The 144,179-nt window shown below is 38.7% G+C and overlaps 1 non-coding gene across 1 annotated transcript; it reads right to left on the reverse strand.

Moving 5' to 3' along the window:
• Positions 1 to 132,188: 132,188 nt before the first annotated feature.
• LOC122791896 lies at positions 132,189 to 132,349 on the reverse strand. Its single transcript, XR_006363244.1, has one exon. It is a non-coding gene; the product is annotated as a U1 spliceosomal RNA (small nuclear RNA).
• Between the last annotated feature and the right edge of the window lie 11,830 nt (positions 132,350 to 144,179).

A 144,179-nucleotide genomic window follows, 5' to 3' on the forward strand; every position in this document is an offset into this window, starting at 1 on the left:
GATGAGCCATTTGAGATTGTAGCTATGGGTATTGTGGGGGCTCTGAGTGCCCCAAGTTCCACAGGGATGACGCATATCCTGGTGGTAGTAGATTATGCTGCTAGATACACTGCAGTGGTGGCTGTGTCCTCCATTAAGGAAAAGAAGCTGGCAACTGCTTTGTTAGAGATTTTCAGCAGGGTAGGTTTCCCAAGAGAAATACTGACTGACAGAAGTGCCAATTTCATGTCAGTCCTGCTGGCTTGCCTGTGGGAGCACTGTGGGATGAAGCACCTAAAGACCACCTCCTACCACCCCCAGACTTTTGTTCTTGTGGAGAGGTTAAACGCTGCACTAAATAACATGCTACCGGCATTTGCAGACCAGTTTAAGAGAGAGTGGGACAAATATTTGCCCCATCTGCTGTTTGCATAAGAGAGGTACCCCACAAATCCATAGGTTTTTCACCCTTTGTGTTGCTATATGGCTGTAGGGTGAGGGAGCATTTAGATCTGATTCATGATAAGTGGGAGGGTGAGTTTGAATACCACAATGAGTTTGTGGCATATGTCTTAAACCTTAAGACAAGGCTTAGGGAGCTTATGGGTTTGGCCCAGGAGAACATGGCAGGAGACTTACACCATAAAAAGGTCTAGTATGACAGGAATTTATTAAGGAAGGAGTTATTAAGGTGAGCCTAAGGTTGCAGGCATATGCTATGACAGTGCAGCAATGTACTGCGGTCAGCAATGCCAATGCAGATGGGCTCTCAAGAAAGGATATGGGTTAATGAGTTCCCAGAGAGGCTCATGTCCCTCTAGCAATGTTTCTCCAGGGTCACTGGAAAAACTAGCTTAAGTCTTCAAAGGGGGAGAGATGTGATTTTGTGAGATATTGCCGGCTATGCCAGGAGAAATAGAGCAGTGGAGGTATAACATAAACGAGCATAGCTAGCTGGAGTTTTATAAAGAATTATATGTCATTTGTATATCCAACTGGTTAGTACAGCTGCTTATGTTGAGAATGCATTTGTAAAGTTGCATGTGTTAAATAATTTGCCAACAGTGGGTCTTAATGGATGGAAAAAGAAGTATACCTGTATGTGAGACTGTATGGCAACTACTGAAATTAATGCATTGTAACAAAGAACACTGGAAGACAAAAGGTTAATCTCAGTCCAGCTAACTTTGAAAAATAGTTTGAAATGAAATTACTTGGTATAAGCCATAAAGACTGTATCTCCAGGGTCTCAATGCAGCCACAGACAAAATGTATGTACTAGAAAGCCTTCTGTATTGTCCTTGGGGTGAACTAATTGCTACTCTTGAAGGGTAGAAGTTTGAAATTGTTTTATGACTTCCAGAAGCTGCAACATATCTTAGCAAAGCTGTATGTGTGTGGATTATTGACACGTGTGCTAAATTCTGGTTTAGTTGCTAGTAAAGGGGGTAATATGTGAGCCAGAAGTCAGATGACCAAATGTGTGTGATGTCATTCTGTAATCTAGGGCTGAAATGATGCTTTAATACTAGATGAGATAGAAGTCTTGGTGCAGTCTGTGTTTGAAACCTGACAAGAAGACTATTCATCTACTTTATCTTGCCTTGCTTTAGTAAGTCACCAGGGACGAGTAATTCTTTAGATAAGTCAGGAAAATATAGTGAGATTAGTTAAGTACTGTTTTTCTGTAACTGTGTGAATCTATCTGTGTAATTTTTAATATTTCCTGTTATGGAAATTCTGGTGTTTATTGTAAATAAATATTTAGTATTTCCAGGTTCTTTTATTATTTATTATTAAATATATTTAAACTTTTCATTGTGGCTTGCCCTTTAAAGAATATTTTAACATTTGAGAGTACTTATACTTATTTGGTGACACTGTGGCTGCTCCTGAAGGCCTTGCTGCATTGGTCAAATGCTACCATTTATATTAATATTAATTTTACTCAGTATAATTGGGTACCCTTGTAAGAGCCTTGGAGTAGTTAGTTTAGGATGGTAATTTTCTACTTTATAGTCTAGGCAGAGGGGCATAGCTGGTAAATCTGTACCAGGCTTTCCCAGGTGTGTGTGTGTGTGTGTGTGTGTGTGTGTGTGTGTGTGTGTGTGTGTGTGTGTGTGTGTGTGTGTGTGTGTGTGAAAATCAAATCTTTAAGAGTGCATATCAGTTACTTAGAGCATGGACAGAGCACTGTTTCACAGAGATGGTGGTGGAGGATTTGGCTTGGAACACTCGTTGAGGATACAAATCTACAGCTGTGGCCAGTGGGAGCCTTACTAAGGACCTGGAGAGAGAGAGAGAGAGAGAGAGAACTCCAGCCTCAGGACTGAGTGTGTTCCCTGTGTGCTCTTAAGGGAAATTGTGCTTGGTGCAGAAATCTGCATCTGGAAATACTGTGTGTATCTATTTTTGTTCCAAGTGAAAATACCACACTGGTGTCAGTATTGAGGATTCAGGCTTCTTGATTACTGGCTCAGAGCAGGGGCATCACACCCATTATCAAGAAGTGACACAAAATATTAGGTTACCATACCTTTTTATCCCATTCCCACAACTCATAATCAGTTGCCACCATCTCCTTTCCTCATTCTCAAAGTTTGCCAGTCCAAACTTAGCTTATCTAGGCTCAAGTCAACCCATGTCTGAGGCTGGTGTGGGGATCAAAGGTGCTAATGCTACATCATACTGCTGCTGGGAAGTGTGTCCTTCTTCCCACTAGCCAAAGGTAGCCTTCAGAGCTCTGCAACCACTGCCTCTGGAGGTGTAGGCATGCTTTGCTGTATGAGCAGACTTCTGAGCAAGAGGTATATACTCCTTGTGTCTTGGAGCTTGTCAGGCTTTTGACACTGCTATTGCAGAAAGCCTACACAGCCTGCCTACATTCAGGAAGGGAGAGCCAGCATCAGCCATTTACTACCTTCCTCCTCTGCCCAGTACCGCTTGCTTCTGTGCTATAAGATGAACATGGGAACTCTGGGGCCAGTAAGGGCTTTATCCCTCTGTGCCATTAGGTTGGTCAGGTTACCTTACCTTGAAGACCAAACAACCATTTTATAGCATGCTTATTTCCATCAAGCATGAACCCAATTTAGCAGAAAATAACCACTATAAGCAACACCCCATTTACTTATAAGATTAAAATCCTTTTCCATTGTAATAACAGTTTCACAATTTCTGGACATGATATTCTTAATACTATACACAACAACCCATCTTCTTGTTTTAGAAAAAAAAATAAATTGTCTTCACCACAGCTGGCTTAACCATCTTCAGCCAGCATTGCAGCCATTACTGAAATCTTTCTCATCATCAGATCACATCGCTGGTGATGAAATTCTTCTTCCTAACTACATCTACTGGTCATCTGAATCTCACAAGGAGCAGAACATGTAGTCATCTTAACTAGGCAGAGCTTTGCCAGTTTTATACAGATCTCTATCTATCTATCTATCTATCTATCTATCTATCTATCTATCTATCTATCTATCTATCTAATCTATCTCTGTATATAAATATGTACAGATCACTTACAATAAGTTAAACAACCAATTCAGTTTCCAAAATATTGATCACAAAAGCTGGCACACAGAATAATGAAAAAGCAACAAAAAAAAGCCAACCAGCTTTTATGTATGGGGGAAACCCCAATGCTTCCCTACATTCCCTGCTACTTATATATGCAAATTTCAAAATCACAATACAGTAGCAAAATGGCAAAGTCCCATTCCCTGCTGCAGTACAAACTCCCACAGGAAGACACCACCTTTTTTTTTTAAATCCTTTGATTTCAATATTATCTACTGAAACCAAACATGCATGTTCGACAATTTGAACATTTAATCTTCTGTAGGTGAGCCATGTAAATACATCTCTCTCTTTCTCTCTCTGTCTCTACACACACACACACACACACACGCACACACACACATACAAGCATGCACAGATATATTTATATATGTGTGTGTGCATGTGTGTGCGTATGTGTGTGTGTGTGTGTGTGTGTGTGTGTGTGTGTGTGTGTGTGTGTGTGTGTGTGTGTGTGTGTGTGTGTGTGTGTGTGTGTGTGTATGGTTCCCCATAAGAAAGTCGATTCATCATGTCGTCGACTTGCAAATAATTGAGACCTGAACATCAGACACTCACATAATTGAATGCACATGACAGTGAGATGTACAAAAGCTGCAAATAAGGTAACACAGTAATGCTGCTATGCAAAACCTGACTAGACACTTGTGCATTTAAGATCAACATTCCCCACGGGGCAGGAATATGCCATTTCCCTTAGGATTGCATAATGTTGGAGGTAGTATATATAACTAGCAGGGAGTGTGAGAGTACAGGGAGGCTTACCCCCCTGCAAAAACAATGTTTTCTGGATGGGCTTTATTTAGTCTTGTGCAGCAGGAATTGTGTGTTTTCTGCTGTAAAATATTATCAAAATTGTGCCTCTCACTGCTGTGTGGTGACTGTAAATGTCAACTTCAACATTTACAAACAGTCACCATACTGCTGGGGGCACCATTACTGTGCGTCGCACAGCAAATAAACCCCCTGCATCACCCCCATGTGGACCCCCTGCTACTTAAATATACAAACACCAGGATGTCGTTATAGTGAGGGAAAGGGTACATTTCCCGATCCCCACTATAGTGAGATTGGAGACTGTAAAGTGGTGAGAGGTGAAAGTGTAGTTAGGCAGCATACAATGGTGGTCTGTAGGATGATGTTGGTGATCAAGAAGAGGAGGACAAGTGTGAGAGCAGTGCCAAGGATCAAATGGTGGAAGATGAAAAAGGGTGAATGTGAGGTGGAGTTCAGGGAAGAGCTAAAACAGGCACTGGGGGGCAGTGAAGAGTTACCAAATAGCTGGGTATCTACAGCAGAGATGGTAAGGGATACAGCTAGAAAGGTGCTTGGTGTGACATCTGGACAGAGGAAGGAGGACAAGGAGACCTGGTGGTGGAATGAGGAAGTACAGGAGAGTATACAGAGGAAGAGGCTGGTGAAGGAGAAGTGGGATTGTCAGAGAGATGAAGAAAGTAGACAAGAGTATAAGGAGATGAGGAGCATGGCAAAGAGAGAGGTGGCAAAAGCTAAGGATAAGGCATATGGAGAGTTGTATGAAAGGTTAGATACTAAAGAGGGAGAAAAGGGCCTGTACTGATTGGCTACACAGAGGGACCGAGCTGGAAAAGGTGAGCAGCAGGTAAGGATGAAAAAGGACAGTGAGGGAAACATACTCACAAGTGAGGAGAGTGTGTTGAGCAGATGGAAAGAGTACTTTAAGGGGCTGATGAATGAAGAGAATGAGAGAGAGAGAGAGAGAAGGCTGGATGATGTGGGGATAGTGAATCAGGAAGTGAAGCAGATTAGCAAGGAAGAAGTATGGACAGCTATGAAGAGGATGAAGAATGGAAAGGCTGTTGGTCCAGATGCCATACCAGTGGAAGCATGGAGGTGCTTAGGAGAAATGGCAGTGGAGTTCTTAACCAGATTCTTTAAGGAAATCTTGGAAAGTCAGAGGATGCCTAAGGAGTAGAGAAAAAGTGTTTTGGTACCTATTTTTAAGAATAAGGGTGATGTGCAGGGCTGTAGTAACTACAGAGGGATAAAACTGATCAGTCACAGCTTGAAGTTATGGGAAAGAGTAGTGGAAGCTAGATTAAGAAGGGAGGTGATGATTAGTGATCAGCAGTATGGTTTCATGCCAGGAAAGAGCACTACAGATGCGATGTTTGCTCTGAGAGTGTTGATGGAGAAATATATAGAAGGTCAGAAGGAGTTGCATTGTGTCTTTGTTGACTTGGAGAAAGCATATGATAGGGTGCCTAGAGAGGAGTTGTGGTATTGTATGAGGAAGTCAGGAGTGGCAGAGAAGTATGTGAGAGTGGTACAGGATATGCACGAGGGTAGTGTGACAGTGGTGAAGTCTGCAATGGGAGTGACAGATCCGTTTAAGGTGGAGGCGGGATTACATCAAGGATCAGCTCTGAGCCCTTTCTTATTTGCAATGTTGATGGACAGGTTGACAGACGAGATCAGACCGGAGGCCCCATGGACTGTGATGTTTGCAGATGACATTGTGATCTGTAGTTAGAGTAGGAACCAGGTTGAGGATAGCTTGGAGAGGTGGAGTTATGCTCTAGAGAGGAGAGGAATGAAGGTCAGCAGGGCTAAGACAGAATATGTGTGTGTGAATGAGAGGGAGGATAGAGGAATGGTGAGGATGCAGGGAGTAGAGTTGGTGAAGGTGGATGAGTTTAAGTACTTGGGGTCAGCAGTTCAGAGTAATGGTGAGTGTGGAAGAGAGGTGAAGAAGAGAGTACAGGCAGAGTGGAATGGGTGGAGAAGAGTGTCAGGAGTGATTTGTGACAGACAGGTACCAGTAAGAGTGAAAGGGAAGGTCTACAAGAGGGTAATGAGACCAGCTATGTTGTATGGGTTGGAGATGGTGGCATTGACAAAAAGGCAGGATTCAGAGCCAGAAGCGGCAGAGTTAAAGATGTTAAGATTTGCACTGGGTGTGACAAGGATGGACAGGATTAGGAATCAGTATATTAGAGGGTCAGCTCAGGTTGGACGGTTTGAAGACAAAGTCAAAGATTGCGTTGGTTTGAGCATGTGCTGAGGAGAGATGCTGGCTATATTGGGAAAAGGATGCTAAGGATGGAGCTACCAGGTAACAGGAAAAGAGGAAGGCCTAAGATAACGTTTATGGACGCGGTGAGAGAGGACATGCAGGTGGTTGATTTGACACAGCAATATGCAGAGGACAGGAAGAAATGGAAACAGATGATCCACTGTGGCGACCCCTAATGAGAACAGCCGAAAGAGAAGAAGACTATAGTGCAATCTGCATTGAAATGTTGGAACTGACAACAGCAAATGTTGCATTGCATTCGCTGTTGTCAGTTCTGCCTTTTTGTTTTTCGAGTTTTTGATTCATTGACAGCCAGATTCAACATTTTGTCAATCGTACGAACTGCGATCGACAAAATGATAGTAAACCTATATATAGAGAGAGAGAGAGAGAAAGCGAGAGAGTCTGTCAGTTTAGTTTTATCCTCATCTCCCATATTATACCTCTTTTAAATTCATATCCTCATTGCAATGATGGCCAATAATCATACAAACAGCCAAATAGCTAAACATTGACTGTGCCTGAGTATCCCCTATGGTGCATTTTCTCATGAATTATCACCTGTATAAAAGGAGAAATAACAGCATTAAGTGACTTCTGGGTTAATTGTTAATTCACAAACTTTGTATCTCTATGGCCTGTGTACTTCATCTACAAAAAGGATAGAGTATCTTGTAAATATAGCATACATGACTGAATCTGGCACCGATCCTGACATTTCATAAACAAGAATAATGTCAGATTCCTGGGAGGCCATGATTCAGTATTTATAATTTGGTAACATATCAGTGTTAGTATAGTACAACATTTTCAATGGGCTAGAAACACAAAAAACTTCTCCATAACATTTTAAGGAATATAACCGCACACCACCATTACAACTCCCCCTAGAAGAGGTATTACCGTATTTTACCAGGGTAAATTGTTAAATACCCTAGCCACAATCCTGCCAAAAAAGGTAATAAAATTCAAGCCAGTTCCCTGAAAGTGTGGATTTGTTACTATGCTGTCAAAAACAACTTTAGTCATTGTAACCAAACTATGAACTCAGAATTAACATCTGCTCTGACAAGTACCAAAAGAACCTGCTCCAACAAACTGTAATCAAAATTCTCAATCACTTCCAAGCCCATTGAGAGAAACCTAAGCCATCTCATTAACCCTGTAAAAATAGTTTTCTCTCCATGAATACTCCATCAGTCACCCCATTCACTCAAGCCTTGCCTGCTCACCCCACCTTTTCCTATCTATACCACTGTTCACATCAGTGATTAGAAAATTATTCATCTAGTTAATAGCAACCATTCCTGCTCCAGTTAATTTGCAGAGTACTTCAATTTCTCCTAAGGATGCGTGGATGTGGAGTTAATTAAGTAATGATGCTCTGTGGGGCAGTGAGGTCCCACACATGGGTGTGGAGTTGAAGATTGTGTTTTATAATTAGTTGTTTCACAATGGTGATTCTTAAATCATGTCAGATTGACAAGTTTGTGTTTGTTAGTTTGGGAGTCGACTTATCAAAGTGGACCCCAAAATGCATTGTATCTTTCAAGGTCATACACTCATCTCCCTATACTGATTTCATCCATTTCATAGTTAAGTGGGAACCAGAGCCTGTCCTAGAAACTCAGTCAATGGTAAGTAGAGAAAATAATTCTGGATAGGTTGCCAGTCTGTCACACTATACATATCTATCTATCTATCTATCTATCTATCTATCTATCTATCTATCTATCTATCTATCTACTTATAGGTTTGCTATAAAAATGTGGAAAATCAAAAAAATGTTCCACTTTTTGATTGAATTTGTTATCCCAGTTTGGTAATACAGAATTACCAAAGTGTTGGAAGTGGTAACCATGGAATCAACATTTGAACACCGAAAACTTTAATGTTGAAAATCTGTGTTACTGGTAACGTGCACCCCTCCATACCATATTATATATTCCAACTTCAAGATTGCACTACAGTGAGGAAAAGGGTAAATTTCTTGATCTCCACTGTATTGCTCTCTGTTATCAGAATGTCTATCCCATATTAGCGAATGCACACAGCTATTTGCTAATGAGAATTCAAACATTTCTGGATCAGTAGTGCAGAAACTGGAAAATACCCATTCTGCCATCCCAGTTTTGTGTAAATGTCATTCCACATTTTGATAGTAAACTATATACATATATATATATATATATATATATATATATATATATATATATATATATATATATATATATATGCACACACACAAACACAGACGCACACATGCACACACACATATGACATACCTACTGACAGTTTGCAACAACACAAATTCATTAAACAGAAACAAAACTACACTGACTGTACCATCCTGATACCATAATTTATTAACTTTTGTTCACCCCTTTTAGTCTCATAAGCTCTTTCTTAATCTCTTTCTGAACTCCTTTCTCTTCTAGCTAGTATTTAGAAGTTTAATTTCTGCCACAAAATATATGAAATATAAGAACTTGCTGATATTAATCATACAAAGTAAAAGTTTGGTATTTGCATTTTTGTATCACAGCTGATGAAGTAAAGAAACATTCCCTTATATTTGACTCAAATGTTTCTTTAAACATTTTCAAATGTTAATTATTTCTCCATATTTCTTACAGCAGTATCAGTAATAATTCTCAAGCACAACATGCACACAATGTGTTCAGAGTGTAACATTGACATTTCCACTAACCTGATATACTGAGTTGAGATCACAGCAGATTTATTCATTAATATGATGACATTAATGATTCTTAGTTTGCTTTTTAAGTGTTACATCAGTCTAGCCAGAAGCCTTTTGTTATCAACGTTCTGGGAACCTCTTCCAGATACAATGGAAGATAACTAGACTGAATTCATCTAATGAATATATCCTTACAGCTGAATTTTAATGAACTTTTTAAATAATGATAGAAGTTTAATTATGGCTTTTGAGACATTAATAATACTACATAATAGATGTGTTAAGTATGACTAAAGTATGCTTTTGTTAGACCATACAAAGTAAGAAATAAGAGAAAGTGCTCAAAATCTGTAGCCACCATAAATATTTACTGGCAGACTTCTTTAAATATTCAAAGTGATTAGGTCACTCACACACACACACACACACACACACACACACACACACACACACACAGATAGATATACTTTTATCAGAGGTGCACAGATTTTATAAGCTCATTCACTTTTACTTAACATTTTTTAGAGAAACAGACATACTAGGCAAGTACAAGTCTTTTTGATATATTGCCTCAATCAGCTGAGAATTTTTTTTTTGAGCTTTATAAGGAAATCTGAGAAGCTTGAAGTATATCATTCTGTGAACATAACTGCAGTGTGTGATAATGTTGTGTCTACTGTTGGTAAGTGAAGATGATATTCAGTGATTAGAAAACGATCACACTCCTTCAGTTTTACTGATGGATATCACCAGAGAACGTCTTAAGGCACGGAAAAAAAAAACACATCATTCAGTTGTCTATCATTTAACAACTTCTTGGGATTTCAGCAGTCCAATTTTATTTATTTATTTATTTAATGTCATCAAATTTCATTTATGATTTCTCAGTGGACCCCAAAAATGTATTGTATCTTTCAAGGGCATACACTCATCTCCCTATACTGATTTCATCCATTTCATAGCTATGTGGGATCTGGAGCCTGTCCGACAACTCAGTCAATGGTAAGGAGACAAAATAATTCTAAGAGTGGCCTATTAACAATATGGAGAACAGGATCTTCTAGACAGACAGATTTGTCTGTCAGAGGTTGCCACTCCTCTGGAATAGGCTACCAATTCACATCAAACAGAGCCACTCTATTACCCCGTTTAAGCCTAGCCTGGATGACTTGATGGGAAACCATAAATTCCTGTCAGGGATTTCACCTATGGCCCTTCTAGATATGGGCAATCATAGCTAACCAAGATCTCAAGTTTTGGCAAGATCCTTTATACTGGGTACACATGGCTAGGCTTGCAATGACCTTTGGGTCAATAGTCCAGTAACCACCTATAACCTATAGACCTAAGGACTGTAAAGCATTTACATAAAGCTCATTTTCTGAAATGATTGGCTTCTACTGAAAAATAGAATCTGGTCAAAGGAAGAGAGCTCAACATTAAGTGCAACACATTAACTTATTTCAGGATTTAGCTTCCCAGTGTCAGAGTTGAAACATTCAGAGTTGAATGTTCTGTTTCTTGAAAAAAAATACTCATGTCAGCCAACAGAACATTTTTGTTAGTCTTTTTACCCTTTGTTAACATTTAAAACTCATTTGAAGCAAATGCTTGTTTTCAAGATAACAATAAACAAGATTATGAGTGATTATTCGATTGTAACTCACTTATTATGTGTCTGAGACATTGATGCCATGAAGTTCATCTCAAGAAAGACAAATGACTTCCATGTCAAAAATACATAACATGTTGTTATAATCCACTGACCCCGATCATAATTCTTTGTAGCACATGGAGATTTATCTTCTCTGTGTCCTCCAAATTAGTCATATGTAAGGTTTAAAAAAATGTGATGTGTTGTGCCATCTTTGAAAGCTGGTAAAACATTGGGGGAGTGGTTGACATCCTTGCGTGTTCCCTATGTAGGGAACCAGTTGTAGGCAATGTAATTAGTGCACTTTAGCAGAGAGCAGGTAGAAATGGGAGTTAAAATGAAGCCATTTCTTGTCCTGCTGCTGCTGTTTACTGGTCAGCTCTGCCAGATTTTTTTGTGCAGATCCTACCATAACAGTGCCTACAGGGTACCTAAACCATAAGCATTGTTAAAGTTGCTTCTCATCCTATACCAGCATTGAACGTGGATGCAGTTTGACCTTTTTTGAAAATAATCATGGTGCTCCATGCACTGTAATACTACTACTACTACTACTAATGATAATATCCATTAGTTAAGGAAGCAGACTCACTGGACACATAATCCATTTTCAAGGATGACCAAGGAGAAATGCCTGCTTAAGTGACTTGTTCAAGGTCACACAGCAAACAAATGAGAATTGAGGGAATCAAACCATTTATCACAGCTGACAGCCTTCATCCTGTGTGCCAACTGCCAGAAATTACCCAAGGAAATTGTAAAATTCTGTGATGAATGCCTTCACTCAGTATCCAAATGGATGGTATGGATATAAGTCATATCAAAAGATAATACTGTTTTAGCTCACTTTCGTAACTCATAAAACACTACTTCTATCCTACTTTTATTTAACAGTGCAATTGCTTATTTGTGTGATAATTTTTATACTTTACTTGGTAGCTATTTTGCTTCTATCTCACAATAACTATATTAAAATCAAAAACTTATTGAGCAATTATGTCAAAGGCAGGAAATATAAAAATTGAAGAGTATGCAAATGAGCCTGAATGTTTAAACACCTCAAACTTCAGACTAGAAGACTAGACAAAATACAAAAGGGGATACAGAGAAAATCCTGAAGAACAGTGGTGAGATGGAAAGGAATACATATGCAGAGAAATTTAAAAAAGGCAAAGTGGAGTAGGAGAAAAGAAGGCAGAAGAAAATTAAAAAAACAAAATATGTGGATTGATTCAAAGTAAAGAAGACAAATAAATGGACTGGCATGAAGTGTGGGACAATTTAATAGCTCCTTAAAAGTACATGAGATAAGAACATTGAAAAACTTAATTTTCCTAAAGGTGCTTTTGCTGTGCTGTGCTGTACTCACTGGACTGGGCTGGAACCAAAGTCTTTTTAAGACACAAAGTCTTGCTGGCTGTTTACTGATGAATCAGAGACACAGAGTTTTGCATGACTGCATCTGTAGTCTGTTTAAAGCACCAAACTGCACACTGATAAAGAAATATATTTTGCAGCACAATACTATTTCACTGTAAGCACAGTTACTAATAAATAACTTATTTTTATAACAAACAAGATGTATGACTGTAGTTTATACATTTATTGTACAATTTTTTTCCTTCACAACTGATATGAATGATGGCTTTATAGCTTTTCATTCTCCAGTTACCTCGGAACCTAAGTTCCTACCAAATACTTCTAACAAAGTTTAGTATACAACCTAATATACTGTTTCAGTTACACACCAGATCCTATTTTTCCTTTTGGTATCTTTTTTGGGCTTAATATGGAAACATCTGTTCTGCTGATACTTTACTTTCCAGACTTGTTTAAGGAAATGTTTTGTTATAAAGCACGTATTGTCCTTCTGTGAAACCATTTCTGCTGATGTGAGAATGCACACAGTTTTATAAAAACATGTCCATTAACAGAAGTCTGAAAGGAAACATCTGTGAGAACCAAACTGCTTAGGAAATATCTTGTGTCCATTAATATATGTTCCTTGTTTTCCACTTATTACAACCAGAGGTATGTCACACAGTATGTATGGATGCCAATGTTACATTGCTAAGCTATATTCCTACATTTAAGCAAACTTTTTATTCTATGCTTTATCTTTCAGCATATTTTCAGCATAATTAATTTCAATATTTTATTCACAGTTCACACTCTAACAAGCATTTATTTTTATTAACAAAGAGACATTTTGTGACATTATATCTGAGACTTTTTTGACAAATTAAACTTTTCTTGGAGAAGATGAAAAAAAGAAAGACTGTAAACCATGGAATCTTTATGTGATAAAAGCATTTAACAGGAAAACATCAAAGAAAATTCATGTATAATTTCAAACAGAGGTAGAAAGAATGATTTTGAAAGGACATTGGAAAATTTTATGTAAAGAAGTACTGGATATTGCAAAAGTTTATGGCAAAAGGAGTTTATGGACAGGGTGGATAGGCTTTTAATATTGTGCTAAAAATAGAAAAAAATATATACATATACCAAGCATGAAAATGTTGAGGGGAATAGGGGTGTTGTAAAATACTGTCAACAATCCAAAACATGTTTTTTTTTGGGGGGGAGGACATTTGATAAACAAATGTTAAAGAAGAAAATCCTATATTTGAGAGGAAATGGGACATGATGCAAAAGGTGAATTAAAATCTTATAAATGTAACAAAATTGGGCATTTATGGGTAGATTACAAAACTGAAAATAAGAGTAAGGAAAAAAAAGAAAGAGAAGAAAATGAACAAAGAGAAGAAATTTCAGAAGTAGTAGAAATAAAAGAAAAATTAGATGAGAAAAATGATAAAGAGGACACAGAAGAAGGTTCTGCAATAAGTGCTGAAGAAGACATAAATTGGGAAGTAGTAGAAAAAGAATTCTATTAGTAAAAGGGTAAAATACAGAAAAAGGAAATTTAAAGGGATACATACAAAAGAAAAAGAAAAAGGAAATGCATGAAAAAGAATGTATACTGCTAATGTTTGAAGGCTGATATAATGGTTAAGGTGTTTTACTCGCAGACATAAGATTCAATGTTTGATTCACACCTTTGAGAGGGAAATTGGCTAGGCTTAGAATCACCTATTAAGAATGCCAGCTTAGTTATTAATTATGAAACCATGAATCTTAGGAAAAGGGAAAATGAAATATTTAGAGTGCTTTTGGTAAAAGTGAATAGTATTAAGAATATAGTAAAAAGAATATGGATTTGGGAGTGATGTAATACATATGATAGATGTAATTATATTAGAAGATACGGGATTTTTAACAAATGAAGAAAGATTGCAAACAGAGAAACTATGGGGAAAAAAGATAATATGGCACTTTGGAAATGAGAGATCTTGAAATAGCCATATTCTGTAGAAATACATTAAAGATATTAGACGTAACTTTAGCAAAAATGGGAAAGTTAGCCATTCTATGATTTACTGTTACAGTTATCCATTTTAGATTTAAAATGGAAAGAACAAGTATATAGAATTATAACGTTATATGCTTATACTAATTGTAAAAAAAGAAAGCTTATTTCAATCAAGTGTAAAAAGAAAGGAAATGATGGAAGAAAGAAATTTTAGGTTATAAGATGCGGTAAGTTAAAACTCTGGAACAAAAGTTGATGGACTTACAAAAGAGGTATGTATAAAACTGAAATGGATAGTTTTAAAGTATCAGAAAGTTTATTTATAGGAGAAGGGGGTAGTTGAAAAAAGATTTTCTGATCATCATGCAATATGGCTAGAGATAAAGGAAAACAACAAATATACAAAAATAGGCAAATGAATAAAAACGATAAATGAGAAAGCAAGAAATGAAGAAGAAAATAGATTAGTAATACAGTAATGGAAAGATGCTACTATTATGAGAACACTCTATAAACGTGGTTTGAATGGTGGATGATATTTAAGGAAAAATATAAAAAAATGCTTTTTTTTTACTGTGGCAATATGATGTGAGAAAACAAGGGGAAGAAAAATGTAAAATGTATAGTGATGTATTAGAAGATTTAGAGCATAATGATAGAAAGAAGAGTATTTTGACAAAGGAAAAATAAGTATATGAAAGAAATCAAGAACAATATAAGAATTGTTATATAAGCAAAGGTATTGCAAGGAAAAAGAAAAGTATTGAGTTATTTATGCAGGTTAGTAAGGGAAGATGGCAGTGTAATGGCACAACTAAAACAATGTAAAATGAGAAATATAATGAACTCAGGAAAAGATTATGAATACTGTAGTAAAATATGTACAAGCAATGTTTAAAGAAAAAAGAAGGTAGTGAATAAAACATGGAAAGCAAAAAGGCTAACAGAAAAAGAAAATAAAGAGTTAAAAAAGGAGAATTCTTTAAATGAGCTAGATAAAGTATTAGGACAAGTAAATATAGATCCGGCTGCAGGACCCAATGGAATAGAGTATGAAATATATCAAAATTTAAGGGATTAGCAAACAAAAAAAATACTTTTTTAAAGATTTTGAGTGAATGGTTATATGAATGTTTTATGTATAAATAATTAAGTAGTGAAATATTTAAATTCATATGGAAAGGAGAATAGAAGACAATTAAAACTTGAGGCCAATAGTATTGAATAATAATGATTATAAATCTTTAAGAAAATAATACAAAAGAGATTTTAACCTAAAATGGAAAATATGGAAGATAGTGTATATAGCATAAAGGGGAAGTGTTGTCAGGAATTATTAATGATAGAAAAGTTGTGGATAATGTTATGAATAGAAAAGAAGAAGCAAAAAATCATGATAGGAAACCTTAATAAAGCATTTCACACAATTGTACATGAAATCTTATGAGTAACAATGAAATATAATAAAAGTGAGAAAGTTAAGAAATTACGTATGTAAGTGTATAGAAATAATAAATTAAAAATACTTGAAAATGGCTGGTTAAGCCAAGAGGTACACATGATGAGTGGTGTAAGACAAGGATTTCCAATGAGTTGCATACTCTTTTCATAAGTTATGAATGTGATAACATGAAATAAATTTCAAAATAAAGGGAGTTGGGTATATAACAACTGAAGAGCTAAGAAATCCAGTTCTGTTAACATAAGCAAATGACATAATAGTTGCAAAAAACAAAATTTGGATAAAAGAAGTGATAATTTGTACAAATAATTATCTAGATGTGATAGGGATAGCTTTAAACAGAGAGAAATGTAAAGGTTTAGGTGATGTAGTAAAGCTATGGGGTATATAAAGTGGATATAAAAAGTATACACACCCCTGTTAAAATGCCAGGTTTTTGTGATATAAAAAATGAGAACACAATAAATCATTTCAAAAATGTTCCCTCCTTTAATATGACCTATAACCTCTATAATTCAATTGAAAAACAAACAAATCTGTTAGGGGAAAAATATAAAAAATAAAAAAAAATGTAAAATAAGCTGGTTGCATAATTACAGCATTTAGTCTTCTTGGGTAGGAGTCTATTAGCATAGCACATGTTGACTTGGCAATATTTGCCCATGCTTCCTTGCAGAAGCACTCCAAATATGTTAGATTGTGAGGGCATCTCTTGTGCATAGTCCTCTTCAGGTCACCCCACAAATTTTCTGTTGAATTTAGGTCTGGGCTCTGGCTGGGTCATTCCAAAACTTTAATTTTCTTTTGGTGAAGCCATTCTTTTGTTGATTTGGATGTATGCTTGGGGTCATTGTCATGTTGAAAGGTGAAATTCCTCTTCATCTTCAGCTTTTTACAGACATCTGAAGGTTTTGGGCCAAAAGTGACTGGTATTTGAAACTGTTCATAATTCCCTCCACCTTGACTAAAGCCCTCATTCCAGATGAAGAAAAACAACCCCAAAGCATGATACTGCCACCAACATGCTTCACCGTGGGGATGGTGTTCTTTTCGTGATGTGAAGTGTTGTTTTTGTGACAAATGTGCCTTTTGAAATTGTGGCCAAAAAAGTTCAACCTTGGTCTCATCAGACCATAACACATTTTCCCACATGCTTTTGGGAGACGATGTATTGTTTTACAAATTTTAGCTTGGATGTTTTTCTGTGTAAGAAAAGGCTTCTGTCTTGCAACCCTACACCATAGTCCACACATATGGAGAATACAGGAGACTGTTGTCACATGTAGTAGACAACCAGTAGTTGCTAGAAATTCCTGCAGCTCTTATAGTGTTGCTGTAGTTCTCTTGGCAGCCTCCCTAACCAGTTTTTATCTTGTCTTTTTATCAATTTTGGAGGGACATCCAGTTCTTTGCAACGTTACTGTTGTCCCATATTTTCTCCACTTTTTGATGACTGTCTTCACTGTGTTCCATGGTATATCTAATGCTGTGGAAATTTTTTGTACCCTTCTCCTGACTGATACCTTTCAACAATGAGATCCCTTTGATGCTTTGTAAGCTCTCTGCAAACAGTGGCTTTTGCTGTAGCAGGCAACTGAGTAAATGTCAGAAAAATCCTACTAGGACAGCTGAACTTTATTGGGGTTAATCAGAGTCACTTTAATTTATAGCAGGTGTTTACCCAGGAAGACTGAATGCTGTAATTAAATCAAAAGGTGCTTTAGCAAAGTATTAGTTTAAGGGTGTGCACACTTATGCACCCAGGTTATTGTATGCTTTTTATTCTTTATATTTTTTCCCCTCACAGATCTGTTTGTTTTTTAATAAAATTGTACAGGTTATAGGTCACATTAAAGGTGGGAAAATTTTTAAAATTATTTATTCTGGTCTAATTTTTTTATATCACAAAAACTTGGCATTTTAACAGGGGTGTGTACACTTTTTATATCGACTGTATTTTACAGTGAATTTTTTTTTTATGTTAGGTATAAAATTCCGGAATAAAGATGTAACTAGAATTCAATGAAAAAAAATAGAAGAAATAAAACAAATCTGTCTTTTCTGGAGAACATTTAAATTATCATTCCGAAAAAAAGGCTTATTTGATAAATTCAGTACTGATGGGAGAAATAGCATACTTAGTAAGTGTACTTATACTGTCAACAGTATTTGAAAAGGAATTAGTGCATATATATTTTTTGACATTTATGTGGAGTTCTAGATTTAACCCAGTAAAAAGAGGAATTCTGTATGTAAATAAAGAAGGACAAGGTTTAGGGTTAATTAACCCAGTGGTATATGCTGCTTCATTAAATTTGCACAATGTGATAAGGTAGACAAATGAAAAAGATGAGATTAGCAGTATAACTATATAAATACAAGTATGATAAATTGTGGGGTATGGTAAAAAAAGTAAAAGAGAAATCAGTGTATAAAAGAAGAAATAAAATGTTACCAGAAAAAAATATTTTTGTGGAAAATAAAAACTGATAATATAGAAAAAGATAGAAAAGTATGGTATAAGAATGTAATCATAAAACATTACTATGTTAAACCATGGGAAAATATAACTGATGAAAAGATTAAAGCTGTAAAATAAGAAGCAAAAGGTATAAACAGAAAGTAGTATGTCAAGACTTTTTGTGAAGATGGGCTATAGATAAATTATCAGTAAAAGGAAATATGCCATATAAAAAGAAAAGTGAAAGAGTATGTTTACATTGTCAAAAAAAAAATACAGAACATGTTTTTGAAATGTAAAAGAGTAAAAAGTTATTGGGAAAACTATGTAAAGAATATTTTTTAAGGACATAAAATAAGTGGATAAAATAAACATGGATATGATTAAATATGGATATTATAAGAATAGAAGTAAAGAATATATTAAAAGAATACATAAAATGTTCTTTTATGCTATATGGGTCATATGGAATGGAAGAATAAATAAAATTATGTTGAATGATAAATGGATTTTAGCAATAACATTAAGTAAAATCAGAAGGCAGTTATGGATAAAGGAGTGGGAGGGTCTAATAGGGATGAACATTTCATATGATTGTAAATGAAATTATGAATATGTGTAAGCAGATTTGCATATCTATATATTTGTATATGTGTAAATATTTGCAAATATGTAAATATTTTCTAAATAAGAGTTATTTTTCTATATAAATAAAGGACCCCTACTCTTTTTGATAGGTGCCATGGAGTCTTTTATGTCCACTTGAACTACCACCAGGGACCTTGGATTAACATCCTACCAGAAGGATGACACACTCAGGAGGTTTATAGTTAATTAACCCAGTGGTATATACTGTTTCATTAAATTTGCACAATGTGATAAGGTGAATAAATGAAAAAGATCAGAGATTAGCAGTAAAACTATATAAATAAAAGTAATGCTGCACTGCAGTGCCAGCAGTACAATCAACTGGACTGGGAAGAGAACCTACAGCCTTCTGGTCTTCCAGCACCAAACGTAGGCATGCTAACTATTGCACCAGTGACTAGTTTTGTAGGCATCTTTCCTTTGGTGAAATTTTTGAAGAATCAGACAATAATGGGAAAGTGGGGCATATATTTTCCATAATATCCTTCCAACATAAGAAAAGCACCAATTTGTTTTTTTCATCTCTGAGAATGCCCATTTCTTTATTGATGGAGAATTCCACTTTTTTTGGAATTGTCTTCCTGTCCTCAAAATATGAAGTACTTCTCATACTCTATTCAAAAATAATCTGGAAAAGTAAATGGGAAATCATAAATTCATCACTGCAGTAGCACCCTTGTCCTTTATGGAAAGGTGTGGCATGTAATTGTTCTTTCTGCTATTGGTTATTCATATTTAAATTACAAGGATGAAGCAATCTTCATGACAGTATATAGTTAAGCTTCAAAATATCTGTCAGGGTCACTAGCCCAGTAAAAAGCTATGAAACTCTGATGCCACTTTTTCCTTCTGGGACATAATTATGCATACCAAATACATAATCTCCATCATGCCCACTTTACTTTAGGATGTATTTACTGTGATCCCCACTTGCCATACAAAATTCATTACAGTCTGCACTTTGGGAAGGTAGAAATGTCAATCTTCTTATTCAGATTATATTATTACATCATATAATATATGGCAGCATGGTGGTCGTGAGGTATCAGGACCTTGTCTACCACCTTGTCTACCACCCTATGGAAGGTAACAGGAACACTTGACAGTACCAAACAGAAGCAGCTATATTGTAATAACCCAGAATAAGGCTATTTTTCCCCTTAGCTTCTTCTATCATTGGAATTCGGTTGTGTTAAGTCTTGCATGTTAGGAACCGTACCTTCTGTAGCCTCTTTATTAACTCATCTACCCATGGCATAAGATAGCTGTTGAATTTAGAAAAAAAAACTGTTTCATTTCCTGAAGTCATTGCAGAGCCTAATGGTTCCATCTGGGTTTGGGATTATAACTGTGGAACTATCCTGCAATCATTCTTAGGTATAGTATTTTTCTTATGACTTCCTGACCAGCCTTCCTTTGTGATTCTGAGATCTTATATGGGTTTAGATAAAGTCTTTCTTTAGTGTTAGTTTCAGTATGATGGTAGATTAGATTTTGTTTGGTCATGCATTTTTTTTCCTCAGCAGGAAATCCTGTGCATTCTATTTTGAGAGTTTTGATAGAATATCATCCACCTGCACATTAGGCGTACAAAGTAGCCTTCTCTCTATGTCAGGCTCTATAAACTTGATTACTAACTTTACTCTTGCTCTCTCGGCTTCTGTCCAAGGCTTTAGAACATTGCCATTATATATTTGTTCTAGTTTACTTATGCAAACTTGTGTAATTCTGTAATTTGCATAATTTGATTTTTTTATTACTACAAAGGACCGCAGGCATTTTGTCAAACATTAAATTTCTGCAGAGGGAACTAAAAGTAGCACCTGGTCCCCTATTAAACTCTTTAGTTCTTGCATTTATATAAACCTTGCTAGGCAACCTGCACCCTTTCCACATTTTTTAGGACTTTTAACATCACTACCCTTACCAATCGTATATGATAGTGTAGTGTTGGAATTACATTTTTGAATGGGAGCTTTTCTTCATTCTGTGTTTCCTTTATGTCTAATAGCCCTCACGGGTGTCTGCCATATTGAAACTTAAAGGCAGTGAATTCTGTTGATACCAGTGGAGCATCCCTAAATATCACATGGCACATAAGATAATAACTGGCCTCATTTGTCTCATCCTTCTCAATGACTTTTCTTAGCACAGTCTTCTATGTGCTGATTGAGCACTGTACAAGCCTATCCATTTAACAGTGAAATATAGAAGTTTTTAATTGCTTATATTTAAAACATTAATAAAACTGATGCATTACCTTGGTCACAAATGGGGTTCCCTGTTACATAAGTATCTCTTTATGTATTCCAACCCTAGAAAACAGTAAAATGTCTTTCAGCTTTTCCTGGTTAGGGGTCACCACAGTGGAACTCAGGTCCGCTAATGACTGGCAGTGGATTTTTACGGTGACGAGTTGCCAGCCCGATGCCCAACCTTTAAAAGAAGGCACACCCATTCACGCACGCACCTACCTGCATGTCTTTAAATGTCACAGGAATGCGAGAAGAACATGCAGACTCCACACAGGAGGTGCTCCAGCCAAAAAATGAATGGGAGAACCTCTTGCTGTGAGATGACAATGCTAACCGCTGCACCACCATGGCCACACCTACCCTAGGAAACAGTAAAAGTAATTATTTCTCTCCAGAGTTTGTGCTGGTTTTACATTGTGATATGACTACAGGATATTTAGTAGCACAGTCCTAAAGGACTAGAAAACACAGTAACCTGTTATTGCACTTAAAGAATCATAAAAGTTCAATGCTACTGAGTCTTATGACCATTACACCTTGCCAGGTTACACTCTAGACTATACTCCCCACCCACATTGGAGGACTAGACCAGTCAAACGTGGGCTGAATTTATATTATCCATCCAATTACCAAGGTCCTGTTTGAAGGAAGATAGTGCATCATACTGCTTTATCTGCAGGGGGTGTTTATTTCAGACATGAAGGAGATGCTGAATAACAAATCTGTCTTTGTCATTTTAAAGTGGGGTATTGTCAATGTTATATGCTGAGGGGGTGAATTATCTAGCAGTTGAGACAAAATTGCATTTTTTGTATTTAATTTAAGCTATTTTCAAGTCACCAGGCATTTAAAAGTGTAAGTTCCTTCTGGAGGGCTTCTTAAGACAGAAGTGGTGAACTTCATGACACCTATGCAAATGGACAATACAGTTACAACTACTGAATCTTACACAAATGCACTCTATAAGCACTTACATGAGTGCATGGATCGTGCTAGCCCAAACAGAACCAAAATGCTATCCTCCAAAAAAAGGAAGCCAATCTGGTGTTCCCCTGCCATAAACAAACTCTACAACAGAAGGAAGAAGCTGTTGCAAAAGAGAGTAAAATCCCATGAGTGGACGAGCTCCCAGGTCAGCCTCAGTAAGAAGCTGAGAACCCTTATAAGATCCTCCAAAGCTAGCTATGAAAACAAAATCTCTACTGATTCTAAGGACAACCACAAAGCATTCTATAGCTATGTCAAGAATCTCAATGGCAACACCCAGATCTGCTCTGAGTTACAGCACAACAACATGAAAATTACAGAACCAACTGATATTGCCAATATCCTGGCAGATAGGGTCAGTGTTAACTTTACCCCCCTCTCACCCCATAAAGGGCCCATATCTATACAGGAAGAATGGAGAGTCCCTGTAATCACATCTATGCAGGTAAAAGCTGCACTCTCTAAAACCAAAAACACAGCATCCATGGGACCGGACAACATCCCATGCTATGCTTTACACAAACTTCAGAACAAACTGGCTCCCCACCTAAGCATCATGTTCAATCATAGTCATACGTCAGGCTTTGTGCACACTGAATGGTGCACTTCAACAGTTATCCCACTCCACAAAGGGGGAGCCACCTCTGATCCTGGGACCTATTGCCCTATTAGTCTGACGAGCCTTATCTGCAAGGCCATGGAATGTATCATCATGGAACTCATAAACAAAGACATTGGTAACCTCCAAACTCTGGACCCCACTGAGTTCAGGTTTGTGAAAGGCAGATCATGCCTTCTGAGCCTTATCAACTTCTTTGAGGCTGTCACCAAAGCCATAGACAAGGGTAAGGTGGTTCACTCAGCCTATCTTGACCTCGCCAAGGCTTTCAACATCATTCCCCATTCTGGAATTATAGCTAAACTCACTAAACTAGGTATAAATCCCTACATCACAAGATGGGTTGCCAACTGGCTCACTGACAGAATCCACACTGTAAAGGTTGTAGACTCCAAATCTGACTTCAAACCAGTGACAAGTGGAGTACCACAGGGTTCAGTCCTGGGACCTCTCCTGTTTGGTATCTACTTCTCTGAAGTACAGGCTAACACAGAAGGCCTCTGGCTAATGAAGTTCACAGATGACTGTAAACTAGGAGCCATAGTCAAGTCTCTAAATGATGTGGACATCCTACAGAAGGGCCTCAAGCTCAATGCCAAAAAGTGCATTGTCATCCCCTTTGGTAAAAACTCTGTACCCATGAACTACCGCATAAACGTCAGTCTACTTAATGCTGAATGTGTGATAAGAGACCTTGGGACCCAGGTGGACAGTAGTCTCTCCTTTGATAATCACATCACCACAGTAGTCAGGAAATCCTTCTATGTGGCGCGCCTCATCACAAAAGGGTTCTCATTCAGGAAAAAAGAGGTCATTTTTCCCTTCTATTCGGCACTCATTAGACCCATTATAGAGTACAATGCCCCTTTTGGAATGTGAAAAACAGAACCGGAACAACCCACCAGACTTGGTTCAAAAGCAACACAGAGTTGAATGAAGGTTAAAAAAGCAGCAACTCTGCAAGTCAGTTCTATGCAGTGCAGGTATCTGACCTGTTCCCAAAGTAGTACAAGTTTGAATAAAAATCTTGAATGACAAGGCAGTCAATCTGCAAATCAGTTGTAAATGGTGTAGGCACAAATACCATAAAAAGGTGTAGTCCCAACTTAGAAATGCAAGCTCCTTCCTCAAATAAGCGAAGATAGATGCAAAGAATTCACCACAAAAAGCTTTAATCCACAGCTGTAAAACGCCAACAAATACAAGACACCATAAACTGACTTCTTATAATTCCCCTTTTAGTATGAATGGGGTGAGAGCTCTCAAAATGTAAAAATGTATTGGAATATAAAGGTTTCCTATAAACAGTGGACTCAAAGTGTTCTCCTTTACTGTCTTTTGTAAGCAAAATATCTAAATAGTGGAGTGAAACTGTACTCAGTTCATATGTAAATGAAAGAAAGTCAGTGGTAGTGTTAATGTATGTGAAGAATTCCTTGAATTGTTCTTCAGTTCCATCCCATAATAAGCAAATGTCGTCAAGGTAACGTTTATAAAAAAGAATATGTTGTTTCCATTTAGAAGAGTGGATGTAAGTTACCTCCCACTTGTGTAAGACAACATTGGCATATCCATATATATCCTTTTGGAATGTACCTCACAAGACATCTGCAGCAGCTGGAAAGGCCACAGAAGTACCTCACAAAGAGGATTACTGGCCTCAAACAGATGTCATACAATGACCATCTCAAAAAACTCCAGCTTTACTCTGTAGCATATCGCCTACTCCGAGGAGATCTCTGCCTAACATATAAAGCTATGTTAAACCCAGAGCTGTTGAACATGCTACACCTAAAGAAATCACAATCCCTCTGAGCTACACTCTTCAGGGATCTAAACCTTGTCACCACAATAAACAGGACATGCTGGAGGGATAGATTCCTGTCCCAGAGACTTCCTATACTCTGGAACAAGCTACCCATCTATGTCAAGCAAAGTTCCTCATTAGCACAAATCTTGACGAGTGGATGGGAAATAGGAAATACACCCACGGGATCACTTCTGTGGCTCTGTTCAACAAGGGCACAGAAAATTAACTTTCTTGGGTGGTGTAAGCCATGGAACCTTGTTGGCTAGGCTTACTTAGGCCCTTGGGCTGATAGACTAGTACCTACCTAAGAACCTATGAACAATGACTGCCAGTTTGCAGTCATTTGTATTCTTGGTTAGCCACATTTCTTGGTTTTAGACTGTAAGACCGAGAAGCAAATACTGAACAAAAGTGGTCCAAGCACTGAACCCTGCACCTGGTCACCTTCATGTTCTTTGATGTTACCTCTGCCACCCCTACCATCGGAGTCCTGTCTTTTAGCCATCTTACCAAATAAGAGTCTATTTGTAATGGATTTACTTCCAAATGAACTGACATCTCTGTCCTCTTTAACACTATTTAAACAAAAATTAAAACTTTACCTTAAAACACACTGGTTATGCCCCTGTACAAACCTATACTAATCTAAAATGGCATTGCTATCATCATCACTGCTGATCTAGCTTTTTTCAGCCAATACCTCTACTTTCATGGACTAATCCAAATCTGTTCCTTACTCTATCCACAAAAAAAAAAAAAAAAAAAAAAAAATTTCTTCTTTTTTCTTCCTTCCTTGAGAATAGAGTTACTAGCAAATTTATATAATGTTCTGTAACATTTTTTATATTCAACAATAGAAATATAATGTAATAATTTGCTATTACTTTTTGTACATGCATTTATATGTTAAACATTTTATGTTTATGTTTTATCTTTTTGTTAATCTTTTCAAGTGGAACTTATCTCCCCGGGCCTCTGCTGAAAATGGACATGTATCCAGTTAGACTAGCCCGGTTAACAAATGTAAAATAAATAAATAAATAAATTTAGTTTATTAATTATGCAAGCATAGGAGATGGTGTCAAATGCATTGGCCAAATCAACATAGCCTGTATATGTAATGTGGCTGCTATCAACAGCTGGTGCTGGCTTTTGAATAATAATTACATCTAGCCTGATGAGATTTTTAATTTCTATGCTAAGCAAATATATTATAATGCATTCCATAGCCTTACAAATGACATTCATCAGGCTAATGGACCTATTATTTCTGGAGTCAGTAGTAGGACCATCTTTATGGAGTGGTATTATCAAGTGCTGTGTAGCATACTTCTGGGACTGAGCCTGTAGCTAGGGTCAAGATAAATAGCTTACTGGAATGCTTCCTCCAGGACATGTCTAGTATTATTATAATATTATTAATATTATTATATTATTATTATTATTATTATTATTATTATTATTATTATTATTATATTATGAATATTATTATAATAACAGCCTGTTATGTTATCTGGTCCCATAAAAGAAATGTTCTTAGCCTAGATGACACTTTCAGTACATATATCCCTCATTGACAGGGGCGACAGGTGCTGATTGAGGTTTCTTTTTTTGGGATAAACTCTTGGCTACGCTTGTAAGGGCCATTAGCCTAGAAGCATCCTATGACCTTATATTATTCAGCAATGGGGAGTTGAGAGATATGGTTGTTGTAGGACTTTGGATAGTTTTCATAGAAGGAAAACATAAACTAAATGTATTTGCTGTTATACTGGCAATGACTACTGAGTCTAAGTAGGTTTTATCATTTAGTATGAATGCCGTACATTGCTGAGTATTATTTTTTTAATTTTCTAACATAAGAAAAAATGATTTGTGATTGTTCTTGGCCTCAAATGCCAACCTGAGTTCAGTCTTTTTAAAAAATGTTTAGTCATATTCCTAATATTTACCTTGCTTTGGGGTCTTTAGATCTGTTGCATAGCCTAAAGACGTTTTTACCTCCTATTGTAAATTTTATTTATGTTAATGGACTACCAGGGCTGTTTGCTACTAAAGTTCCCATTGGGCTTAGATCCAGATTGGACTGTTAATTTTATACACTTATTTATGTGGGTATAAAACAATTTTATGAATATATCTGCTGAGATGATTCTGGAATGAGACTGTTATGAGTGGATTTTCAGATTACATTTTATAATCTGAAGAAATATGTGTGCTTGAAGTCTGAATTCTGATATTTTAGTTTCAAGAGGTTTAGATATTTTGAGGTAATAAAGATACTAGCTTATGGTTTGATATAATCAGAGAGGGAGTTACTAGGGAATTTGTGTATTATAACACTATATTTGTAAACACCAGGTCATGAATATTTTGTCTTCTCATTTGGCTAATAGCAAATGAGGTTCATTTAAAGTTTTATTTATTAGAATTAAAACCTTCTATACATGCCCTACCTTGGAGGTGTCAATACAATAGTCAATAAATGGGTAGATGAAGTTTCCTGGAACAAATGAGTTCCTATTTATGTGGGATTCATCCATGACAGTTATAAACCTGACATGAACTTTCTGGGTCAAGGAAGGTGTCCTGCAACAGGTGATGAACTGATAGCTGATTTTGTTTAGTGTGATGCGGAGTTCAATAAGTTCAATTTGTGGGTGGTCTCTGGGAATCGGAGTAGATGTGATATGGACTCCGACAAATATGGATGCACCAGCTCAATTACCAATGGATCTGAAGGCATGGTATGTACTAATCCCAGGTATGGAGGGAGTGCTTTCTGGGCATTTAAAGCATATTTAAATTACATATACATGCATGCCTTCCAAATTCAGGCATGCCTCAAGGCTGGCAGTTTGCTGTTTAGACTTCTGTCATTCGGCAAAGCAACCCTAAGTTGATCCTGTCTTGATAATGATATGTTTGATATACTGCAAAGTTCAATAACTGAACTTTGTCTAGAAAAAGGCACTATGGGACAGCAGGAGCTTTAGCCAGTATGTGAAAGCATTTAAATGAGAGCTGTAGGCCATTCCTTGCAAAGTAAGTAAGATTGTCAAGCATCCCATTCCATGCTGACACATAATGATCCACCTAGAATTACATCAATTATTTAGCCAATTGTTGAAGCCAATCTTCTTTTTTGTGTGCATAATCCTCAGAGAGGATTCTGGTCAGTATCAAGGTCTGCCTCCATATGTGACATCCACAGAACACCCAGAAATGACTTTCTGCATCTTGCTCAGGGTTTAACTAACAGGTTATTCATCCCCACATGCACAAGACTTCTCCTGTGTCATGAGTAAAAATCTTTTCCTGTGACATGAACAGCTAATACATAGTTCTCTAGACTGTGGATTTAGATAAGGCAGGTGATCAAATGCAGCTTTGACTAACTAGTATGACTAAGACTGCTTGACATCTGTTATTTCGTAGTTTTATATTTTCTGGTGCAAGGAGCCTAAGAGCCCTTGAGATGTCCAAGATCCTGGCATGTGTAAGAAAACTCACTTTTTCCCCTGACTTTGTCCAGCCTAGTGAGTAGGGAGTCTGTGTTTTTCATTACAGAGACTGTTAAAACAATTTTCATTGTGGTGTGTTCTGATGAACTGGAATTGAGGCCCTTTTTCTCATGGTGATGCGTCATTAAAGGTGAAATATTATGTGACGTAATGTTTGACATGGAGGTTTGCTGAAAAGTAATCCTTATGGGTCTAGGAGGCCTAGGCAAGGATTTCTCTATAGCATCAAGATTATTATATTATATTATATTATATTATATTATATTATATTATATTATATTATATTATATTATATTATATTGTATTGCATTGGATTATATTGTATCATATCATATTATATCATATCATATCATATTGTATTGTATCATATTATATTGTATCATATTATGTGTCAAGGCTGGGTGCATTGCATGTGTAATGTTGGTGTGATGTTCACAATCCATGTTTTTTTGTGAGGGTGAGACTTCCATACCTCTTAACTGTTTGCACCTCTCTCACTTATTTGTGTTCAGTAAAAGTTAATTATCTGTGTGTGTAAGGCATTTGCAGCACTGCTTTAGGTTAACTGCTACTATGAAGATGGCAACTGAGTTGAAACAAGTAGGCTGAGATTCCATTTTGTCCAGTGTGAATGAAAGATTGAGGTTCTTGATAAGTAGAGAGCTGCAGAGCTTAAACAGAGATTTACTGTCTCTTGAGATAGTAGAGAGTTGCAGAGCTTAAATAGAGATTTACTGTCTCTTTAGATAGTTATTTGTTAAGGTGTGTGTAGTGTGGTTATATATGAATGCTTGCTTAGGTAAATACATAATTTGGTTTTAAATGTGACTGCAACAACATCAAATAACAATATTGCTTAACTTATATGTAGCAACTGTGGTCTAAGATGTGCACTGCTAGAAATTAAAACACACTACCTTTAGGGTGCTACATGCTTAGCTCTACATGTTATGCAGCTATTCACAGTTTGCTGCACCTCTATTTACCATGAGCCCATTTGCGTACGAGTTTTGGGTGTGTTGGTTATATAAAGACAAGTTAAAACTGAAAATGTGTGTACCTATTGAGTGCATGTTTCCACACTGTTGTACTAAGCTCAGTTCTATGCAATATAAAATAAATAGGAAAAATAAAGCAACCAATGAAAATTAACTAACATTCTAACCACTTATGTTTATCTTCCCCAGAACTGCAGCAGTTACACTCCTACCACAAGAGTAACCACTATGAGCTAACCAAAATTGCTGTAACCTTGAAAAGTGACTTGCCATGTGGTCTAATAATTCCACATTCAGTTATTGCTGATAAACTTTCCCAGCTAAATGTAAATCTGTATGTAATTTCATGGATAGAAAACTGTTTCACAAATAGTACCCTGAAAATTAGGGTGGGCAGCTCCATCTCCTTCAAAAGACCTGTAAGTAGTGCACCACAATTCTCTGTCCTTGGGCCAATCCCATTTGACATTTACTCCTTGGATGCCAAACTCAATGTTAAGGATTATGGCTAACCAAGTTTGCTGATTACTTTAATCTATGTATCATTATTAATATTCATCTAAGACCGTCTTTTCCACACAAATATCTAGTGCAAAAACTATAGACAAAAACAGAATACCAAAAAATGTATAATAATATCATTTGTCAGTTATGATGTCACCTGGAAATATCACATTGACAACACACCCCTGAAAATTGATCAAGTAGCTTTGGACCTGTGGAACATATGTAGACAGTGAGCTATCCTTTGATCACCACTATTGTAGAAAGCCTCTTTTCACTATGTTGCTTATTAGTAAGGGTATGGTGCCCAGGTCCAGAGATGTAATTATTCCACTTTATTCAGCACTTGTTATACTGATCATTGAGTATAATGTCCCTTTTGGCATGTACCTGTCCAAACACTTGTCACAACTTGAATAGCCACAGCATTTTCTCACCAAGAAAATCAAGGGTCTAAATCATAAGAACTACAATCTACAATGAGCATCTCAAAACTTTCTCCCAATTCTGGGTGTCATACGTCTTGCTAAAGGGTGACCTCTGCCTCACATACTGAGCCTCCACAGTTCCTATCTTCTCAGACCTACTGCATATCTACAAGTCCAATGGTGGCATAAATAACCACTCGAGATTTGAATCTATTCTGCAATATAAATAGAACATGCTGGATGGATAGATATGTATCAAAGAGAATTCCACTTCTTTGGAATTGTCTTCCTCTCCACATAAAACAAAGTACTTATTTTACTTTATTTCAGTGTAATCAAAATTTGTAAACAAATTGAACCCTGGAGTACCAGCATTGCCATTTATGGAAATGGATACCATGTAAATGTCCTGACTTCTCTGGGTTATTCATATTTAAATTACAAGACTAAACCTGCAACAAAATTGATGGCTAAGCTTCTAAAGATCTTTCAGGGTCAAAAGCATACTAAGAATCTATGAAACTATGAAACCAAGCAATCTATCAAACGGCAACATTTCTGGTATGACTGTGGAATTTTTTAGACTTTATGGCAACTGGAACAGACATTTTCATTCTTATGAAGCCATGGCCTTAATTTTGCCATTAATTAGGCGTCCTCTAAGCATATGACTGTGTACTAGTCTCATTATTAAGTTCCTGAAAGTATTGGGAACCAACAGTTAATGCGATACCTCCTGTCTGTCTTTAGCAATCCTATAAAACAAGTTTTGGTGTATTTCAAAGTAGGGATAGGAAATTCAAGTAGTTTTGTTAGCCTCTTCCCCTAGCAATGCTTTACTTGGTCTACTAAAAGTCTTGTTGTCTCACTGGGAATTTTTGAAGTTTAGCTAACCCATCTGGAGTTCTAGTAGATCAGAACATACCTTAATAACAGCTGGTCATTAAGGAGAGAGCTTTGCGTCTTCTTTTTCTGCCAGCAAAGGTACAAGAAATTCTGTGTCCAGCTCTTCACCTAAAAATAATATTTCACACTAGTATTCTTGGTAGTCATTGGATGTCTCTACTTCATTGACTTTTTCCAAGCTTGTTCATTATCCTTAGCCAAATCTGCATACCTTTAGGGTTTCAAATACTAATTTTTGGTCATTATTATCAACAAATGTCCTATGGATTACGGCTGCTGTTAGTAACCTCCCCATTTTTGCAGGTAGTCAGAAGCAGGGTTGTGAGCTGGTTCAATAGTGGGTTTTCCTCCTTATGCTGTTGGTATGACCTGTGAATAGACTAGCCTTCTTCTCACTATTTCAATAATTCCTTAAAATAAGGAAGTCCTTCCCAATTATTATATCATGAGTAAGGTTAGGCGTAAATTCATCAGGGAGTAGCGCATTCCCGATTCCATTTCTATCTTGATCTGAGAATGTCTATAGAAGTTGATCCATGGCACATATCTTTGATACACAAACTCATTCTCCTATAAAAGGAAAATCAGCTGCTTTCAGATTAGGAACATGGCACAGTGCTACAGCGTACAGATACTTCTTATCAACATAGGACCATGACATTATGTTACCATTTATTTGCAGTAAGTGAATGCAGGTGTGCTCTCTCTCTCTCTCTCTCTCACTCTTTCAGTATATCTCATGTACATTTTTCATTGAAAAGATAGTAGCATGAAGTTCCTTTAGCACCAATGGACCACAGATTTTCCTGTTATGGTGTATAGTTAAGATTACTTGGTACTATCAGGTTGTCTCCTTCAGCCTGGTTTTATTTATTTATTTCTTTATGTACTGCTTTTGTTTACCAGGAAAGTCTGAATGGACACAGGACCCATTTTCAGCAGAGGCCCGTGGAGAAAGACTACAATGTGCAAATAAAGCTATGATGAAGTGACACTACCATTTGAAAGGCAATAATGTACAATAGTCATTAAAATATTTAAACCAGAGTTGTGCCTGCTATGTCCACCAATGTGAAAAACAATATAGCTGAGACAAATCCCATTTTACATAAAAAAGTTTTGTTTATATAAGGCAAGATCTTTCAAGAAACTTAACTTTGATGGACTTTAACCAGATGAAAGGAGTAGTACCTTTAATCAATGTAGGTGCTGAGATTCAAAGTATATAATTCCAATGTTTTCTTAATCTGGGTTAATCAAGTGTGTATATGTATATATATATATATATATATATATATATATATATATATATATATATATATACACATATGCACACATATATATATATATATATATATATATATATATATATATATATAATCGGTACTGATCCCCAAAAGAACTTTTCACCAAAGCACAAACAGCCGCTATACTTCCGTGAAAGTGCTTTTTACCAAAAAAGCACTTTTGCAGAAGTATGTCTGCAGCTAGAGGGAGTCGTGGAGGATTGACTATTGTGGAGATCATACTACGGTGTGGATAAGGGAATATTCCCTTTTCTTCACTGTAGTGTGATCTCGGGGTGAGAATATTAAAATGGGGGGGTGGGGCACAGCCCCCCACATGGGGGGGTGCAGGGGGGCTTGCTCCCCTGCATAAAAGTAGATTTATTGTTTTTTTTTTAAACCACTTTAACGAAAGCGCTTTTTCGGTGAAAGGGTTTTTGTTAAAGTGTGTTCAGTGATTGTGGATTCGGACTACTGAACTTTCATTCAATAGTCCTAGATCCATATATATATATATATATATATATATATATATATATATATATATATATAGTTGATTAACCCAGATATATATATATGAAATGCAGCTTGTAAAAGGATTTCTCTCCTTCAGAACCACTGATCTAGTATCTGGGTTCCCTTCTGCTACAAGGTTGGCTACTCTCTGATTCTTAGGAGGTCTTAGTCCCTGTTTTACAAGGTTAGTGACTGCGTCAGCCTTAGACAGTTCTCTTAAAGGATAACTCCACCCCAAAATCAAGTTTTTCTTTCCAAAAAGTGATACTCCCTCACATACAGAAAAAAGTCTCATTTAATAATCATGTTTGCCTTTTTTCCTATACTTGTCTCATCTATTACATCACAAACGCTACTAAATGTGTCAAAGTACTTAGGTTAGGTCACTTATCCCAACTACAGAGCCATTAAGAAAACAATGCCTGTTAAGCAATGTCATTTAAATGTACCACATCAGTTACAGGTTGCCAGCATCAGATAAAGAGTGAAACCTGGAGTCTGAATAGCTTAATTTTCAGTTGCAAACATCCTTCTCTTTAATCAAACTCTCAGTGCAACAAAGAAAGAAAGAAGGAAAGAAAATATATTCATGTATATATATATATATATATATATATATATATATATATATATACTATATATATATAAATAATATATATATATATAAAAATAAAAATAATATAAAATAATATAAATATATTAACTCTTCTTGCAGTATTGGATTTTGCTTTTTTTCTACACTGTACTTTCTGTAAAAGTGCATGTTTTTTCTGGTGTTTTGTTACAGCATTTTTGCATCGCATTCATTGCTTTGTTGAGAGACGTCAGTGAGTTGTGGAAAGAAGATTAACATCAAAGACTGTAATTCTAGTGACAATATGTAAAACTGTGAATGCAACACACACCATCTCAGCCCAAGTAACACCTGTTAATAACAGGGTCAGATTTCCCATACTTGAACAGTGAAATACAGTTGTTATTTTGAAAAGATCAATTAAATCAGCTACATGTTGAAGTCTGTCTTTCAAACATTCCTTAAAATGCTATAATAGAGATGGCTACTAATGAAAATGAAAGGAAGCAAAGTAATTAAAAATGCAAATGATGCTGACAGTTGAAGGTAAGCAGTCACAGCAATGTTGTCAACTGATGAGAGAGAAAACCACAGCAAATGATGCCCTCATCATAAGGTTTTTTTTTTTTTTCTGTTCCTCTAAATGGCATCAGAAAGGTGAACGCATTGACTGTAAAACAAAATTGTACTAGTCATGGCAGCTCCCTTTCAGGTCATTTTGGAATATAACAGATTAGATAAAACCAGTAACCATTTACTTTGATACAGTGACAAAAGTTAAAGATTTGCTGAAAAACATGTTTTTTCCCAGTTTTTGGGCACGTTTCTCCTTTAATTGCATACTTTGCATTTTGCTTATATATTCATCATATATGTATTTACAAGCAGTATATCCACAATTACAATTATACATTCACCATTCAAGCAATTGTAAGCAAATTCTCAATCATGTTTGCATTTCCTTTTGGCCTATCTCACCTTTTAATTAAGAAAATGAGCATAAGGCCTACAAAGCGTTTTACACTGGGACTTCCCAGCTTAAGTAGTATCGAGAACAGATCTTTTGCTGAGTGAAAAATGACTGAATATGGTTTTGCTATACCTCTGTAATTCCCACAATAATAGTCATATTTAATTTATTACAAATATTATGACTAAAACTTTTTATTTCATTTTTGAAGTGTTTTATGAATGCTATCTCAGTTATCAAGTATTCCCTCCAGATAGCTCATAGACCTGTTTAATTCCCCCTTAGGTTAAGAGATCTTTATACCACTATGTTGTTAGATGTAAGGGTCAGGTGTACGAGGTGAAAATACATCATTCATTCTTAGGGAATTTTTTTTATTTTACTTAAGCTCTGCATTCCCCATGTAATTATGCTCATAGCATTCAAGCAGCTGGTGAGACATGGCATTTGTAAAGTACATGTATGCCTCCAGATGCAAATCTGTTATAGGACCCACTCTCTCATAAGAACTTCCATGATGTGATCCTTGGCTTCCACCAGGTTATTAAAGCATTGATCATCTACTTAGGCACATGTCCTTCACCAAACAGAAGTGAGCAGGCAAAACCACATTATACTTGCTTATCTTCCTACAATGCCCTCCAGACATCCAAAGTCACTAGTCAAACTCAGCCTATTAGTTATTTTGATATTACTTTATGTTGAACTAGATGCTAAATCTGTGAAAAAATTACTCAAGATTCATTCAGAAGCTTACTGTCATCTACAGTTCATATTAATGCAATCTTTCAATAAACAACTTATAAATTTGTTATTTACGGCTGATTTTAAGATCAATATAAATATTCATTTTAATAAACAATAGAAATAATAAATACTATTATATATAGTATATATCTGTTTTAAGTTAACAATGAACTGTGACCACCAATAATTCAGATGCATAAGCATTAACAAGAAACAGATGTTTTAAAAAGTAATCTGGATTTTTATTTTATGCAATTACTGTTATTATTATTATTATTATTATTATTATTATTATTATTATTATTATTGCAAAAATGGACTTAATATAGTGAAAGAGGAAGAAACACTTTCACTTAAGACCAGTCAAAATAAAGATTTTGTAAAAAAAAGGATTGTAGGTACATTCTCCAGACATTTATATTAGCATAGATAATTTAGGTTCATAGGTAGGTACTAGGCTATTGGCCCTAGTGCCTATACAAGCCTAGCCAAAAAGGTACCCTGGCTTTCGCCACCCAGGAAAATTATTTTCCTGTGCTCCTGTCAAGCAGAACCACAGAAGTGATCCCCGGGCTGAAATTCCTATTACCCATCCAATCATCAAGATTTTTCTTGAAAAGTGCTAAGGAGGAGCTCTGTTTGACATAGATAGGTAGTCTGTTCCAGAGTATGGGAAGTCTCTGGGACAGGAATCTATCCCTCCGGCATGTTCTGTTTATTGTGGTGACAATGTTTAGGTCCCTAGAGCGCATAGCTAGGAGGGATTGGGATTTCTTTAAGTGGAGCATGTCCAACAGCTCTGGGTTTGACATAGCTTTGTATGTTAGGCAGAGATCGCCTCTGAGTAGGCGATATGCAACAAAGTAAAGCTGGAGTGTATTGAGACGGTCTGCGTAAGGCATCTGTTTGAGACAAGTAATCCTCTTTGTGAGGTATTTTTGCAGCCTTTCCAGTTGTTGTGGATGTCTTGTGAGGTACATACCAAAAGGAGCATTGTACTCTATAATGGGTCTAATGAGTGATGAGTAGAGGGGAACAATGACCTCTTTTTTTCTGGATGAGAAACCTTTGTGATGAGGTGTGCCATGGAGAAGGATTTCCTGACCACTGTGGCAATGTGATTATCAAAGGAGAGACTACTGTCCACCTGTGTCCCAAGGTCTCTTATCACACTTTCGGTGTTAAGTAGACTACCGCCTATATGGTAGTTCATTGGTACAGAGTTTTTACCAAAGGGGATGACAATGCACTTTTTGGCATTGAGATTGAGACCATGGCTTTGACACCAGGCATCTGTCTCAATGAGGCCCTTTTGTAGGATGTCCACATCGTTAGGAGTTTTGATTATGGCTCCTAGTTTGCAGTCATCTGTGAATTTAGTTAGCCAAAGACCTTCTGTGTTAGCCTGTACTTCAGAGAAGTAGATACCAAACAGGAGAGGACCCAGGACTGATCCCTATGGTACTGGACTTGTCACTTGTCTGAAGTCAGATTTGGAGTCTGCTACTTTCACAGTGTGGGTTCTGTCAGTATGCCATTTGGCAACCCATCTTGTGACATAGGGATTTATACCTAGTTTAGTGAGTTTATCTATAATTCCAGAGTAGGGGACAGTGTTGAATGCCTTGGCGAGATCTAGATAGGCTGTGTGAACCACCTTACCCTCATCTATGGCTTTTGTGACTACTTCAAAGAAGTCTATCAGGTTTATGAGACATGATCTGCCTTTTACAAACCCGAACTGTGTGGGGTCCAGAGTTTGAAGACCTCCAATGTCTTTGTTTCTGAGTTCCATGATGATACGCTCCATGGCCTTGCAGACCAGGCTCATCAGGCTAATGGGGTGGTAGTTCCCGGGGTCTGTTGTGGCCCCCCCTTTGTGGAATGGGATAACCGTCATGGTGCAGCATTCAATGGGCACAAAGCCTGAGGTGAGGCTATGATTGAACATGGTCCTTAGGTGGGGTGCCAGTTCATTCTGTATTTCGTGTAGAAGGCAGCCTGGGATGTTGTCAGGTCCCATGGATGCTGTGTCCTTGACTTTGGAGAGTGAGGTTTTTACCTGTGCAGCTGTGATTACAGGAACTTTGCATTCTTCCGGTATAAAGATGGGCCCTTTAGGGGGTGAGAAGGTGTTAAAGTTAGCACTGAACCTGTCTGCCAGGATGTTGACAATATCAGTCAATTCTGTATATTTAGTGTCATTGTGCTGCAACTCAGAGCAGATCTGAGTGTTGCCATTGAGATTCTTGACATAGCTATAGAATGCTTTGTGGTTGTCTTTAGAATCAATGGCGATTTTGTTTTCATAACTAGCTTTGCAGGATTTTATGAGGGATTTCACCTTTTTACTGAGGCTGACCAGGGAGTTCCTCCAATCATGGGATTTTACTCTTTTTTGCAACAGTTTCTTTCTTCTGTTGTAGAGTTTGTTTATGGCAGAAGACCACCAGATTGGCTTCCTTTTTTGGAGGATAGCATTTTGGTTCTGTTAGGGATAGCATGATCCATGCACTCGTGTAAGTGCTTATAAAGTGCATTTGTGAGGATTCAGCAGTCGTACCTCTATTGTCCATCTGCATGGGTGTTGTAAAGGTTGCCACTTCTGTCTTAAGGAGCGTGAAGTTGATTTTGGAGAAATTATTTACGGTTGTTTTCCTAATAGGGGGTGGGAGCGGGATGTGGATGTCTAGGGTGATTAGCTTGTGGTCGGATCTGACCAACGAGGAGCTGACCTCTGGTGTGGAACACAGGTCACCCATGTTGGTGATGACCAGGCCTAGGATATTGTTGCTCCTGGTGGGGGTGTGGATAAGTTGATCCAAGGCGTTGGAATTGATGATTTCCAGAAAACGTTGAGCAAAAGAGTTGGTACATGAGTAGTTTTCCCAGTTAATGGTAGGGTAGTTAAAATCACCCATTATTAGAATGTTGGGTTGTACCTTAATATTTTCCAGTGTATCAAGAAAAGAAGAGAGGGAATCCTAGGGCATGGTGGGGGGGTCTGTAGCAAGCTGCAATCTGGATGGCAGTTTTGCCCAGAGTTAGATGAACTTGGATAATCTCGGATGCATTATGCTGAGCAACTAGCTAGGAGGTGTGGATATCCTTAATGAATATGGACACGCCTCCATCTTTACTGTTTCAGTCCGGGTTTGGTGGCTGAAAGGTGTGGTATGAATTATAGCCTGGTAATGCAGGGGTGCTCTCTGGAGCTTTGAACCAGGTCTCTGTCACTGCAGAGATGTCAATGTTCTCCATTTTAAGGAGTGCCTCCAGTGAGTGCATTTTGAGGTTTAGACTTCTAGCATTGAGTAGCATTACCCTCAGATTTTGCTTGCTTGTACCAGTTACGGTGGTGAATTTGTCATTTGAACCTTGCCTAAAAAAGGCACTATAGGGGTGGCAAGAGCCTTTGCCAGTATCCGGAATCCCAAGGGCGACATGTGCAGGCCATCTCTGGCAAAGCAGAGTGGTCTGTCAATCATGTCATCCCAGATACTGGATTCCCTTAGAATGATCAACAGGCTCCAGGAGAATGCTGACTTAAATATGGGCAACTTTTAAAACCACTCTTTGTGGACAAAGGAACAAGAGTTGAGGTTAATGAAAAAAACTGCTGGAAGTCTATAATGTAAGGGACAGATAATGTAAGATAAAGTCCCATCTTATCAAGAACGAAAAAGGGTCAGCTTTCAGAAACGAGTTTACAAGTTACAAAAACAAAAGCAAGCAAGTTCTGATTCAACAGATAACAGAAGCAAAGTAGAAATGGTTACATTTGCTTTGTCACAGTAGGTCAAGAAAATGTGAATAACTATGAAAATAACAATCATGCAGACATAAAATAAACACATCAGCAAAACTATCACCTTTCTCATTTGTGAGACAAAACTCAAAAATAAAGAAGAGAATGCATTTAGTTATATAATTACAGACTAGATCCTAATGCTCAGATATCATCTGGGAGTACCTATGGATCAACATCATTCCACTGTTTTATTCAAAATTATAGGGATATATTGGTTCAAGTTTTATTTGATATATTTTGAGATTTATTTCAGATAATCAACCTTCTCCAAGTTGTATAAATAAGGCAAAGATTATTCCAAAAAATATGAAGACGTTATAAACTCTTAACTATAGTGTAATCTCTCTAGTGAATAACAAATACCATATTTGTTTACAAGTGATGTATATCTTGGCGGCAGAGTGGTAGAATAGCTAACTCTACCGCACCATGGTGTTTGTTTCTGCAGCTTGATTTCTCACTGGGATGTTTCCACTGTAGAGTATACATATCTTTTCTGTGTTGATATGTTGCTTTTTTCATAGTACTCTAGGTGAAATGACAGTCTTCCAAACCACCCTTGTGTATGAAGTGTTAATTTTATTTCATTTAGTTAGTTGGTTGTACGTGTTTTTTTATGTGTGTGTGTGTGTGTGTGTGTGTGTGTGTGTGTGTGTGTGTGTGTGTGTGTGCGTGTGCGTGTTTGTGTGTGTGTGTGTGTGAATGTGTGCATCCTGTGATGAACTGGCATCCAATGCATGTCTGGTTATCTGCCATGCATTTGTTACTTTCCAGAATATCCTCCCTATGACATGACTCTGAGTAGGAAAAAGTGTGCACTGAAAAAGGATGAATAACAGAATGATTAACAACTACTTGGCAAAGTTAACACTAAATGAGTTCCCCCACAAAAGAAAAGGTTCCAGAATGGACTGCAAAAGAAACATACATCTGCACTAAAGGAAAACAAAAACAACTGAGTAAGGTCACTCGCTTAGCTTTAGCCACTGCAAATAAACTTGTAATATATGACACAGGTCTTCCATTTGAGAGATATAAAGATATTATGCATGAAGTCTCATGAATATGCTCCAGATATGGGGAAAAACAGCTTTATTAACTCTTTACATCCGAGTGATGCCTCCAAGTTCATCTGCAGTTAACTCCTACTGACCCCTCCAGATGTCAAATATTGCTTGTTCATATTTGCATCAATAATTCCAAAATCATGCCATGTACAAAGTTTTAAAAGATTTAATTTTAAAGCTTACATGATGGCAAACTCAACTGCATAAACATTTGATCTCTGTCTAGTGCAGGTAAAGAGAGAGAGTAAATGTTTTTATGATATTAATTTATATAGATATAATGTTCACAGTTTTCTAAATACCTGAACAACCAAGTAACACAGACAGAATTCCTTAGCCTCATAGGAAAGCTCTTGTCTAGATGAACAAAGTGCTTCTGACAGTATGCGTGTAACTTGAATGGTTCATAGGTTCATACTAGGCTATCTGCCCTAGGGCATTTATAAGCCTAGCCAGAGTGTGTTTGACTTTCGCCACCCATTTTAAATTAATTTTGCTATGCCTTTTTTTGAAGTTAGTATACTGTGCCCCTGTCTAACAGTGACACAGAAGTGATAGCCGGGGTAAACCTATGATCTCCCATCCACTCATCAAAATTCCTCTTGAAGAGAGTCAATGTGGGACTCTGCCTAACCTGGACTGGGATTTTATTCCAGAGTGAAGGGAGCCTCTGGGTTATGAATCTGTCCCTCCAGGATGTCCTATTTATTTCAGTGCTGAGGTTCAAGTCTCTCGAGCGCGTAGCTCGATGGGATTTGGATTTTCTGAGGTGCAGCATGTCCATTAATTCCGGGTTGGACATGGCTTTATACATCAGGCACAGATCGCCTCTGAGCAGGCGGTATGCCACTGAGTAGAGCTGGAGTTTCTTTAATTGGGCAGCATATGGCATCTGTTTGAGCCCTTTGATCCTCTTGGTGAGGTACTTTTGGGGTCTTTCCAGTTGCTGCAGGTGTCTGGTAAGGTACATCCCAAAAGGGGCATTGTACTCAATTATGGGCCTGATGAGGGATGAGTAAAGAGGCACGATGACCTCCCCTGATCTAGATGTGAATCCCTTCATGAATAGGTGGGCTATATAAAATGTTTTTCTAACCACTTTGGCCATGTGGTTGTCAAATGAGAGATTGCTATCAACTTGGGTCCCCAGGTCCCTAATGACTTCTTCTGTACTTAATGGATTACCACCTATGTGGTAATTTGTGGGCACTTTGTTTTTGCCAAAGGGGATGACTATACACTTTTTGGCGTTTAGCTTGAGGCCATGGCTCTGGCACCAGTTGTCTGTTTCTATGAGGCCCTTTTGGGGGATGCTTGTGTCGGCTGGAGAGTTGATTATGGCACCCAGTTTGCAGTCATCTGCGAACTTGGTCATCCTTCCGTGTTGGCCTGTACCGCCGAGAAATATATACCGAACAAGAGAGGTCCCAGGACTGAGCCTTGTGGGACGCCACTTGTAACTGGTTTGGAGTCTGACATGGCTCCAGCAATTCTAACCATGTGGGTTCTGTCCTTGAGCCAGTTTGCAACCCATCTAGTGACATAGGGGTTTATATTTAAGCTGGTGAGCTTATCTATAATGCCCGAGTGGGGTATTGTATCGAAGACTTTTGCGAGGTCCAGGTAGGCTGTGTGGACCACCTTCCCCTCGTCAATGGCCTTGGTGACTGTTTCAAAGAAATCGACCAGGTTTAAGAGGCAGGATCTGCCCTTAACAAAGCCAAACTGGGTAGGATCCAGTGTCTGTAGGTCCCCAATATCTTTATTTATGAGGTCCATGATGATCCTTTCCATAGCTTTGCAGACCAAGCTAGTCAGGCTTATGGGGCGATAGTTTACAGGATCCGTTGAGGCACCACCTTTGTGGAGAGGGACCACTGTTGCTGTACGCCACTCTTTGGGTACATATCCTGTAATAAGGCTAAGATTGAACAGTAGTTTTATGTTTGGGTTTAGCTCTTCTTGGAGTTCATGTAGGACGCAGCCCGGGACACCATCTGGTCCCATTGATGCTGTGTTTTTTTGCTTTGGAGAGGACGGCTCTTACCTGAGCATCTGAGATGTCAGGGGGGCAGCACTCTGTTGGGACAGATATTTGCCCTTTTGGTGGGGGGGGAGAAGTTTGCACTGAACCTGTCAGCTAGGATGTTGGCAATGTCTGTGGGCTTGGTGTATTTTTTGTCATTTTGGACTAATTCTGAGCATATCTGGGAATTCCCACCCAGGTTCCTAACATAACTAAAGAAAGCCTTGTGATTATCCTTAGTGTCCTGTGCAATTTTTCTCTCGAAGCTGGCCTTAGACGATTTTATGAGTGCCCGTAGTTTTTTGCTAATACTGATCAGAGATGCCTTCCCTTTTTGGGATTTTGCTCTATCATGTAGTAGCTTCCTCCTTCTATTGTATAGTTTTTTTTATGGCTGGGTTCCACCAGACAGGACTTCTGCCTTTGGAGGATTGGGTCTTGGTTTTATTTGGGATTGCATGATCCATGAATTCCTGAAGGTGTTCATAGAATGCGTTTATAAAGGATTCTGCGGTCTGGGCTGTATTTTCCACAGGCCCGGGGGCTTTGAAGGATTTTGCCTCGGTTTTGAGACGTGTGAAATTTGCTTTAGAGAAGTTTTTCACTGTGGTTTTCTGGGCAGGGGGTGGGGTCGGGATGTAAATATCCAGTGAGATTAGTTTATGGTCTGATCTTACCAGTGAGGGATACACTTCTGGTCTGGAGCATAGTGTCCCCATGTTGGTGATGATCAGGTCCAGTATGTTTTCCCCTCTTGTGGGAGTGGTAACAAGTTGTTCCATAGCATTTGAGTTTATAAATTCTAGGAACCTTTGGGCTAGGGTGTTGGAGCTAGAGTAATGCTCCCAGTCTATGTTTGGGTAGTTGAAGTCACCCAATATAATGGTGTTTGGAGAGACCTTCATATTTTCCAGTATTCTCAGGAAGGCCGAGTGGGGTTCCTTTGTTTGGGAGGGTGGTCTGTAGCAGGCTATAAACTGGAAGGCAGTTTTACCCACAGTTAGTTGCACATGGATAGTCTCTGATGCTTCGTGCTGTGCCACCAACTTGGAGGTGTGGGTATCTTTGACGAATATTGATACTCCCCCTCCTTTTGTGGTTCGGTCCAAGTTTTGGGGCCGAAAAGCATGGTATGAGGTATAACCTTGTAGTGCTGGGGTGCTCTCGGGAGCCTTGAATCAGGTTTCTTTTACTGCACAGATATCGATGTTCTCCATGCTAAGGAGAGTTTCTAGTGCGTGCATCTTGAGGTTTAGACTTCTGGCATTGAGTAGCATTACTCTTAGTTTCTTATCCCTTGTGATACCTATGGAGGTGGGTTTGTCTTTTGAGCCTTGCCTAAAAAGGCACTATGGGGTAGCAAGAGCCTTTGCCAATATCCGAAAGCCCAGGGGTGACAGGTGCAAGCCGTCCCTAGCGAAGCATCGTGGCTTGTCAAGCATGTCATCCCAGGCTGACAGGCATTGGATCCCCTTTGAATGACACCAACACTTAAGCCAATTGTTGAAATTGATCATCTTGTCTTCATATTGTGGCATCATTCTTGGTGAGGGTACGATGCTACTCAAGGTCAGGGTTATACCGGCCTGGGCTACATGCTCAGAGAGCTCCTCTATGTCTCTTTTCATGTAGTCCAGGGAGGTACGTCTCAGGTCATTCACACCAGCATGGACAATGACTGAGTCATATTTGTACTTGCCTTGGAGTGACCTGAGTGCTTGTGTTATGTGGCGGATCCTAGCGCACGACAGGCAGCTCACCGTGACCTTCTCCTTGTTCAGCCTGGTGAGCGGGACGTCAGTGTGCTTGACGATAGAGTCACCTATTACAAGTGTATCAGGTGTGTTGTTTAGCCTTAAGGGCTGTGACTGTTCGGCACACTGGCTTTGTGAGCTATGTGTTGCACGTGTTTTGTTTTGGAGTAGCGGTTGCTTGGGTGTCTGCTTTGGAGGTCTCTTCTGCTTAGGCAGATTTTTATTTAGAGCCTCCGAGTATGTTTTTGTGTGTTTATGTGTTTGGTTTGTTGTCGTGGTAGGTCTATGTCCGACTGGAATTGTAGTGAGTTTGGTTTCCTTCTCCTCCTGACTGGTTACGCCAGTACTGAGTTGAGAGAGCTTAGCCTCCAGTTTGGCTATATGGTTGCATCTCTCACATGTGTTGAAATTTGTTGGGAGGAGGAGAGGGTTGTCTGTGTACATGAGGCAGTTGTAACATTGCCTCAAGATTCCCAGATTCACCAGCTGCTGAGATATTAAGTTGTTTACAAAATATTACAGACATAATAGTTACTGTGTTTACTGTGACTTATGAAATTCAGTTTAAGACCTAGAACCTAAAGAATACAGCCACTATAAAAATAGTCTGTGCTGAAAGGTTTGCCTTTCATGCTTCTTTCCTAATCCCTATGGTTCTAGAGATATGAACATTTGTTTGAAATGTGAGGACATACTTTGATTCTGTCAAAAGGCTTAGGCTCTGCCTACTGGATGTTACAGTGCAAACTTCCTGAGCTCTATTGGAGCAAATGAGTTAGGCATATTTCTAACAAAAGAAAGGGGCTTATTAAAGTTCTATAGTGCATGGAGGAATACCATACTGCAGTGGTGGTGCTGCGATAGTGTTGTCGCCTCACAGTAAGATGTTGTCCTGTTCGATTTTCAGCTAGAGCGTCTTTGTGTGGAGACATGCGTGAATGGGCATACCTACATTGAAGGTTGTGCGTCAGGGCCGGCAACTCAGCACGTAAAACTCTACTGCCAATCATTAGCGGATCGGAGTTTTGCTGTGGCGACCCCTAACTGGGAAAAGCCAAAAGACACAACAAGTGCATGGAGTACCATAATTTGCTCTAAAGGTTGAAATTCTTGGCATCCATGTCTCAATAACAAAGCAACTCAGTTACAGTCTGAGACCTGATCATAATCAATGCTGTTAAGCTCTATCCTTATGTTAGAGAGTAAACAACAGCCATCATAGAACACTGAAAAGAAGGTAAAAGAATCATAAAAGCTGTGCAATGAGTTCAGGCTGCCATATTTCTTTTTTGTGTGTGGCAGCATCAAGTGCATTACAACTTTCAGCATGAGTAAACAACAACATACCCATGGTGTGATAAATTTTGAATTTATTTCAAGGTAAAAAAGGAAAAGAAGGTGAGACCATTATGCAACAATGTTTCTTTTGGGGATCACATACTATGTCCGAGGGCAGGTAAAAGGATCCCTTACTCATGACACAGGGTTATAGAGATGTCATTTAATTGATGTTGACTGTTATGCACAGGACTTGTATTTTAATGTTACTGTTCTAGAATACTTTACATTTCTGTGGTCATTTGAAGCACGGTTTGGTTGAAAGAAAGTAACATTGTGATATGGGAAATGTCTGTAATAGATTTAAGTCATTATTTAGAATTTAAACATGACATTACAGAAGCAGCTGCACAATCCCAAATGTAGCAGTGATTTTGTTTAAGTATAATGGTAATTCTGCCATGCGAATGTTAGCCATCTTCCAATTACTCTGCATAGGCTTATCTATTGTGATATTTGGGATTAATCAGAAAATAGTAACTCGCTGGTAACTCAATCGTATGAATGTTACTCAAATGAGAACTACTGTTGGGTAAGAAGCAAAGACTCAGAAGTAACAGTCAGCATTGAACTACATGTAATATGTTTTTGCAAACAATGCCTGATCAGAGTCATAGCAGGTATTCATTAACCAAACAGTTAATGCTGGACATGGTAGACAAGACAGCAGCCCTTCATATCAATTTCTGATCTGAATGGGGGTGTGCTACAACTGCTGAGGTTTATGTGCAGCCTTTTACATATGAACCTCACTATGACAAAGCTCTTATGTAGTGTTTTTAGGTCAGAACCACTCAATATTAAGATTATTATTTTACCAGTCTTATAGTGTAATATAGGTCCTCCATGCATTACAGAAATATTAAAAAAATGAAATTCAGTGGAGAAGCACAATAAATGTCAAACAAAATAACTGCAGTGAATGACATCTGTAAGCCCTGGCTTCTCACAAATGATGTTAACAGAGCTTGTATCTGCCCTTTCTTAACATTGCAGATGTTTTCAATGAACAAAAAAGATGGCATTGCTTCAGAAAGACATATTTCTGTGTGTGTGTGTGTTGTGTGTGTGTGTGTGTGTGTGTGTGTGTGTGTGTGTGTGTGTGTGTGTGTGTGTGTGTGCGTGTGTGTGTGTGTGTGTGTGTGTGTGTGTGTGTGTGTGTGTGTGTGTGTGTGTGTATACATTTATGACATTAAGCACTAATATAGCAGTCTTTATGGATCATTATAGTTAGTGTAGCATGTATTGATTGATATGTTTCTTTTATTGAATTTTTGTTCAGAAGTATGTTACATAACATTTTTTAAGGAAATGTTTTTTTTTCTGAGTATACCTCTCTCTACAGCTCTCGGTGTCACTGACTGTGGTTACACATCTTTAAGAACACAATAACTTCCTAATTGACTATGATTTTCTTTGAAATATTTAAAAAGAGAATTTTTTTTCCAAAAATCCACATTGATGACTTACTTTCAGTGTTACAGTAATTTTTTTTATTTTGTTAATTTCATCTTGATTAGTACAGAGTTCTTGTTTTATGCAATTATGTTATCCTAGTAAATGAATGTTTGATGATAGTGTGTTTTGGTATAGTAATTTAACAATGCCCGTAATGGAGAACTTTATTTTCTTGTTTTCAAAGGTATATGTGTGTGTGTGTGTGTGTGTGTGTGTGTGTGTGTGTGTGTGTGTGTGTGTGTGTGTATGTATATATATATATATATATATATATATATATATATATATATATATATATATATATATATATCTATATATATATATATATATATATATATAAAATGTGTGTGTGTGTGTGTGTGTGTGTGTGTGTGTGTGTGTGTGTGTGTGTGTGTGTGTAGTTTTTTAAAGACATATCAAAAGAATGCATGGTTATAAATATGGATGATAGAAGTGTAGTTCATTCCCTGGATATTGGTTTGCTTGCACAAAACAGTTAATGCTTGCCTGACATTATGATGCCTTCTTGATTCCAAACTCAACCTTTCTTAACTGTGGTGGCAACTGAACATAGTTGTATTTACTCCATAAAAATCTCACAGTGAAATATAATATCTCAAACCACCATCATAGTGTCTAGGACTAACACTGATAATATCCTGTATCCTTGTGGGTTACTATTAATCTACTTTTAGGCCAATACCTCTTCTCTTGTTTTGGGACAATCTAGTCCCATCCCCTGTTCACTCTGTCCTCAGAAAACCATCTAGTTTTTTTGGGTACAGGTTCACAATTGTCTCTGTGAAACAGCTTGAAGTTTTTCATGTTTCAAAACTCCCTCTTCCTCTACAGTCCTCATTACACCTGTCTCCTTATTTAGTACTTACTTTTTATCAAGTAGCTACCACTAGCTACTGGTGGCTTACTTAAAAACAGTTTCTGTGCACTGTTTTAGAACTGGTATATCCATCATACATAGTGTTAGCATACTTTTTCAGAATTTTTACAAAGCACACAGCATCTGAAATGACATTTGTTTGGTTTTGCTTACTCCAGCAATGTTTATTATATGATTAAATGACCAGGCAGTACTGCCCTCATGAAGACTGATTGGCTACCACTTCAATCCATTGACTGAGGCAGCCACTTCTGATACCATATTCTGTGAGAAAGATGTGATGATTATAGTTTACCATATGCATGCTAACTATGGCTGGTGCCTTGTTTGATCCATTTTCAATACCCTTTTACTTCCATTGCTTCCCACATTCAGGACACTATATATATGAAACTTGTCTTCACACCCATATCTTGTTTACATGAGTCACAATTTATAATAGCATGTCTGTGTTTAAAACTGTTTTGTACAGTATATAACCATTGTGTGCCACACATTATGTAAGTACACAGGGTCCATTAGATGGTATAATTTCTTAGACCATGGCATATGATATTAATAAGTAGACAGAAATGCCAGCACCAAACGCAGTGAAAAGCACAAAACCAATAAGGTTAATACATAAATATATTTATTTTTAGTTCATAAAGTAATATACATCCCAGACCGGTTTCAGCCAACAGGCTTTCTTCAGTAGGAACAAAAGTAAATACTGATGTAAAATGACACACATACATATATAGAGTGAACCATCCAATAGGATTCTTTCCAAAGGATTCTTCCCAAAATCCAAAATCCCTGCATGAAAAATAAAAAGAAGATAAAAAGTTTATAAAATAAAACTGCATTAATGATGACAATATATGTGATATTATTAGTAAATGTAGTTACTAAGAAAAAATAAAAATAAAATACATAAATTTACAAATGGTCATTCAAACCAGGTGAAAACAAAGCATCCAGTTTTATGATCCAATGCTTCCTTTCTTTATAAGGATTGAGTGCCAATCCTGTTCATTGGATCTGTCATCAAGGATCCTATCAATAATGGTGAACTGGAATCTGGCTGAGTTGTGGTGTAAACAATGTCTTTATAAGGCATTAGTCTCCCTTTTAGTTCGTATGTCACTGTGATGCTCTGACATACGCAGACAAAGTGGTCGTGATGTTTGTCTAACATAGAAAGCGCCACATGTGCATGCTGCAAGATACACAACCCAGTCGCTATTGCAATTGCAAAAAACATTTTTTTGTCATATATCCTGTCGGTGTTTTTGCTAGTGAACTGTTTAGATGTGAAAATAAATGGACAAGATGAATAATGACCACAGTTATAAGTGTTCCATAATCTATTACCGGTCATAGTTAATTGATGATGTATGGCTCCATTATTATATTAATAAGTCATACATATTTATTTTGTGTGGAAGTTTTAACACAGTACTATCATTACAGTGTTTGTATACTGACAACAATATGCAAACTTCACATTCAGCTCATGCATCATTATTACTGCTTACAGACATCAGTGATATGGCATCTGATGTACATTATGTACATTTCTGGTTATCAATCATTGCTTTCTACTGTGTAATGTAGCATCTCCTTTACAATGATTCAATGTCATTGAATTACGATATCAGATCTGCTGCACTGACAATGTTAAAGACATTTTTTGTTGATGTGAATTATCAAATTCTACTGATATTTCTCCACTATATTTCTTTGTTTTACTCTTAATTTCTTCCCTCTCCTTAATGATTGCCCACCTTCCTTTTTGCTGCTTTATTAACTATATGTTTTTATGTTTCCCATTCATTAATGTCAGTCTACCATCATTCTATATATTGTACTTATTTCTTCTATGCCTCTGGGAGGTCTCCTCAGTCCTCAACACAGCCTGTCCTGATTGCAGTCTCCCAATTCCACCAGAGTCAACCCCACACGGAACTGCAAAAGCCCAGACAGCCTTCACAGTGGCGAGGTATTGATTGTTGATTAATTGTGGACTGTTACTCTGAACTTGCCATTGTTAATACCACTTGTCCTAGGGTGCCACTATTGAATAATGCTTAGTCCATTGTTTCTACACTTGGGACACTCATCCCATGTATTCTTGGCTATCAAAACCTTTCTAGCACTTATAAGGCTATCAGCAACTATGGGTATAGATTCATACCTGTTTTTGTGGGACAGGTTGACGTATTCTGTTTAAAGACTGCCCCTTCTACTATGGGTCCCCCCCTCTCCTTCTCTATCTCTCTCTCTCTCTCTCGCTCAATCTCTCCCCCCCCCTCTTCCTTTGTCTTATTCTCATCTTTTTGAATTAATTCTCCCATGATACATATATAGCAACCCATATCCACTATTTGTGTATTCTTGGGTCCCTCATAAATTACGTTACCATGATTTTCATGTATCATATATGAAAACAATTGCTTGAATTTATTTTAGCAATGATTCATGCATGAATGCGGAGCTGGACAGGATTACACATACACAGAGTAATTGGTTACAGCTTTGCACCATTGCTTAACCCTTTCTGCTGTCTGTCAATCTCATCCTAAGCCACCTCATCTATATTCAAGTAAATAAATCCTTAGCTCCCACCATATGGTGACTAGACTACTTAAAATGTTTCACTTCCACAATATAAATCCATTAAAAATTGTGGCCTTTTTAAAACAAAACCAAATTCAAAGTCAACTAGACTTCAACGTTTCCTAGTTGTACAACTACCCAAATAAATCAAACCTTCACTTTTATTCCCAGAACTCTACACAAACATTCACAACAAACCAAACAAAATAACCTATTTCAAACACTGGCTGAGGTTATTTATATGTACCTTTTTTCTACTAACAAAAATCGAAATATAAACCAACTGTAACTGAAGTACTGAATATTGTAAGCAAGACAAAAGAACTGGAGGTGGGATCTTTATAAAAGGGAAGGAGCAAATTACATTGAAATAAAATGACATTTGTGAGAAAATATGTGCAAAATAATGTTCAAAAGCAGGCGAGGTTTAATTGATAGCAAGAATTGAGCAATTTATGTAATGTTGGCATGAACGATAATTGATAAAAATGTCATTATTACCCTCATGATCAATCATCAATCCCTTTTTCCCATTTTTTTTACATGGGATTGGGGTGTCGCATCAACTCTTGCCATCTCTTTCTTGATTCATTGTCATTCTCCTAGCTTCTTTGGCAGTCATAAGTGACTGTTCTTGGTCTTCTGTCACACAATCCATCCATCTCTTTGAAAACCAAAAAGCAGCAGGAGCAGCATTAGTGTACACCAAAGAAAAACGTAGAACAAAAACACCAAAAATCAGGAGAAAATCAGGTCTTTCTGATGAAGTTGCTTTTGACGAATAGTGAATTAAATCATTTTACACTAAAGACCTGTTTTCTCCTGATTTTTGGTGTTTCCATCCATCTCTTTGCTGAATGCTCTCATTACCTCTTGCCTTCTTCCTGTCTGTCCAAAATCATCTTTACCAGATTGTCTTCTGCTTTTCTATTCATGTGCCTGAACCACCATAATCTGTGGTCCTGTTGACTGATTGCTAAAGATATATACTACATGAAAACGATGAATATTATCACTTTGGTTTGTTTTCTACTCTTTTGTTTCTGTTAATGTTTATGTACCTATGTCTCTGTTGCAAATGTGATTTTAATAAAGATGTTGGGAAAGCAAAAATACTATCAAACTAACCGTTATATTTTATAAATACTGAATACAGAATTGTTATCTTTGCAAAACAAGCATACTATATAAAAATCTCTGGTATCTCGTCTATCAATACAATATGTTCCCACAGCTTTACTAAAATAAAATGAATAACAGAACTGCCCACAAAAATGTCCAGCCTACATAAAACTCCATCTATATTATTATTACTATTTTATAGCCAGCACCCTGATAGGACCAGTTGGAATATTGATTGAAGTCATTGCATCCCATGCACAAGGTAAAAGAGTTGGTAGTTTCATACTAATATATTACAAGGAAAACCTTATCCATCTCAGACCATATCCCTCAGTTAGCTAGCATCCCACTGCAAAAAGAAACATCAAATACATTGCTGCAGCTTACATAACTCCCTCCACCCACTTAAAGGTTATAAATATTATCTCAATAATCAGTCAATGCTTTTCACACAAAATATGGCAATAGAGGGAGATTTTAACCTAAACATTCTCAGCCAAAAAGCATGTAACGTTTGAAAATGGTTAGCTGACTATGGCCAAATGTAACCAACAACACAGCCCAATAGATTAAAAGTATGGAAATTATTTATTACCAAATTGCTATCCCATACATTTTTTGAGCTGAAACTTATGCATCACTTTAGATACCAGGCAAAATCTTTTTCACACCCATATATGACAGAAACAATCAAGATGTTTTCAATCAGCTATACAAAATACACTGGAATCTAGTTTTAAAATATTACAATATTATCACTGCTGTTATCACTGCTATTAACACTCTTACCTTGTTGATATTCACACTTCAAAATAGTATCATTGCAGTAACAACCTTTCTATGCAAATTCAGCCAGAGCAAATATCAAAATATAAGAATAAAACAATTACTAAAACTCAGACGCAAAGTGTGGTCAACATGAAAAACCTAACAACTGCCAAGAATCTAGACAAATATTCACAACCCTTTTTGTCACCCTACCATATAAGCCTTCAGAAGACATAAAGCAACCTTCCTTTAAAAACAACATACTAGTATTCAACTAACCTAGAAAATTCTGGAAACATGATATTCAGCTTTTGAGCAGCTGTAAGAGTATCATCTCAACTGAAGCACTTTGTCAGCAAACAGCCCTAACCCATTAAAATAATTTCTGAAAGAATTTTGTCAACTACATTTTTCCTGTACTTACTAGTGTTATACACTTTGATCCAAATTCCACAGACTGCAACCTTCCATTTTATTTAAAAAAAAACAGTCAAGTGGCATAGAAAAGCTACACAGTGGTGCAACTAATGGCGAACCTGCCAGGGCAGACAACCTTCATCCCTGGTTCAATAAAACTGCTCTGACCACATAAATGAACCATTTTCTTTGCCTTGAGACAGTTCATCTGATTTATGAAATAATACAACTATAAAATACACCAAAACCCAGCTTTGTCTTTGATTTCAAGCTTATGTCCAGTTTTCCCACCCTTGGAAAAATTCAAGAAAAACTAGTAAACATGCAATTTTCTGAACCCATTAAAATTAGTAAACCAGCATAGCTTGTTGCCTGACAGAAATGCATTCACAGTCATAAACACAGTAACTAATGATAACTTAAATATGGACAAAAGTCATTCAAAAGCAGCAGAATATATTTACTCCAGTAAAGCTTGACCTGTTCAATATCAGTTCATGCAGGTATACCTACTACCTAATGGCATAAGCACAAAGACAACACTGTGATTTCAGGAGTTTTTCTCTGACTACTAATTTTCAATTAAAATTTGTAACAGTAGATTTAACCCTTCTACTTTGGGCATCCTTCCTCCTCTTCTCTCTGTTTAAGAAACAAGTTTTAGTGAATGATCCCCACATTCCCATCCCTGTCTACATGGATAACATGGTCCTCCACAGACCTAGTCCTTCTCCAGAAACCAGAAAGGAACTCCAAAATGACCTAAAATGATAATTAACTTGATTAGCAATAGGAAAGTAATCCTTAAATCCACAAAAAAAGCAACAATGTTGGCTCACACTACAAATTGTCTATTTTTTGGCTACTGTCCCCTCTTACTAATATATGACTGACTGTAACAATGATGCTTTCAAAACTACTTTCTGGTATCTAGATATTTAGTTAGAACAGATCCTCAGTTTTCAAACACATTTAACAATAAAAGTCTAAAATCTAAACAGTATTATATTTGAAGATATCCCACATTTTCTTTCTTCCTTATCCTGAAAAGCAGTAGTTAAAGTAATCCCAATGGTACAGCTGGAATAATGGCTACCAACTGTAGCCCTTGTCTCAAGAAAAAAAACTTGAAATCCTTCAAGTTAATCTGTGCTAGAGCCTGCCATAGCAGCTATTAAGGAAATGCCACTTTTAATCAAATTTTATTTTCAATTTCATTATCTAATCTCGAGGAATTGAACATCACTGCTCATTAATCAAGAAGTCAAAATGTCTTCCAGTTCAACAGATATCCACCCTCCTACTAAGTTCCTTTCTATTTAATCTGCTTGAACAGGACCTATTCCCATAATATGGGGGAAGACAAACACTAAAAGAAAGAATGTATAATGTATGGCCATTGTCCAATGTGCATCTTCACTCCTTCTGTCTCTCTGTATATATATGTATGTATATATATATATATATATATATATATATATATATATATATATATATATAGATATATATTTGTGTGTGTGTGTGTGTGTGTGTGTGTGTGTGTGTGTGTGTGTGTGTGTGTGTGTGTGTGTGTGTGTGTGTGTGTGTGTGTGTGTGTCTGTCTAAATGGGTCTACCTGACTGTTGAAATCTCAGATTATTGAATCCCATTTTGTCTACAATCAAAATATCGAACCTCACTTCATCAAAGTAGTGGAACAACAAAGATCTTCTCAGGGTAAGTAACCTGCTGTGGAAGATGGTGAACTTTTCCCTTTTCTCAACTGTAGTGTGATCGCGGAGTTGATATATTTAGTTATGGGTGGTGCAGTTTGAGGTTTTTTTGGGCGGGTAACTTACCCTGTGTGAATCTTCATTGTTCCACTCGTTCGCTGATGTGGGATTTCAATATTTTCAGTGTTGACAAACTGGAATTCGATAATAATGGATTTTGACAAACTCAGGTTAATATATATATATATATATATATATATATATATATATATATATATATATATATATAAAGTCAGGGGTTTAGTTAAAATGTTAGGTAGTCGACATCTGTTTAATCAGTCATATTGCAGGTATTTGACAAGAGCTCTGGAGCAATAATCTCTGGGTAGGTGAATATTCCCTTTCCCTGTAGATTTTGCAATCTCAGACTTAATAAATATAATTAGCAGGGGTTGAGGGGTTACAGGGGGGCTTACTCCCTGCAGGAAAAATAATGTTATTTGCTTTTTTGTTTGCTTGTTTGTTTGAAAATTTCCTGTGCCAAGGTTATTGGCACATGTATGTTTTTGTGTTGACATTTGCCTTGTCATCTTTTCATGGTCAGTGTTTTTGCCATTGACCTTGTTGATTTGTTTATCAAAGTAAGTATACCCGTGTATATATATATATATATATATATATATATATATATATATATATATATATGTGTGTGTGTGTGTGCATCAACCAGTCCCTCTCAATATTAAGCCCCAAAAATCTGAAAATCTGGCAAAGAAATCTAAATTGCTATTCTAAATTCAGATCCAAACTTAATGACCATTTACATATAGCATTAACATGCTCTTGCCTTGCACTTCATTGCTCAGAATCCAACCCTACTTTGTCATTTCATGTCCCTCAGACTGCCAGTAAGCTGCACTCTATAAGGTCTGTAGACATTTCAGTTTTCTCTCTCCTTCCACTCTGAAACCATGTAGTAATTGCTGCCCTCATAGAATCACCACCTACATTCCTCATTATTCCAGTCTCAGTCTTCATCTTTACTTTAAACTATTTGGATCCCAGTTCCCTTATAATTTACTCCATCTTATCTTACGACATAAACCTAAACAGAAAATTAATGACAACACAGAAATACCTGTACGCATGAGAGTGGAGCTAATAGGCCTCATATCTATTGCTATTATAATATTATAATTGGATTCCTATTAATGTGTCAGCTTAATCATCTGTGCATATAAATGTGTCTTGTCTAATGCTGTTAAAACCTCATTGCTGGAAATTATGTTTGCATATTGTCAATTATTTTTGTATTTTTTAAAATGCTGTATTTTCCACAGGTTGAACAAATAAGTAATACATACTGACAATAACAGGATATACAACAAGGTCTCATGTATTATGTATATAGTATTTACAATGCAGTAGACAAGAAAAGCTGTTAAATTCAGGTGTTTGGAAGGATATCAACATATACAAAAAGGAACGGAAGTGAAGAAGGGGGTATAAAGTAAGATTGAAGGAACTAAAGTGGTCGATGATTTAACAACCATGAAGGGCTTTAGAAATTTTTGTGTGACCCTAACAGCTTGGATTTATTCTTGCTTGGATGCATAAATATATTTTATTATTATTTTTAATCCAAGCAGGGAGAGGGGGAGTCTGTTTCAAGTTGGTAAGATGGAATTGTAGGATCTTCTCTGGTATTTAAATAAATAAATCTAAGTTGATGACATCACTTGACAGAAAAAAACAGTTTATCCACTTTAGTTTTCCTCTAAATTGTCAGAATGTAAGCTTCATAATGCATGAAAGGCAGAGCACATTCTTGTACACTGCTGCATTGCATATTGTAACTAACTCATGAGTGATAAAGCAAATACAATTAAGTACTCAGTTCTTGAGTAGATGAGACCCATTCTGGTGTGATCACTTTAAAATGCATTTGTGTGAAACCGTGGATATGGAACAAGATGACAAATGTGATACTGTGAGATAAAAAATGCTCGATCAGTCTGTCCCATTATTCCCATTAATGCTGTCTGTCTTCATGTAATACATATTATTAGTATCATTCTAGCAAATCTCATTTCTTTGCCTATGGCAACATTCATCATTAGGTGCTAAAGGTCCTCTCTAAGCTTTTAGAGTAATAGGAAATCCAGTTAATAAGACAATGTCAGCTTTCAGTGTCATTTGTTCATGTATCATCCAGTTTTACAAGCTAAAGCATCCTTTTCATGCAGACAAGGAAAACTTACTTTACAACCATTAAAATAGTAGAATCTGCATTTTGGTAAATATTATGATTAATGGCATTGTGAACTTGTAGTAACTAATCAAACATGTTAAAGCCAGAAAGTATAATAACAGAAAAACTGTTAATGTGTCGAATGGGCAACTTCTACACAAAAATTGAAAATTATATTTGAATGGGGCCAGAGCTCCTCCCAGGGGGGGGTCTCCTGTTTGCAGCGAGAGCCCACCTATAAAGTGCTAGCAACTAAGATGAGAAATGGACCTAACAAGCCCTCATTGTTGACTTGATTGGAATGCATACTTTGTTCTTAGAGTCCTGCTCCATTTGCCAAAGAACTTGTTCAGGTCTGTACTGCTGCTAAGCTTCATGTGGCTGCATGCTTCCACATCTGTTCAGTTTCACTGTTGCTTAGCCTAACGTGGGTTTGAGCTTCCACACACCTTGTCAGTTTCACTGCTTAGCCTAATGTGGGTTTACGGCTCTGCATACCTGTTCAATTTCACTGTTGCTGAGCCTAATGTGGGTGTATACCTCCACACAACTGTTTGGTTTCTTTGCTGCAGAGCCCAACATAAGTGTATGCTTCCACATACCGGTTCAGTTTCACTGTTGCTTACCCTAATGTGGGTACATGCTTCTACACATCTGTTTGGTTTCACTGCTGCAGAGCATAATGTGGGTGCATGTTTCAACACATCTGTTTGGTTTCATTGCTGCAGAGCTTAGTGTGGTTGCATGCTTCCAGACACCAGCTCAGGTTCACTATTGCTTAGCCTAATGTGGGTGTATGCGTACATACACCTGTTTTGTTTTACTGCTGCAGAGCCCAATATGAGTGAGTACTTCCACAAATCTGTTTGGTTTCATTACTGCACAGCCTAATGTGGGTGCATGCTTCCACACAGCTGTTTGTTTTCTCTGCTGCATAGCCTAACATGGGTACATGTTTCAACAGACATGTTTGGTTTCACTGCTTCAGAGCTTAGTGTGCTTGCATGCTTCCTGACACCTGATCAGTTTCATTGCTGCAGAGCCTAATGTGGGTGGATAGTTCCAAAAACCTGTTTGGCTTCACTGCTGCTGAACCTAATGTGTGCACATTCTGCCATAGACCTGTTCTGCTTAATTGTCATGAGTGCACTTTTTGGCTGGGCTTTTTCCTGGTCCCTATTGCAAGGGGATACAATACTGGCCCTTGCCTCATGTAGCAGTCCTATGTAGATGATTAAGGCTATGAGCTTTTAGTGAGCTACTTCCAGCTGTACTGGGTTTCATACCCTCAGCCCTCATTTGCCAATGTGCATCCTTCAGCAAATTATTTAACCAGACGATACTTAGGGGCAACTCAGAATTTGGGCTTGGTACCTTAATGGTCTCCTGAAATGCATACCTAGTACATACTAGAATTTAGATGGCAACTCCCAGATCTGCTCTGAGTTACAGCACAAAGGCATGGAAATTACAGAACCAACTGATATTGCCAACATTCTGGCAGATCGGTTCAGTGGTAACTTTACCCCCCTCTCACCCTCTAAACGGCCCATATCTATACAGGAAGAATGCAGAGACCCTGTAATCACAACTATGCAGGTAAAAGCTGCACTCTCTAAAGCCAAAAACATAGCATCCATGGGACTGGACAACATCCCTGGCTGCGTTTTACACGAACTTCAGAATGAACTGGCTCCCCACTTAAGCACCATGTTCAATAATAGCCTCTCATCAGGCTTTGTGCCCACTGAACGGTGCACAGCAACAGTTATCCCACTCCACAAAGGGGGAACCACCACTGATCCCGGGACCTATCGACCTATTAGCCTGACAAGCCGGGTCTGCAAGGCCATGGAACTCATAAACCAAGACATTGGTAACCTCCAAACTCTAGATCCCACCCAGTTCGGGTTTGTAAAAGGCAGATCATGCTTCCTGAACCTGATCGATTTCTTTGAGGCAGTCACCAAAGCCTTGGATGAGGGTATGGTGGGTCACACAGCCTATCTTGACCTCGCCAAGGCTTTTGACACCATTCCCCATTCTGGAATTATAGCTAAACTCACTAAACTAGGTATAAATCCCTATGTCACAAGATGGGTTGCCAACTGGCTCACTGAAAGAACCCACATTGTAAAATTTGCAGACTCCAAATCTGACCTCAAGGCAGTGGCAAGTGGAATGCCACAGGGTTCCGTCCTGGGACCTCTCCTGTTTGGTATCTACTTCTCTGAAGTACAGGCTAACACAGAAGGCCTCTGGCTGATGAAGTTCGCAGATGACTGCAAACTAGGAGCCATAGTCAAGTCCCCAAATGATGTGGACATCCTACAGAAGGACCTCACTGTGACAGATGCCTGGTGTCAGAGCCATGGCCTCAAGCTCAATGCCAAAAAGTGCAGTGTCATCCCCTTTGGTAAAAGCTCTGTACCCATGAACTACCACATAGGCAGCAATCTACTTAACACCGAATGCATGATAAGAGACCTTGGGACCCAGGTGGGCAGTAGTCTCTCCTTTGATAGTCACATCACCACAATAGTCAGGAAGTCCTTCTAAGTGGCACACCTCATCATAAAAGGGTTCTCATCCATGAAAAAAGAGGTCATTGTTCCCCTCTACTCGTCACTCATTAGACCCATTATAGAGTACAACACCCCTTTTGGAATGTACCTCACAAGACATCTGCAGCAGCTGGAAAGGCCACAGAAGTAGCGCACAAAGAGGATTACTGGCCTCAAACAAATGCCCTACACTGACTGCCTCAAAAAACTCCAGCTTTATTCCGTAGCATATCGTCTACTCCAAGGTGATCTCTGCCTAACATATAAAGCTATGTCAAACCCAGAGCTGTTAGACATGCTACACCTAAAGAAATCCCAATCCCTCCAAGCTACACACTCTAGGGACCTAAACCTTGTCACCACAATAAACAGGACACACTGGAGGGATAGATTCCTGTCCCAGAGACTTCCTATACTCTGGAACAAGCTACCCATCTATGTCAAGCAAAGTTCTTCATTAGCACTTTTCAAGAAAAAGCTTGATGAGTGGATGGGGAATAGGAAATACACCCAGGGGATCACTTCTGTGTCTCTGCTGGACAGTGGCACAGGAAAATAACTTTCTTGGGTGGTGTAAGCTGTGGTACCTTGCTGGCTAGGCTTGCATAGGCCCTTGGGCCGATAGCCTAGTACCTACCTATGAACCTATGAACCTATACCTATGAATCTAAGACTAAAGCCAACCAAACTCCTATCCTTCACCATGAATGGTCAAGCTTGCCCTGATTCTTCACTCCTTTTCCTCCTCCTCTTCCACTAGATGCCCCTCTGTCACCTATGCTACTACTTGACTCCAGTCATCTGGACAGCAAGACTTGATTTTTTTTTTATTTTATTTATTTATTAATTTATTTTTTACTCTTTAGAGGTAGTTGAACAGATAGTAAGGAGCAAAGACTTTTTTCCATAATAAAGTTGAGACAGTGAAATTTCCTTATTAATGTCTGTACTTTGTTGTCACTGCAAATATATATTCTACAGTCTCAATATCTTCATGTGAATGCTATTACTAACATTCATGGTTCAATAAATGTTTTCTTCACTTTATGCTAAGAGAGTAAAGCACTTAATGCTGGAAGACATCACTATGCTTTAAACATGTCAAAGGACCAACAGTCATCAAAGTTTCTCATCACATTCTAAAATATTTTGGGTTACCATTTAATATATTTGCATTAGCTAAATTAAATTTAACTAAATGAATACATTATTTTATTTTTATATGAATGAATATTTCTTGTTTACTTTTAGTAGCTTTCAAGCTAAGCTTCATTTACATAATTTTCTATTTTCTTACATTCCCATGGACGTGTCTTCCTAGTGACTTCCCTTTGAAGTTAAGCAAACAACTCTTCAGTTTACTTCAAGCAATTAGTTTGCTGCCCAATGAAATTACACAGTTGAATTGTACCACTGAATGATCCTTCTAGTCTTGTTTGATGTGTAGCCTCAAAGGCTAAATGCAAACTTTAGGGAACAAAAAGAGTCCATTTCCTTGTTCTGTGTGTGTAAGTGCGCTCACATCTCATTGGTGGTTCTGACTCCATATAGATTAGAACTAGATTGTCATTACACACAGAAGCATCACTCATATTACCTCATGTGCTATTATTGCTGATGAAGGGTCTAAGTGGGGTTATTTATGTAGCCTATTTTTCCATATACTTTCAAAACCACTTTACGTCCGTGTACATTCCTTTGGAGTTTCCAAAGGTTCATTACAGCAACTGCAACTGCTTCTGGTCATTTTGTTTTTCAAGGTTGTCCATCTGGGATTCTATATTAACTCTATGCAAATGACAATCACAGTATAGGGGATATTATGTCACAGGGGAAATTATACTTTCCATTCCATTTTCTATAGGACCTCTTCTATATCTCTAGCCAAAGAGCCTGAATCACACCAATAAGCATATATTCCTTCTGGCTATCAAATAAAGACTGTCATCACCTCTCTTTTGTTGCCTTTTTTACAAAGCGTATTCAGTGATAGGTTTTAAAATGGGCCTTAAGTTAATGTTTCTCTCAGACCATTAGGGCATAATTTTCCTTGAGTAGTAATAGCTGATCTCCATATCAGAGGCAGAATTATTTAAACAGAAAAAAAAATCTGTTTTAATTCTGTAACTGCTGTTATTAAGCTATTTTGTAGTTGATGTTGATGCAAATGTTAAATGTTAATAGCACTGTTACTCAGTACATTCAGACTGTGGTGTAATGAATAAAGAAAATAAAGTCACCCTCATGCTGTCATGCTGTGTGTGCTTTTATAATAAAAAAGGTGAACTTGATGAAAGGACTCTTTCCAGTCATGACCTGGACACAACATATAACTATGTCTGAGAAATACAAATAATGTACAAAGAAAGAAAAAGGATAAAAAAAGTGATTAACTGACCAGACATAATTTATCGGAAGTGAAACATACATAATGCTTGAGAATCACCTGTGCTCAGGTCATAATCTGATATCTAAAAGGTATTCACTGTAAAGATATTAAAATGAAAAAAATAGGTGAGCAAACATAAGTCATTGCTCAGGACAATATTATTTTATAACAAAATTAAACCCAATACAGTGCTAATTGCATCATAGATCATTTAATTAATGCAACATTGTATTCACTTTTTTTTTTTTTTTTTTGCTAAACTGGTAGCTGGGTTGGTCAAAGTCCAGTTTCATTTATTTTCTGAGCACAAGGCTGACAAGCATACACAATCACAGTAAAGGGCAAAATTCAGTAAACATGTTTTTTTTATTTTTAATTTTCCAACTCTGCTGTTAAGAGGTATAAAGCCCTTTCTAATACCCAAGTGACCTGAGTTCAGTTAGCAGCCCAGGTGCCTAATAGAGCTTGCATGGAGGGAGGACAGGAATGTGAAAAGGGCACATTGTAGGGAAGGGATTTTCCTGCTTTTCATGAAAAACATTTCTCTTTTTAGTATCCTCATATATTTTCAGTAGCTAAGTAGCTATTGTGTTATTCTAAAAAGAGGTCACAGAAGTTGTTCTTCTTTTTTGTAATTTTCTAGTTGCTCTTGTCTGGCAGCTTAAGCACAGGTTACATTTTCACATGTAATATGCATACAGACAAAACTATAGCAATTCAATTTAAGTAATGGCAAAAATACAAACATTTGTGCATGACTGCATGTGTGTGTGTGTGTGTGTGTGTGTGTGTGTGTGTGTGTGTGTGTGTGTGTGTGCGAGCGCGTGCATGCATGTGTGTAAAAATGCATTTATGCTGCACACAAAAGGCATTCTATAACTCTGTATTATGGCTTATATCAATGAATGATTGCACATCACATCTCTGACTGATCACGTCATAATACTCGTAGGGCTTTCATTGTCTCATTGTTTCTGGTAAACAGCAGTGTCTGCCCCGGAGACAACCTTGATCAGACTATCAGACCTATTCTATCTTTGGTGCATGAGTACAATAAATGCATTCTCTTATTGTCTCTGGTTCAGGGACAAGGTTACTCACAGTCGATTAGGAAGCACAGGGCTCACAAAGCCAATCTAGTCAATAATGGAGCAGTCTGAAAACTATTTCTATTTTGTGAATGAAGGAACAATGTTGTATTCAAATTAATTATTGAAAGGCTTCATGTCACTCACTGCTTATAATCTTAGTGTGCTATTCAGTGTGCTTGCTTAATAACATTAAGCATAGTTTGCTATGGTATATTGTCTATTTGTAATATTTAAAACCCTGTCATTGGTTGTCTGCGGTAAAACGGTAAAATACAGAAAATGTATTCATTAGCTAAATCTTACCCACATGATGACTTTTATAAACCTAAGGAGGTACAAGTTAAGGATAATTATCTAACAGCATTCATAAAGAAATAAATGTGATTCTAAGATATTATGTTTCTGGTAGTCTTAGAAATCTAAACAAATTAGCTGACTATATTGTCATGATCATCTTAAACAGGCTTGTCCTCTAGCCCTAGTCTGTCCACAAACTAATATTCAATAATGTTTCTGAGGAACAAATCTTCATTAACCAGTCTCTAAATAATAATTCTGTCTTAAGTCAAACTGTAGAACTTAAAATCATCATAAGCTAGATCTTGATCCACCACTGCTGCCTATGGCCCATGTTGGCTGGGGGGCCCCATGCTGGCTGGTGAGTCCCAACTTCTCTATTAGCAAAGAAAAAAAAAGCATGATCCTTCTGTGAATATAGCAAGCATTAGGCCCAATGGGATAACTTCCTTACCTCATGTCTTTTGAATGTCCGAGAAACCTACTCATTATGGCAAGTGTCCTAATGTCATCTAAACCCATGCAGGAGATTTAAGCTGGCAACCAAGCCAACATGGGAGAAGCTGGGAACTGGATCCATTCTGGTAAGTGCACAGCTGATCTTTCCTTTAGAACAGGTAAAGGTGTGTGTATGTGTGTGTGTGTGTGTGTGTGTGTGTGTGTGTGTGTGTGTGTGTGTGTGTGTGTGTGTGTGAGAGAACTGGGGTCAGTATGGTGTTGGAGAGATGTAAGGGGGGCCATTACATTGCTTTGGTTCCCATTTGACCATGATCTGCCACTACCAAAAGCAGTTTAATGAAAGCAAAACAGGGAAAGAGGGAGAAGCAAAAAAAATATTTTTTTAAATATTTAAATATTATATTATATTATATTAAAATAAATGTGGCTTCCTCTGGAAAATTAAACCAAGATTGTACCATTCTGTGCTTTAGTTTGAATGGAGAAATTGTAAATAGTCTAAGTGATTAGAAGAGTAAGAAACATTGGTCTGGCTGTTTAGTGCAGTATGTGTGGAGGAAGCTGTGAAGACAGTGGCAAAGTAGAAGGCAATCAGAGGCAACACAGAGTGGGGGGGAGGGGAGACATCCCCAATAGCAGAGCAGCACTAAATTAATGACTGCAGCAGTACAGAGTAATAGAAATTGCAGCTCTGCAGAAAGGAATAGCACCAGTCGCATTACCATAAAGACAGTGTGGGCAAGAGAACAGAGATGCACAGCATTTTTATGCACCAAAGTAGAATATCAAAAGCACTTCTAAACACTATACAAGGAGAAAGTGACATAGTGGAACAGTATTTCTCCCAAGCTTAGCTCAGTGCACTGTACCACAGCCAACTGTTGGGAACCTGAGCCTAGGGAGACAAAATTACCTAATAACGCTAGATATCTTGGAATAATAGGATAATGTTAGGAGGATACCAGAGTACAGAGAACTGCCTTATGATGCCAGGAAAACAGGGAGTAATCATTCTAGGGAATATGTGTCAGAGTTAACTAGACACAGGATTAGGAGAGCACAATGACAGCAGATAGGGCATAAGAGGACAATGCAGTAATCTAAGCAAAGAAAACCAAGAATAGACTCAAAGATAAAAATAATACCAAAGATATCACAGAAGGGAAACAGGAGTTTGCAGGTATGTATGTGTGTATGCATCACAACCAAGCATGGGCAAGTTTTAGTGGAGAACCAGGGACAAATGCTGCAGCATACAACAAAAATATGTAATTGTCCATTTCATACAATGATATATTTAATCAGTATGAAAACAAATGAAATTAAATCTCATCAATGAAATTCATTATTTATGTTTAAAATCTACATTATTGTACAAACTAATGTACGTGGTGCGAGTAGCAATCCAAGAAATGCCAAGGAATTTGGAACTTGAAGTACTCTTGTGGATATATATTCCTTGGTGTTTCTTGGATTGCTACTCGCACCACGTACATTGGTTTTTCTCTGTGTTTGCTTTTCCGTACTTGGTTTATTGTACAAACTAATAAAATAGCTGTGTTAGCCCCTTTTCCTCTGTGCTATCTGCAAAGACCACCGCATATGGCATAGGACCAACCAATGGCATATCATAACCATTACATGACCTCCTTTTGGCACAATATTTGGTAAAACAATGTTCTCAAAATAGGATCAACCTGCTGAAATAATCTCCCAACTAAATTTAAGCTTCAAGCACTATCTTCTAAACTAAATGTAAAGATTACCTGAAGAATATAGACCTTCGCAAAAGCGCAGGAACACAGCGGCTTAGTACTTCTTAAAATGTTCGTAGTGAAAAAATCTGCTCATCCAAAAAAGAACAATGGCTCCACAGAGTATAAAAGGAACGTTCTTTATTCTAAGACCAGTAAGCGCTTTCACCCATGGAGGGCTTCATCAGACTGTACAAAATAATTAATGGGCACAGCCTTTAAATAATCAGGTCAATTAAAAATGTAATTAAACACTTACATACAATGTTAAGATGCCTTAAAGTGTAAAACAACTTTTCAAAGGCTTAAAGGTAAAGCGCCAACACAACACAATATTAAGGTGCTTTAAAGCATAAAACAACTTTTCAAAGGCTCAATGGTAAAGCGCCAACACAACTAAAACTGCATCATTACGTACAATAATTCTATATGATATGTTTAATCACTACTTAAAATACCTATAAGCTAATACTCATCTAAAATAACATGATATGCCCCTATATCTCTAAACTAATTTAAATAGCTACTAAAACATTTTTACTTTCTCTTAACAGTTGCAATACTTTCCTCAGACCAACAGATGGTGTCATATCCTAATTAATGTAATATATCTCTCAGATAAAAGTTGGTATAAAGTCATTATCCACAAAAATATACTGTGGAAGATGTATTATCTCTGACTTTGAGATACATACTAAGGTGAAGGTATTATCTCTAATTTAAAGAGGTTCAGGACTATTAAAGATGTTATAAACAATGTTAGACTCATAGAAAGGTACAGTGTAAGAAACATAAGTGTACATTAGTAAAAGCTATAATTCTAAACCATATTACATCTCTATCCTAATAAATATTCCTGCGCTTTAGCGAAGGTCTATTTACTTGTTTCTTTATCTACAGCAGGAACACTTTCTCTTGGTTGGGACGTTGCAGTTGCCTGATTATTACCTGAAGAATGCCCAGTGCAACTGCTTTAGGGTGACTTGCTGACATAATGTTATTGTTTCAGTTCAGATGGACTGTGATATCTTAGAATTTCTTTAGTAATTTTGTGTGTAAGTATTAAAAATGATGTGCATGTATAAACTAAACTAATCAACTGTTTTTATTTTCTACATAAACATTTATTGCACTGCATGCTTTGTAGTTTGTTTTCTATGCAAATGATTATTACATTGCATTTATTCTATTTTATAATTTTTTTTTGTATTATCATGCCAGCCTTTGGGCATTTCTCTTTGATCTTGGCTCCAATTTTTCTGATTCATGGATAAAATTGCCCATTTGGGCCAATCCACTCAGCTGGTTAGCAAACAGTTATAATTATTCAAGCAAACAAACAATTCAATAATTTACACACTGCAACAGTTCAAGAAAAGAGAATCCCCCAGATTTAATAAATTCCATGTAGGCATAGTGTGGAGACTACATGGAAGTGACCATGTCCATGTACAGGGTTGTAGTGCACCATGTATATTAATGACGGCGCATTGCTGAGGGGAAGCCATGGAACAAGGTTATTGAATCAGTGTAGGGAGTGTGTGACTAACTGTGTGTGCCGATTAGGAACACACCCTTTGCACTGTTCAAGTTCATGATAGCAATGTATTTAAATTTTATTTTATTTATTTATTTTTTTAAGTTTGCATAGCATGAGGTAATTGACACTTGTCAGTCATCTAAAAATAGAAACCGGATGCATTTAATTTGTGATTGAAAGGTCAGGTTTATGCATTGCTTAGCAGGTTTGCATGGAGCAGCATGGTGCTTAGCGGTGCTTAAATGTGGCTCAGAGGTATATGTAAAAGTATAGTAGCATTCCACATATCCATGTAGCCAAGTGAATAGAGTTACGACCTCATGTGCAGTAGGTGTGGGGTTAGAATACATGGAAGGGAAATTAAGCAATTATTTTTGCAATATAAATTATGCCAATTATTTTTAAATCATAATCTGCTGCACTCAGCTAAGCTCTGATAAGCCTTGATAAGCCATGATAAGCACTGCTTAAACAATCCCTGTTTAAACACCACTTGGCTATGCTTAGCTGGTTTGCATACTGCTAAGCATTGTTAAGCATTGCCAGTTTAAGCACTGCTCAGTTCAGCTGAGCTGGTTTGTGCAGTGCTAAGCAATGCCCCGCATTTTTAAATATTGCCCAGTGGCATGTAAGGGTGAGAAAAGGGGCTATATTAGCCCAATATGCAGGTGTATACCATAAGCCCTTGGAGTTCTATCTCTGAAGGATACAATGTTAGAGATTGGAGAAGGTTTGCATTTTTGAGAACAGCGGTGGGGAATTGAGGATTCCAGGGTCATGGTCAGAATCCTAGTGAAAAACCATGAAGACATGCTCATGCAGGGAGGTTACCAGGCTTGGAGTACAAAGTGGCTGCCTGGGACTGGCTGACAAGGGACCTCACCAGTGCAACTGACATCCCCTGCATAGGTGTGCAGTGTTATCACCACTATGATGACCTGAAAAGAAGGAAATGGGCACTCTTAGATGTTTTGGTCCAAGAATTCCAGGTGGGCAATGTTCCACATGTTTTTACCTGTGTTTCACCAATATTTAATCTTGAATGTCTGCTAAACTGGTATGCATAATGGTGTACTTCTCTCCCAACAGCTGCAGAGGTGAGAGCTTGCAACATCAAGACATAAGCAGGGGCCTGGCCAATTTGCACTGTGAGTGTAGTGAGTACAGCTGTATTATGCTATCTATTGTCAAGACAGAAAATGAGTAGAGCATGAACCATTTATGTACAAAACATTTCTAGTGCTATAACTGCAGAAATAGAGCTGCAAAATGCCAACTGTTATGCAAGAAAACTTGAAACTATTCCAGTAAATGCATCAAGGTATCTGTAATAAACTGTTGTGCAATACTTGTGGAATTAGAGATGATATTTTAACCCAGTAACAATATATTGTGTGTACCAGCATTTTATTTAGTAATGTATAGGTTACCTAGTATCTCTGTCATGATTGCATTACATGCATGTGTGTTCAACTGTCACTGTAGTATACTATAACACTGTAGTTCATCAGTTTGTTAAATGCTGTGTATGAAATACATTTTTCCACACACAGACCAGGGTTAAAATTCAATGCTATATGCTAATAAATATTACTGTATCAGATATGTTATGATGACAGATATTCTCTCCATGGGGACTACTGGTAAATGGGTGAGGTAACCTATATTATGAGTAAATAATTGTTTATTCAAATTTCACAGACTGTTAAAATCATTACCATGAATGTGCTACTAATGCATAAGATAAAGGAAATACGTGCAATAATAATATAATATATTAACATAATAGAAATAAAATGTATAATCTTGGTATGGCTGTATGCCTGGTGTATCTTGTAAAGGTTGCTGTAGTCAGTTAATACATGTGATGCACATGTCCCCTGCAGACACTGCTATTGGGTTCTATCCCCATGCCTGGAAGAAATATTATGGTATCAGTCATAGGTTCATAGGTGTGTACTAGGCTAATGACCCTGGAGCCTTTACAAGCCTAGCCCATAGGATTATCCTGGCATCGTGCCACCAGACCTTAGTTCCCAGTGCCTCTGTTGAGCAGGCCACTGGAGTGATCCCCAGAGTGAATTTTCTATTTCCCATCCACTCATCAAGATTTCTCTTGAGGAAGGCCAGTGAGGTGCTCTGTTAGACATGTATTGGAAGTCTATTCCATAGCATGAGCAGTCTCTGGGTTATGAACCTGTCCCTTCAGCTTGTTCTGTTGATTGTGGTAATGAGGTTGAGGTCTCTGGAGTGTGTGGTGTGGAGGGAGTGGGATTTCTTTAGATGTATTATTTCTAACAGAGCTGGGTCAGACATGATTTTGTAAGTCAAGCAGAGATCGCCTCTAAGTAGGTGATATGAGACAGAGAATAGTTGGAGTTTTTTGAGTGTGTCCATATAGGACACGTGTTTAAGGCCTAGGATCCTCTTTGTGAGGTACTTTTGAGGCCTCTCCAGTTGTTGCAGGTGTCTAGTGAGGTACATGCCAAATGGCGCATTGTACTCGATAACTGGCCTAATGAGGGAAGAGTAGAGGGAGACAATGACCTCTTTCTTCCTGGATGCAAAATGCTTAGTAATGAGATGTGCCAAATAGAAGGACTTTCTGACCACAGTGGTAATGTGGTGGTCAAAAAAGAGGTTGCTGTCAGCCTGTGTTCCCAGATCTCTTATAATGCCTTCTGTGGTCAGTGGACTGCCATTGATGTGGTAATTCATGAGAACCAGGTTTTTCCAAAGGGAAATTATGACACATTTTTTGGCATTGAGCTTAAGGCCATGGTTCTGACACTAGTCGATGGTCTCAGTGAGGCCTTTCTGTAGGATGTCAACATCGCTTGGGGAGTTAATAATAGCTTTCAACTTGCAATCATCTGCAAACTTTGTCAGCCACAGTGCCTTTGTGTTGGCCTGGACTTCAGAGAAGTAGATACCAAACAGGAAAGAACCCAGGACTGAACCCTGTGGGCCTCCACTTGTGACTGGTCAGCAGTCTGACTTGGAGTCAGCTACGTTCACACTGTGGGTTCTATCTGTGAGCCAGTTTGCAACCCTCCTAGTGATATAGGAGTTGATGCCTAGCTTAGTGAGTTTTTCTATGATTCCAGGGGGGGGAATGGTATCAAAGGCCATGGCCAGATCAAGGTAGGCTGTATGAACCACCTTGCCTTCATCCACAACTCTGGTGACTGACTCAAACAAGTTGGCCAAGTTGAGTAGGCATGATCTACCCTTCACAAAACCAAACTGTGTGGGATCCAGAGTTTGGAGATTCCCTATATCCTTGTTTATTAGGTCCATGATGATGTGTTCCATAGCTTTGCATATCAGACTCATCAGGCTAATGGGTCAATAGTTCCCAGGGTCTGTAGTCACTCCTCCTTTGTGGAGAGAGATGACTGTAGCAGTGCACCATTTGCTAGGGACAAAGCCTGAGGTGAGACTGTGATTGAACAGGGCACACAGGTGAGGTGCCAGTTAACTCTGTAGTTCATGTAGAATACAGCCAGGGATATTGTCAGGTCCCATAAAAGCTGTATTATTGGCCTTGGACAGCGCTGTTTTAACCTGTGCAGCAGTAATACTGAGTGCCTGTCAATCTACTGGTATCATGATTGGCCCTTTGGTGGGGGAGAGAGGGGTAAAGTTGGGACTGAATCTGTCGGCCAGTATATTGGAAATATCTGTTGGCTCAGTATAGGAGGTGTCATTGTGTAGTAGCTTAGAGCAAATCTGGGTATTGCCGTGGAGATTTATTACATAACTATAGAAGGCCTTGTGGTTGTCTTTACTATCTGCTGCAATTCTGTTTTCATAGCTAGCCTTAGAGGATTTGATGAGGATCTTAACTTTTTGTTGAGGCTGATAAGGGAGTTTTTCCAGTCTTGGGACTTCACCTTATTCTGCATCAGTTTCTTCTTTCTGTTGTAGAGTTTGTTTATGGCAGGGGACCACCAGATTGGCTTCCTGCATTTGTGTACGTGTTCATACAGTGCATTGGTGTATGATTCATCGGTCATGCAACTATTCTCCATTTACATGGATACCATGAAGTTAGCCACCTCTGTTTTTAGGAGCCAAAGTTAACTGTGGAGAAGTTTTTCATGGTGGTTACCTTTGTGGGGGTGTGGGAGTGGAAGGGATGGGGATTTCCAAGGTGATTAGGTTGTGGTCAGAGCGAACCAGGGAGGAGTTGACTATTGATGTAGAGCATCTGTCGCCCATGTTAGTAATGACCAGGTCAAGGATGTTGCTACCTCTAGTGGGAGTAAGAATGAGCTGGTCCAGGGCATTGGAATTAATGAATTCCAGGAAATGTTGGGCAAGTGTATTGGTACATGAGTAGTTTTCCCAGTTAATGGAGGAGTAGTTGAAGTCGTCCAGTATGAAAGTGTTAGATTGGACCCAATTATTCTCCAGGATGCTTAGGAACCTGGAGTGTGAGTCTTGGGACATGGTTGGGGACCTATAGCCAGCTACAACCTGAATCGCTGTCTTACCCAGTGTTAGCTGCACCTGAAATATCTCTGATGCGTTATGTTGGGCTACCAGTCTGGAGGTGTGCACATCCTTTATTAATATGGAAACACCACCATCTTTGGAGCTTTGGTCCAAGTTCTGAGGCCGAAAGGCGTGGAATGAATTATAGCCTGGTAGTGCAGGGATGCTTTCTGCTGTCTTGAACCAGGTCTCTGTTACAGCACAAATGTCGATGTTCTCCATTTTAAGGAGTGCTTTGAGCAAGTGCATTTTGAGATTTAGACTTCTAGCATTGCGCAACATGACCCTCAGAATACATTTGTGTGTAGCTGTTACAGTGGTAATCTGGTCTTTGCAACACCATCTAAAAATAGCACTATAGGGGGTGGCAAAAGCCTTGGCCAGTATCTGGAAGCCCAGAGGTGACAGATGCAGGCCATCTCTGGCAAAGCATCAAGGTCTGTCAGTCATGTCATCCCAGGCAGACAGATACTGGAACCCCTTAGAATGACACCAGAAAGGTAGCCAATTGTTGAAATCAATCATTTTCTGCTTGTACTGTGATATCATTCTGAGTGATGGTAGGAAGCTGCTCAGGGCAAGGGTCATATCCGTCTGGGCTACATAATCCGAGAGCTCCTCCATGTCTCTTTTCATGTAGTCCAGGGAGGTATGTCTCAGGTCATTCACACCAACATGTACAGTGACAGAGTCATATTTGTACCTGTTGTTGAGGGACTTGAGTGTGTGCGTTATGTGCTGGATCCTGGCACCTGACAGGCAGCTGACTGCTATGTTCTCCTTATTCAACCTAGTGAGTGGGACATCAGTGTGCCTCACTATCAAGTCACCTATGACTAGTGTGTTGGGCATGCTGTTTTGCCTTAGGGGCTTTGGTTGAGTGGCACACTGTTTAGGAGAGATATGTGTCTCGTGATTAGTGCTGTGTTGTGGTGGCTGAGTGCGTTTCTGCCTTGGAGGTCCCTGCTGTTTGGGTAGATTTTTATTGAGAGCCTCTGTGAAGGTGGATGTGTGGTTTGTGTTTTTATGTGAAGGCAGTGCTGGCAAGTGTGTTCTGGAGGGCTATGTGTTCCATGTGGTGTGGTACAAGTGTTGACCTTCTCCTCTTGGCCAGCCATTCCAGTCTTGTCTAGAGAGTGCATGGCTTCCAATTTGGATATATAAGTGCACCTCTCGCAAGTCTGAGTGTTGGGAGGTAAGAGGAAAGGGTTGTCAGTGTACATGTGGCAGTTGCCACTTTGCCTCAGGATTCCCGAGTTCACCAGGTTAATAGGAGAAAGCACAGGGAACTGACCTTTAGACATGCCTGGAGGGGTGGGTGTTAATAATAAGTACTAGAGCTGTTTCCTTGTAGAACGCTTAGTGCTGGTAGCACTTTTGTTTGCTACAATAATTGTTACAAGAAGTCTGGCAAAGTGCTAGCCTAATAAGTTAGTAAAAGTGCAGGAAAGGATAGAACTAGCAGATCTAAGGGAAAAATTGAAGAGCAGACATTTTGGCACAGCTCAGAAGCTTACAAACAGTCCTGGATACAGCAAGTCTGTATCTGGATTGGAGTAGTTACAGGAAAGGTGGGAAACAAGCGCAAATGTGGGCTCTTAAACCAGAAACTTGAAAGAGATGGAAAAACTGCTCAAAATGCCAGTAAACTACAATTTCTGGGCCAGAAACTACTCCTCTTATGGTACAGAGGCATAGGGGGGCTCATAAGCTTACAAACAGTCCTGGATACAGAAAATCTGTATCTGGACTAGACTATTTACAGGAAAGGTGGGAAACAAGCACAATTGCAGGCTGTTAAACCAAAAAGTTGAAAGAGATGGAAAAAACTGCCCAAATGGCCAATAAACTACAATGACTGGGCCAGAAACCACTCCTCTTGTGGTAGACAGGCTAACTAGTGCTTACCACTCACACTGTCAAGCTAGAAGTCTTCCCTCCAACACAGAAAGGCTTGGGGGGCTCAGAAGCCTATAAACAGTCCTGTATGCAGCAAATCTGTATCTGGACTAGACTATTTACAGGAAAGGCAGGAAACAAGCTTAGAATTTTTTTTTTACAGAAAAGCAGCTAAAACAGCACTAAAATAATTCAAGTGCAGTGCAAGCTAGCACACTTGAGTGTGTAGAATTATTAAAGCAAATACAGTTTAAATAAATGCAATTTATTCAAACTGTATTCTGAACTGAATTCAATTATTGTTTTATTTAACTCTGAACAGTTAAAAAGTGCCAAAAATTATACTTATCAACTCTATGTTCCCAGATTGTTTGAGAAGCACACTCAGTCAGAACACAAGAAGATTCTAGCAACTTTTTTTTTAGTAAAGTGGAAAGGGAGAAAGGAGGAACAGAAGATAATTCAGGGTTAAAAACCTAAGTGGATTGTCCTTCTTAAATGTTCTCTCTGTGTTAGGTAGAATAAGCTAATGAAACTAGACTGGGAGGAGTGTCCCAGATCAAATTTACAGTAGGGGCAGACAATTGCAAACCCACCAAGTATAGACACCAAGAAAAGCAATCTCAAGCAAATTAATAAATGCAGCAGTTTTAACTAAAACAAAATGCAGACGCCATGAAAAGCAATCTCAAGCAAATTAATAAATGCAGCAGTTTTGTTAACAAAACAAAATGCAGACCCCAAGAAAAGTAATCTCAAGCAAATTAATAAATGCAGCAGTTGTGCTGATTATCATTGATAACAGCTTAAGTGCCAAAAAATATACTTATAGGCTTTCTGTATCCAGATGTGTATTGAATCAGTCACAACTAGGCCACAAAGAGCAGCTAAGATACTGATACTGTCTCACAGAATTGTAAATCTTTATACAGTAGTATAAAGGAAAACTTAAGAGCCTCAAAGAATCAGATAACACAAAAAGCTGTGCTCACACCTTGAATAGGCAGGCTTCAAAAGAAGGTAGACAACCCCCACTATGAAACCAGCTAAACAGGATCTAGACAGTGACCAGAAATATCAATCAAATAAATAACAGCACTACAGTTTTGTTAACTATCAGTAAAACAAAAAACAAAATGCAGACACCAAGAAAAGCAATCTCAAGCAAATTAATAAATGCAGCAGTTTTGTTAACTAAAACAAAATGCATGTACTGATTACAGATATCATTCACTCCACAAGAACTGCAGGTAAATGGGTGGGCTACCTCATATTATTGTGTAAATAATTGTTTGTTCAGATACAGCTCAGATGGTGTAGTGGTACATTGCCCTGTCTATAGTATACAGGGTCATGGGTTTGAGACTTGGGACTGATGTTTTGGGACCAGATGGCATCCCGGGTTGCGTCCTACATGAACTCCAAGAAGAACTAATCCCTCAAGTAAAACTGCTGTACAATCTCAGCCTCACTACAGGATATGTGCCCAAAGAATGGCGTACAGCAACAGTGGTTCCACTCCACAAAGGTGGGCCTCTGTGGACCCTGGAAACTATCGCCCCATAAGCCTGACTAGCCTAGTCTGCAAGGCTATGGAGAGGATCATCATGGAACTCATAAACAAAGACAATGGGGACCTACAGACACTAGATCCTACCCAATTTGGCTTTGCCAAGGGCAGATCCTGCCTTTTGAACCTGGTTGACTTCTTCAAAACAGTCACCAAGGCCATAGATGAAGGGAAGGTAGTCCACACAGCCTATCTGGACCTCGCAAAGGCATTTGACACAATACCCCACTCGGGCATCATAGATAAGCTATCCAGCCTAAATATAAACCCCTATGTCACAAGATGGGTCGCAAACTGGCTCAAAGACAGAACCCACAGAGTCAGAGTTGCTGGAGCCATGTCAGACTCGAAACCGGTCACAAGTGGCGTCCCACAAGGTTCTGTCCTGGGACCTCTCTTGTTCGGTATTTACTTTTCTGAGGTACAGGCCAACATGGGAGGACTATGGCTCACCAAGTTCGCAGATGACTGCAAACTGGGTGTCATAATTGACTCTCCAGCTGACACAAACATCCTTCAAAAAGGTCTTGCAGAGACAGATAACTGGTGCCAGAGCCATGGTCTAAAGCTAAATGCCAAAAAGCGTATAGTCATACCCTTTGGCAAAAACAATGTGCCCACAAATTACCACATAGGTGGTAACCCATTAAGTACAGAGAAAGTAATTAGGGATCTGGGGACCCAAGTTGATAGCAATTTCTCCTTTGACAACCACATTGCCAAAGTGGTTAGAAAGACCTTCTACATAGCCCACCTCATCATGAAAGGATTCACATCTAGATCAAGAGAGGTAATCGTGCCCCTTTATTCATCCCTCATCAGGCCCATCATAGAATACAATGCCCCCTTTGGGATGTACCTTACCCGATACCTGCAGCAATTAGAAAGACCCCAAAAGTACCTCACCAGGAGGATCAAGGGACTCAAACAGATGCCATATGCTGCTCGGTTAAAAAAACTCCAGCTCTACTCAGTTGCATACCGCCTACTTCGAGGCGATCGATGCCTGACATATAAAGCTATGTCCAACCCAGAATTAATGAACATGCTCCACCTCAGTAAATCTAAATCCCTTAGAGCCACGCGCTCGAGGGACTTGAACCTCAGCACAGAAATAAATAGAACATGCTGGAGGGACAGATTCATAACCCAGAGGCTCCCTTCACTCTGGAATAGAATTCCAATTCATGTTAGGCAGAGCACCTCACTGACTCTCTTCAAGAAGAATCTTGATGAGTGGATGGGGGATCATAGGTTTGTCCCGGGGATTACTTCTGTGTCACTATTAGACAGAGGCACAGTAAACTAAACTTTAAAAAGGGCACAGTATACTCAAATCAAGGGCTGGCATAAGCCAAACACAATCGGGCTAGGCTTATAAATGCCCCAGGGCAGATAGCCTAGTATGAACCTATGAACCTATGAACCTATGTCACAGACTATGAAAATCATTCCCACCAATGTGCTATTAATGCTTAAAATAAAGGGAATATGTGGAATAATAAAATAAAATAAATGTATAAAATGTGTAATCTTTGTATGGCTGTATGCCCGGAGTATACTGTATAGGTTGCTGCAGTCAATTAATACATGTGATGCACATGTCCCCTCCAGTCACTGCTGTTGTTTTTTATCCTCATACCTGCCAAGTAAGGCATGACAGTGTACTCTCTTTACTGTACACATGCATGTCTTTCAAGTGTTAAACTGTCACGGAATGTAATTACTGTTGCATAATTCCTTTGCACAGATGTATCATCGACATGATTATATGTCAATAGCAAAGTAACAGTACATCAGGCCACAGTACACCATAGTAATTATATAGGTCCACCTGATGTGCAAGTCTTCTTTGTAGTTCTGTACCTGCAGGTTTTACTGGTTGTCCCATAGTGTCCCATGCGGATAGCTTGAGATGTATATACTACAGCAGCTATAGGCCACATTTACACACAAAGAAAGGACAGACCTGTAGAGTTGATAGCATTACTGTTGTCAACTATATAGCCCATGATGGTATTAATAGACTCTATTTCTCTCTCGCCCCATCCCTTATCTTCATAAATTTAACATTGTTATATATTAGTTATGGTTTACTATTAACATATGCTGTTCCATAAATGTTATTTTGGGGCATGTGTTTTATTAATGTTATGTATTAATATGGTTGCATATTAACATATCTTGTAGACTTACCTATTCTGTTGGCCTTATGCCATAACTGTTACTGGCATGCTGTTAATATAATGACTGTTCTGTTATTTATTATTGTGTTTCACATAATATGCATTGAACTGTAATGGGATTATTTCCAATGTTCTGGCATGCTGTTATTACTAACAATGGTTTTGTTCATAACTCACCTATATGTATTGGTATGTATTGGTTTACTTGCATAAGCACAGTGCATCAGGGTAGGCCGGTTCCTGGTAATCCACCTATTCTACCTCAGCCAGCTGTAGCACCTGGTCTCAGCATGTCTGGGACCCAAGCCAGTAGTGTCCCCTCTGCTGTCCCTGCACCACCTTTGGGTGGAACTGCCTCAGGGAACTGGGCCGTCCTCCCCGGGAGCAGGGGCGGAGGGGGGTTGTCACCCAGGCTCAGCTATCAACCATGGTGTGCAGGATTGTTCATAGAAGCTATGAATTTCACCTGCACTGGATTGACGGCAGACTGGACAACCTGATGTAGCCTGCTGGCCCCGGTGCCCAACCTCCAGCACAGTCACCACTGGGCCAGTGAAGGAGCAGTGCCTACTGCCCATGGGTGGAGATCTCAGTCATGCTGCTGCTGTCTGGAGGCACATGCACCTCATATTCCACAACACCCTTCCCATCCAAGGTGATTACTGCCCTCATGTGTCATGCACCACCCCTGTCAGCTGTCTGCAAATGCAACCTCTCCTACCCAACTTACCTCGCCACACATACCTGCATCCCTCCCTACATTCCACTCTCGCTTTAAAAAAAAGTGGACAATTTTCCCACAAAAAGTATCACCCCATACATAAGTCTCCATTTCACATGTGTCCACTGGACACAACTAATAATGAAATTATTTAATTAACACATTTATGTTGTCCTCACTCCTCTCTCTAGGGTGTGAGGCTCCAAATTCTTGTACAAATTCTGCAAAACTTGCACAGCTATTGCTGTACAAGAAATGGAAAGCTATTGTCCTTTCCTACAGCCTTCCTGCACAACCCTACCTGTCTGTCAGTATGCTTTATTCCCTGCTTGCCCCCATTTCACCACTGTCCTATCACCCCTTTTTCTTTTCTTTAATAATTTTTAGCGTGGGTTTATGCGGAGCTAAGTGGTGCATTGCGATGCCACACATTGTGTAAACCCACACAAGTAGACAAAAAACACCAGCACCAAATACAGTGAAAAGCACTAAATGAGACTAATAAATTAAATACATGGGATGTTTATTATAGTTTAATAAAATACTTAATGATGGTAGAATGGAGGTATGGGGAATATGGATTACAACAGTAGGCCTGTCATACATCTATGCTATTGACATGTTGGTGATACTCTACTGTCCAATAGCTACAGGCATGCTTCAAAACTGTCCCTGCTTTGATTCAAATCCCAGCACTGCCCTTGTTACTCCCTCCTACAAAGGTTGGCTGTTTTAGGAAAGTTAGTGGAATCTGTGGGTGTACACTCCTGTAACATCAAACAATGTACTGTCTTTCACAAAATCACAGTCTACAATGCCACACATAAATAGTGTTGGCATTCTACAGGTGTCACTGACTGTCCCTGATGTACCCTAGCTAGGTCACTGTTTTGTTGACATTCATCCCTCTTTGATTGAGAGCTATGGCTAACATACCTATCAACCCCCTACAACAGGGATTCAGTTAGAGCCATACATAATGGGGGGACACAGATTCCAACCTCAGTGACAGGGGATGCATATTGGCCATGCAACATAAAACTATGACTACACTAACAGATATTACTGTAGCATATGTGTTTTCGGAGGGGTCTGGCATGTGACAGCCAGATTCTCTAGTGTCTGTCAACAACCATCAATGAATGGACAACCATTTCTCAGACCAAAAGGAACACATTCATGAGGCACACTCCACAGTCCACAAGCATCTGTGTAGTGGGGAGGTGGAATGCCTACAGGGAACATATACTACAGCAGGTTTGCATTGCTATCTGTTGTTGTGGCAAACTGTTGTTGCTGAACTGTCCCCATATAGTTGTTGTAATATCACACAGCTATTTGTCTGACAGTGGCTGTATGGCATATTACTGGGAGCTTGCCCATAGGAGACACACCACAGTAGACTGCAATGATGGGTGTAGAGATATACAGCAGAATCTGTCAATGCACACAGGGACATACCCAGTAATGCTACTATCCTGGTGATTGCCACATATGTAGCGTGGTGATACACTGTGGGGTATGACGTGTGAGGGAGCAGTGGATAGTGCAGGCTGTATTGGTTGTGCAGGGTCTGTATATAGTGGATGTCCATGTATCTGGTCCTGTAATGTGACCCTTCTTGTTGTCTTTCAGGAATAATGTATCACTGGAGGGATGTCTTATTCACAGCTGCTGAGAATGCTGTTATCTTAGATGGCCTCAGATTGCATCATCACATTCTTCTGTCAAGGGGTCGACAACATTGTGAACAGAGTATAGTACTGTGGGGTGACCTTGTCAGGGCAGTTAAGCAAAGTAGACATCAGGACAGGACCTACAAATAGGACCAACACAGGGACACAGATATGCTCAATGGTGCAAGTCAAAAAACAGCTGCTGTGGCCAGGGATTGTGCTGCCACTAGTGGAGGGCCTGCAACAGAACAACCACTCTCAGCCACAGAGGAAGTCCTGGCAAACCTAGAATCAACCACCAGCTCCCAGGCATCCATCACCCCATGCATCCTGGAGGTGAGTGCCACAGCATCCACATTAGAGGAGCATCCAGGTAAGCTTACTTTGTTCACTAGTGTAATACTGCATCAGGTATTGCGGCAGGCTCTACATACCAGTACATGGGTGTCAGGTCTATGCACTGGGGTGTTTTGTTTTAATGCACAGTTGTGCACACATACGCAGAATATCAGCAATGTAGGTAGTATCACTTTAGGTACTGTACATATGGATATATGTACATATTACCAACTAACATGGCAGCATTTGATATTGCTGACAATTCCTCTGACTCACATTTCCATAGGTATGTTAGAGGTGTGGCCGGAGTCTGTGGTCCTATACCTGGTAAGTGTAATAACATTGTTTTATGCCTTATATATACCATATGAACATTAAGGACTGCCATTTAGCCCAAGGCACAACTGTTATGCTTAGCCAGAGTGGAATAGTTGTATGTTCCATATCGAGGCAGTTGACTACACTGTATACAATAGATAATCACAGCTGTATATTTGTACAAACACTAACCCTTTTGCAGTTATAGTCATGAACAAGTATGCAGCCTGCTATACAGGAGGCAATGACTCCAGGATGCCTGTTAACTCACTATAGAGAGATGTTACATACTTGCGGCAGTAATACTACAGCAGGCATATCATTCTCAGGATAGGTGTACTCGGTATTATGTGTAGTTCTATCACATACATTGTCATATTGTGTACCCCACAGGTGTAGTGTACTGCCAACATTCACTGGATGTAGCTGAAGTGCATGTTAGAAATGGCCTGTCTTGTCTATCTATGTTGCATATTTCTGTGTTGTGCACATGATGTGTGACTGGTGATGCAGTTGTGGATCCTCATCTGTATGACTCTGTGTGGATTACTATGCATAATAGTGCAGGTAATAATGTAGTGATTTTGTCTTCCTCCTCACAGGTGAACAGGGGGGTTGGAGTCTGTCCTCCTCACAACCTGATGTCAGTGTCCCATTGGGGTCTGATGATGATTATGATGATGGTGGTGGCCATAGTAAGGTACAGGTGGGGTTATCAGGGGCTGAATCTGTTCCAGAGGTTAACATCCATGTTCTACCCCCATTGTCTCTGCACACAGTCAGTATACCTTCCCACACATACCCAGTCCCCAGAGACCACAGATATTGGACAGTCACATGGTGTCGACATTGAACAGGACAGTGTGACAACTATGGCATCAGTGAGAGTAGACACTGGCCATAGCCAGGCAACTGGTGAGGTCCCGCACAGGCAGATTGACAGGGGTGCTCAAAGGGGGATTGCTGTCCATCCACCTCCTATCACAAGTGTCACATCACGGGTCACTCTCTGCATGTATCGGACCATCATGGAGGCACTGGCATGTACCAAACGCAACACCAGATGGATTCTCAGGGTCATGGATGCACCACAGTCTGACATCTGTGACTGCCTCCACTGCATTGGTGATGCCATGGATCATTTCACTGATGTAGTAGACAGAAGGTGGACTGATACAGTGTCTATCTTTGCCCGCACATTGTCTGTGCTGAAACATCTTGTTGGGGTAAGGCATTGGGCACATGGATGCCAGTCAGCAACACCATCTGCTGAGAGATCACATGTCCGTACATACTCACGCTGCATAATGGCAGTACCTCCAGCGCTACAGAGGGAAGTGTGCTGTCTACACCACGACATGACAGGCTATGGGCTCATGCTCCTATGTGGTCCGATGATGGACATGAGCCCAACAGACAGCAGTCACCATCAGGTACAAGCACCAAATCTGACCGGTGGTGCCAGTGCCAATCCTGACAGAACAAGTTCCATTGTTAGTGGCCAGAGACAGTGAATTGTCCACACTGCCATATATGGTCCACAGCTGTCCAATATGGACATGTGTAGGGCTAGTACTGCACTTGACTGTGTACACGCACACCCTCAAACATCACTGTCACATGTAGGTCACCCACAGACACACATGGCACCTCTCCACAGCACATATGACCCGCTCCCATTCCAGACTCACACACACACTGCCAACTGTATGGCAGAGCCTAGGCCTTTGCATGTAATGATACCTGTGCTACATCCCTGCCATCCATGTCATTGATGCAAGCACATGCAAATATGTGTTTGATGCACAGGGTGCTATATTACTTTGAATGTAGTTGTGTAGTGCAGTATTGTTATGCCATTGCAGGTGTTGTGAGCCACAACAGGTACTGTGTGCTGGCATGTGTCATGACTATCCCAAATGAAAAAAAAACATGCAACGCTGTAGTTCACCAGTGGTGTTTAATAAAACATAGCTTTCAGGTCAAAAGAACCCTTCATCAGTGAATAAAATCTTAACACATATTAACCATATATATACTAATCACACACAACCAATAAGTGAATAATTAACATTCTATTCTAAAATAATTAACATTTAAAAATACAGATACTTGTTCACAGACACATTTGTCTGTACCTTAAAAATGGATTTAAAGACACTGTCTGATTCAGACCTGGTGGCATGTCTGCACATAAGCATACTATCCATTCATAGTCCTTAACTTCCAATCTATTATTTATGTCTTACCCTCTTAGATCTTTATAAATGTTATCTAGAACTTTAAATTCAAACTTATGCTCATTTCCATGTTCATTAATATGCTTACCTAGAGAATTAGTATCAATATTTCTCCTAATTACAGAATGGTGCTCAATTATTCTTTCTTTTAACATTCTTGCTGATTTTCCAATATAAAATGATGGACATATATTGCAGGGAGCTAAATAAATTAAATTAGGTGTAGTACATGTTGCAGAACTCTGAAAAATATATTTCTTTTTTGTTAATATATGTGTAAAAATATTACTTTTATTTATGGGTAGCACAATAGCAACAATTATAGCAAGGAACAGTTACAGGAATTGAAAAATGAGTTTACTGATAGAGGTTATAACAGTGAGTCTCTGGATAAGGAACTTGAATATGTTTTAGGTTGCAGAGAAGATAGTATTAGACCATAATTTGACACTTCCACTATAAATACATCTAGTGAATCTGATACAGATTCGAATGCTCATAAATTACTTTTTGTAACTACCTTTAATAGAGCCACTTCTATGGCAAAGGAAATTATTAATAACACTCGTTGCATTTTGAGATCTCTTCTGGAATTATGTCCATTAATTGGTATAACACCTAGTTTCTCATATAGGAATTGTTCAAATTTAAAGCAAAAACTATGCTATAAGGGCATGTGTACAAAGATTGGTAGAAATGCAATTGTAAAGACAGGCACCCTTCCCTGTTGTAATTGTTGTTGTGATACCATAAATAAAAATAATATTTTTACACATTCATTAATAAAAAAGAAATATATTTTCCAGAGTTCTGCAACATGTACTACAACTAATATAATTAATTTAGCTACCTGCAATATATGTCCATCACTTTATATGGGAAAATCAACAAGAAAGTTAAAAGAAAGAATAATTGAGCACCATTCAAAAATTAGGAGAAATAGTGATACTAATTCTCTGGCTAAGCATATTAATGAACATGAAAATGAGCATAAATTTGAATTTAGAGTTATAGATCAAATGTATAAAGATCTAAGAGGGGGATATAAATAATAGATTGGAAGCTAAGGAATATGAAAAGATAGAATGCTTATGTGCAGACATGCCACCAGGTCTGAATCAGACTGTCTCTTTAAAACCAATTTTAAGGTAAAGACAGATGTGTCTGTGAACAAGTATGTGTATTTTTAAATGTTAATTATTTTAGAATAGAATATTGATTACCCATTTATTGGCTGTGTATGATTATATATATATATATATATATATATATATATATATATATATATATATATATATATAGTTAATATGTGTTAAGATTTTATTCACTGATGAAGGGTTCTTTTGACCTGAAAGCTTTGTTTTATTACACACTACTGTTGAACTACAGCATTGCTTGGTTTGTTTCATCTTGGGATATTTGCTTTTTATGAACTAAGCTTTATTCTGCATCTGTTTCGCTGTTCTGTGATGTTTCATGACTACACAGCAAACTTTCTGTATCTTAGGTGCATGATGTTGGACTGGTGGTAGTGTGACAGAATGGCAGGTGCATCATGGCCTGTCTATGTGCCTGGTCCAGGGGTTAGTGTGGTTATTCTATGGACACATGGCAGCAGTACAGTGGCATAGGATGGGATGGCAGCACAGAAATATGACATCATCAAGATACAGCAGTATTTGTGCATGTTTCCCTAGGTGCATATGTGTAAAGATCATGTGTGGGACAATGGGGGCAGTAGCCTAATTATGCATTCATACTTTGTGAGAAGGTCTGCTACCCTTTACACATGTCACTTAGGTTTTCTGACCATACAAACCTAGATGTTGGCAGACATCAGTGATGCTTATATAGGATGTGAGCTTGTTACAGGGATGTAAAATGTATAACCATTGCACAGAAATAGCCCACATGGGCATGCTCATATTGATACTAGGGAATATATCTGTAGCAACACACATGGACACACAGAGCTGGCTGTTGGAAGATTAGAACCCCTACCTATGTACTGTTACACACTATAGCTCACAGTAGTTATTGCATGCACCACAGAGTCTGTCTGAATTTGTACTCTCAGCTAGTACTCTTAAGGTGGATGACATCAGCAGGCCTTGTAGGGGAGGGAATTTAGAGGCCAGTAGCTGGTCTTAGGCCCATAAAAAGCATAAACATTGCATGGATATTCCCCATATGGGCTTATCCATAGTCCTGCAAATGGATGCATGTGCACACACACACACACACACACACACACACACACACACACACACACACACACACACACACACACACACACACACACACACAGCTGGCTGTTGTGAGACTAGAACCCCTACCTATCTAGTAGTACACAATACAGCTTGCAGTGCTTACTGCATGCATCATGGGTAATGCCACTGGTGCTATTCCTTTCTGTAGAGCTGCAGTTCCTATTACTCTGTACTGCTGCAGTCATTAATTTAGTGCTGCTCTGCTATTGGGGATGTCTCCCCCCCCCCACTCTGTGCTGCCTCTGATTGCCTTCTACTTTGCCACTGTCTTCACAGCTTCCTCCACACATACTGCACTAAACAGCCAGACCAATGTTTCTTACTCTTCTAATCACTTAGACTATTTACAATTTCTCCATTCAAACTAAAGCACAGAATGGTACAATCTTGGTTTAATTTTCCAGAGGAAGCCACATTTGTTTTTTAATATAATATAATATAATATAATATTTAAATATTTAAAATATATATTTTCTTTTCTTCTCCCTCTTTCCCTGTTTTGCTTTCATTATACTGCTTTTGGTAGTGGCAGATCATGGACAAATGGGAACCTAAGCAATGTAATGCCCCCCTACATCTCTCCAACACCATACTGACCCCAGTTCTCACACACACACACACACACACACACACACACACACACACACACACACACACACACACACACACACACACACATACACACACACACACACACACACACAGCTGGCTGTTGTGAGACTAGAACCCCTACCTATCTAGTAGTACACAATACAGCTTGCAGTGCCTATTGCATGCATCATGGAGATTATTTGAAAGTAGACTGTCAGCCAGAGTGGTTAAGGTGGATGACATTGCCAGTCTTTATAAAGAAGGCTACTGTAGAGGCCATCAGATAGTCAAAGGGCCTTAAAATGTATAGCCATTGCTCAGAGATAGGTGTGTCTGTACTGCTGCAAGGGGAGATATTTGCACACAGAGTGGACTGTTATAAGATTAGAACCCCTACTTATCTAATACTAGACACTACAGCTTGCAGCACTTATTGCATGCACCACAGAGATTATTTGAAAGTAGACTGCCAGCCAGTGTTGTTAAGGTGGATGACATCACCAGGCTTTGTAAAGGAGGCCACTGTTGAGGAATGCAGCTAGTCACAGAGCCATAAAATGAGTCACCATTGCACAGACATAGGCCAGATCAGCATGTCATTACTGCTGCAGGGGATATATCTGTAGACACACACAGTTACCTGTTGTGAGATTAGAATCCCTGCCTCTCTATTTGTACACAGTATAGCTCACAGTACTTATTGCATGCATCACAGGTTATATCAGTAGGATTTGTGGATGCAGCCACAGTACTTGTGGCCTACACAGGGCGGCCTTGTATTACACAGCATGTGTGGCCTGCAGAGTGCTCCACTTTGCTGCTGTTATTGTTTCTATTGTCATAGGAGAATGATACCTGTTAATATCCTGCTACGTGTCAAGTATGGCCATGTCAGGCAGGTTGCAGTTTGGCAGGTGGACAATTAACCATGGACAATATGGCCTGTCCAAGGCCTGCATTGCAACCATTGCATGTTACACCACTTGCTCACCATTGTCTTTCTACAGGGTGACATACCACAGGCACAGGGTTCTGTGGGTGTGTGGATTCAGTCCTTTTGCTGCCTTCTTCTGTTACCATCAGACAACTTTTGTGATGTGTGGGTGCAGATAACTCCAGCACAGTTTTCTGCCTGTAGGTGGGAACATACCTACATTCCCACACATGTGTATATATATATATATATATATATATATATATATATATATATATATATATATATATATATACATGTGTGTGTGTGTATAACAGGGATGTCATTTTAACTCTTGCTGTGTGTGTGTACATTATGCAAATGTGTTATCTAGATATGCATGGAGAGTCTATGTCAGTCCACACATTATTTAGCTATCTATATATACATATATATATATATATATATATATATATATATATATATACATATATGGAAACACTTTATAACCTCGAATTACTGAAATGTCGAATTTTAGTATCTCGAGACTATAAAGCCGAATGTTAAAAATAGCGAAAGGTCATAATCGCGAACTCGAATATATGTCAAATTCATGGTTATGACCTTACGCTGCGTAATGTCCAGGATTGTGTTTTGATGGTGTGCGATGCCGTGTGTGGATGTAGGCGTTATGTCAGGTAAGTGTTTTCTAAGGGTTTTGAGTGGGAGGTAGAGTGTGTGTGAGTGTGCTGATGTGTTTGATGTGTGTGTGAGGGGTCGGAGAATGTGCGTGTGTGAGTTGGCTTTTGTTTTGTGCTTGTGCGATCTCGGCATTAGTATATATAAGTAGGGGGGTGTGGGGGGCACAGCCCCCCACATGGGGGGGTGCAGGGAGGCTTGCCCTCTGCTTATGTGTGTATGAGTTGTGTATGTGTGTAGTTTTGTTTGTTTATGTTGTGATGTGGGTGTTGTGATGTATGTGTGGTATAGTGTGTACGTTTTTTTCGGTGCTGTGAATTTCGCGTTTTTTTTGTGTTGGTGTTTTGTGGATTCGGTTTTATCGTTTCGAGATACTGAAATTCGATATTTCAGTATTTCGAGGTTATAAAGTGAATCCATATATATATATATATATATATATATATATATATATATATATACATATCTTGTTAACATATATATATGTGCCACATACTGACAGCTAGGGTAATCATGTGTGAGGGGGATAGGGGGAAACATACATAGCTGTGTGTATGCACAGCCATATTTCCACATAGCTGTTCTTTTGGAGAAAGAGGTGGGCTCAAGTTAGCTAAGTGCAGCAGCATGCCCAGTGTGGCTGTCAGTACTTACAAGTTGACTCCAGGCCAGACCTACCTGTACTCCAGTCCAGGATTTTGTGTGCTGCAGAGCACTGGCTGCTGCACCTGTTTCCATACATTCTCCCTAATATTTTGTCCAAGGCATTCTATGGCTGTTTGCTGAATGTAATATGTGATTCCTACCTATCAACAGTACAGATTTTCACAGAATGTCCAGATATTTGCCTCATATCTTTGATCCTTGTTATATAACATTATGGTTTTCTGACACATTAGTGGCAAATCATTAAAGAGTGACATTCGGAAATAATGACAGACATTTGAGATTCAGACGGCAGACAGTTCAGCAGATTCATGGTAATGCAAGACCTGTCAGTCTATCAATTTTTTATGTTTGTAAGTGCAATATTTAACACTTGCCTCTATTTGTGGGTCTTTGCCCCACTTATATTCATGGCTTTGGCCAGATTTGTTGCTGTAAGAGGATGAGAGGTTTGATGTTTTGGGTACATGCTGTAACACCACATACAGAGTGACAGTTTGCATACCTCTCCCTGTATATGTTTTTGCAGAATGTCCGGCCTATTGCTTCATATGTCTGCTATGTTCCTCATACAGATGTGGTTGTCCGGTACTATACTATAAAATGCAGGCAGTGAAGTGTTGTAACTACTGAGGCATTTAAGTGATGGCCTTTACATCTTGCAGCTAATTTGACTTGGTGCAACCTGCTGTTATACTAGCCACCTTCTAGGTTACTCAAACCATGTATAATGTATGTCTGCATGCTTGTACCTCTGTCCCCCATTTTCTCTGGCTTTGTCCAGCTGTCTTGCAGTCACAGATTGCAGCATTAAGACAGTATCTGGGACTCTACCATACGAGTAACTCACATGCAAAAGCTGTAGATGCTGCCAGCTTTGAACCATCAACACCATCACCAATGTTAATGTCCTTAGCATAGTGAGCCACAACAGCCACTAGAGAGAAGGAGAGGTTTAATTCCTCACACTATCAACAGCATACAGATATACACTGACCCCTGCATTTTGTAGGTAAAATATGTGTGCAGGTTGTATGTCACAGCCCTGGAAATGTGTGGTCTGCTGATATATCCTTGCAAACATACTATGTTACTACAGTTGTATGGGAACACAGATGTGGTGGGGGTAGGGGACTCTGGCATTGACAGTCGTGGGTCTGTCTTATGACCCCACTGTTTGGCATTTCCCTTGCATAATGCAGTGGGGTTTCCAGCCATGTGGGCTAATGAATATTATGGGGCACTCAGTACTGGACAGAGTACATGTTGTCCCAAGGGGCTGTTAGATCTCTGCAAGTTGCCCAGTAGCCCACTATATTCCCTTGCATACATGCAGTAGGTCCATACATATGCTACCATAGTCTAGTATCTCATACATTTGTTGTATAGCAGAGTGACTTACCTTGTGAATGCAGCAGTTGAGAGACCTGTGTTTCAGTGCTGACTCTAATGTACACAGTACACAGTGAATACATGGTTAGGTACAGGTTGTGTGGCATCCTTTTTACTATGAACCAAAATGCAGAAGCTGCCGTCCTCGGATTAAAAACTGCCAAGCCGCTGGAAATATGAAATGCAAATTCTTACTGCTGAAAACTGCAGCTGGAACAAAAGCAACCATGGAATAAAAAGAAACGAAGTCAAGGATAATCCAAATCCAACGTATTTAATAATCAAACTCAGAACCACAAGCGCTTTCGCCTGGTATTACCAGGCTTTTTCAAGTGTACCAAGTAATGCTTCCACATAATACATTTAAAGTGCTTGACTCTCAACCATAGGCTGATTACTTAATTACATTAATTAGTAAAAAAACTCCTCCTTAAAAGAAATTGAAATGGATGCATATATTATGCCTCCTTACAATTCATTAAAAACATTGTTGTACGTTATAAAAAACAAACTTTTAATATAAGTTAAGATAAAAAGTGAGTTTGATAACTGTAGTAGTATAACTACCTCAGTCTCTGACCATAATAGACTCATGTTATTAAAAGAGGTGTTTGTCATAATCAACATTAGCATACTGTCACCAATAGCTTATGACCACTAAACTGTAAAACCACGCTTAGTGTAAATTTTAATACATGACAGATTAATACAAGAGGGAGGAAGAGGGCAACAAAAACAGAATGGGTTGACCAAAACAATAAAAACTACACCCATCAAAGAACATTGCTTCTGGCTTTCAGAATGCTAGCTAGCTACCTTTTTACTATGTATGCGAGTTGGAGTAAGGTGTCAGTCCCTAGGACCCTAGGTTGCCAGTGCATGTGCTATGCTTTGCCTCTTTGCCAAGGCCAGGGCATACTGGGCATGCCTACATCTGCCTACAGGGACAGTCTCAGGGGGTTACTCATCTGAGTCCCCTGTGGGTGTGAATGTGGGGACCTAGGTAATGGTGCGAGGCTGTGTGACCCTTTCCTGTGATGATTCTGCCACAGCTGTTTCCACAGGATGATATTGTGCAGCATGGCACATACTGTGAACATATGTGCACATGTGGCTGGAGAGTACTGAAGGCTCCACCAGATATATTGAGGCACCAATATCGTGACTTGAGCAGCCCAAACACATGATCCATGATGTTCCTGGTTTGTGCATGTGCCTCATTATGGCATTCTTTGGTAGGTGTGTGTGCATTTCTGATGGGTGTCATCATCCATGGTTCCAGTGCATAGCCAGCATCCTCCAGTAGATGGCCATACAGGATGTCCCCCTTGGCAAACATCTGGTACAGCTGTGATGCATGCCAGATATGGGAGTCATGATAACTGCCAGGGCTGCCAGCGCACACATTCATGATAATGTCCTGGGCATTGCATACAACCTGGCAGCTGATGGATCAATACCCCTTGTGGTTGACATAGACTCTACCCTCCTCACCTGGTGGTGGTTTGATGTGGACATGAGTGCAGTCTATGGCACCCAGTACCTCAGGGTAGTGTGCTACATGGTAGAAGAGATGCATACTGTTGGCCCTGTCCTCAGGGGTTTAGGGTAAATAAATCTGTTCACTGGCATGTATTTGTATGGCATCCAGGAAGTGGTGGAGTACCCTGGATGCTGATGCCTGTGAGACCTCCATCATGTTTGTCTTTCAAAAGTACCTGTAACTAGTATCCTAAGGGCTACACATACTTTTGTTTCCTTTGGGATGGGTTGCCCTCTGTTGGCACTAGGTCTGAGTTGAGGGCAGCTGAGCTTGGTGAGTTCTTGTAGTATGTCCCTGTCCACCCTGTAATGCTCTACAAGCTCCAGCTCATGTAGCTCCTGGAAGGTTACCCTGCGCCTGAACACTCTTCTCCTTCTCAGGCTAGGCCTATTGTCAGCATCAGCCTCAGCACTGACCTCAGCATCCAGCACATACAGATGTACCAGAGCTGCAGCAGCCATTAGCATTCTCTCGGCTAAAATTCTCAAGTCTGTACTCCAATGGTGCAGAGTATGGGGGGGGGGAATCAGATTCTAGGGTGTATGCATACTTTATAGTGCTCTGCTGCAGATGCAACCTGTGTGATTGGCTAACTATGATGCATTCCACTTGCCAAGTACATCATTGAGGGGTTGAAATGGCGCAGTTTAGGTGGAACAGGGTCATCACTAATTTTTATATGATTGGCTTTCTCAGCCATTTTCTGTTTTTTTTTCTTTCTTTGACAGCCTTCCTTGCTAAGCACTGGGGCGCAACTCGCAAACCTGTGCCACAGATATAAACAATGCTCAGCAGTCAATAGACACATTCCCATGAACGGGCATGCTGAGCCTAACTTAAACCAGCTTAAATATGTGCCCCAAGGCTAAACAAAGCTTAGCAACACTGGACACACCCCCTGCTCAGCTCAACTCAGTGGTGTGCAAACAAGCACTGCTGTGCTCCAATATAATTAAAGAAATAGAGACACACCCCTTTTGTATGTCAGCTACCTCTTCTATGAACAACTACATGGTTCTGGGCTACACTGAATTGATCTGCGGGCACGGATACCCATTTTTGCTATTCAGTAACCCCTGCTAATTTTCATACAGGTCCATGTATACAGCCTGGATACTACAGTATTCCTGGACCTACCTCCTTAGCAACCACAGACATCTACCATTGTACATACCCCTTGAAAGACTCTATAATGTATTATTGTCATGTATTTTATTTTTTCCTTTTTATACTTTTAAGTTTTTTTTTTTTTTTGCATAATGGCATGTTTGCACACTGCTGCGTGCTGTGCAAACATAATATGGGTATTAAAAAAAATAATTTTAAATACTTTTTCATTACATTTTGGACATACAGGGCATAGTTTTGCACATATCAGTGTCTGCTTTTCTATTTCTGACCTTCTAACAAGGCTTTTACAGCCCCTATTCACTTTTTCATTTCATGTACACCGAAATTTTCTCTGTAAACTTCTGACACCAACATAGGATCTGCACGACTGCCTGTCTGCTTGCTGGATCACTCTACACCCTCATTTGCATGCAATTCACCTGCTTATGAGGTGATTTGCATGCCACAGGCACTTCCATGTTGGCATACTCGTGCATGCCCCTCAGCTCTGTTTACTGGATCGCATGGCTGCTTACTTCTGTGTAAGCTCCGTGATACTATTCCTACATGGAAAATTATGCTGTGTAGGTTTTATTGAATTCCCCCTAATGATTAAGGAATGAGGAAAGGAAAAAAAAACAAAATAAAAAAGAGTGCAGAGGAGGAAAAACAAAGACAAGAGTCAGAGGAAGAGCAAGAATGAGAAAACTGAGAAAGCAGGAAGGTAGAAGGAAGAAAGGGTATATATAAATGGGAAATTGTACAAAATCATGACACACTGATACTGGCAGACAAGACAGAAGTAATAATTTATTTAACATCATAAAGTATTACACATATAAAGTCTTAGCTAAAATGGGAAATGGAGGTGTAATGATGGTATAATGAAATTCAATTATGAGAAAGATGATAAAGTGAAACATACGGAGAGACAAATGATACCTACTGAGAAGTCAGCTCATAAAAGGCTAACAGAAACTAGAACAGAGAAGATATGGGAGGAAAAAAGACAGGATGTGGTGGAAAAGAACAGAGGGAAGGAAGACAAGGGGCAATAGGTCACTGATGGAAGTAAGGAAAGAAAGTGAGTGTAAAAGGTTCTGGGGTAAGGAAGAAAGGTGGAGAAAGTAGATCTATGTCTAAAACATTATGCAGTAGTCATCAGCACTAAAAAGAGCAATAACAAAACTGATGTGCCACATGAATATTGAACTTCAAAAACGTTGCTGTAACACATTATAAGAATTTTGTAAGTTGGTATCACCCACAGCACCCCCTAATGATGGACAATGTGCCACATTATCCCTGTTTTTGATATATACTAACTTTGAGATTGCAGTACCATGAATAAAGAATAATTTCCTTAGATACTGCAGGCTTGATCTTAGGACAGGAATCATAGTGATCATACTTTACTGACAACTCTTTAGAGTGTTAAACAGCAGTGTGTTCTGCCTTGTAGGTGATGAAATCAGCAAGATGTATGATATAGATAGGAGGTGATCCAAATTTATATAGGTAGGAGGTGATCCAAAGTAGTAAGATACAAGGTGATGGAAATAGCTGAAAATGGGACCATTACTTCTTAAGGAGAAAGTAGTTAAGATAAGTTTGACAAGAGCAGGAAGGTTAATAGTATCATAGGAAGCCAGGCATGAGGGAATACAACAGGAACAACATAGAGGAAGTAGATGCAAATGGCAGGTTTGATTATTTTGTCAGAAAGAAGGCAGGTGAGATAATTGGGAGGCACAAGTGGTCAACGAGCAGACAGATATAGAGCATGGTACAGGTTGCATAAAGACATAGACTAAGAGGGGAAGAAGGGGTGCTGATGAGGGGGTGTAATCCTTAGAGTTACTAGGTTGCTGATACTGGAGAATAGAAAAGCTTGATAAAGGTAGACATGGTCTCATCCTTAATCCTCACCATTTTGGTTGAAATGGTGACTAGACAGTCTCACTAAGCAGATGGCAGCCTACATACAATGATTACCATAAAAAAAATAACCACATGGTGAGGGCTGTAGAAGATGCAATTGAAAGTATTAAGGTAGTGAAAGCAACATATAGAAGCTTGCAATTATGATAGCATTTTAAGAATTTCAACCTACACAGAGGACTTGCAGTATGAAGGCTGAGGATTAGATATGTTAACTGCTGGGAATTTGTTTAATCTCAAAGTCCAAAAGGATGTCTTAGTAAACAGGGCTGAAAAGACACTGTTGGATGATTGCACCAAGATGGCAAGAGATTAGGAACACAAATTATATCCAAAGAAATCAGAACAGAGTATAGAAATGGAGAGGATGTCTGCAGAATGAAGACACAGACAAAGGGCATAGCAGAAAAGTGGTAGGAAGTGGTTTAAACAAGATGGTGGAAAACAGGGAAGAAAGGAGACATGAAATGATTAGAGTAGGACATCAATGAGAGGTCAGAACTCAGCATCATAAGGACAGAATGAAGTGGTGGGTCAGAGAGAAGGAGCGACAGCAGACTGTAGAAAGGACTGCAGAGACAGTTGAAAGTTAAGAGGCAGAAGTGGAGGGCCAAGGACAGAACAAAGAAGGCTAAGGAATGTGACTGAAGGGGATCAGTAAAATGGTAGGAGATGGGAAGAACTTAAATAGCTCTGCAAAGAGGCAAGATATAATTGCTTCCAAAGTAGTTGATTCCCATCATTTATCCCTTCTGCGTTATCCTACTTAACTGTTCCAAAAGATATTCCGTATTATACCAGTGTTGATCGTACATATGCAAATATTTCCCACACTCTCTACCCTTCCCAGCCATTATTTCCACTTTCTTTTAACATTCCCTGCAACCTATACTCTTCTGTATTCCTTTATAGATTCCCCCCATGACACAAACATCTTACGGTAGGGTCTAACAAAGACAAGTGACTGGTGTAAAGGTGACAGATTAAAATTCAATGCCAATAAATGCATTATAGTGCATTTTGGCAAAATGGTCACCCAGACTAATTATTTTAAAGATAAAACACACCTAAGAGTTGAGACAGTATTCAGGGATGTGGGAAAATATAGACACAATAATCTGGCCTTTGACCAACATCTGGCCAAGGTAATGAGAAAATCATTCTGTGTCACCCAACATATGAGTAAGAGCCAGGTATCCAGATCCAAGGAAGTCATAGTCCCACTTTATTTGTCCCTTAACATACCCATCATTCAGTATAATGCCCCCTTCAGAATGCACCTGATGAGATGTATGTAACAGTTGGAATGCCCACAAAGGTTCTTTACCAGGAGAATTCAGGATATAAACACATTGTCCTATACAGATCACCTTAAATCCCTATCTCTATACTCCCTCTCCCACAGGTTACTAAGAGGTGGTCTGTGTCTGGCATACAAGGTATCCTTGGATCCAGCTCTGATGGACCTTTTGTACAACCATAAAATGAACAGTATCAAAACCACTAGATCCAAGGATTAAAAGTTTGCTTTTGACACAAATAAGACATGTCAGTGAGACAGATGTGTGTCTCAGTGGACCCCCATGATCTGTAACATGCTCCTCATCCATTTGAAGCAGAGTCCACCCCTAACCTTATTTAAGAGTAACCTGGAACAATGGATGGAAAATTGGAAATTTACCCCACTCTGGCTCCCTTGTCTCTGATAGACAGAGGCAGATAGCAACTATGTTTAAACTAACATACCACCCCTCTCCACATAACCTAACTAACATACCCCCTCCTAATGAATGGCAATGATACACAGAGACACACTTCAGATGGGTTGTCCAGCTAGGCTTATAAAAACCTTGGTGGTTGTTAGCCTAGTATATGTCTATTAACTATTTTTTTTACCTGTTCCAGTAATTATGGTTGCTACTTTTTAACTAAGTGTAAATGTTTTAAAGATAATGGAGTTACACAGCCAGCTAACCTATGATAACCATGCATCACTTATAGAGTTGAGTACCTAAACCACAATGTAGTATACTGAGAGTTGCCACGGAAACGTATATTTTGGTAAATAAATGCAAAATACTTTGAAGTACACATCTTTGTAATTTATACAAGATTTAATACAAAGGACCTCTCAAACAATTTATTCCTTAAATTCTCATGTTTTTGTTTACTGGCCTCCCATCCTTTTCTTTTCTCCTTATCCTCTAACCTTTATTTCCTGGTTTAGTTTCTCCAGGTCTTTCAGGTTTCTAATACCATAACTGGAATGGACCACATTCCTAAGTCAGGGTAGATTAGATATTGACATCAGCCCACAGCTTTACAACACACCAACCTCCCTACGCTTACCTCTCAAACACAGACACACTCACTGCTCTAATCCATCAAGTCTCAGATACGTCAAACTCACCAGCAAGCTCAGACAACTTATACACTGTGTAGCACAACCTAAACTCCAGGCTGACATCCACCCCAACCCAGGACCTCAAACCATCCCCCCTTCCCACCCATCAGCTCCCTCAGCTGCCCCACAAACAAAACCAAATCAGTTTACTACTCATCACATCCCCTCCCCCCTCTTCCAAAAACAAGCAATACAGACCTGCTCTTTATCAACTTCAGTCTCCGCAGCATCCTAAATAAACTTACAGTATTCCATGCTAACCTAAACACCTACTCACCTGACATTGCTGCAATAACTGAAACCTGGTTAAAGCCCAATATTATAGATAAAGACATAACTACTACTGCCTACAACATCATAAGACTAGACAGATTGAACAAAGGTGGTGGTGGTGTCACCATTATATTTAAAGACACCCTCAAAATTGAACAGTTAAACTGTGCCCCACCCAACCTACCTAACTTTGAAATCCTAACAGCACGCCTTGAAATAAACCAAAACAAGTCTACAATTATTATAACAGCCTATCTCCCCCTGGTAACAATCTACCCACCACTGAAAATCTGCTGTCTTGGGCAGCATCAAATTTCAACCAAAAAAACTATAATCCTAGGTGATTTCAACTTAGATTGGCACACCTGCTCATCCAACAACCCCTCTCACTTCATAAACCTCTTCAATTTCACCCAAACCATATCCTGTCCAACTCAGATAGACAAGCATTCCAATAAGCAGTCAACCTTAGATTGGATACTAACTAACAAACCCAACCTAAGCGGGTCTATATTACATGAACGAGCAATCAAAATGTCAAGTACAACATACTCGACACACTTTGATCGCTCGATCATGTCATCGAAACCTAAAAACACTGAAAAATACAAAATCAAAAGATTTTGTTTGTCCCACACCTAACATATAACACACACACATACAACCAATTCATACAAACCCCTACACACTCACACCACTCAAACACTCAAGCACCTACACAAACACACATACTTTTAAAATAAAGTGGGGGGCTTGCCCCCCCCCACACCCCTAACTAAATATGCCAACTATGAGATCGCTGTACATTGAGGAAAGGGCAATTTCACGGTAATCGCAAAGCAACTTTTGACACAAGCAATTACCGGGAAATTGCCCTTTCCCCAATATACAGCAATCTCGGAGTTGGTATATTAAATAAAGCAGCCTCTTACAAAGCCATTCCAAACAGTGTAGCGTGTTTATGTCACACGCTACACTCACTAGGAAGGCAGACCAAAACATTTCGGAACTCCAAATTTCAACATTTGGAGTCGCCGATTACATGAGGGTTCAATTAAAGTATGTTGAGTATCTTGTACTCAACATTTTGATCACTCATTCATGTAATATAGACCCACCTAAGCTGCCTAGCTGGCTGCTTTCCTGACTCTCTCAGTGACCAATCCGCAACCTTCCGGTACAGAAAACGAGTCCACACTCAAAGCAACATAATATATAAATTCATCCATAGCAAGAAAACTTTCTCCCCTTCTACTTTCAACCTACTACTCCAAAAAATGGACTGATCACCACTTAGTACTCTCCCTCTTGATCATGCTGTTCAATACTTTAACAATACCTTTCTTAGTATACTAAACAATCTTGCTCCCACTACAAAAATTAAGTGGAAAGCTAATAACTTACCCTGGTTAACAAAAGACACTAAATTACTAATCAAACAAAGAGACAGAGCGTAGTCAATTTATCACACAACCAAAGATAGAGCAAACCTCATCACATATCAACAACTCCAAAACCTAGCTAAGAAACAAATAAAATCCAACAAGCAAAACTACTTCCACACATGCCAACAACAACACCAAAACAACCCAAAAAAATTCTGGAAAAACATAAACAATCTCCTCAACCCTGGCCATACCCAAACCCCTCCACCTGTCACCTCAAATGTAACTGACCCTATTGCCACACAATTTAACTCACACTTCATTAATACTATCACCTCACTGCTGGGTGACCAGCCTAACAAACCTCTCTCTATCCCCACATCCTCCTCAGACTTCCTCAACCCATTCTTATTTACACCGATTCAAACCAACTACATAAAATCACTCATTTCCAAGGTTAAACCCTGCTGTCTACCAGCAGACCAACTGCCTAACGAATTTCTTAGGATTGACTCACCCGCAATTGCCTACCCCATATCTGTCCTGATCAACTACTCCATTGCAGAGCAATATGTTCCCTGTCTCTAGAAAATATCATATATCACCCCCCTCCACAAAGGCGGACCCTCTAAAGAACAAACCAACTACTGTCCCATAGCCATCCTCTCTCCTCTTGCAAAAAGTTTAGAAAAATGCATTCACAACCAGCTCCTTAACCACCTCTTCAATCTCAACCACCTTTCTCCATCACAACATGGTTTCAGACCAAAACATAGCACTAGCACCAACCTTCTGTCTTTCACTAACACCATCCAAAATCTCCAAAATGAAGGCCAACTCATGTCATCCATTTTTCTTGATATGTCAAAAGCCTTTGACACCATATCCAACCAAATTCTTCTTAACAAACTCTCATCATATGGCCTTAGTTCATCAGCTCTAGCCTGGTTCCATAGCTATCTTTCCAACCAACAACAAGCTGCCAAATGGGAAAATAGCCTTTACTCCTTACTCCCCATCTCTGTTGGGGTCCCACAAGGATCCATTCTAATCCCTCTCCTTTTTACAAGTTTTATAAAAAACCTCAGCTCTGCAACACAGCTAGCGTTGATTGTCCAGTACGCTGACAATTCCCTCCTTATATGCTCAGCCCCCACGCCCCAATTCTTTTCAAGATCTAGAAAAATACCTCACAGAACATCAACTTATTCTAAACCCAAACAAAACTAAGATAATAGTTTTCAGAAATAAACCCACATCACAACAGCCTCCAATAGCAATACTCTCCTCAAATAGAACCATGATAGAACCCACAAACCAAACAAAACTACTGGGTGTAACAATAGATGACAACCTAAGATTTGACAGACACATTTCCCTCACTGTCAAAAAAGTCCACTCCAAACTAGGCACCCTGTATAGAGCCAAGAAATACCTTAAAGAAAGTGCCAGACTAGCCACTGCATGCTCACAACTACTGTCCACCCTCCTTTATGGACCCCACATATTTACTAATCTGCGAAAAACTCACCTAAACAACCTAGAATCCTGTTATAACAAAATTGCTAAATTTTCCATAGGACACCCATATAGAACCCACCACTGCACTGTTCTTTCCCAACTCAACTTTCTAGAACTCCCTAACCTCTTGTCACTCAATCAGCTGTCCGTAGCCCATAAATCTATCCACTGACCCAATTAATGCCCTGCACTTTCTAAACTAATCCAACCCAGTGAAAACCTCAGAACACTTAGATCCTCTAATAAACTTATGCTAAAGGTTATTCAACCCCACAACTCCCATGGCACCTCCCTCTACTCTTTCAAAATTGTCAAGCTCTGGAACACTCTTCCTCAAACTATAGCAAAAAATCCTAAATATCATGAGTTCAAACAACTCCTAAAAGAACATCTAGCAAACCACTGGCTTTGCACCTGCCAAACAGGTCTACTTTAGATATAGAAAATGCAATCTCTCAAACACTCATACGAGCGAATAATCATAACATCGGAAGTGGTATATTGGGATTACAGTACAGTGAAGAGTGGGATATTTGCCCTTTCCTCACTGTATTGAAACCTCGGAGTAGGAATATATATTTAGCAAGGGGTGTGGGGGGGGTACAGCGCCCAGTGGTAATGCCAGTGTCAGTGCTGGCAGGGTAAGAGTGAAAGGGAAGGTCTACAAGAGGGTAATGAGACCAGCTATGTTATATGGGTTGGAGACAGTGGCATTGACAAAAAGGTAGGAGTCAGAGCTGGATGTGGCAGAGTTAAAGATGTTAAGATTTGCACTGGGTGTAACGAGGGTGGACAGGATTAGGAATAAGTATATTAGAGGATCAGCCCTGGTTGAAAGGTTTGGAGACAAAGCCAGAGAGGAAAGATTATGTTGGTTTGGACATGTGCTGAGGAAGGATGCAGAGTATACTGGGAAAAAGATGGTAAGGATGAAGCTGCCAGGTAACAGGAAAAGAGGAAGGCCTAAGATAAGGTTTATGGATGTGGTGAGAGAGGACATGCAGGTGGTTGGTGTGACAGAGCAAGATGCAGAGGACAGGAAGAAATGGAAACAGATGATCCACTGTGAAGATCACCTAAAGGAAGCAGCCGAAAGAAGAAGAAGAAGTGGGGGGGGGCACAGCCCCCCCCCCACAATACAAATTTCAGTGTTATGATTATTCGCTCATATGAGTGTTTGAGAGATTGCATTTTCATTTATCTGACATAGACCCTGCCTAACACCTGGCTAAACCTACCCACTCCCAACTATATTTCCTGACTCTAAATGAGTACAAAAGTCCAAAAAACTATTAAATCCAAACAGAATCCACGGAAAGCAGAATCAACCAACAAAAAGTGATGATAAATGAAAACGAAGACTTTTATTTGACCACAAAACCAAGTAAATCAAGTGCTTTCACCTGGTTAATACCAGGCTTTATCAAGATAAAAAGGAAACAGTGTAACATGGATTTAAATGTAACAGTTGTAGTCACATGATATCTTGATTAATTAATCTAATAAACAGTTAAAAAGACATTGTTCAAAAGAACATTTGAGAGAATTTTTTAAAAATATAAATTAAAAGTTCCTTATTGAATAAGAACATTACTTAATGTATAAAAAATTGTATAAAGCTGTAAATATTAAAATTAACTATACATGTTTATAATAAATGTAATAAAATAAATATATACTTATAACACCTAATGAAGTTATTTTAAACTCATCATTTAGTTTTGGTTATAACCTAGCCTTCCTAAGCCTGAGCACACTAGTGATGTTGATGCTCTCATTCAAGCCAGGGGGCCTTGCAGCATTCAATCTAAGTTGCCATAGGAGCTCTCTGTACTCAAGACATGTCTCCCAATCCCCCCCCCCTGGCATCTTGTGTCACCTGTTCAAGTACAACAAATTTATGCTGCATGTTGGGACAGGCAGTAAAATGCTTATAAAAGGCGTTGGTTTCCTTCTTCTTGGAGATGTCATATACATGCTCATAAATTCTTTTTCTTAAGGGTCTCTCCGTCTTCCCAGTATAAAAACTGGGACATTGGGGACATAATCCTAAATATACAACGCCTTTAGTCCCACAGTTGTAATAACCATCCGAGTCAAACCTGAAATTTCTAGATGGGATGTATAAGGGACTGTCGTTGAATATAAATGCACACTGTTTGCATGCTCTACACTTGTATGTACCCAGTCTACCAGAATGATGTCTATGTTCTATGTATTGCTTTCTTTCAAATAACCCTTTTAAATTAACATCTCTCCTTTTCACAAAATTGGGACACTTCTGTATTATATTCTTAAAATCTTCATGAAGTGTTAAAACAGGCCAATGTTTCAACACCATTTGTTCCACCTGCTGGGAATCTTTAGAAAATGTGTAAATGAAACTATTATGGATATCAAATTGCTCAGGTTGCTCACTTTGCTCAACCACCTGCAAACCTCTACCCAACAACAGAAAGTATTTATGTTCTCTGTTTTCAGTGACCTCTTGAGCCAATTGATTAACTAGAGAAGCAGGGTAACCTCTTTCGAAAAAAAGATTTTTTTAAAAATTCACTTCATCAAAGAAATATTCACTAGTGCTAGACATCCTGGATGCACGGATGAATTGGCCTTTAATAATGCCTTTCTTTTGATGGAAAGGGTGGCCGCTGTAAAAATTCAGGTATGAATTAGAAAAAGTGGCCTTCCTATAAAGTTTAGACTGGAAATTCTGACTATCATGGTCCTTGTGCAGCGTCACATCAAGATAATTTAATTCTTCATTACTAACGGTGTAAGTAAAAGATAGAAATTGTGTGGTGGAATTAATGTAACTCATAAAATCCAAAAGATGGCTCAGAGTCCCATCCCACAACAAACAGATGTCATCAAGGTACCGTTTGTAATGCACTATGTGCTGAACCCAATGAGTAGCAAAAATAAAATTTTTTTCCCAGTGGTATAGCACAATGTTAGCGTATAGTGAGGCGCAGGATGCACCCATCACTACACCCTTCTTTTGCCTAAAGGTTTCACCGTTGAAATATATGAAATTATTTTGGAGTACAATCTCCATAAACTCAACCAACAAACTAATGATGCTAGAACCAAGGCCAGATTGAGAAACCGGGATCTCATTAAACCAGTCTAAACCAGTGGAATGTGGAATGCTAGAAAACAAATCCACAACATCTATAGTAACCATCAGAAGACCAGGTTTATAGAAATTACATTCAATACCTCAAAGGAAATCCCAGGAATCCTTGCAAATGTAATGTAAAGTAGAGGCAAATTTTTTAGTAGTATAGTCAATAAACTTGCCCAGGGGTTCTGTAATACCACCTGCACCTGGAACAATGGGTCTAAACTTCAAAGGGTCCAGTCCTTTGTGGGTCTTAGGTATCCCAAAGATCACCGGAATTCTGGGTTTGTTAATCTCCTGACTCTACTGCTTCTTATGTGTTGCTTAACCCCCTGGTGTCTGTTCTTATCACCTATCTAAATTTCTTTCAGTTTTCTGTCAGCTACTAGTTTTTGGACAGAGGTCCTAGACAATCTTTTTGATTCTTACATCTGTAATCCATATCTACCGCTGTTACATGTTCTGTATACAACTTTAACTTCACTGTATATCCATGTATTCTGTTTACCTCCCGCTATATAAATCTTTTTTAGTAATTAATATTGCAAGTCTCATTACACTGTGACAATGGCTCAAACTTATGCCTTTAGTCATAGTATTATAGAAACACTAGTTCACTAGCAGTATTTTCCTGCAATTTTGTTAACTTGTTTAATTATGTTTTAGTATTATTTAGTATGTAACTGTTAACTGTATATCTGGAGCTTTTCACCCCGGGTCTCCACTGAAAATGGGCTTCTGGCCCAGTCGGACATAACCCAGTAAACAGATGTAATAAATAAATAAATAAAAATGTTAACCAAGAGTACAGTACTCAGCACCTATAATGTGCCGAGAATTGCCTCCTGTAATTCAACAGGATTACATGTATTGGTAGCATGTCTAAGTGTGACTGTAAATTCATTTTTATTAGACTCATTATTTCTACTACAAATTAAACTATCTTTCTTTCACATTGGTTTGATTTCTGCCTGCAAATACTGATATTTTATAACTTTCTGTTACTCTGTACATTAGACACTGTAATCACTGGCTATAGTATTTTCAACAAGCAATGCTACTTTAGTCTTTTTTTCATGGATTACTATATCTGGTTTTCTCACATCTTTTTTGAACCTTTCCTAATGGGTGATCCCATGCGATATATACATCATCATTCTCTATTATATTTTGTGATTTATGTTTCTAATGTTTCTCATCTACTTCTATGCTGTAGTGTTTGCACAATCCCCATTGCATTTGTCTTGCACATCATTGTGTTATACAGTATATAAGCCCTCTGTCATGAATGTATCATATCCAGAATTAAGATTTTTGACTATTTTCAGTTCATTTTTACAGAGCCTGCATTCAGAAGTGCAGCTGGCTCAACCAGTGCCCTGTGCTGATCCCACAGACTAGTTAGTGTACCACCTCATCAGTTCTAGAAAGTGAAGTAAAAAAAGAGGACTTCTTCAAAACTTGCCCAATCCACCCCCACCCAGCAAGTGAAAGCAAACAAGAATAGCAATTTTGTCTATTAATGGTTTATTTCCATTCCTGATTTTAACTAAAATGCTTCTCCTAAACTAAGCAAAGATGCTATCTTTTTTCTCATGTTTTAAAATCTTCACTGTGTTTGGATCTGAAGAGATCAGCAGATATGTATGGAGTCTCACAATTTCATATCTCTGCATATCATCAATTTCAAGGAGGCTAATACCTCCTTCAGAATGAGGAATATGTAATCTTGGTATAGAATTTGTTTTATATTATTTGATAAGCATGAAATATTTTTCTTGTTTTCATCTCCAGTTAATCAAATAATTTTGGGACCAATTGATTACCCCAGAACTGTAAGTTAAGACAGGAAAAGCAAATTGATTTATAGCTTGGACTTTATTCCTAGCTGTTAAGGTAATTTTCTCTATCAGTTTTTGTCTTCGGAAGTATTCCTTACTGAGCTGTATTCACATTTGTTCATGTTTTATTCTTAATCCTTCATCTATTCCCAAATATTTATGCACTCCTTCCTGCTCAAGTTCCTTTACATCACATTCCTGCCCCATGTTAATATTTTCTTGGTGTTCCAGCTTTCCTGTTTTAAATTATGCTTTTTCACATTTATTAAAACCAGATGTCATTCTTATTATCTTCTGAGAAAGTTACAACCATTTGTTGTCATGCTTTCAACTCCTCCTCTGATGAACTGTACAGTTTTAAGTCTTCCAAAAAAGTAGATGTGAAGTCTTTACACTTGTTTGTTTCCTGGCAGCCAAATTATAACCATGGCCTACTCTGTTAAGTAAACAGTTTGCAGGCTTAAGAGCAAGACAAAACAGCATCAGTGGCAAAGAATAACCATTGAATGTCCTGTTTTGAATTGTTATCTCTGAGATAATGATTTGCCATTTGTCATGGCTCAACAGCAAACTGATTTGTCACTACAATGTAATTGATCAATCAGTAATAAATTCTACTTATTTCTCTTATATCACATGAATTTTACTTAATTGTCCCGATTAATGTGTTCATCTGTTTTACCAATCTTTCCACATTTTGGGTCTTATTTACTTTCTGCAATCTATTTATTTAATCTATCTTAATATGGCAATCCATCTTTAATAAATCAATCAGGTCTTCCCTTAAATCATTTTCTTTTGGATTGAGAGCATTTTCTTTGCTCTCTGTTTCCTGTGAGTAATCTATAGAAAGTTCCAGAATATCTTCCTCTGGCATATCCTCCTCAGATGCATCTGTTGCTCCTTCATATGGGACTACTTTGGCCCAATCACTCCTCCTCGTGACCTGTGTCAGAGCTGCTGCTGTTCCCTGCTCCTTCTCTTGCTGCGCTGCTTCAACTGGACTTGCATACCAGTCTCCTGCAGAGGATCCAGAGCATCGTCATGCTACGAATCTTCTTCAGATGCCTCCTGCTCCACTTGTAGCTCCACATTTGGGGATCTGTAATTCCATCATTCTGTAACATTGCATGTGTTAGATTTTCCACACTAAATCCTTCACTTTGCAGATAATCCATAATATCAGTCTTGATTTATTTAACTTCCACCTTCCTAATCCTATTTTCTACATTCACCCTTTGTTTTCTTTTTTTTTTCCAAAAAAAAACTTTATTTGATTTTTATATTATCAGACACCAAGTTAACAAAAGAGAAAAACAAAAATACAGACATAATGCATGAACAGAGCAATACCAAACATACATACAACTCTAATACACTTATTTACATTAGGGCCATTCAGTTAATTAAACAACATAATTAATAATATAAAAACTTCATAAATAAAACACTCATGATATGAAATGGGAACAGATTAAAAATCCAATATAGAACAGACTGTGCAAGGGGAAAGAAAATACTAGCAGTTATTGGGAAGCTACAGTGCTAAATAACTTTTCCCAAATTCCCAGCAGAGTGGATCTTTTACCATTGTAAGTAACCACTTTATATGCCGGCAAGTGTTTAGTAGCCATTTGTTTAAAATCTCCTCATGTAATTGCAAGTCTATTCAACCATTTAGATGTAACATAAAGAGTCATTAGGGGGAAGACGGTAATAAAAATACAAGGTTGAGATGGTGATATATCTACAAGAGGGATATGGAGTAATGAAAATTCCCATGCCTGCGTTGTCTTTTTATATCCAATCTTTTGGAGTTGAATCATTAGGGAGTGCCATAATTTATATATACATTTACAGCTCCAAAAAAGATGGAGTAAGTCTGCTTTTTGGAACTTACAATAATGACAATCTGGTGAAGTGGATGTGTTAATTTTGTGCAAATCCATGGGGGTGAACTAGGCATTATTAATGATGATGAGTTGAGTGTACATCAATTTTTTTCAGGGGAGTATCTTGGAAGTTACTTTGATTCTTTTATCTGTTACTCCCAGATCGAAGAGTTCATTTTTATCCAATAGAGGAGAGTGTATTATTTTGATATTTAGTCACCGTTACCAACCTGTATGTATTCAATATAATTTTTTCTCCAGATAACATAAGTTTTTACAGGGACTTACAGTTCTCTATGTCCCCAGTTTGTATATCACTATTACAGAGGTATAAAAAGCATAGCACTTTGATTTACCTTAGAATAATTGTGTATGTTTTAGGTAGCTTAAGATGAGTTCTCATTTCAGTGATATAGCAATCATGCAAGGGGAAGAAGTCCAAGATTCGTTTATCCTTTAACAAGGAGAAATTATTTACATTGAGCATTAAGTTACTGAGTCTCAGATTTGTTTTAAGGTGTAAGGGTTGTTAAATTTCCAAGGCTGCTGATAGATTTAAAGTTGCACAGAGTTTTTGTAAATTAGTGATAAAGTATTTTATTGGGTCAATGATCTTGTAAGTTATCAATTCTTTTTTACCACAAAAAGGAAGTGCTTTGGGATTAAAATTGAATGATTTTACATATTAATAATATAGTGTTACCCATATAGGTGTCCAAGTGTGATTTATTGGGTTATGTTCTGTGATTTTTATTAGCCTACTGCTGTTAATAATATTGAAATAGAATCTGAAATCTGGAAGATTAAGTCCCCCATTTAGTTTTCGTTGAATTAGTTTGTGGTATGATATTCTTACAGATTTAGGAGACCATATGAATTTAGTTAAGAATGTATGTAGTTTTTTTTAAAGAAATTGTATATTATTACTTGGGAGGTCATGAAAATAGTTGATAATCTAGGTAATATATTCATCTTGATTATAGCAACCTTAGATAGAAAGGGTAATTTTAAATTACTCCATCTGTTACAATCCTGTACCATATTTTCACCATTTGTTTTCTTAGTTTTTTGTATTCTTAAATGCTCCATATCTGGATACCTTTACCTGTCTTTCTCTTTAAATATATTTGGAGCTGTGTTTTTGTATTGATTATTTTGTCTTTCTCCTTTGTATAAATATTGTAGCATACCAGATCACTTTTTTCCCATGTCCATGTTTCTTTTGTATACCTTTCAAAAATCCTTTGGTTTTGTTCTTTATATTTTTGCACTTCCTTTGTTGCTTCTTTTTCCCGGAGGATCAAAATTTCTTCATCTGCATAATGTTTTCCTTAATTTGTTATATTAATGAATGTATGTTTTTTTTATTTGAAACATTTGACCATTTTTTCTAAAAGTATTTTTCTTTCCTCAAATTTCTCTTTTAATCTTTCTAAATATCTTCTATTTAGAAAGTATGGGCTTCTTGCATAATAATAATGATACATAATTTCTCCCTTAGCCTCAGTAATCCACTTTGTCATCTTTATGGATCTGCATTGCACTGTGAGATTTTTTGTTTGTTTGTTTTTTTGTGGACTGCTTCCTCCTTCTACAACAGTGGGGCCATCTTCACCATGAGCCTGGCCAGACCCTGTTACATGAATGTTTCCGTATCCTAAGAATTCTGCACTGCCTTTTTTCCAATCCTGTCACCAGTCCATGCTCCAGTATTGGGCACTTTTTTCCTGGGACCTGTAAGTCTAGCTGTCTTTTTATTTTTTTAACCTATCATTTTCCATGCTATATAAAATACAGTCCATATATCAATGTCATCTTGGTGAGATTTGTGAAAACAGGGTCCACAAATTGAAATGCATTCACTGAGACTCCAGCATCCTCCTAGTTATACAATAATTACTTCTCACCTTAAAATAATATCTTGAGTATATTTAAATGTTAGGTCATTGCATATAGTATTATATTTAGTATTATCTTGGTGCAAGCTTTACTGTATTGTCTCGTTTAACTTAGGTGCTAATGTTTATATCCATTGCACATTAATGCATTAACTATTTTTCAACATTTTGCAATTCTAAATGTTGCATGGTTATACAATAAAATCACTTGATATTTTCTTAGGCTGTACATTGAATATTTCCACTTGTTATTAGCATACTGTCCTAGTTAATAAATATAAATAAACTTTCATGTCCCCAGTTGCATCCTTAGTTAATATTACATCTAAATAAGTGATCTTTTCAGATGAATTTTCATATTTAAATTTCAAAAAGGTGACAGTATTTTATATATATATATATATATATATATATATATATATATATACAAAAAAAACATTTCAAATGATGATTGATATCCATGCCAGACTACAAACAGGTCATATACAAACCTCTTGTAGAATCCTATCGGATCTTGAAATTGATTGTATGTAGATAAAATATATTTTTCTTCCCATATATACATTACTATAGTTTCATATGTGTTTGCAATGGGAGTATCCGTTGCTACTCCTTTAATTTGATGAAAAATACTTTTTTAGAAGACGAATATATTATTTTCCAATACCAGCTGTAACAATTCACATATGAGAGCAATCTTTTCTGATGTAAAATCTGAAAATCCGTGCAAAAAAATGTCTGTACTGTCAATTCCTATTTTGTGTGGAATAGCTGTGAAAAGGGAATCTACATCAAGAGTGATAAAATACGATTCTCCTTCAAGTTTGCCTGCTGACCAACTGTAGCTCTGACTTTGTCTCCAGTATAGAATTCAATGAGCACTCAAAATTGTTTAATGAATCTTTAGAATGTTTAGCTGTTTTTGAACAATGACTAATTGAAATGAAGAAAAAAGAAGATCCGGAGAGACATGACAGATTTTGATAACGGGAATGTTTTTGTTTGGCTGAGATAGAGACCATCAGGCAATAGGCAAGAGTTACACACTGAAACAGAGTTATGTGAATGAACAGTTTAGGAAGCATGCGTACAAGATAGTGCACATTCCTCGCAACCAAATAAGCCACAAACTCCAATGGCTACTAATAAGTACCAGCATCAAAATCTTGGTTTAAATCATTTGTTAGCTTCTACTCATATAGAACATATTCAAGAACCTCCAACTGTTGTGGATGTTAACCAAGCACGAGTACTGGACCCTGTGGATTTTCCTCTTCTTTTACAACAACCGTTATCGATGGCCAAACCAAAGGCATGGATGAAGAGCCTAAGGAGCAGCATGAAGTGGATGGTGCCTATGCAACAACTAGTAACCAGGAGCCAAACGAAGAAATAAATCTGGTATTTAATATTTCTAAATACTATTTAAGTAAACATGAGATTCTTGTTTTGAGTAAAGAATTGACTTTCTTTCTCTCTAGATATATTAACATATCGGTTATGCTACTTGAACTTAAGAAGTTTATTCGTAACTTGAATTTAAAAATACTTTTTGGTGCAGATAACAATTATACAATGATTCCCTCAAATGTTGTAGCACATTCATGCCATATAATAATACTATTTTACAAATATTTGAAAAAGCTGTGGAAAGAGACATCTGTACATTATATAATACTAAACAGCGTAACAAACTTTATAATCTGAGCATACAATAATTAAAAGCCATACAGTCTTTGTTAAAAAATCCAGACATTGTTAATAAAAATGCAGATAAAGGTGGAGGTGTGGTTGTTATGGACAGTGAGTACTATTGTGAAAGTATGTGTTTAATGTTGAGTACAGATGAATATAGGTATATTAGTAGGAGAGTTAGTAATGCTGTTATTGTCACTGTCAAGCAGGCTATCTGTACTATGCATAATGCTGGGATGATCAGTAATGAGTTATTTGATTATTTCATAAATAAAACACCTAAGCTTCCCGTAATTTATGGTATACCAAAAATATACAAGTACCTGGAGAAGTCACCAATGAGACCTATAATATCTGTAAGATGATAGGTAACAGAACCGATAACAAAATATTTTGAAAAAAACAATTAAGACCTTGCCTAGATTAGACCACTACTGTCTTGAAAGATACTACAACATTTTTACAGCAACTCTATAGTTGGTCGGGAGGTAAACTTGAAGGAGAATCTTATTTTATCACTCTTGATGTAGATTCCCTTTTTACAGCTATTCCACACAAAACAGGAATTGACAGTACATGCATTTTTTTGCACAGATTTTCAGATTATTCATCAGAAAAGATAGATCTCATACGTGAACTGTTTCAACTGGTATTAGAAAATAATATATTCGTCTTCAAAACAAATATTTTTCATCAAATTAAAGGTGTAGCAATAGCTATTCCCATTACAAATACATATGCAAATGCAGTAAAGTATATATTGGAAGAAAAATATATTTTATCTACATACAATCAATTTCAGACCTGTTTGTTGTCTGGTATGGAGATCAATCATTATTTGAAAGGTTTTTGCACAGATATTTAAAACTGTCACCATTTTGAAATTTAAATATGAAACTTTATCTGATAGGATCACTTATTTAGATGTAACGTTAACTAAGGATGCAACTGGCGACAATTGTTAATGTCTGTTATGTACTTCGCAGATGATAAAGATTCTAGTTGTCTACTGATGCACTATGTTCTTCATCTGTAACTATGTTTGTAATTGTTAATTGCTATGTTAATCAAATTGTTAATTGCTATGTAAATCCAATGTAAATACTGTCTGTATATTTTAACTGTGGAGCTTTTCTCCCCGGACCTCTGCTGAAAATGGACCTACGTCCAGTCGGACACACCCGGTCAACAAATATAAATAAATAAATAAATAAACAGGGAACATATAGACTGAATTGCATAGGAAATTTGTGAAAAGAAATAGTTATCTGCACTGCACATGCATGTATCCATCATTTACATTTAAAAACGCTGTCAAAATCAGATGTATAGGTAGCTAAATTAAATACTGCTGACTCCAATATGGTTAAGTAATTGGATAATATGGCTATGGACTTTCATAAGTGTGGTTACTTTATTAATGAAACATTAACAGCTTATAAGCACATTAGTCAAGAATGTGCTAGTTCTGCGAAACCAACTTTTTATCATTCAGATGAAATAGTAGCAGTGAAAAGTGGTCATAAACATAATGTAAGATGTATGTTGACATTTAATAAGAACACAACAATGTTTAAGCAGATTATTAATAAGCACTGGTTTATTTTACAAGATGTAACAGAGTAGAAAAATCTAATATCAGATAAACTGAGATTTGGATATAAATGCTGTACTATACTTAAACAAACCTAATGTTATAAGGAACAACAAAACATTATTTTAGCGATATAAGTAGCAAGCAGGGTACATTTAAATGTAATGAATGTATTTATTGCAAGTTTATATATGCACACATACATCTTTTAAACATCCTGTCACAGGCTTGGGTTTTAAACTACCATCATATGGGAATTGTATTATGCAAAATATTGTCTATTATACAATGACTTCCTATTAATATTCAAAAACTTGCACGCTAATTGGCCCATCCCAACCAGCGTACCAATTGTAAATCCCACAATATACCAACGGAAAAAGGTCTGGTTGCCCAGACTTTTTTCCGTTTGTATAAAGTGCCCCAAAACCTCTTTTTTTTTACAATTAAAAAAAGAGAGAAAACGGAGCAACGGAGACTTTCTTTTCTCCTTTGCTTCTGTTTCAAAGCATTGATGTACTGGGAACGCAGGTCCCATACGCATCCGCAGTACATCAAAACAAAGAAGCAGTATACCACAACCGGCAGAAGGACAGTAATCCGCCATTATACAAAGACATTATTTAAGAAAAGTAAGTATTTTTTTCGTAAATAATGTCATTGTATAGTAGCAATAACCGACTCCGTGGTTGTGGTATATTGAAGATTTACCCACGGTTGCCTTTGTTTAATCACTTGAGCTTCGTCCTCATGATTAAACCTCACCAACCATGGGTAAATCTTAAATATACCACACCATGTCATCAGTTATTGCTTTATTGACTAAGTGTGAACTTTGTGATGGTTACTATATAGGCATGACTAATAGGAAACTTAAAGAATATATAAATGACCATTTTTTCTGATATAAAGGAGAAACTCATTACTAATGCTTTATATAAACATATTTTAGATGGAGGGAACACTCATACTTTTAAATTTATGATTTTAAAAGTAATTTATTTGCCATTGCATGGAGGAGATATTACACTTTTAAAAGATAATGAAGAGATGTCTTGGATACTGAGAATGAAAGCACATATGCCACCAGGTTTAAATGGTGCTTTCACTTTAAAACCAATGCTTAGATATTTGCATGAACAAGTTTAATTAATTGGCTTGGATCATGGGATTTGATGATGTCTTTATAAATGATTTTTGTCTGTCTTTTATTGATTGTTGCCTGAAGAAGCCTTCTGGCAAATGCTTTTAAGCTTGCATAATAAAGAGATATTTCTTGGAGTGGTTTCCAGTACTTTGCTTTGCTTTATTTTGACTTATCCTTTGGAGTTACTTATGATCCTATTTATGAGCACTTCACTGTTGTGTTGTTTCTTTTATATAAACTATATATATATATATATATATATATATATATATATATATATATATATATATATATATATATTACATACACATTAATGATATACAGTATCACAAACTGAGAATAAAGGAACATTTCTAGTATGAGTATTGCAGTTTACAAGCATATAGATTTCATTAATGAAAAACTGTTGAGGAAAGTCCTATTGTTTAACAGATTACTGCGTCAGTTTAATTCTCTTTCTACCGTTTGTAAAAAGAGCTGTTGATTGAAATATGAGAAGCAACAGCATCATTAAAAGCATTATGGAATCTGAACTAAGGAAAGAGTAGATTGCTTCATTGTTGTTTTCCCTGTAGAATTTAAGAAAATTTTCCTCCATCAATTTTTAAAATATGAAGAATTTTTATTAAAATTTGGTAATATTTTCCAGCTTATACATATTTGTTCACCATATTTCTCGTGCTCACAGGTGTTCCGTATATTGTTCACTATATTTCTAAATCCATCCTAGGCCATAGCATTTAATTCTGTCCATTTTTTAGAGACATATAATTTTATTGACATGAGCATTAGTATGTATATTATTAACAGGCTTGCTGTTATGTTTATGTATTAGTTTCCAGGGTAGAACAATGATCTCCATGGACTTTTTTCAGACTGTGCCTGGGAGTGATGTCTGGTTAAATTACTTGTTCAAAGTCACACAGTTAAGCAATGGAAGTTGAGGGAATCAAACTTTGCACTACTGGTGCCACAAGGAACAGGTTTTTAACAGCTCCTTAACCCTCTTATGCCCACTGCCAAACTTTTCTTTGGTGGAATATGCAATACTGCAAATTTCCAAGTTAAACTTTCCTCAAATATTCCTAAAGCCCTGCATTTATCTTCTAAGTATGAGGAAATTTGCTTCATATTTGGGCATTTCGCAAAACATGTATAGCAAATCTGCAGCATTTGCAGGGAAAGAATATTTTTCTTAAAGATTTGTAAAGTATGTGAACATTTAAACTGAAGTAAAGTATGCAGTATGTACAATGATAACTTAGGTATAGTAAAAATTTCTTAAGAGGGATATACCTATTAATTAATTTCCATACATTTTGCCATATTACAGTACTGCTCAGATCATAGTTGTAATATTGGCTACAGAAACATAGCTAGGCAGGTACCTTCTATTACGTAATTCAGATTTTAAAATAAGCAAAAGTAAGAACAGGATTCACATTGCAAAAAAAGCAGAAGAAATTAGTCCTAGTGATTGTGGGTAGTTAGGATACTTAACTGTGAGACAATGCCATCATTTATTTTGAAATAAGCAAACAGGATGCCTTATTTAGTTGTTAGAAAATGTTCAGGTAGTTTCCTTCTACATTTTTTCTACCAACTGACTTACAATGCCGTTAACTTTAAAAAATATTAATTAGCACAGGAGATTAGGGCTATGAGTTGGTGGTGGTTGCTGCAGGCCAGGCTTTGATTTCCATTGTCTCTGTTTGTTATGGAAGTGACTTAACCTTACAATGTTCCTAGGCTCAACAAAAATACATCCATGTAAGTCAGTGCTCAATCCAAGTTAACAAATAAATACTTTTGAATAAATAAGGGGTGTTTGCATTTAAAGTAAAATCAAAATGCAAATGCAAACCAAATGGGTTATGTTTAATGTCCTTATCTAGTATGAAGAAAACAAAAAAAAACACAGACATTTATCCTCATATCCTAATGTGAGAGCAGATAACATTTTAAAATGTTGACAGTAGAGCATTTCGCCATATTCTGCACTACTCACCTCTAATAAAATATGGACTGTGCGACCCTGTGTAAAACAACATAAAACAAATAGGCTCTTGCCACCCCTATAGTGCCTTTTTTAGGCAAAGTTCAAATGCTAAATTCACCAGCGTAACAGGTACAAGCAAGCAAATTCTGAGGGTAATTCTACACAGTGCTAGAAGTCTAAACCTCAAAATGCACTCACTCGAGGTGTGCCATAAAATGGAGAACATTGACATCTAAGCAGTGACAGAGACCTGGTTCAAGGCCCCAGAGAGCATCCCTGCATTACCAGGCTATAATTCAAATACCTTTCAGCCAACTAACCTGGACCCTAACACTAAACGTGGAGGCTTGTCCATATTCATTAAGGATATCCACACCTCCAGGCTAGTTGCTCAACATAATGCATCCAAAATTATCCAAGTGCAACTAACACTGGGCAAGACTGCAATCCAGGTTGTAGCTTGATCCCTTAGCATGTCCCAGGATTCCCACTCTTCATTTCTTAAGATACTGGAAAATATTAAGGTACAACCCAATGCCTTATTTATGGGTGATTTCAACTACCCCACAATCAAATGGGAAAACTACTCCTGTACCAACTCATTCACTCAACGTTTTCTGTAATTCATAAATTCTAATGCCTTAGATCAGCTTGTCCACACCCGCACCAGGGGCAACAAGATCCTGGACCTGGTCATTACCAATATGGGTAACCGATGTTCCATGCCAGAGGTCAACTCCTCGCTGGTTAGATCTGACCACAAGCTAATCACCCTAGACATCCATATCCCAGCCCCACCCCCAATTAAGGAAACCACTGTCAAAAACTACTCCAAGGCCAACTTCATGCTTCTTAAGACAGAAGTGGCAAACTTCATGACACCCATGCAGAAGGAAAATAGAGGTACAACTGCTGAATCTTACACAAATGCACTGTATAAGCACATACACGAATGCATGGATCATGTAATTAGCCTAGTAAACACCTATGAACCTAATGGTTACACACCAGGGACAGAAACAGTTCTATTCATGTAACAGTATCTGCACTGTCATAGTGTCAGTTTCTAATTTGAATGCAAAGTTGTTCTTTTCCCTGCAGTTTTCAGTGTTCTCTGTCTGTCATTTATTCAACAGGGAAACAAACCATTATCTCCCTGCAGCAGTACATATTCTTTCACAGTGTCCTTTGCCAGAGTATGAATGCAAAGTAAGTAAATCATCTAGGAGTGCATCCCGAGCTACTGGCAGCAGTCGTGTCAAGTTACTGGAATCTTGAATTATTAAGAATCCTTTTGTTCCCATTCATGCCTTTTCTTTTTGTATTTTGAGGTTTCACTATAGCACAGCAGCTTTAACTCTGTCCCATGTTGCAAAACATTCTAGTAACCTTCAATCTAACTTGCAGATTCTCCATGTTTAGATTCATATTTCAATGTCTTTTGATGAAACCACATAAACAGAATGCTGCTTTCAACTTATTTTATTTGTCAGTCGACTTTGAGAAATAGTGTGCTCATTTTATAAAATATATCTCATTTTGGTGCACATGTTTTATTCTTGTGTTTACCATAAGAAAAACATAGATCTAAGGCTGTTTGATAGACTTCTCACTGAAAGTTAGCCTCCTGCTGTGTTATTATAGTATAAGGTTGGCTGGCCATCAGTATGCAAACAGTTAACTTAAGCTTGAGACCTCCATCTCCACAGAGATCCATTGTTAATCACACAATCATAGGAAGTTACTAGGCTAATGGCCCTAGGGCCTTTACAAGCCTAGCCAAGTTCTGCCCTTCTTTCCAGGATCAGCACCTATTGCCCCTGTCCAAGTGAGACACAGGTGGAACCCCCAGGGTGAATTCATGGTTACCCATCCAATCATTCAGACTGTGCTTGAAGCGGTACAAAGAGGTGCTCTACTTGACATAAACTGGGAGTTTGTTCCACAAGTGCAGTAACGTCTGGGAGATGAATCTGTCCCTCCAGCAGGTTTTATTAATGCCACATACCATATTAAGGTCTTCAGAGTGAGTGACCCATGAACCATTGGACTTACAGATATACAGCATTTCCAATAAAGCCAATAAAGAGTCAGAGATTAGCTTATACGCAAGGCAGAGCTCACCTCAGAGTAGTCTGCATGAAAAGGAGTAAATTGACAGTGATTTCAGCTGATCCACATAGGACAGATGCTGAATACCTTGAATTCTTCTTGTGAGGAACTTTTTTGATCCCTCCAATTGCTGCAGGTGCCTGGAAAGGTATATACCAAAAGGGGCATTGTACTCAATTATTGGCCTGATGACAGAAGTGTGCAGGGAGGTTATAACTTCTTTTTTTTCTTCTTTTTTTCTGGAGGCAATGCCTTTTCTTATGAGGTGAGCAATATAGAATGCCCTTCTTACCACTGTGGAGACATGGTGATTAATGGTAAGGTTGCTGCCAATCTGTGTGCCGTGGTCTCTCATCACTGAGTGCATGCTTAAGGTGTTTCAATTGATGTGGTAGTTAGCAGGAACATTGCTATTACTGAAAGGGATGATAATACATTTTTTGCATTGAGTTTAAGACCGTGACTTTGGCAGCAATCATTTGTTTGTGTAAGACCCTCTTGTATGATGTTGACATTGTTTGGGGATTCTCTGACCACTCGCAGTTTGCAGTCGTCAGCAAACTTTGCCAGCCACAGACCTTTAGTTTTTGCTTGTACTTCAGAGAAATAGATTCCAAACAGTAGCTGTCCCAGCACTGATCCCTGTGGAACACCACTGGTTATGGGTCTGCTGTTGGAGGTGGATTCCCCTATTTTGACTGTATTGGTTCTATCAGTGAGCCAGTTAGTGACCCACTTAATGATATAAGGGTTGATACCTAGCTGAGTGAGTTTGTCAATAATGCCTGAGTGCGGGATAGTGTCAAACACCTTGGCCAAGTCCAGGTAGGCTGTATGCACAGTTTTCCCCTTGTCCAGGGCTCTGGTGACTGTCTCGAAAAAGTCCACCAGGTTTAACAGGCATGATCTCCCTTTGACAAATCTAAACTTAGAAGGGTCAAGTGTTTGGAGATTACCTATAACTTTGTTGATAAAGCTCATTATGATTTGGTCCATGGCCTTGCATATAAGGCTAGTCAGGCTAATAGGTCTATAGCTCCTGGGGTCAGTGGAAGCACTACCCTTGTGCAAAGGGATAGCAGTGGCCATTTTCCATTCAGCTGGGATGAAGCCAGTGCTTAGAATATGATTGAAAAGAGTAACCAATGGTGTTGCTAATTCTTGTTACATCCCATGTAGGACATAGCCTGGGATGTTATCAGGTCCCACAGATGTGGTGTTTTTGGTCTTAGAGAGGGCATTTGTGACCTGGACTCTAGAGATACAAGGTGGGGGACAGGTGAAAGGAATGTCATGGAGTATGTGTGGTGGGGACAGGGGAGTGACATTTTCACAGAATCTGTCAGATAACAGATTTGTTATGTTCACAGGTTCAGTGTTTGTGGTATCATTAACTTCCATTTTGGCACACATCTGGGTCTTACCTTTTATGCTACAGATGTAACTAAGGAACAGCTTATGGTTTTCCTTAGTTAAGGACGCTAATTTGAATTTGTAGCGTGATTAGGAGGACTTCACAAGAAGCCTTATTTGCTTGTTTAAGCTGAGGAGGGAGTATTCCCAGTTTAGGGCATGCTGCCTCTTACTTTTGGACAACAATTTCTTCCTTTTATTGTAAAGCCTGTCAATGACAGTTGTGCATCAGGCAGGTTTGCTCTTCCTTGAAGAGCTTGTTTTGGTCCTATTAGGTACAGTCATGCCGATGCAGTTATACAGCTGTCTGTAAAAAGCATTGGTGTAGAACTCAGTATAGTTGCCAGTTCCATCTGAGGGGGTAGTGAAGCTGTTTATATCATCCCTTAAAAATATATAATCTGCTTTGGGGAAGTTTTTTAGTTTAGTTGCTTCGGGGGGGGGGGGGGGGGGCTCCGCTGTCATCATTTTTCTTTCTGCAACTTTTGGTATTAAAAATTGAGTTAATGGTAGTTCTTACATATATGTGTAAGTACTTTATATTTTATAGTATGGCAGGCAACACGCCTGTCATATTTTAGAGTATGACAGGTAACATGCATTAAGCAATATAAGCTAATATTTTTAATGAGCTAAGTCAAAAATCTATTAGGGTCACCTACTTTCTCCATCCTTGATGAAATTATTTACTTTTAAGGAAGGCATTCCTCGCTCATACTACATTTAAACTCCACTGTATTCATTTAAATGCTGGGATTATATGTAGGCTGACATCATACTAGTGTTTGCTGTACAGTGATTTATTTGCATTCTTTGTTTCATTTTGCATTTTAGCACATCATTTTCTTTTACTACATTGTTACTATTTTATTATACTGTAGCGACTGATGCCTTGTTCTATGTTTTCCTTTATTTATTGGCTGTTCATGCATACCTGCAGCCTACATATAAGCCTTCTAGCTCATCAGTGGGAGTGGTAAGCACTAGGTAGCCTATCTACCACAAGAGGAGTGGTTTCTGGTGCAGAAATTGTAGTTTATAGGCCATTTGGGCAATTTTCCATCTCTTTCAACTTCTAGTTTAAAAGCCCGCATTTGCGCTTGTTTCCCACCTTTCCTGTAACTAGTCTAGTCAAGATACAGATTTCTTGTTTCCAGGACTGTTTGTAAGCTTCTGAGATCCCCAAGCCTTTATGGGTTGCAAGGAAGTCTTCCTGCTTATCAGTGGTAGTGGTAAGCACTAGGTAGCCTATCGACCACAAGAGGAGTGTTTTCTGGCCCAGAAATTGTAGTTTATTGGCCGTTTGGACAGTTTTTCCATCTCTTTCAACTTTCTGGTTTAAAAGCCAGAGTTTGCGCTTTTCCCACCTTTCCTGTAACTAGTCTAGTCCAGATACAGACTTGCTGTATCCAGAACTGTTTGTAAGCTTCTGAGCGTTGTCACAGTCTGCACTTTAATTTTTCCCATAGATCTGCTAGTTATCTCCCTGCTTGCACGTTTACTAGCTTTTTAGTCTAGCACTTTACCAGATTTTTTGTAGCAATTATTGTAGCCCACAAAACTGCTACCAGCACTAAACGTTCTACAAGGAAACAACTCCAGTACTTATTACTAATGCCCACCCCTCCAGGCATGTCTAAAGGTTAGTTCCCTGTGCTTTCTCCTATTAACCTGTGAATTTGGGAATCCTGAGGCAATGTAGCAAGTGCCTCACATACACTGACAACCTTCTCCTCTTACCTCCCAACACTCAGACTTGCGAGAGATGCACATATATCCAAACTGGAAGCCACGCATTCTCCAGCCAAGACCGGAATAGCTGGTCAAGAGGAGAAGGTCAACACTTGCAACACACCAGAGGGAACACAAAGCCTTCCAATAAACACAACCAGCACTGCCTTCAAATAAAAACACAAACCACCCACCTTCATGGAGGCTCTCAATAAAAATCTACCCAAACAGCAGAGACCTCCAAGGCAGAAACACACTCGACCACCACAACACAACACTAATCAAGAGACACATAACTCTCCTAAACAGTGTGCCACTCAAGCAAAGTCCCTAAGGCAAAACAGCATGCCCAACACACATTGGGGACCTACAGACACTGGATCCTACCCAATTTGGCTTTGTCAAGGGCAGATCCTGCCTCTTGAACTTGGTCGACTTTTTCGAAACAGTCACTAAGGCCATTGATGAGGGTAAGGCAGTTCACACAGCCTACCTTGACCTAGCAAAAGCGTTCGACACAATACCCCACTCGGGCATCATAGAAAAGCTCACCAGCTTAGATGTAAACCCATATGTCACAAGATGGGTTGCAAACTGGCTCAAGGACAGAACACACAGGGTTAGAGTTGCTGGTGCCATGTCAGACTCTAAGCCGGTCACGAGTGATGTCCCACAGGGCTCAGTCCTGGGCCCCCTCTTGTTCGGCATTTATTTTTCTGAAGTGCAGGCAAACATAGGGGATTGTGGCTGACAAAATTTGCAGATGACTGCAAACTGGGCACCATAATTGACACTCCATCAGACACAGACATCCTCCAGAGAGGTCTCATAGAAATGGATAACTGGTGCCAGAGCCATGGCCTTAAGCTAAATGCCAAAAAATGTATAGTCATACCCTTTGGGAAAAACAAGGTAACCCCTAATTACCACATAGGTGGTAATCCATTAAACACGGAAGAAGTTATCAGGGACCTGGGGACCCAAGTTGACAGTAACCTCTCTTTTGACACTCACATTGCCAAAGTGGTTAGAAAGACCTTCTACATTGCCCACCTGATCATGAAGGGATTCACATCCAGATCAGGAGAGGTCATTGTACCCCTGTACTCTTCACTTATCAGACCAATGATTGAGTACAACGCCCCATTCGGAATGTACCTTACCCGACACCTGCAGCAGTTGGAAAGACCCCAAAAGTTCCTCACCAAAAGGATAAAGGGGCTCAAACATATGTCATACGATGCCCAACTGAAGAAACTCCAGCTCTATTCAGTCGCATACCGTCTGCTCAGAGGTGATCTGTGCCTGACATACAAGGCCATGTCCAACCCGGAATTAATGGACGTGCTCCACCTCAAAAAATCCAAATCCGCCAGAGCCACGAGAGCAAGAGACTTAAACCTCAACACGGATATAAATAGGACATGCTGGAGGGACAGATTCATCACCCAGAGACTCCCTACACTATGGAACAGAATCCCAGTCCATGTGAGGCAGAGCCCCTCACTGACTCTGTTCAAGAGAAATCTTGACGAGTGGATGGGAGATCATAGGTTTACCCCGGGAATCATCTCTGTATCACTGCTGGACAGAGGCACAGCAAACTAATGGGTATAGTATTCTCATCCTAAGGGGTGGTGAAAGCTACACACACTCTGGCTAGGCTTATAAATGCCCTAGGGCAGATAGCCTAGTATGAACCTATGAACCTATGAACATAGGTGACTTGATAGTGAGACACACTGATGTCCCACTCACTAGGTTGAATAAGGAGAAAGTAAAAGTCAGCTGCCTGTCAAGCGACAGGATCCGCCACATAACGCATGCACTCAGGTCCCTCAACAACAGGTACAAATATGACTCTGTCATTGTACATGTGGGTGTGAATAACCTGAGACGTACCTCCCTGGACTGCATGAAAAGAGACATGGAGGAGCTCTCAGATTATGTAGCCCAGGTAAGTATGACCCTAGCCCTGAGCAGCATCCTACCATCACCCAGAATGATACCACAGTACAAGCAGAAAATGTTTGATTTCAACAATTGGCTAAGTTTCTGGTGTCATTCTAAGGGGATCCATTATCTGTTTGCCGGGAATGATATGATTGACAGACCTCGATGCTTTGCCAGAGATGGCCTGCATCTGTCACCCCTGGGCTTCTGGATACTGGCCAAGGCTCTTGACACGCCTGTAGTGCCTATTTTAGGTGGTATTCCAAAGACCAAATTACCACCGTAACAGCTACAAACAAATGCAATCTGAGGGTCATGCTGCTAAACGCTAGAAGTCTAAATGTTAAAATGCACTAATTCAAAGCACTCCTTAAAATGGAGAACCTCGACATTTGTGCCGTAACAGAGACCTGGTTCAAGGCAGCAAAAAGCACCCCTGCCCTACCAGGCTATAACTTATTTCATATTTTTCGGCCCCAGAACTTGGAACGAAGCTCCTAATGCAGTGGTGTTTCCATATTCATAAAGGATACACATACCTCCATACTGGTAGCCCAACATACAGCATCTCAGATACTTCAGGTGCAGCTAACATTGGGCAAGATAGGTCCCCAACCATGTCCCAAGACTCACACTCCACGTTCCTAAGCACCCTCCTGGAATTCATTAATTCCAATATCCTGGACCAGCTCGTTCTTACCCCCACTAGAGGTAGCAACATCCTTGCCCTGGTCATTACTAACATGGACGACCGTTGCTCTACACCAATAGTCAACTCCTCCCTGGTTAGATCTGACCACAAACTAATCACCTTGGAAGTTCACACCCCCCCCCCCCACACACACACAAAGGTAACCACCATGAAAAACTTCTCCAAAGCTAACTTTGGGCTCCTACAAACAGAGGTGGCTAACTTCACGGCACCCATGCAAATGGAGAATAGTTGCATGACCAATGCACTGTATGAATATGTACACAAATGCATGGATCTCATCATACCCAATAGAACCAAGACACTGTCCTCCAAAAAAAAGGAAGCCAATCTGGTGGTGCCCTGCCATAAACAAACTCTACAACAGAAGGAGGAAGCTGATGTGGAATAAGGTAAAATCCCAAGACTGGAAAAACTCCCTTATCAGCCACAACAAAAAGTTGATATCCCTCATCAAATCCTCTAAAGCTAGCTATGAAAACAGAATTGCAGCAGATAGTAAAGACAACCACAAGGCCATCTATAGTTATGTAAAGAATCTCCATGGCAATACCCAGATTTGCTCTGAGTTACTGCACAATAGTACCTCCTATACAGAGCAAACAGATATTGACAATATACTGTCTGACAGACTCAGTGCCTAGTTTACCCCTCTACCTCCCCAAAGGACCAATCACAATACCAGTAGATTGCCAGGTACCCAGTATTACTGTTGCACAGGTTAAAACAGCACTGTCCAAGGCCAAGAATACAGCTTCTATGGGACCTGACAATATCCCTGGCTGTGTTCTACATGAACTACAGAGTGAACTGGCATCTCACCTGTGTGCCCTGTTCAGTCACAGCCTCACCTCAGGCTTTGTCCTTACCAAATGGCGCACTGCTACAGTCAACCCTCTCCACAAAGGATGAGCGACTACAGACCTTGGGAACTATTGCCCCATTAGCCTAATGAGTCTGATATGCAAAGAGCTATGGAACGCATCATCATGGACCTAATAAACAAGGATATAGGGAATCTCCAATCTCTGGATCCCACACAGTTTGGTTTTGTGAAGGGTAGATCATATCTGTTCAACTTGGTCAACTTCTTTGATTCAGTCACCAGAGCTGTGGATGAAGGCAAGGTGGTTCATACAGCCTACCTTGATCTGGCCAATGCCTTTGATACTATTCCCCACTCAGGAATCATAAAAAAAACTCACTAAGCTAGGCATCAACCCCTATATCACTAGGTGGGTTGCAAACTGGCTCATGGGTAGAATCCACAGTGTAAAAGAGCTGCCTCCAAGTCAGACTGCTGACCAGTCATGAGTGGAGTCCCACAGGGTTCGGTCCTTGGTCCTCTCCTGTTTTGTATCTACTTCTCTGAAGTCCAGGCCAACACGAAGGGACTCTGGTTGACAAAGTTTGCAGACAATTTCAAGTTGGGAGCTATTATTAACTCCCCAAGTAATGTTGACATCCTACAAAAAGACTTCACTGAGACCAACAACTCCTGTCAGAACCATGGCCTTAAGCTCAATGCCAAAAAATGTGTCATCATCCCCTTTGGGAAAAACCCGGTTCCCATGAATTACCACACTGCTGGTAGCCTACTGAATGATACTATTCCCCACTCAGGAATCATAAAAAAAACCTCACTAAGCTAGGCATCAACCCCTATATCACTAGGTGGGTTGCAAACTGGCTCATGGGTAGAATCCACAGTGTAAAAGAGCTGACTCCAAGTCAGACTGCTGACCAGTCATGAGTGGAGTCCCACAGGGTTTGGTCCTTGGTCCTCTCCTGTTTTGTATCTACTTCTCTGAAGTCCAGGCCAACACGAAGGGACTCTGGTTGACAAAGTTTGCAGACAATTGCAAGTTGGGAGCTATTATTAACTCCCCAGGTAATGTTGACATCCTACAAAAAGACTTCACTGAGACCAACAACTCCTGTCAGAACCATGGCCTTAAGCTCAATGCCAAAAAATGTGTCATCATCCCCTTTGAAAAAAACCCAGTTCCCATGAATTACCACACTGCTGGTAGCCTACTGAACACAGAAGGCGTTATAGGAGACCTGGGAACCCAGGTTGACAGCAACCTCTCTTTTGACCACCACATTGCGACTGTGGTCAGAAAGACCTTCTATGTGGCACATCTCATTACTAAGGGTTTTGCATCCAGGAAGAAAGGGCTCATTGTCTCCCTCTACTTTTCCCTCATTAGGCCAATCATTGAGTACAATGGTCCATTTGGCATGTACCTCATTAAACACCTGCAACAACTGGAGAGGCCACAAAAGTACCTCACAAAGAGGATCATAGGCCTTAAACATTTGTCCTATATGGGCAGACTTAAAAAACTCCAACTATTCTCTGTCTCATATCGCCTACATAGAGATGATCTCTGCTTGACTTACAAAGCCCTGTCTGACCCAGGTCTGTTAGAAATGCTACATCTAAAGAAATCCCAATCCCTCCATACCACATGCTCCAGAGACCTCAGCCTCATTACCACAATCAAAAAAACATGCTGGAGGGACAGGTTTGTAACCCAGAGACTGCCCATGCTATGGAATAGACTTTCCATGCATGCAAGCAGAGCACCTTACTTGCCCTCTTCAAGAGAAATCTTGATGAGTGGATGGGAAATAGAAAATCCACTCCAGAGATCACTCCAGTGGCTTTACTCGACAGAGGCACTGGGCACTAAGATCGGGTGGCATGATGCCAGGTTAATCCTATGGGCTAGGCTTGTAAAGGTTCTAGGGCCATTAGCCTAGTACACGCCTATGATCCTTGGTACCCACCCATACCACTCACTCTCTGTGCTTGCTTCTAAATTGCTCTCATGAGCTCCTGACTAATTTGATTTTCTTACTTCCTTCTGTTTGCTCTTTTGTGTTGTTGCATTTGCATTTTTTTCAAGATGTGTGTCTTCTGAATCATTTGCAGTGCCCACTGATGTTTGGCTATATGTCAAGGATACAAACAGTTTTTTTTTCCTTCACCGGTGCGTGCAGTGTAACAGTGTTCATTGCCAGAGTTTAAAAGCAAGGTAAATAAATACTTTATGGAATTATCCAATACTATTGGCCAAACACTGAATTAAGATGTTATAGGAGGATACATTTTAAACTTATGGAATGTATTTGCTTCTAATTCATGCCTTTATTTGTTTGCTCCTTTTACAGTCCTCTGCCTTCTGCAAGGTGGCTTCTACCTCTCTCTTCAGTTGCAAACCCTCAGCTATGCTCCACTTTAAATTATTAATTTGCAGTTTCTCCATATCTTGAAGCATAGCATGGTGTCCTTTGATCAAACCAGGTAGGCAGTGTGCTGATTTAAGGTAATTTTAACAGCAAGTAGAATAATTTTAATACACATACTTTTCACCTAATCAATTTGCCACATACCATTGAACTTTGCTTTCTTTTATTTTTGTGTTTTCCACAGATATAAAATGGAGCTGATTCGGATCACTGTCACCCTCCCATCATTTTTATTTATTTAACATTTGTTTACCAGGAAAGCCCGACTTGGAATGATGCCAATTTTCACTGGAGGCCCAGGGAGAAATGCTCATAGGTTCATAAGTTGGTACTAGGCTATCAGCCCAAGGGCCTATACAAGCCTAGCCATAACAATTCACTGAATATTTCTTCCCACAATATTTACTTCCCTGGATCCCTGTCTAGCAGGGTGACTGACATGATCCCCAGGGTGAATTTCCTATCTCCTATACAACCATTAAGGTTCCTTTTGAAGAGGGCCAAGGAGGCACTCTGCTTGACATGTATGGGCAGTCTATTCCAGAGTATGGGGAGTCTCTGGGTCAGGAACCTATCCCTCCAGCATGTTTTGTTCATTGTAATGACAAGGTTTAGATCCCTGGAGCATGTGGCTCTGAGGCATTGGGATTTCTTTATGTGGAGCATGTCCAACAGCTCAGGGTTTGACATGGCCTTGTATGTTAAGCAGAGATCACCTCTGAGTAGGCAATATGCCACAGAGTATAGCTGGAGTTTTTTTTAGATGGTCAGCATAGGGCATCTGCTTTTAGGCCTGTGATTCTTTTAGTGAGATATTTCTGCGGCCTTTCCAGTTGCTGCAGATGTCTTGTGAGGCACAGGCCAAAATGGGCATTGTACTCTATAATGGGTCTAATGAGGGATGAGCACAGTTGAACAATGACCTCCTTTTTTCTGGATGTAAAGCCCATAGTGATGAGGTGTGCCACATAGAAGGATTTCCTGACTGTTGTGGCGATGTGGTTATCGAAGGTGAGACCACTGTCCACCAGTGTACCTCTCACTTTCATCTCTCTTATCACACTTTCAGTGTTTAGTGTACTGCCACCTATGTGGTAATTCATGGGTACATGTTTTTTCCCAAAGGGGATAACTATACATTTCTTGGCATTAAGCTTGAGCCCATGGCTCTGGCACCAAGCATCTGTTTCTGTAAGGCCCTTTTGTAGAATATCCACATCATTTGGGGATTCAGTAATGGCTCCCAGTTTGCAGTCATCTGCAAACTTTGTTAGCCAGAGTCCCTTAGTGTTGGCCTGTACTTCAGAGAAGTAGATGCCAAACAAGAGCGGTCCCAGGACTGAACCCTGAGGTACTCCAATCGTCACTTGTCTGGAGCTGAATTTGGAGTCTGCTACTTTTACAGTCTAGGTTCTGTCAGTAAGTCAGTTGGCAACCCATTGAGTGACATAGAGATTTATGCCCAGCTTAGTAAGTTTATCTATGATTCCAGAGTGGGGGGTTGGTGTCAAAGGCCTTGGCGAGGTCCAGATAGGCTGTGTGGACCGCCTTACCCTCATCCACAGCTTTGGGGACTGATTCTAAGAAGTCAATCAGGTTCAGGAGATAAGATCGGCCCTTCACAAACCCAAACTCGGTGGGGTCCAGTGTTTGAAAGTTGCCAATGTCTTTGTTTATATGTTCCATGATAATGTATTCCATGCCCTTGCAGATCACGCTCATCAGACTGATGGGACAGTAGTTCCTGGGATCCAAGGTGGATCCCCCCTTGTGGAGTGGGATAACTGTTGCTGTGTGTCACTCAGTGGGCATGAAGCCTGAGGTGAGGCTTTGATTAAACATGACAATGAGGTGAGGTGCAAGTTCATTTTGTAGTTCATGTAGTACACAGCCTGGGATGTCATCTGCTCCCATGGATGCTGTATTCTTAGCTTTGGAGAGTGCAGTTTCTACCTGTGTGGCAGTGATTACTGGAATTTGGCAATCTTTTGGTATTGAGATGGGCCCTTTAGGGGGTGAGAAGGGGATGAAGTTGGCACTAAATCGATTTGCCAGAATATTGGCAATATCCTTGGGATCAGTATATTTAATGCCATTCTGTTGTAGCTCAGAGCAGATCTGAGCATTGCCATTTAGATTCTTGACATAACTATAGAATGTCTTGTGGTTGTCTTTGCAATCTTTGGTAATTTTATTTTCGTAACTAGTTATGGAGTATTTTATGAGGGATCTCAGCTTCTTACTGAGGCTGGTAAGGGAGATTTTTGCATCCTGGGATTTTCCTCTTTTCTGCAACAGTTTCTTCCTTCTGTTGTTATTTATGGCAGGGGACCACCAGATTGGCTTCCTTTTTTTGGAGGAGAGCATCTTAGATCTATTTGGGATGGCACAATTCATGGACGAGTGGATGTGCTCATATAGTGCCTTAGTGTAGGATTTGGCAGTCGAGCTTTCAGCTCCTTTCTACATGGGTGTCGTGAAGTTTGTCACTTCTGACTTGAGTAGCATGATGTTGGCTTTGGGCTTTGGAGACGTTTTTTATGGAGGTTTCCTTACTGGAGGATGGGGGTGGGATGTGGATGTCAAGGGTGATTTACTTATGGTCAGACCTGACCAATGAGAGGGTGACCACTGGTGTGGAGCATCTATCTCCCATGATGGTAATGACCAGGTCTAGGATATTGGAGCCGCTGGTGGGACAATGGATTAGCTGATCCAGGGCACTGGAATTTATGAATTCCAAGAACTGTTGGGAAAAGGTGCTGGTACCCAAGTAGTTTTCCCAGTTAATGGCAGGGTAGTTGAAATCACCCAGTATTAGGGTGTTTGGTTGTATCTTAATATTTCCAGTATGTTTAGAAAGATGTAGTGAGAATCTTGGGGCATGGTGGGGGATCTGTAGCAAGCTACAATTTGGATTGCAGTCTTACCTAGTGTCAGTTGCATCTGGAGAATTTTAGATGTATTGTGTTGGGCAACTAGCATGGAGGTGTGAATATCCTTGGTGAATATGGACACTCTTCCACCTTTAGTGTTTCTGTCTTGGTTTGCTGGCCAAAAAGTGTGGTAAGAATTGTAGCCTGGTATTGCAGGGGTGCTCTCTGCAGCCTTGAACCAGGTCTCAGTTACTGCACAGATATCGATGTTTTCCATTTTTAGGAGTGCCTCGAGAGAGTGCATTTTGAGGTTTAGACTTCTAGCATTGAGTAGCATTACCTTCAGATTTTGCATGCTTGTTTCTATTATGGTGGTGGTTTTGTCCTTTGAACCTTTACTAAAAAAGGCACTATAGGGGTGGCAAGAGCTTTAACCAGTAACCTGAATCCCAGGGGTGACAGGTGCAGACCATCTCTGGCAAAGCATTGTGGTTTGTCGATCGTGTAGTCCCAGGCAGACAGACACTGGATCCCCTTTGAATGACACCAGAAGCTTAGTCAGTTGTTGAAATCAATCATTTTGTCCTTATACTGTGGCATCATTCTGGGCGAAGGCAGGATGCTACTCAGGGCTAGGGTCATACCTGCCTGGGCCACATGATCCGAGAGCTCTTCCATGTCTCTTTTCATGTAGTCCAGGGAGGTACGTCTCAAGTCATTCACTCCAACATGGACAATGACAGAGTCATATTTGTACTTGTTGTGGAGTGACTTGAGTGCATGCGTTATGTGGCGGATCCTGGAACCCGACAGGCAGCTGACTGTAATTTTCTCCTTTTTCAACCTGGTGAGTGGGACATCAGTGTTCCTGACTATAGAGTCACCTATTACTAAAGTGTTGGGTATGTTGTCTTGCCTTAGGAGCTGTTGTTGGGTGGCACATTGGTGTTGTGAGCTATGCGTCACTTTAGTTGTGACTGGTGTTAGTTTGTGTTTCAGCTTTGGAGGTCCTTGTTGCTTGGGCAGGTTAATGTTAAGGGCCTCCGCATATGTGGGTTTAGTATTGCTATGTGTGGATGTTGAAAGTGTAGGTTTTGAAGGGCTATGTGTTGCTTGAGGTGTAGTGCAGGAGTAAGCCTTCTCCTCTTGACTGTCTAGCACATGCTTGGCTGGAGAGAGCTGTGCTTCCAGTTAGGCTATGTAAGTGCATCTCTCGCAGGTTGTAGTGTTGGGTGGTAGGAGGAGAGGGTTGTCTATGTACATGAGGCAGTTGCTGCATTGCCCCAGTATGCCCAGATTCACAATCTGGACAGGAGAAATCACCAGAAGCTGACCCTTGGACATGCATGTTTAGGTGCTTTTTTTGTAAAGTACAAGAGCTGTTTTCCCTTACCTTTGCAAGGTACTTTGCAATTATAGGCTGTTTAGTGCCTACGATTAATTTCTCCTTATTAATAAGGAAAGTTGAGTGCTCGTATCAGTTTAAGACTTTCTAGTGCTTTCCAGCTGGTTCTAGAGCAAGTGCTAGTCACAGGGGTTCATGTTCTAGTGCTACTACTGAGAAACCAGCTAGTTCTCAGGGAAAATTTGAAGAGCAGACATTCTGGCACCTGGAATAGTTTAACCATAGCCCCGCAGTGCTGTACAATGCGAAAAATGTGCAAACACACACGTTTTTAAGCCAGACAGTTGAAAGGGATAAAAATCACCCCAAAATGGCTAATAAAATTACAATTTCAGAGCTGGAAACCACTCTTCTAGTGTTAGACAGACAGTACAATGCTCACCACTCCCACTGGTAAGCAGTAGGACTTCCCTCTACCACAGCAAGATCTACATAGCTCTGAACACAGAAAATAAAGTCCTGAAACCAACAAAGCCTGGGATCTGGGCTATACTAGCTAGGAAAGGTGGGAAACGAGTAAACAAGAGTATTTTTTTTTTGTTTGTTTGTTTTTTTTTTTTTTTTGGTTAAAACAGGCTAAACAATACAATAATACAGTAAATAAACACAGAAAAGGCTAACTCACTTGAGTGTGTAGCCCTAAACAATAAATGCAATTAAAACTCTACAAAATTAGCAATTTAAAACTTTTTAAATGAAGCAAGGCATGTACACAACTGAAAAATGATTTAAGAGTCAGTAATACAGTAGAATAAGTAGCTATTCTACATATACAGAAAAGTCTATATATACAGAAAAGCAGCTAAAACACACTAAAACAATTCAGATGCAGTGCAATCTAGTGCACTTGAGTTGTAGCAATAAGGCAAATACAGTTTTAATAAATGCACTAAAATATACTCTATATTTCCAAAATGTTTGAGAAGCACAGTCAGAACACAAGGAGATTCAGTCAATTTAAGAAAGGGGGAAAGGAGGAACAGAAAGAAAGAAACTAAGTGGGTTGGCCTTCTCAGATGTTCTCTCTGTATTAGTTAGAATGAGCTAATGACACTAGACTGGGAGGAGTGTCCAAGATCAAATTTAGAGTAGGGGCGGGCAGCTGCAAGGCCAACAGGTATAAAGGCAAAATGCCAATAGGAAGGGAGGGTGGGAAGCTATTTTAGGCAGAAAACACTACTGAAATGTTTAACACAGCAGAAAACCAGCAGTGAGCCAATAGCTATGAAATACAGTACAAGTATGCAGTATACAATAAAATTGCTATAAATATCTAGAATAAGCAATAACTACTACAAATAAGCATGTCTTTGAAACGTGGAAGGAAACCAGAGCACCTGGAGGAAACTCACAGAAATGCAAGGAGGACATGCAGACTCGACACAGAAGGCACCCCACCTATGAATCAAATGGGGGATCTCTTTTTGGGAGGTGACAATGCTACCACTGCACCACTGCGCCATCTCAAATCATCATTTGCATTTATAGATAATCAGTGTCTTCTGAGTCTTATTGTGCATTTAAAACTATTGTCCCTGTCTCAGTCTGAACAACCCCCAGTATAGTGCTCCAAATACTTCGTAAATCAGACTAATCTACATTAGCTATCTGTGCATTTAAAACTATTGTCCCAGCCTCAGTCTGAACAACCCCCAGTATAGTGCTGCAAATACTTTGTAAGCCAGACTAATCTACATTAGCCATCTCAAACTGCAACAAACCATATTAACCATTATTTAACAGGATCATTGCCTTGTTGGAGTGAAGAAACTTCTGAGTCTCAGTGAAGTTATGAGCTATAACATGTAATATCACCCAAGATGGGTAGATCATGGCAGAGAAAGGAAGAGAGCTGATTTAGAAAGGCAATGGTACACCACCTCAGTAGTTTTGCCTAGAAGTTCCTGTGGACAAAAGCAACCAGAGACATTTCAAACTTGGATTCAGAAGATGAAACCCCCAGGTCTGAAGGTGGCCATCTTTCTACTGGCAAAGAGTAGAGGACAGGTATGTGTAGTGCCAACGTTTATGACATTACAGAGAGCTCTGTAATACTTTCCAAGTATTTTAACTGCATCCAGAGCCATCCAAGCTAAGGATATTTTCTCAGTTTACTCCACATGTACCTGTTTGATACAGCAATTACTACTGTTTTTGAGGATTTATTTAATTTTGTGTCAGAAATAGAAATGTCTCCATTTGTTGGCTTTTCTAGCTCTGTTTGCATTCAAATGAATTTGCAAAAGGGTGAATTAGCAAGGGACTGAGTTGTTTGCTATTTGTTTGTTGTTTGATGGTTAATTTGCACTTGAGAGCTGCTTTTGTTGTGCTTTTATATTAAAAAAGTTCCGGATTATCCATCTTGTGGTAGAAGGTGTTTACCGGATCTCTCTGAGTTGGGAAGCAATCCAGGGAGCTCAAAGTGTGGTCGTTTACTGACTAGAGGGCATAATCAGTTTTCAAGCTTTTTTTCTCTTGCTGTAAATCAGGAGAGTTTGCTCAGAACTGTCCATCGAACAGTGATGGTTAGCAGTGCCCTGTATAATAGCAAACACTTAGACACAAAACTGTCCCTATAAAGTTAGGAATATGTCCAAAATCTGTTAAATAGACTGGCATTGTTTGGAATTAAGCTTAGATCAGCAAGCTTGCACATGGAATAGCATACCATTACATTATTTAACACCTTGCCCTAACCACAGAAACTAGTTTGCCCACCGAATAGCTCTACCATAAACTAGCACTGTATAACATCTTGCCCTTAACCTCAGAAACTACCCTAGGAGACACCTGTTAAAGCCCATTACTTAATTCTAAACAACTCAATCTATTACAGGACTAGACAACATGGATATGCAATTTCCAAAGGTGTCAATGGCCAGCTTGGTAGATGTGGCCATCCTAAGACAATTTCTCAGTTGTCTCATGTTCTCAGACAGCCAGTTAATCATTAAAGAAAATACAGTATGTGACAGATGTAAATACACAACTTCCTTGGAGGCAAAAACGAGGTTGCCAGGAACACCTACATTACATCATACCACTAGCATAAATTATGCAGTTGAGTTTCCTACATTTGTGGAAATCACAGGGCTCAACACAAATGAAGTGCAATGAAAGAAACTTGCCCTAGAAAACTACCTTTTTGATTGTGGTATCCCCCCATCAGGTTTTGATCAGGTTTTGACCCTGTGTGTGCTTCAGGACTTGAATGCACTGTTTACAGCAATGTTCAGTTTTAACTGAACACATGTTATGTTAAACAGCTCTTCTCCCTCTACATTACTGAAAATCGTCATATGCTTTCCATAAGTTGGAATGCATTTTGCTAGATGTGATTTTCCTGTTAGAAAATCTAGAACATTAGAACTTTCCCTCCTTTATTCCTTTCTAGCAACATAGTATAAAATGTAAAGCTTTTGCTATTCTTGTAATAGGTGCCAGCCAAAATATTACAAAATAAGAGTAATTCAAGTACGGAGGAGAAGCTGCTTTAAAGCGTGACATACTACCATCAGTGAAAGGAAAAGTTACTCATCAGCATTCAAAGGCACCTGCACTTTACCCCACTCTGCCTTTTTACTGCTCTAAATACTTTGAGTAATTGTAGCAGCTGTTTGTTTTTTTTTTGTATCCTGTTTCACAGAACTTGAGTATTAAGAACATTGCCACAGCCAGGACTGCATGTTCAGAGGGCATAACTTGATTACCTGTATTTTTACTGTCGGAATCTCCCTCTGTGTGGGCTGCTTTCATGTTTAAATACCCTTGAGCACTCAGTAGTACATCAATGGAGTTGTACTGCTCCCCATTCTGTGGGGTTTGCCTTATCAATGGTTTACAGTGGTTTATCCTTACTTTTAGTTTCTGTCTTTTAACAGCCACAGCAAAACTTTGTCTCAGGACATTTGTTTACTTTTGTTGAGCTGACTGTGCATAATCACTGAGTTTGAGAAGGCCCAGACAGACTGTCTCCCACAATAGTGGGAGTTGTGGCCCACTTTGCTGCTCTCCTACCCCAAATTCCCCAGCCACCCTCCAGATCCATAGATTTAATCTCACAGTGGTCCTCCCACTTTTTAATGACATCACAAATCTGCTTAAAGGCACATCTACGTATCAGTACCATTTATACACATTCACCCACTCCATACCATCCATCACAATAGTATTAGCTACTTAAAACCAAATTGCTCATTATCCAACTTCTTAGAGCACTCATTTAAAGTCCCACATCCCCAGGAATATAGCTGTTAAACACAGGCAAACTATCCTTCTCTCATTTCTGCTCAGTGTCTGAATATCTGCAGCTGCTTGTCAGAAAAGATTTGTCCTTCTTGATTATTGCACCTCTCAGGAAGATTTATACCAAGAAAAGACATTAGTAGAGCAAGAAAATACTGCCTTATGTCCAACTGCTGTTAGGTATGCCAGTCGAATCAGTTTCTCCCACACACAGCTGATCTTACCTTGTTTGTAAACTGTACTGCTTCTGCTGTATTTTGCAATAAGTTGCCCTGTCTTCAGTTGAGCAGCTGTCTCTGACATATAGACATATAGAGACATATACTGCATTTCAATATTTTTCTCCCTAAAACTAAGCAACTCTGTAGAAATATAGAAAGAAGTGACCCTGTAACCAGTCTAAGAAAAACAACTCATAGATTAAAAAATATTTAACATTAGATTTTTATGACCATAGCTCAGGACATGACTTTTTCCTCTGGTGACTAGCCCTGTCCTGCTCAGTCACATGACAAGTGGATTCATTACACTCCCCACCAACCCCCATATCATTAAATTTAGTGACCAAAGCATATCACCCCTTCTATTCCCATCCCCTATATTCTAAACTCTTTTGGTCAAAACATATCACCTGATGCTTCACTACCCATGAGGCCAATATTGCCATCCAACTAAAGCATAATAAATAATCAATGAATTACAAATCATAAAACAACAATCTATCTCCCTATCTTTCTATTATTAACCCCCTACAGCATAGCTGCAGCTCAATATTTTTTGTAGTTTTTTTTCCTTCCATTTCCTTTCTGTACTCTTCTATGCAATTATTTCACAACTCCCATCATTATATTCATCTACCTCCCAAATAAGAATTTTAACTATCCTAAACCAATTAACTACTTATGGCTCACACCCTACCTACACACAAACCAAGTCCTTCACAAAAAACGTCTTACCTCCTGTCCACAGATACATCTCCCTAACCTGGCTAGCCTTCTTCAACAGGGACAAAATCATACTCAAAAAATATACATTGCAAACATACACCAAATAAAAACATGCCCCAGTGCAAAAAAGTACCAAAACTACTTCTTCATAACTTCAAAAACTCCACCACCCACCCCAATAAACAAATAGAGAGTGGAGATGTACACCCCGACCCTGGCCTAACATTAGATCCACCTAAACAAATCCTTCACCCAACCCACCAAAATCTCCTGCATAAATACTCCCCTCTTCAACAATCCTCTAAAACATAACAAGCCACAGTTTCTTCCTCAAGCCTAAAAATAAATAATTTCAATGCCAGAAGCATTTGCATTAAGATATTAGACTTTCATGCATGGATTAAATTCCATCAATCCCACATCCTAGTTATCACTGAAACGTGGTTAAGACCAGAAATTAAAGAAGAAGAAGATGAAACAATTCCTCCCAGTTACACCATTATTTGAATAGACCGAACAGGTAAACCGGCTACAGGCATGGCCATCATCTTTCAAGCTACCTTACAAATCTATACCTAACTCTCAACTATTCCACAATACAGCAATGAAGAAATACTAATAGCCAAACTCTACCTAAACAAACAGAAATCCATAATCATTGCAGCTGCCTCATCACCCTCCTCCAAAAATGCCAAGACTACCAAAAACATTCTTAGCTAGTGAAAGCACCTACTTTCAACCAAGAAGCCATCCTGCTCAGTGACCTTAAAGCCACAAAACGTACTTCAGCAGTGCAAGGCTACATAGTCTTTCACGCATTTAGACCAAAAACAGCACAGATTCAGGGCCAAAGGTGGGGATGTCTTGATCTATGCTAGTAACAAACATACCTCTAGGCCGATTAAACAGGATGATACCATAGAGCTCATCCTCATGCAGATCACCACAGATAACATCCCATAATGGCTAGCTATAGGTAATCATCTATGTCCACAGAGTCTCACAACTCTTACCTTAACAACCTATTCTTGGGTGACTTTCACTTGCCCTCTATAGACTGGGAAACTTACACTGCCTCAAACTCACAGTCACAATGCTTTCTGGACTTTATTAACACAAACACTCTGGAACAGATAGTGCATGCACCTACCAGAGGATCACACATACTGGATCTGGTACTTACCACCATCAGAGAGCACTGCACCCATTATGTCACGTCCTCAATAGTGAGGTCAGAACAAAAAGCTGTTTCCTTTGAAGTAAAAATCAACCCAGAAAATCCAGCTAAACCAGAAACAGTTAGGAAAAATTCTAAGTCAAATTATATCCTATTAAGTGACAGTTTGTCAAAAATTCAAGGCTTCCCCTAACCCCAAGACAACAGCTACCTATGCAGCATTATTCACAGAGACTCTATACAAACGTGAATGGCTGCATAGAGGCTGCCGTACATACCAAAATTAAATCAACACAAACACTAAAATCAAGCCCCACTAAAGGAATCCTCACATAAACAGGGTATGTAATACAAGAAAAATACTCATGGCCAGAATAAGGAAAAACAACTTCCTTAAAGACAAGTGCTCTCTTGTACAACTAAACAAGAAGTTAAGAGGTCTAATTAAGTCCAACAAAGCCAACTACAAGGTCAGGATAGCCTCACAGGTTAATGACAGCTACAAAGCCTTCTTTATCTATGTCCATAACTTTAAGGGTAGCACACAGCAGTGTGGTGAACTTGTGATGAATAGCACCACCTTCACCAGTCAGGTGACCTAGCAATTCTATTGGCTGATAAATTTGGTTCAAACTTCACTGCCCACTTCTCACCAGATACACCAGGTGAAATCCCCTTGAGCATACTACCCCCAAAAATTAGCAAGGACCAGGTGCTGGCAGCAGTCACTAGAGACAAGAATGCCATGGGTCACAGTGACATCACTGGGTACCTTCTGAGGCACTCTTCAACTACAGCCTAGAAACAGGCTAGGTTCCAAGTGAATTGAGGACCTTGACAGATATTACCTTTCACTAGGGAGGACCATCACCTGACCCAGGAAACCACAGACCTATCAGTCTAGCAAACCTAATATGCAAAGCCATGGAATGAATTACTATGGAAATGATAAACAAGGACATTGTCAACCTACAGACATTGGACCCATCCCAATTTGGCTTTGCTAAGGTAAAGTCATGCCTACTTAACCTGGTAGACTTCTTTGAGAGAGTCACCAAGGCAATAGATGAGGCTAAAACAGTGCATACTGTATATCTTGACCCAGCCAAGGCATTCAATACAATATATCACACAGTCATTGTTGACAATCTCTCTGAGCTAGGCAGAAAGTGTGGGAAATGAGTAAGGTGGGTTCTTGGTATGCACTTGAGTGATGGGTTTCCCCTAGTGGAGACCAGTATACAATTGTCCTTGTTTGAGGATGGAAGGGCAGGACTGCTTGCTGGTATACATCCTTGCTGAAGCTAGGAGGTGCCAGTATACTCCAAACCCTTCCCTCGTAAACCAAACATATGAAAGGGGATGTAGGCCATGCCAAAAATTCGGAACCACCCCTGATGGCCACCTAAATAATGTCCCCCTCCTGGTTAATCCTCATCATGGTGATGGGAAGTCAATGTGGTGATGGGAAGTCAATGTGCTGAATGACCAGGAGGGGGGCTGATGACTATCATGTAGCAGGACCTAAGATATGAAAAAATATATTACTCACTAATATTCTCAGTCCTTCCCATAGTGGCCACTGCCCTGAGTTCTCCTGCCACAGATTCAAACAGACCAAATAGCCTTACTTCTAATCTGTGAGTAATTTAATCATGCTTAAGGAAGGTATATAGATAGCAGCTCATTTCAACAGGAACTTAAAAATCAAATATATGGCTTGTTAATAGACTAATATTAAATACCTGAAGAACACAACCTATACTACTTAGAACCTTTCAAAGTCTCTCAGAAAATACCTATATCACATTGTTTTGCCTCTTGGGAAATATCTCTCTACTGACATTTATAATCACCTCAGTGTACTTCTTCACATCTATTTTGCATTTCATCTACTGAATCCTTTGGCTCTAGAGCTCTGTCAGGACTACAACACTGCTCTAACTTTGATATTCACCTCACCAATGAAGTCTGATTTTCCATAGCTATAGCAGTTTAATATGCCCTTATACTCACCATCCATTGTAACATACAAAGCAATTATCTTACAAAATGCCTATAACAAAATCTGTAATATTGCCAACATATCCTACACACCCTGTACTATCTTTTCATGTAATAACCAGACTCTCTTCCCAGTATAGAATAGGCTACCTCCCTCTATGTCTCAACAGTTTACAGATAACTTAACTTAGACTTTTGCTCCCTCATTCTATGTAAATGTGCTATCTCTATCTCTATGGCTCTATACTCCCTTCTGTCAACTCTCCCAGATGATATCTCATTGCAAAAAGCACACCATTTTCTCTAGTTTCCATTGAAAGATCCTTATCTAAGTTTAACCCTACAGTATGGAATTCCATTTTCCCAGATATTCATAATCTGCCAGTTTGTCAGACCCCTTTGTTTCTATCTTTTTTCTTCCTACAGACATTTCAGAACCAACCCCTCTTATCTGTAATCATCCTATCACCCTTTCATTTTTAGCTCTCCATGTCATCTCTGCCACTTCAGTTAATTTCTCAGCCCCTTGTACTAAACATTTTTTCTTAGAGATCATATAATTGTAATTTTATGACCTTAAATAACCATGCTGCTAAATTACTCTCTAATCACTTTATATGTCTATTGTACTAAACATGTATATACTCTTACAGCACTGTTTATTAAACCCTCACTGTATATATCTATTATATTATATTATATTATATTATATTATATTATATTATATTATATTATATTATAGTATATTATATTATATTATTATTATTTGCAGTGGTGATGGACAGGTTGACAGATGAGATCAGACAGGAGGCCCCGTGGACTATGATGTTTGCAGATGACATTGTGATCTGTAGTGAGAGTAGGAATCAGGTTGAGGAGACTCTGGAGAGGTGGAGATATGCTCTAGAGAGCAGAGGAATGAGGGTCAGCAGGGCTAAGACAGAATATATGTGTGTAAATGAGAGGGAGGGTAGAGGAATGGTGAGGATGCAGGGAGTAGAGTTGGTAAAGGTGGACGAGTTTAAGTACTTGGGATCAACAGTTCAGAGTAATGGTGAATGTGGAAGAGAGGTGAAGAAGAGAGTACAGGCAGGGTGGAATGGGTGGAGAAGAGTGTCAGGAGTGATTTGTGACAGACGGGTACCAGTAAGAGTGAAAGGGAAGGTCTACAAGAGGGTAGTGAGACCAGCTATGTTATATGGGTTGGAGACAGTGGCATTGACAAAAGGCAGGAGTCAGAGCTGGATGTGGCAGAGTTAAAGATGTTAAGATTTGCAATCGGTGTGACTAGGATGGATAGGATTAGGAATCAGTATATTAGAGGGTCAGCTCATGTTGGACAGTTTGGAGACAAAGCAAGAGAGACGAGATTGCGTTGGTTTGGGCATGTGCTGAGGAGGGATGATGGGTATATTGGGAAAAAGATGCTAAGGATGGAGCTGCCAGGTAAGAGAAATAGAGGAAGGCCTAAGGTAAGGTTTATGGACGTGGTGAGAGAGGACATGCAGGCAGTTGGTGTGACAGAGCAAGATGCAGAGGATAGGAAGAAATGGAAAGAGATGATCCGCTGTGGCGACACCTAACGGGAAAAGCCGAAAGAGAATGATGATATTATATTATATTATATTTCATGCTTTAATTATGTTGGTGTTAATAATACTCTTTTTACTTATTGTCTCTTGCTAATAAAATTCATTTTATTTTGTTATCAAAAGCTTTTTGACCAGGGAAAATGGATGAAAAGATTTTTTTTGTGGCTAGCCCACTAACTAGTTAACAAAGGTAAAATACATAAATAAATAAATAAATGTAAGCTGTCTTACACTCATATAATACTGATACAAATGAATAGCTGGGAATCATGCTTCAGTTTACTAACATTTAAGTTTGTCTGTAAAAATATAAAATAGAAACATTGACCTGTCAAAGTGACAGATACACTTACAGAAAACAAATAGCAATAAACATCACCGGGAGGACATAGTCATTTCAAAGGTTGTTGAAATAAGGCCAGTTCTTTGTGATCCTAATTATAGCTTCTAGCACTAACTGTTACTTTATCCCTGTTTACAACATAATTTATTAAAAGCACAGAGGTTAAAACTGAAATAAAATGTTCATTTGGTATCAGACATGAACTTGCAAACAGAATCTTCACCAAATAACATGTACAGACAGTTTTGGTTTAAAACAAGTTATTTTCTAAGATATTTAAATATGCAAACCATGTACATATTTGCATGGCTAACAGAATCAGTCCAATAAAAGCTCTCACTCTGAAATATTTTGTGTTTGAAAAATAGCTGAACAATGCTGCCTTATTTTAACTGCAAGCTTTGAATAAAATTCAGAATCAAAGGTTTTTTACAGCAAATCTGTTTTTCTGGCCTTCAATGAAGTCCTCAGTCTGTTGCCATAAAAAGTTAAACATCACTATCAGAAAAGCTCATCAAATCACAATCGGATTTTTGTTTACAGGATTTCAAATGAAATATTAATCAAACAGTAGAGAAACATGCATACAGGAATTAAGTTTATTAAACAACTTTCAAAATAACTTCTGGATCAACTTGAATGTCAATCAATAGTCTAACCAATCTCAGCTGAACAGTTACAGCCCCAAAAGACAAGTTTAGAGTGAATTTAACCTCTCACAGTCTGTGCAGTTTTAAAAAACACATTCATAAACCTTAAACATATGAAGTCTGCAATATGACATTCAGTTCTGAGGAAAACAAACTAGGCATCTTTAATAGGCAATACATAATTCTGAAATCTATCTTCAACATTTCTAAATAATATTTCCTTTTTGCATTAGTAAAAATTGCACATGCATTATTTTTTTCCTGCAGTGACTTCTTAAAATACATTTAAAATCAAAACAAAAAATATTTATTAACTTGGTGAAAGGAAAAAGAAGTCACAGTATTTACATGTGCCTTCACATTTTCCCCTTTTTGACACCAAGCCTAAACTTGAAAACTGTACACCAGAATAGGTTCGCATTGAAGCAACATGCATATACAGCAGGCCTCATTCTTTCCCAGAATAGGTTCGCATTGAAGCAACATGCATATATATCAGGCCTCACTCTTTCCCAGTGTTATTTTAGCCTTTTCCTCTCCAGCAAAATACAACCCTAATTGCCCATATGGCTTTCTCAGTAATGTTCAGTTGCCTTATCACAATTAGAGTAAAAGATGCTATCTAAGTCATGTAATGTTGTGTTTATATTAATCAAGCCTAGAGACTCTAGGAACATCTGGCAAACCTATTACATGAGCCCACTATTGGCAAGTATCATATCTATCTGCGCAACACATCAGTCACAATATATTACTAGATCCACAACTTATGCTGAGGATATAAAGAAAAAATACCAAGGTGTCCTAAAATACACTCTAAAATAACCCATCCACCAGCAATCAAGGCAAAACCTATCCCTTCTCCACTCACGCATACTGCAAAATGACATAACTCATCCAAACGTCAAATGGAAAACATACCTGTGCCTATGCGTATAAAGTCCATTAAGTCTGCCTTCAAACAGGAAACAATAGGTATAGATGACTGCATACTTAGGCATGCAGACTCCACACTCACCAAAGTGAACAACATCAATGAGACTTCAAACTGCTTGTTTTCTGCCAGCATCCATATCACATGGGCCCTAAGATCCCCTAAAACATAAATACGACTATGACCTCTTGGTTGTCTAGGTGCAGGTGAATTATGAGAGGAACTCCACCCAGAGGGATATGCAGAGAGATGTGATGAAACGTAATAGGCATGTGTTACAGGCAGGAAAGACAAGGCACCTCAACAGCATCTTGCATTCACCAAAAATGATGCTTTGGTACCAGAAAAAAATAAAATAAATAATAATTGAACACTAAACAATTATAATTATTGTCATTTTAAGGATGTTAGCCTAAGATGAGATAGTAGATAAGAATCAGTAATCAAAAAGTGTTTCACAATATAATAAATCCAAAAAAATGCTGCTGTTGTGCCTTCCAAGAACCAGTTTGAATTTGTGTCCAGTGGAAATGTATTGGAAATAAATAAATTAATCACAAGAGTTAAGTGCTTTCCTTTTACTCTGTAAAGGACTTCATCAGAACTACATAAATTGACTTCATGTTGGTTTAAATGACCATTATAATCACATAACAAATTAAAACTTCCTTAAACAATTCTAAAAGAGACCGCCATCTCAGAAAAAATGCTAAAATGTCAAAACTTGCTGGTTAAAATTTAAGACACATAAAACTTTTTATGATAGATATTAAAATATACCCATAGTAAAAACAATTCATATGTAGTCAATTGTGGACAATAAGGTACAAGTTTAGTACGTTTGTTATACACAATAACAGAAATTAATTAATTTAATCCTAGGATACGAAAAGCATTTCATAACAAGTGACAGTGCAATTCACAGTATTCCAACATTTTCTCCCAACTTCCACCGCTCTCAAAAATCTGCATCTTTTCTTTCTAAAAAAAATGTAGTACACACCTTTGAATGTTTATGTAGTTTTTTTGTTCCCCTTTTTATATTTCTTGAATTTTAACCAGTGATTTCTGATATTTTAGCTTTTTTTGAGGTGACTGTCTCTTACAACTTGAATACAAGCTCCTCCATCAGTTGTTTCTTAGTCATCATGGAAATCAGAAATATAAGAGCAACAGCAGTTCTCCAAGAGCCTGCAGACCCCCCTTTAGAAGCCAATATCATAATGTAGTTTGCAATACCGGGCTATCATTTCAGTCATACACAAATATGTTGAGCAGTTTTATTAGCCAGATCAGCCAACACGTGATAAAGCATTCAGTTCAGCTATAGTTCTATAGATACCATAATGAGGGAGAAAGTCAGTACCTGATCAGCTGGGTGTATTGATCTTTTGTTTCTCAATCAGCCAATTGGTAGACACCAAAATGATGGATGGCTGGGATAATGTAACCTAAGTAGCAGCACCTGGACCAGTTAATGTTTAGCCAGAGAGAGGCATGATCTTCACAAATGTAAGGATGATTAGTTAGCATACTCATACATTGTCCCCAGCTATATGATTTTAGCTTGAGTTCATTTAAAACATGTTCATGTTAAGTCAAATTATATTTGCTGCAGCCTACCTGAGCATTTCCTTTTTCCATAGCAGGTGTTTCCTGGAATGGATACTGCTAGTTAAAATTTTACCTTTTTTTAAAAAGGATGAAACATTATGCCAAGTTATGTTTTCTCAAACCACTTCAGTTCAGACTTCATTTGAAGCACTGGAACTGGAATCATAAGAAAGCTGCCTCTGGAGTATTCAGGCCCAAATGCACAGATCAGCAATTTGCTGCATATTGATGCAGTAGTTTCAGAAAGAGGTTTTCCTTCATCTTGGTTGTAGGAGGAGTCAGGACCATTAGGAATGCTGTCATCAGGAGCGGGCAGAGTATCCTCCTTCATCTATATGGCTACGAGGCAGGCCTTCCAAATTGGTAGGACAGAACAACAAACAGCAGTAAGAGGTGAAAGAAGAACAAGGTACAGCCTCTTCCACCTGAGTATCAGGAAATATGTTTGCTGAAACAATAATTTAACAGTGTATTATCAGTTGATGTAAGCTCCACATTTTGGGCAGGTGGAGCAGATGGCATTTTCATAGGAGGGCCCATAAGAATCTCATATGCACTAAGTTTTCTCTTTGAATGCACAGTTCCTCTTATACTGATGAGAACCAAAGGCAGTGAGTGTATCAGGCCATTTTAGACCAGTCTTTTCACATATTTTTCCCAGCCTAATCTGGATAGTCTGATTAATGTGTTCAGTTAAGCCAGAGAATTAAAGAACTGAATATGATATGGACAGTGGGGTTGCAAATTTATTTTAAATGTCTGACACAATTTCTTTATGATCTCAACAGTAAAATGTGTGTACTCCTGTCAGAATGAATAGTGTGAGGTAGCCTAAACCTTGGTACCATTCCTCTCAACCTCTTAGAGCAAGAAGTCTGGACACAGCCATATATAAAAGTGGGAATAAAGCCCCAAAATAGGGACAATTTTAAATATTGCTCTTACAAACTTAGAAAGTTGATAGAATGACAGGTTTTGCATTAACATGGATTTTTCTGAAGGGTATGAAGTTTGAAACTCAAATGTCTGTCATTATTTTCTAGCTTCAATCTTTATTGATGTGCCAATAATTTGCCAGAAAAACACAATTTTATGAAAAACGGACAAAAATATGAGGCACAAATTTGGACATTCTGCAAAAATGTGTACAGTAAAGAGGTATGCTTGATACAATTCTTTTAACATTTTTTTTCCTACAGTGTGTGTGCATTATTTTTAGCATACCACATTTATAAGCTTTTACTCGGGCTGAAAATATAAATGCAATGACTAAAATGTATTCAAGGTTGCTGCAAGACTTCAGCTTGAATAAAATCCAGCTGAAGATTTGCACGAATGGCCCCAAAGGGAGAGGCAGAGCTGAATCAGTAGTTTTAACACTAGAAGACATATTATAAAACATACAAATTTCACAGTTCTGTACATAATATCAGAGAATGAGAAGGTGGAGCAAACCAGCCATGATTTAGCAAAATTGTTAAATTATTTCTACCTGTATGGC

Source organism: Protopterus annectens, chromosome 17.part0, assembly GCF_019279795.1.
Source record: "Protopterus annectens isolate FY-2018-M chromosome 17.part0, PAN1.0, whole genome shotgun sequence".
Lineage (NCBI taxonomy): Eukaryota > Metazoa > Chordata > Ceratodontiformes > Protopteridae > Protopterus > Protopterus annectens.